We start from the raw sequence: 133310 nt of genomic DNA, 5'->3' as shown, positions 1-133310 counted from the left end.
CACTATGAATGCTAACGTTGGCCCCCTGTAAGAAATGAGTTTGCCATCCCAGCTCTAAGACCTTGCAACCCTGCTGTATCCCCTCAAGGTATGGTACCCAGGGCAATATACCCCCTGCCCTCCCTTAGCTATGCAACTGCTACAGTGTCCTTTTGAGATGGGATGACGAGAAATGTTCATAGTATTCCAAGGGTGGCTGCAACACAGATCTGTTCAAGGGCATTACCAATGGCAAGATTCTTTTTAATCACCTCCCTAATAACTCCTCGCATGGAATGTGCCTTTTTCACAGCTGCCACACAGCCCGACAGGCAAGCAAATTAGATAGATAGATAGATAGATAGATAGATAGATAGATAGATAGATAGATAGATAGATAGATAGATAGATAGATAGATAGATAGGGTATCTGTTTTATACTCGTGTAAATATGCTGCTTCATTTCTACACCTGGGAATGAGAGACTGTTTAATGTATGTAGCCAAAATGAGGAAAGGAATACCGTAGATGGCTGCATTTTCAAATGTGTTAGACCCTTAGTTCTATTTGATTAAAACAAATGGCAAAGCACAAATTACCCAGAGCTCAGCATTCCCGTTGCCTTTCCAAGGCCTCTGAAGTCAACAGTTATGGTGCTTAACTTTAATCAATCCCATAAAATGTTACTCAGAAAGTGACCCTGGTGTTATGGCTGAAGTACATCTCCTACATTAAAAAGCACTTTTGTTGCAGCCTGGCCAATATTATTGAAAGAGAGTGAGAGAGTTGCTAATAGGTGGCTAAAATGAGAGCGAGAGAGAAAAGGTGGCTGGGGGGAAAGGATAAGTGAGACAGTGCAGTGGGTGGGAGAAATCCCTTTTTCAAGAGATATAAGGAAGGACATTTGCAGAAAGGGAAAGACATCTGTGTAAACCACCTTGAGTTCCATGGTTGAAATACAGGGATAAATTAGGAATATGGAATATTCCTAATTGGAATATTTATTCCAATGAAAATTGGAATAAATTAGGAGCACAGAATTTCAGCTGCCTGGCACAGGTAAAGAAAGGGGGAGAGGAACACTTCCAACCTGATTTTTCTCTGTAAGGCGCTTTGTGAACTTTTTGTTGAAAAGTGGTATATAAATACAATTAATAATAAATACTGTTAATAATAATAATAATAATAACAACCTTCCCTAGGGATAAATGTCTTCCCACACACAAATAATGTGATCCACCAGACCTCTGGGTCGGGACCCAGATGATGAGCAGTCTCAAGATGAAGACTCCATGAGCATCCTATAAAGCCCAAACACTGTTTCCGCCAACTCCGGAGCCCTAAAACAAATTAGAAAGAAGTGATAGCGCATTGCCATCACAGCCCCAATGGTTGGCAACCTTCAGTCTCAAAAGACTATGGTATAAGCCTACAGCACCCAGTATTCCCAGGCGGTCTCCCATCCGAGTACTAACCAGGCCTGACCCTACTTAGTTTCCAAGATCAGACAAGATTGGGCATATGGCTTCAATGACAAGTGGGAGGGGCCACTTACATGGTACATTGTGGTGCCTGCAATATTTACCATGCTGCCCCCCCCTCTGGCTACACCACTGGTCTGGAGCATACTAGTCTGAGGTCCTTGGTTCTCTTTAAATCCCAATTCAGAACATGTAGCAGTTTCCACAAGTGACGGTTCACTTTCACAGCTATAGGCTATCGTAGACATCACAGCTTCCCTTTTTACATGCACATATTTCCTCAAGGAGAATAAAGAGACTCCAGGGAGACAGTGTTTGGGATTATTAAGGAGAAACGTAAGTGACTCATGTTCATTAAAGCGAAGCTTGCGGACTGTTTTATATTAGCGGCTGTGTAATGATTAGAGCTTCCTGTAATAATGATGATGAGGATTCAACTATATGAATTGAACATTCTCAGTTAATTCACATCCCTTTCACTAATAAGCCCTTAAGGAATTGGTGGGAGGAAGTGATGGTTTTAGCTCATTATTTGAATGGGCCAGATCAGAACTGGGATGATAATGGGATGAGGTAGCCTCCAAGTTGTGGAATGCTTTTCCCCTTGAGGTCAAGTTGGGACACTTCCTCCCTCCCACAAGAGAGCAGACCATACTGCTTCCTTTTGGTTTTACCTAAGAAATCTTGGCGTTTGGACGCCATGCCATTGTCTGACATCTACCATTATGCTTTGCTTTTGTCATTGTTGATGGTGGTTTTAAATTAATTGTTACTTTGATCAATATTATTATGGTTCTTGGGAAGGGGACTTTCATTCCCTTCCCCCGGGAAAGCCCCAAGCCTAATGGAGCTTCTCAAGTCTGCGCCGGCTACGCCAGATTTTGTCAGCACAGACTTGAAAGACTATGATAGGCCTTCTGGCCCAACACAGAATCCAGTGGAGCTGAGCTCCACTAGTCCCACCCCCCTCCCGTCCTAGTTCCTCCCCTGCCCTGGAATGCTTCCCTCTACCACTGAGGCCCTCACCGCCACCTGGAGCTCTTACCTAGCTCTGGGTGGTATCCAGCCAGTGCTGGACTCAGCGCCAACTGGCGCCGGGCCAGCACTGGACTCAGCACAAACTGGTGCTGGGTTGGCACTCGCAGGGTATTGCAGACATACCTTCCAGCACATTTGTGGCACCCGGCACTGGTGCTGGAGATCAGCGCTGGTGCCGTCCCTGTTCAGGATTGGGTCCTTAGAAAGATAGTTATCAAATTGTCTGCCCCCATAGAACACTTTCAGTATTGACTTGGCTGCCAAGGAATGCCTGAGTCTAGGATTCTGGGCCAGTTTTGTTGAGGTTTCTTGCTCTGCTGTCATACAAATGTGAAGGGTGGCAAAGGTCTATGGGAAAGGTCATGGAGAAACAGAGATGATTTTCCCAACGGTTGTACCATTTTGCTGGTATTTTGTCAGCTCAAGCCTATGCATGTCTACTCAGAAGTAAGTGTGCATACAATTGCCGCCTGCATCTCTTTGTCCCTAACTACTTTCTACCCAGCAGAACTAGATTAATCCCAGACACTTTCAGTTGGTATCCATTTTAGGATAATCAGTTGAAACTTTAATATTGAACTTGCTCTGAATATTTTTCCCTGCACATCTGTCCCTATTAACACTTCCTTGTTTATTTGTGGGAAGAGGTGAGAGCTCTTTGCGCTGTTAGTTGCAGGGGAGGAATGGTAATGAACTCTGATAAGCTTTCGGTAAACAAAAATATCGCATCTCTTGAATTCAGTTACCTGGCAGAAGACATTAGAGTGGAGGAGACTGAGATTGTGTTTAGACCCGGACGCGTATTGTTAAATGTGACATGCTCAATTTATCATTAGTTATGAAGTGAAAACGGATGAATACACATTCAATTTAGTTCAGCTGCTATCTTCATTTATCACACTCTTTCATCATCCATCATTCCCCCTTCCCACCCCTTTTGATTTAAACAAATAACACACTTTCATAAGTTTAATCTAATTAATCATAATTGTAAGGTAATGTTCCCTTAATGAACCATACATTGGGCTTTATAAAGTTTAGTGCAATTTTTAATAAAATCAGCTCCAGATAGAATCTACAAATGATCTTGTTTCTCGCCCAAACTACTTTCTATTTCCCGCTCTCCTTTCCTGTTATTGTTTCAGCTCATAATGATGGTGATGGATCTGTACCGAGAGTCACTCGAGCGTATGGTCCTCGTATATAGAACAGCAATTTCAATATATTGGAAAGTGTTCATCATTTTAGGAGACAAGATAGATATATTTAAGGACAGGTTAAGTGAAGTAGAAGCAAATAAGAAAATCAACCCAACAGATATTTCACATTATCACTGTGAAAGAGGTAATGCTTCCTATCTAGCTTAGCCATCACCAAAGCGGATAGCGATGGAAAAGGAAGTCCTCTCTGAGTTAAGAAACAAAGACTGTTCAAAGTCTTCCTCATACTTGCCTCTTAAAAAAACATACGTACAAAATTATGCAGGGGACGGATAGGGGGGATATTCTTTTCTCTCTCACGCAACACCAGAACCAGGGGACAACCAAACAACTAAAATTGAGTATTGGAACAGTTAGAGCAGAGAATAGAAAAAATTTATTTAACCACCGTGTAATTAGTCTGAGGAACTCCTTGCCACAGGATGTGGTGATAGTGACTGGCCTAGATGCCTTTCAAAGGGGATTGAACAGATTTCTGGAGGAAAAGTCCATCACAGGCTACAAGCCATGATGGCTTGTAGCCATCACAGACTACAAACCATCACAGGCTGCGAGCCATTTGAGAATCTAAAACCTCCTGGTTTAGAAATAGACCATCTCTGAATGCCAGGTGCGAGGGAGTGGAACCAGGATGCAGGTTTCTTGTTGTCTTGTGTGATCCCTGAGGCATCTGATGGGCCAATGTGAGATACAGGAAGTTGGACTAGATGGGCCTTTGGCCTAATTCAACAGGACTCTTCTTATATTCTTATGTGTTTATGTTGCCTCTTAATTTCTCGATTTCAATTAAATAGAAGGATTTTATCTCCCATCTTTCAGATCAGTGATCCAAGGTACAATGCTGTATCTATTTAAAATACAAAAGCAAGAGTTCATAGATGTTCCTTCGTTTCCTAACTTGGAAAGAATTCAGGCAACGACAGGTCTGCTCTAACGGTAGTGTAGCCATCACAGTTTGCCATTTTGAGGTCAAAAACGGCTGCCATGGTATCCTGTGTGCACCGGACAGTTGCCACCGGCTCCTCAGGAGAAGGGGACATTTGTCTCCTTCCCATATGTAAGGAAAGTATCCCCACAATGGGGCCACTTGACTCTGAGGCGGCTATGTAGCCAGCACAGAATCAAGAAACCTCATATGGGGCAGCGAGGCCCTACACGGGGCTCTGGATTTGGCGGAGTTGAATGCCACTGGTTCCAGTTCCAGCGCTGGACTGGCTATAGAAGTCACAGATGTGCTTTATAGCACATTTGAAACCATGTGTGCCAGCAGTGAATCAGTGCACACTTTGTAGGATTGGGCCCTCAGTCTTGTTGAACGTTTTGACCCGGGCTCAGCATTCCATAAAGTTTTTGAAAGGTGGCTTTAGTTGAAACAAAGCAAGCCGATTGGCGGTGATGACCACTAGCTTGGATGGCTTTCAAAGGTGACGAGAGAAGTCTGTGGGTGTCATGATGTCACGATGGCTACATGCTACCTCCGGATTCTGAAACAGGATACCACTGCATACCAACTGCAGGGATGCAATGGCAGGAGAGAGTCCTTTGTGGATTTTCCTGAAACATTTGGTGGGCCACAGTTAGAAATAGCATGCTGGAGTAGGTCGATTTTTGGTCTGATCCATCTGGGCTTTTATTTCATTCCTTAACCGCATTCTCAACCTGTGTTGATGAACCATTCATAGAATAAGCCCCTGACGACAGCAACCAACAAGCAACTCATGCCCACGTGTCACGCTGATCGTCAGAATGTCACCCTTTGCCACATCCTTCCTGAGACCCTTTTCCCACTTTCACTATGATCAGAAGGGCATACCCTATATTTGTGAATGCACAAGTCATTATATCTTCTTACCAGGTATGACAGATACATTAGCACAGAATTAGTACTGGGTGCAGAGTTCAGCAAATAACCTTGGATATAAGTCCCACCACACTCAAGGTTACAGTCTTCAAATCCAACAGGATTTCTGCTCACTTTTTAAATTACGTTCCTTCATCCCTCTGTTCGTGTTTAACAAATCAGAACTTTTAAGAGTGGAAAACCTGTTCTTTCTTTGTGTTAAGAAAGTGGAAAACAGGAAGTAGAGTTGCAAAAGGCCCATGCTTGCCAAGGCCTTACCGATATATGAGGCCTTATCTCACATATACGCACAGAGCCTGCTCTGGAGATATAGCCAATGAAGGCACACTGGCATGGTCTTTCTTCTATACACACAAGAAGAAGTGTGTATAGATGATGAAGTGGTTGCAATCCGTTGCATAGGTAGAGGGGGTGCAAAGCACTAAGTTTTGCATGGTGTTCAAGCGGTCCCTCCCCCTCCCCTTCAGAGCCAGGCATATGCCTCTGTTTTGCTGTCCCCACCCAGAATGGCTCCAAAGAGGAGGGGCCACTTGCACACCACGGTAGGCTCCCTGCAAAACTTAGCGCTTTGCACCCCCTCTGGCTATGCCACTGGTTGCAATAGCCAGTTCAAGGACATATAGCAGATGGGGGGGGGGATATTCAGTGAGAGGATGGCAGGGCAGCAAAGGGATAACTTTCCTCTTCCTGTGCACCACAATCCTAAGCAGAATTGGGGTCCCCTGGAGCGGCTTTTAGTTCATTATAGCCACTTTTGGTTTTAAGCAAGTTTGCCCAATTTCAAAAGGTCTTATGCCTCTTTGGCTCCCGAATGCCCTCATTTCTGGTTGTGCAGCTCTGCTTAGTAGCAAGCAATAAAAGGTATGCCTGGCTAGTCTATCCCTTAATTCTCTCCAAAGTCAGAGGCTGAAGGAATGCTGTTTGGAAGGAGTGAAGAGGAAAAATGGCCCCTTCTAGGTTTTGCGCATCAAGTAGATTATCAGTCAAAGTCTCCCAGACACTTCAGCTGAGATTGTTCTCATGCTACCCATTATACCAGCTCGGTTGGTTCCTGTCCCTCTGTCTCCCCTGCTTTGACTTTTCGACTCGCTTCCCTAATGCCCCTGACAAGCTTCTGCTCGGTAATCTTTCTGGTGACACTTTGATCCACCACTTGTCCTATGTTTCTCCTTGTGCTTCTCCATCCGAGCGGAGGGGCTCCTCTAATGCCCTGAAGCCGTTACTTGCCATTAGAGAATGGCCAAACACACGGCTCTCAATTAACACTAAGTGTAAAGTATGAGCTCTATTAATCATTCATTATCTTCACAGTGCAATAGCACCAGTTCCAGGAGTAGCCAGTCCAATAATCCTTACAGCCCCCTTGGTGCCCATCAGCGGCAATACCGATTACTAAGTTCCTGCATTATCAGCAGGAGATACAGACATGCAAAATCCCTCGCAATAGATAGGACGTCACAAGTAGTCTGAGACACCAGCCCTAGCATCTTCTGTGACTTTGTAGGAGATCCTGGAGTGCACTCAAACCAAGCACTTCAGTCTAAGCAGAAAAATGCTGATGGCTAACACTTGGCTTGCTAGAAGGGTGCAAAGCACTAAGTTTTGGAGGGAGCCTCACCACAGCGTGCAAGCGGCCCTCTCCCCTTCAGAGCCTCTCGAGGCAAGCCAAGCCAAGCCAGACCAAGCAGAAAATAATTTCTTCTTTTGCTTCTGTCCCTTCACCTTGGTATTGTAACTTTTTCCTTAGAGAGTCTAAGAAGGATAAACCCTGAAACTTCAAGTCACATGCTTGGGACCTGAGAACTCTGAAATCCCAGTCTATGATCAGGCTGCACTCTTAGAGCCAGTGGCATAACTAGGGAGGGTGCAAAGCACTAGGTTTTGCAGGGAGCCTCATCGCAGCATAAGAACATAGCATGCAAGCGACCCCTCCCCCTTCCATTCTGAGCCATTCTGACACAACTGGGTACTCACACATGACACAGGAGGTCATCCATGTGGTGGAAGAGAGGGGGCTCATGCCACTCTTCCACCAGACGATTGCAGTCCTGTCCAAGCAGAATGAACCAAACACCTGTCCAGACCTTTACCCACATTTGGGGGGGGGGGGGGTTTGAGATTACCTCTGCTCTTATTCACCCAAAGCCCTGCCTCCCACATACACACATATAGTGCCTCTCCTACCAGGAGGTGAATAAATATATTTTTACTTTACTTACTTTTCACTGGCTGTCCTCCCTACCATTGCATCCACCTCCGTTTTGCTCCCACCCCCTGGAATGGCTCCAAAGGGGAGAGGGAGGGGCCCCTTACACACTGCAGTGAGGCTCCCTGCAAAACTTAGTGCTTTGCACCCCCTCTAGCTACACCACTGATTGTATGCCCTGAGAGCCAGGGTGGTGTAGTGGTTTGGGAGGTGGACTGAGACCTGGAAGATCCAGGTTCAAATCCCTGCTCAGCCACAAAGCTTCCTGGGTGACCTTGGGCCAGTCACTTTCTCTCAGCCTCACCTACCTCAAGGGGTTGTTGTGAGGACAAAAGGAGGGGAGCAGCTGTGTGTACACCACCCTGAGCTCTTTGAAGAAAGGGCAATATAAAAATGTGAAAAATAAAATAAATAAAACATGCAGTGTGCTCTCTGTTGGAACTGCATGGCATAGGATGAAGGAGGATAAGGTCAGGCTGTTAGTGCAAAATGATTGCTGATTTCTTAACTACTGCTTTTTGTGCACTTCTTTGAAGCCTAAGCAAAAAATGTCCTAGAATTTTTTTTAATTACACCTGTCCCCCTAAGGTGCCACAAGACTTGTTGTTGGTTTGCTCACCACATGGTTAGCTGTCAGTACGCTGTGCAGCACTATGAAAAGTGGATTATGTTCTGTGTGCCGCTTTTCATAGATGGAGGCTTATGTTTGAAGTGGCGTGAACAGAAAACCTGCAGGAAGGAAAGTGTGCAGCATTCAAAAGCAGATTGAGTTTGGAACGTTGGCTTTACAAAGGGGTGCTCGAGGTTGCTGCTATGGCTTCAGGGCAGTGCTTCTCAAACTGTGGGTTGCGACCCACTAGATGGGTCATGAACCAATTTCAGGTGGGTCGCGTAGTACCCAGTTGCCGTTGAAAATACAGGGCTGATCATACAGTGTACAGAGCTGCTGGGCAGGGCAGGCTGCCAGTGGAAGAGAGGCATGATGCTTTGCCCTGAAAAGGTGAAAAGATGGGAAGCTGGAAAAGGGGAAGAGTTGTGCGGTTGGAAAAGGATCCAAGTTTGCATTCTGCTTTGACTCCCAAGCTGCAATGTTTGAATTGCGAACTATGCGAAATAACAGCAGGAGTGCGTTGTGTAATGGGACCTCTGCCTGATCGTAGCTTAGGTGTGAAGTCTAAATTGATGGTGTCACTTCCATCCATGACATCACTTCCAGCTTAATGACATGGTTTCCAGTGGGTCCCAACAGACTGTCATTCTAAAAAGTGGGTGCTACAAAGTTTGAGGACCACTGCTTCAGAGGATTGATTCTGCTCCAGAATTGTATAGTCAGTTTCTTAGCGTATCTGCTTCCCACCTGCTCTGTCTACATATTTGAGGATTACCCTCTTTTGATCTTAAAAATACAGGCTCAAAAATGCCAGCCTTCCCTGGGTACGGTCATAGACAGAAGCTCAGGTGGAACCTGGTAGGGGGAATGTCCTTCTGAGTCTGGGGTGGGGGGGGGAGGGAGAATGGAAGAGAGGGGAGCAGGGAGGGGAGAATGGAAGGGAGGGGAGCAGGAAGAATGGAATCTCAGGTTGAGGTGGGCCAGAACTGAACCTGGCCAATCAAGGATGGGTGAAGCATGGCAGAATCAGGTGGTTCTTAGGTAGAACCATACAAAACTTGGTTTTTCAGATTCCAAGAGTGGTTTACTGACTGCCAGGCTTCAGTGGGGTCAGTCTGTAGGCTGTCACGTGCAGGACTCAGGAAGTTGGCTACCCATTCAAGTGGACATGGTTCAGGGCAGGCAGAGGTTCAGTCCCAACACAACAAACAAAGTTCAGAAGGGACACTTATGGCAAAAGTTAGCAAGGATAAAGGAGGACACATGGTCAGGCCTATGAATACCAGGCAGGGGGTCAAGCTTCAAAGTAAGGAGCAGGTATGTACACAGTGTCCTTACACAAGCTGCTCTGACAGAGGGGCATGGTTTGATGGCCCAGCTTCATAGGCCTGGTTGTCAGAGTCTGGTCTCACTTTGTTGGCAAACCTTCAGTCTTGAAAGACTCTGGTTTCGCGCTCTGAATGGAGGTTCTGGCACAGCGTCTAGTGTGGCTGAAAAGGCCGATTCGGGAGTGACAATCCCTTCCACACTGGGAGCAAGTGTAACGTGTCCCTGGTCTGTCTCCCTGGCTATGGGCCTTCCTTCTTTGCCTCTTAGCCTCAGACTGTTGGCCAAGTGACTCTTCAAACTGGGAAAGGCCATGCTGCACAGACTGCCTCCAAGCAGGCCGCTCAGAGGTCAAGGTTTCCCGTCTGTTGAGGTTCATTCCTAAGGCTTTCAGATCCCCCTTGCAGATGTCCTTGTATCGCAGCTGTGGTCTACCCGTAGGGCGCTTTCCCTGCACAAGTTCTCCATAAAGGAGATCCTTTGGGATCCAACCATCGCCCATTCTCACAACATGACCAAGCCAACGCAGGCGTCTCGGTTTCAGCACTGTATACACGCTGGGGATTCCAGCTCATTCCAGGACTGTGTTGTCTCTGGAGTCAGCTGACCAAATTATCAGGCAGGCTGGAACTAGTCTAGGTGGCACAGTTTGCCAGGCTTGCACTGGAACCAGGGTGCTGATGGTATGGCAGGACATATGGCATCCAGAGCATGGCTGCCAGGAGCCCTGGCATGAGTACCCTCCCCACATCGTGCCTGACAGTAGCAAAGACCGGTGAGGAATGGGTAGAGCCCTATGGAGCTTGTAATTAACAGGCTTTTCAGATTATTTCCCAGGCCACAGTTTTACTCATCAGATCAGCAAAATATCTGCTGGTTGACAACTCTAGTATATATTTAAATTTGTCTATTTGTAAATAAACACTGTTTGAAACAAAGGGGGGCCAAATATTCCCCAATAGTTTTGACTCACAAGGAAACCAGCCCTGACAAGCTGCCCCTGGAACTCACTCCCACCCCACAGGTCAAAGCCCAGTGGCTACATTGCTCCATCCTCCTGCCATGATCCCATTCCAAAACCTACCATGCAACAAAGCATCTTGGGAAGGTGAAGAAATCAGCTTGGCCTTCGCTGATTGCTAAATAAGAGCGTAATTAATTATTTCTTCAACCAAATAGTCCTGAATCCTACCACAAATCAATCGGCTCTCCGAGCCTAAGAAGCACTGACTCTATTGTAGCTCAATGAAAACAAAATCAATGAAGGCCAATTATAACCCATCTCATTAGAGTATGCAAATAAAATGACATACAAACCAGGAGTCGCCCCTTCCCATCCTTGCAACGATAGAAGGGAGAACCACATTGAAGCAGCTTTCAGGCAGCGAGGAGGAGAAATGTGTTTCAATACTGGCCTCTAGCTGTGGCAGACAGCCTAACACCAGTGTGCATGGGGAATTTTGTTACAGTAGAGTCAGAGGAAGCCAGCAATAGGTTTTCCATTGGAAACACATTCATTCTCTGGTGTAGGCTGCTCTACATTCTGCCATCAGGTAACCAGGTCTCTTGGTCTCCTGGACATATTTCATCATTCAGATTTAGCAGATGGCCTCGATTGCTGTGAAATACTAATGAATGCATCTGAGAAAACAGGAGAGACCTGCCCTTTTAAAGCTCTCCTCTTTCTTCATCTTCCTACTAGTACCTGGAGAGAAGTCACTTTATGGAACATGAGATTGTACAGCAGGACTTCAGTCAATTACCTAAATACTTGGGTTAATGGCATATTTTGCAACTGCTAATTCGGCAGTTGCCAAATTCTTTCTTTCAGTCAGATGTAGGCATCATGTAACATACATAAATCTTGTACCCACCCATACATTTCTTGACTTCCTTTCCCCGATAAGCTGAGAGCTATAGAATATTTTAATTCATTTCCCCATTTGTCCCTTTGAATTTTATATCTTGATAAAAGTCACATGAAGAATTTTATCAAGGTATAAAAACAAATATTCAGATCCAAAGCTGTCCAGATTTAATGTTTGGAGTAAAACAGAAATTTTCCATAAAACTGAACACACACACACACACACACACACAACTCAAAGGTTAGTCCTGTAGCTTGTCCTGTTGGACAGAGCTGCTGTTTTTTTGTGGGCAAAAAAGGGAGCAGGTGCATGTCAGGAGTCAGTGCCCCTGAATAGCTGCAGAGGGTTGAGGGCCATTAGAGGCCCTGCTGCGGTGGTGTAGCTGGAGGGGGGGCAAAGCACTCAGCCTGGCAGGGAGGTGGGCAAGCAGACCCAGCAGGGGGGCAAAATGGAACCATATGGCTCCATTTTGCCCCCCCAACCAGGAATGGCTCCCTGCCAGGCTGAGTGATCCGCACCCCCCTTCAGCTACACCACCACCCCACTGATGATCCCTGAAGAGCACAGCCAGCTGGGCACAGTGGCAGCAGCATGACTCCCTCGACTGAGAGAGTCACTTTGGTGTTGTCTCCTTTGTCCCTCACCATCCGCAAATGGAAGCTCTCAGTCAGAAGCTCCTTTGTCATTGAAGGGATCTCTGGGGGGGGGGGGAACACCCATCTGTGAATGCTGAGGGTGCCGGGATGAGAGCAGAGGGTGATGGACTCACTCCTTCCACCCTCCGGCAGCCGAGGAGAGGAGAGAGGAGCTCAACTGCTGCCACTACCTTCCTATAACAGCAGCAACCACCAAATATCAAGGTAGTCGTTATTAACTCACTGAATCAACACAGTTATAATAGATGCAATAAAAGCACAACAAGAAAAGCAGACCAGCAGCACAAAAGCACACAGAGCCAATCAAAAAGCTCAGCAAAAGGCCTGGAAAGTAAAAAGGTTTTCTAATCCAAAGTGAGAGTTATCCGGGCTGATAGGCCAAACATCTAAGTGTAGTTGTATCTACACTCAAAAGTTCTGATAAAGGACCAAGGAATGGTAGCTGCTCTCTGATTGGCTATGTAAATGTCAGTTGTCAGTGGTCAGTTGCTGGCCTCTAATAAGATCACTGTCAATCTCTGATGCTCCTGTGGTTCTATTCACAAGGACCAGCATCCAAGGGTTTCTACAGAGAAGGCAATGAGATTCACAAACCTGGCACCAAAATGAATCCAGACTCAGCGCCTGGCACACAAGCCAGTGCCCAAATATCTGCCCTCCTAAAAGGTTCTACAAGCTGGTTTGGCTACCGCTTCATGTCCCTTTTGCCTTGAGGTTGGAAAGTTGGCAGGTAGCGCCTCTCAGTGGGCGGATTTGGTATGGAGGCCGCCTGCTTTTAGCTGCCCTCCGTGACTACAGATTCTTCCTGAATTACCCCAAGAATTCAAAAGCCCGTTCCTCAGCATCCCTGAGCTACAGCACCCTGACTCCTCCATTCATAGATGTTTTTGGAAACCCCAGATGTCATCGCCACAAGGCAACCATCATCATCCTTCTCTTTGCTTCCTGCCTGATAAAAGCCCTGATCACCTCCTGCCACTCCCGTGTGTCACAGAGCAGTGGGTCAGACTGAAAAATCTTCCTAATCAAACACATTAAAAAGGGGGGTTGGAGAGAGAGAGAGAGACAGGGACAGCAAAAGCCAGCTGGAGTAATGCTGAAGGGGTATTTTGGATTCATAGTGTTGGCTTCGAAATGTCACATGTGCGCATAATGCATCTGTGGGGAGACTAAGCCACCCAGCACTCAGCATGATTGTCACATTTAAAAGAATATCATGGTGCTTTAATTACCACCAAAGGAACATAAAATTCCTTTTAGGTTTCCACTAGCTTCTCTGGACTCATTTTCATCGTTTCATTCCATTTCCTGGGTCATGGTGAACTCATCAAAGTGGAGCCATTAATATAATGGCAATAAAGAAAGGAGCGCCTCGGAAAGACTTGCAAGGTGTATGAAGCTGGAGGAAGAGGGCTCTTAATGGGAAGGTGCATAATGGATTTCTAAGACTTTTGTCCAAAAGTTTGAGCCTTCATCTGCTTGGCACATTAGCTTGCATTGCCTTCTTCTAAACATCCCAGTAACATCTGGCTGAGAACAGGACACCAGACAAAATGGCGCATTGATCTCATTCAGCAGGACAGTTTTGCTGCTGACCTTACACATTGCAGTTGGTGCCTGCCAAGCACTTCAGGGCTACGCATTGGCAACAATTTCTGCCAGTTTTGTTCTCCCATGATACTGTGTTTTCATTATCTCAGTGCCCTTGGTAGCTGCTGACTTACCTGCCCTGTCTCCCTTGATGCCATTGGTCAGTGCTCTGATGTCACCCAGGCAGCTGCATGATAATGGAAACTCAGGAGGAGGCTTCAACACAGGAATGATGAGATCCAGAAGCAGCAGTAACTGACCCAGGGTGCCTCAAATTCCATGCCAACCTAATGAAGCTCCAGCTACCATCTGAATGCACTTGAAGCACTTGGAAATACTTTCAGAGACATAACCTTCTTTTCATTCCACCATCTCCATCTCTACCGGAAATGGTGTAGCTCAGCGGTTCTCAGAATTACCTTTGCGACCCACTGTGTCATCCACAGTTGTTACCAAAAAGGCTGTTTTGTTTAGGGGAATTATTTATATTAGCCTTCTGGAAACTTTTGGGACCATAGGCTGGATACAAAACAGCGTAGAGCAAAGAAATCCCTTGTTTAGCTTAATGAGGAGATTGGGAGGAATATAACTTTCAATCAAAGGATTATATTTTTATTGCAAAAATACACAAAGGTAAAACATAATACACATGGAGAATCGATAAGTATAGATTTCTAGTACTGGTCTGGTGTACCTAACTAGTGGTGGATGCGTGTGCTGTGTATTTTGGGTGCATCCGAAAAAGAATCAGAAATGGACAGGAAGTAGGGAGGTATTATAGGGGTTCCTTAATCTGCTAAACCCAGTTGCTGACTAAAGATGGGGGAGCAGGGAGGAATAGGTAGGGAAGAAGGGGGGGAAGTTTAGACGCAACAATATATTTACCTGTCCGGGGGAGGGGGAGAGTTGGAGGAAGAGTCTGGCCATTCCGGCCGGTGGGCAGTCAGAGAGAGAGCCCATGTGCTCTGAGTTCTCTCTTATAAGATTTGTCTTGGACCTGGAAGTTGATCTAAACTGACCGGAAGTATCCCAGAGCTGTGGGCATGCTCAGTAACACACAATGGTACACGTGGAGTATGTAAAGAAAAGGTGGAAGGGTCCAGAACTCAGTTATCAGCAAAAGCTTGGCTCTGGGGGAGGGAGGCAATTTGCATAAGGTGCTTAAGAGTGTTAAAGCTACAACAAAAGAACAATAGACTTCCTCCTCCATAGGTGCATGCTTGTTTTGCGTAATCAGGAGACACAGTGATTAGGTTATACATTGACCTGCAAGGAATTGGGGGTTTGTGTAATTTATGTGTTTGTAGCTTGGCCATGGCCCTTAGAAACATGTGCTGGGGGAGGAGTGGCCTGCTTGCTTGGTCTGTATAGTCCAAAATACATAACTAGATATAAAAACACAACTTGGAAGGGAAAAAGGGGATTTTCACGTAACACAGTCAGTCTTGGACCTGTCATGACTAGGAAGCTGTCAGGTAATATAGGGCATGAACCAGAAACCGCTTCCACGCCGCACTAGCCCACAACTGTGTCATGCCCTGTCACACCCCAGAATGCCTTGCTGGCAGCTTCCACAAGGCAGTCTGGGGTATGGCATGGTGTGACACGGACAATGAAACAAGTCATGGACCAGCGCAACCTGGAAGCAGCTTCCAGGCATGGCGGGCCTGCCACCCAGCAAAAACTGGATTGCAAACTACAGGTGGGTCAGACCCACAGTTTGAGAAATGCTGGTGTAGCTTGTTGAACAGATGAAGAAAACCAACAAGTGAATTGGAAGAGAATGGACAGAGTAGCATGCAGTCTCTCTCAGTATAGACATGTGTGGTGAAATGGAAAGATTCTGTATAATTTTGACTATCAGTACCTGCTTCCCTTTAAAAGAAAAAAGTTCCTTAAGAGCCCATTTAAAAGGAGGTTGTATGTACCATAAAGGGGTGTGTGTGTGCGCGTGTGTGTAAGAGAGAGAGACTGTACTAGCCTGGAGCGCAGTGAAGTTAGTGTCATTCAAAACGAGTTCTTACATGGCCTGACTTCTTCATAAAGTAAATTTACCTTTTCGTCATTATTTACTGAGTAGGCCCAGATTTCATTTGTATGGATTTTATCCACCAAATAATAAAAAAAACTATTCAGTTAATCTAATAAGATGGGGATGGCAGACATCATTCGGAGTCTGTATTCTGACTCCTCAGGTCATATTTTCTTTTCTCTTCTTTTAAAATGAGCAACTTAAGTAGATTGTGGGCACCATCTTGCATGGAGTTCTCCCCTACAAGGCCCCCCCCCCCGAAATGAACGGGTTCTGCACAAGCTCCTGCAGTAATACACCTTTGCAGGTTCGTTTCAATTCAAATGGTTCTGCACAAAATAACATGCTAGATCATGCCCTGTGACAGCATCTTATAGCTGGACCAACTTGGATGTAGTAGTAACACTAGTTTGCAGTAGGATCATCAGAATTACATCCTAATGTTACATAATACCACCAGCTCCTTCAGTCTTGCCCAGGCCCCCATGCCAGAAGCAACAGAAGATCAAAGGCAACAGGAGACACACTTGAGTCAAAGCAGGAGCTAGGGAGAAATCACCATCTTGGGGCAATGTCACTGCAGGTTGCTGCTATCTAGTAATTCTTCTGTGGTTCATCTAAATGCACCCAGTTCACTTTGAGACTGCAGAATAATCACACACACAATGTTTGTTAAACTTAAAGCAACCAGCTATAAGGGAGGACAGGGCTGAAGTCCAGTATTTGAAGGCCTGCTTTGCATGCAGAAGACTCTAGGACTAGGTTCAACCCTTAGCATCTCCAGGGAGGGCAGACAAAGGTTCCTACCAAACCTTGAAGCACTGCTGCTCATCAGTACTAGATGAACCAAATATTTGCTTCAGTAGAAGGTGGCTTCCTATATACTTTTAACAGTTTTGTAGAAAATGTGAACAGAGGCCTTTCACCCCTAGAGGGGGTGCCTTTGTACCTTGTAAGATTTCTCAGTCTTAATATTTGAGAACGTGTGGTTTTGCAAAGCAAATTTTCTAGAAAATATATTTAGAAGTCATATTTGAAAACAGTTGGGAATAACATTTCTAAATATAACACGACACGATGGACATGAGCAAAGCATGATTCTACATATACCTATATATGGATTTCATACGCAAGGTGGAAATCAGAATTGAAAGTTGCAATCCAACTTGTTAAGCACTGGGAAATCCCATTTATTTCAATGGCAGTGTGAAGCTTCTGCCATTGAAATTCATGTATTTGTTTACTTAAAAGATCTATATCCTGCTTTTCCTAAAACAGATCAAATCCATGGGGATTGCAAAACTCCTAATGGTGTCTGAATCACGCCCCAGCTGCATATTGCTTAGTAACATTAGAAATGGAAATGAAGGTCTGAGAAGCAAATGAAGGAAATAAAATGGATTTTTCTATAATATCCTATCATTTTGTCATTTCTTCCTTGTGCTCGTATGCATTCAAATCAATGATCCCTTGCGTATTCAGAGCAATTGCCATGGCTGCCTGGCTCTTGAATGAAAAAATTTGCAATACTACCACCTGGTGGCAAAAAAACAGAAACTTTATACAGTGCACATTTTAACCAACTGGGGCGGTAATTTAGATTTTTGAAGGTGTGTGCTACATTTGGCCACCTGGCGAAAGGGGAAAAGGTGTAACTGGTTCCATGAGTATGGCTGCGACATTTAAGAGAAGGTTTGGTTAATCAATGCAAAAACTTTCACTCTGCTAAAAGAAAATGTTTCCCTGTTGCCTGATACATCAAGCAACAGATTTAGACTAGGTTCCCAAACTTTGCAGCAGTGTGACCCACCTTGTCCTCTGCGGTGGGTCTTGACACTCCTGGTGGAGCTGGAGGCCTCTTTTGCCCAGTACTTCTGAAACTCTTGCAGTCACTCTCCTGCAGGTTAAAGCAGTACAGTCCAAGAACATTTTAACTGCTTCACCTGCAAGCCAGGCTTTAACTATTCAAAGCTCAGTGTTAACCTCTGAAGCTGCGCATCATCTCCCAAAGGTGTATTGATTGCAAAACAAACCACCTCAATCCGCAAGTAGGGTTGTCAATCTTCCCCCCCCCCCACACACACACACCTTTCTAAAGGTATACAATGAAGCAACCGAAATTTTTCCCATTGTTTTATTTTTATGCCAAGAAAAGACTTGGCTGCTAAGAGCCGGATCCAAAGAAAAGGGGGATCCCAGAGTCTGGTCTGATAGCCATAACTGTCCTGAAACTAAACAGGTCTGAGTTTGGCCAGAGCCTGAGGAAAGAGGGCACTTGAGAACTCACCTTGCAAAGAACAAAGGTAGGCTATAAATGTAAAACTAAACCCTCCCCACAATCCAACCAAAAATTGACCCAGTATAGTTCTGATAACTAGGAAGTCCTTGTCACAGGATGTGGTGATGGCATCTGGCCTAGATGCCTTTAAAAGGGAATTGGACAAATTTCTGGAGGAAAAGGTCATCACAGATTACAAGCCATGATGACTATGGCTGCAATCCTAACCACACTTTCCTGAGTGTAAGCCCCACTGAACAAAATAGGACTCACTTCTGAGTAGAACTGATTAGGATTGTACCCTATATGACTTCCAGGTGTTAAGAGGTTAGCCTATCACTGAATGCCAGATGTGAGGGAATGGAACCAGGATGCAGACCTCTTGTTGTCTTGCATGCTCCCCAACGCATCTGGTGGGCCACTGAGAGATACAGGAAGATGGACTAGACGGGCCTTTGACCTGACCCAGGAGGGTTTTTCTTATATTCTTATGAAGCAAGTATGTTGAAAAATCCACATTTAAAACTTCATTGATTTTCACAGCATTCCTGGTTAGGCTAATTGTTCTTCAATCACTAAATATATACTAGAAAAAAGTTCCATATTTAGAAAGGGGTCAGCAAGCAGGCCAATGTTTTGCATTAAGGCAAAGGCTGAATTTGCACAGTCCACAAATGAGCAAATTAGCAGGCAGCTTCAGCTTAACACTTTGGGTCAATTTAATTGTACATTAAATTCTTATCCCCTGGGGGCTGGGGATAAGAATAGGCCCTCAGTTTGGCTATACTTGTCATAAGAGGCAACTAAACAGCCACCGGGTAGATGGGGCTCGTCAGCCTGGGAAGGCAGCTCATCTGAGAGAAGGAAAACTCTGATCCCAAACCTCCACTGCCTTGTGGCTACATCCAGTTATGGAAAAGGCTTCAGGAGTCAACCTTGAGGCAAAATCCGCAGCCGGAGTCCCTGAGGCAGTTCATGGCCGAACACAGTCACGTTCTGGCAACTCCTGCGACGCCGCTGGAACCAACCGTATTGGCCTCTGCCTTTCCATTGGACCATTTCAGCAACGTGGAGAGGGGTGATTTGCTGCATGGGTAACAGCTTATCCTCCATACCTACTTTACCCAGGCTTCCCGCACTGGAGAGGACACTCTGTTCCAGAGCCACCATTCAGAGCGTTACAGCATGGTCTTCCGAGACTGAAGGATGCCAACAATTGTACATTAATTACCATGTTATCTCCAGGGATCCTTGGTGCTCTCACTAGCAGCTCACTGTGTTAAGAAAACTCTCCTTAAGCCCAATTGTTCCTTTAATTTGGTAATATAAAGCAGGTCCAGTTTCATACCACAGTTAACATTCCAAAGTCACTCTGTGCTACAGGCAACTGGCCTTTTGCAGCTCAGAATGAATTAAACCAAGCTTTTGTGTGCCTTTTCAGTTGAACCCTGACTATGGAATTCAACCTCTACACAAATGTTGGTAATTTAATTGGTTTGTTCACAAGGGTTTCTAGAGCTGGCAGCTTAGTGAAACCCTGTATCAAGGTTTCTCCTAAGCCAAGGGAAGAGAAGGCAGCAGTATAGCTACAAGGGGGCAGGGGGTACATTGCCCTACATACCACGCCTTGAGGGGAGGCCAACAGTGGATCCAGAGACACAACTGGAGCTGGCCCACCCACCATGTCTCCCTCCCTATGGCGACAGATCTGCCATAAATACTAAAGGCACACTGTGGTCTCTCATGACTCCTTGTCATGAGAGTTAAATGCCATCTTCAGATTCATGAGGCCTCAGCCACAGTAGGAGAAAGGTATGCCTCCAACTTCTGCTTACGGACTTCCCAGACATCTCTCATTGGCCACTGTGTGGACCAGGTAACTGGATAGGCCTTTGGCCTGATCCAGCAAGCTTACATCTGAGTGGTCTGTGAATTTTCACAGAACAATGTAAAAACCCCGTTGAAAAAATGCTGGTTTAGACTAGCCTGTCCATGTAAACCACCTTGAATGCCATATAACTACCTATGTATGTATTGCTCTGGACAATTTCTTGCCTCTCCGTTGACTAGCAGAAAAAGCAAGGAACAGCATAATTTGTGTTATGCTGTTGGGTTATGGGTTAACCTTGGCCCCTATTGCTTTTTTTCTTTAGAGTGCAGGCCCAAGGAGGTAAAGAGAAAGCCACCACACATTAGAAATATAGAATTTATTTTTCATTTACAGTAAGGCAACATGACATTTCTCATACAGTAAATGACAGATATACATAAAAGTTGTTGCCAAAAAGTCCATGAGAGGAGTGCATGGTATTATTTTCTTCCAATATTTTTTCTATCTAACTTCTATAGTGTTATGGGGGGGGGGGGACATCAGCAAGGCTAGATTTTTAAAAGACTTCCCCTTGTGCAACTGGGCAAAAAAGAAAAATAAAAACCTACATTGCTACACACAAAACTCTAGCCCACTGCTTACCAGAAGGCCTCTCTTAAGAGATGGGCCTGGTTTCTATGAAATGCAAACACAGAAGTCTGCACCCCATTTCAGTGCCTTGTGGAAACTGCCAAAGATGCCATTCATCAGCTCTCCCTTTTCATACATTCAGTACATAATGCTCCAAGTATTTTATTCCCCCAAACAAATGTCTCCCCCAAAAAATCACTCACAAAATACACTCATCAACACGATCCCAGAAATGTCAGACCATCTACACACAGCAGCCTATCCAAGTGACCGCAGGAGGAGGATTTGCTCAAACATGTCATGACCACTTGGACAACCATTATTTGCACAAACAACAACTTGACTTGATTTTATTATTATGTACATTCTGCCTGGGCAAAGCTGCAGCCTAATTTTATAGGACAGGCATCCTCCACTCCTTCCGTGAGCTTCAATCCATTTCTCTTTTCCAGACCTCAAGAGCTGGAATTCACTGATGGACAAGCAGCACAACCTACAAGCCACAGCTTAGGAAAACGAAGCAGGGTTCTTCACCACCTGCACTTGGGTGTTTTATTGTTTTTTCTAATGGAGAAAAAAGAAAGAATTCCACACTTGCCTACAAGCAATGAGGCTTGAAGAATCACCAGCAAGCTCAGTCCAAATCTGTCGATGCACTGGAGGATGTTCCATTTCCTATTATCATCTTGCTGTAGTTTTTCTGCTCCTCCTCCTTGAAAGTGTCCTTCACTTTGGCTCTTTTCAAACCTCCATCCCTTAAAGGAACATGGGAAAGAAGTAAACAGAAATTACACTGTTTCATCAGTAGCAAGAACAGTCACTCATTGCAAATGCTTGGAACTTAAACCATCCCACCCCAAGAACAAGTGCTAATCTTTAAGCTGCCTGAAGCACATTTAACCAAGGCCATCCTCACCCTGTAGTATACCAGTTTCTCCAACTCTTGGACAGCAGAGATGGGCCCACCCAAGTGGTTAATTAGAGGGGGTGCAAAGCACTAAGTTTTGCAGGGAGCCTCACTGTAGCATGCAAGCGGCCCCTCCCTCTAGGAGCCATTCCGGGCTGGGGGAACAAAATGGAGGTGAACACCTGGCTCCAAAGGGAAGGCGCGGCTGCTTGCACACTTCGGTGATGCTTCCTGTTAAACTTAGTTCTTTGCGTCCCCTCTTGCTAGCCCACTGACTGCACCTGGCCATATGTTACTCCTCTGATGCTTTGGGATTTATGTGAATTGCATTAGCTATTTGGTAATACAGCACTCTAATCCACTATCCAAATCTGGGGGAAGGGGGAAGGTGGGATGCACTGCTTCATTATGAGCCAAGTCTTGGAGCACCAGTACAACTGCCAGGATGGCTATATAGCCTCAGTGTACATAGATGGTGTTCTGAACCCTCATTAGAAGTGATTTTGCAATACAAATATTGCTACATGGAGCTCAAATGAAGGTGTGATTGGAGTTCAAGAGGTACCAAATCTCTCCACCCCCCCCAACCCCACAAAAAATAAAAGAGGTTAATCACCAGCTCAGTTTCTCAGCTGGATACTGCTACAGTGCCTTGTTTTGGTCTTTTTCCTGGAAACGTACTCCTAGCCATATTGGGACCTTGTAATGAATCTGAGGATTTCATTACATTATGTAGTCTGGTTAGGTTAGGTCACAGTGCCAATTCCAAGGGAGACCACCACATGCAATCTTTGAATGGGCAACATACTTCTACTCCTGTTCTCAAGGCTCCATGAGAAGTTACCGGGGGAAGGGGGAATTAATGGCTGACAAATGAGTCAATCTTAGCATTATTATTATTATTATTATTATTATTATTATTATTATTATTAATAATAATAATAATAATATTAATAATAATAATAAAACTTTATTTCTATCCCGCCCTTCTCCCCAAAGGGACCCAGGGCAGCTAACATATAAAACATAATTTCACAAACAGATAAAAACACATTAGCAGAACCCATAAAAACAAATATCAGTGAACACATGCATGCACGTAAAGGTGTAGAGATTGTGCAGTCAGGTAAACTACCCAGTCACTATATGCTTGATCTGAGTAATACTGGAACAAATGTACACAAGTGAATGGCAGTGTGTACATTGGCCAGCTCTCCCCTTAGGGACGAGTGCCTCATTCACAGTCTCCAGTACAAGAAGTACTCCTCCATCCACACAATTAGCTCTGTATTTCAGAGACAAGGAAGGGCTTTGAAGCAAAGACAGGCCTGTTGAAGCCTGGCTTTCAAGTCAGTATTTACAAAACAATTCTAGCTAGTCAATCAGGGACAGTGGTTTGCAGGAAAGACATTCAGTTACAGGAGTCATTCGCTCTCTCACCAGGACAGTTCAGTAAGTCCTCCTTGGCGAGCAATGGCCGACTTCACCCTGTTAGCAAACTGCACAGCATCTTCTCCTTCCTGCAGAAGGGTCAACAATTAAAACCTGATTAACTGCAACCCATAAAAGCAATAAGGAAATCAACTGTAAACCTCTAAGACAAAGGATTGAGGATCAGTAGTGCCGGCCCAGACATGAAGCAAGCTACCTTGTGCAGCGAATGGGCACTGATTACATCCAATACCTAACAGTTACCTTCACAGCAACCTCATCTTGCTCCACTTACCTTCTTCATTCTGCTCTTTTGAAATAGAGCAGCAAGCAATTTGAACAAGATGTTTGGAAAAAACACTATCCTGCTTCCAAAAAGTGGGACACTTCCCTTCTTGCAATGTCATTGTTTCAGCTCGCTCTGCTTCAAAACAGCAGCAAACTGAAGCCAAGGAGAAAAGGGCTAGAGGGGCAGGCGAGTGCGCTGGGGGTCTCCCTCAAGTGATCTTATGGAAGCACAGGTGGAGGAGGTTCACTGCCGCTGCCCTACTGGGGGATCTTGTCCCCAGTTCCTCCCCATCCCCCCTGTCGACAACTGGCAACAGTAGCCGGTACATGCCAAAACACACAGGGGGGTGAATTTTATGAGCGCGCTGTCTGGTGCCAGGTAGTAGCATAGCCAACACGTACCTCTGTGTTGCTGTTGCTGCCCTGAATGGCAATCACCTTGAGTGGGAGGGGCCCCTTAGATAGAATGTTGCAGTGCCTGCAGTATTTACTGCACCACACCACCCCCAAGCTATGCTACTGGCGCCATGGAGCCTGGTACGCCCATGCTAGGATGGTAGCTGATCAGCTACCATTTCAAGTGGCAGATCCGCTTGGGCGCCAAGGAGGATTTTTGGTTGTTGGCTTTCAAAATGGTGTATGCCCTCAGAAAAGGTGGAGGGGAAGATCCGGCACCCAAAGACAAAAGCCCAAGTTTGTCCTTACACTGCGATGTCCGATCCAGCCCCCTCAACAGTGCAAAAGGACAATACCTCTTTTGTCACCGGCGGCATATACCACACGTGGCACACAATCGCCCAGCTGGTCATTATTCGCAGGAGGTAGCTCACGATGCCATGCTTACTGCTGTTCCAAAAGGCATCTCCAAATTGTGGATCGTACTACAAGACAAGACGACAGTGCTCAGCGTCACTGTAACTCATGCCCAAAGGCAACATGCAAAGAAGCCACATATACCAAGATGTGACAAAGCAATTCATCCCCTAAGTGTGTGCCATGACAATTAATAACCAAAGGTTCCTGTAGCACCGAACCAACAAAGGAGGCTGTAGCCGCACCTCTCCATGCTTGCCTGCTCTGGCTTGCCACACTTTTACTGGGGCAAGCATTCCGCTTGCATCTTTGCACTTGGTGCAACCGGATCAAACATCCTTGATGCCAGGTAGAAGGGGCTGCCCATTACATCTCTCTACCAGCCCCTGCTTTGGGTTAGCCTCTTTCCAATCAGGTGGGCTCCCTGGGAACCGATACATTTTTCACATGCCCGTAGCACGTCTCCAACTTCAATCCAGGTTAAAAACGGGACTGGGTAGGAAGTTCTCCCATGAGAGCATTTGGGGAAGACAAAATCAGTACCTGAATTTTGCTCCTTTTCTTCTTACCTCTCCAATCCTTTTGGATACCACAGCCATCAGCTTAAATTTGAGTGCTTCAACATATTGGCAGCATGCCACTGTACCAAAGAAAAACTTTCTGATCTTTTACCTTGATAGCCACTGGATAGATGGTCCCACCGATTTCAAAGCTTCCCTTTTTAAACATCATCACCGAGGTGTTGTTTATACAAGTGCCTAATCAGAAAGATAAGTGATCAGTAAAAAGACACCCAATAGTAAACATGCCATTTAATCAACTGGCTACCAAGGTTGCAGTAGGAGAATACCAAAGGCCAAGCTTGTATGAACTGCCTACATATCCCTGGATGATCTGAGCCTCACACCTAACTGGCCGACATTGAACAAAGGGCTGGCAGGTACTGTCCTTTTCCACACATTCAGTCAGCACATGGAAAGAACCCCTGAAAAGGGGTTAGAATGGGGTGGAAAGATGATGGTTGAATGGACTGTACCACTGTATGTGGGGTAATAACTTTCTGAATACTACCTTACGTAAGACTCCTGCACAAAACACTGACACATCAAGTTTCTATCTCAGTACTGTCTGCTGTAGAAGTTTCCTATTTCTGGAAAGTGTTCTTTCCCCCCTCCCCCCCATGGGACACAACTCCCACTTGCATTGCTACAGCTCACCACCACCTCAGGATTCTAGCTGCTTGCTTGCAGACTACCCCTCATGGAGGAAGTAGAGAGGTTCCCCAAGTTTTGCTCAGCCACAGTGAAATTATTTTGCAGGCATGCGGGAGTCTCTCTCAACTCAAGCCATGATCTAAACTTGTAGGGGTGTGTGTGCTCAATAAGGGGTTGCAAGGAATGCCATGCGGTCCAATTTCTATGGGAATAACGTGTTAAGCAAGCAACAGGCAGCCCCATCCTATGCATGTCTACTCAGAAGTAAGTCCCCTTAGAGTCAGTGGGGCTTACTTCCAGGAAAGTGTGGCTAGGATTGGGCTGTAAGCCACCACAGGGGCTGGCAAATGCCACTTCAGTTAGGGGCATATGGGTATGTTGCATTCTCCTCCTGCCTCTCTAGTCCTCACCAAGGTGATCAGCCTGGGACAAGGCAGGTATGACTTCAGACTGTGTGTGGGGTGACTGTGGGTGGGGCAGCTCCTCCACACACAGACAACATTTCTTACATGACCCTCTTCCTGGCCATTTCAGCCAAAAACTGGAAGTGTCCATTTTCGGCCTACAAAGGTCTTACAAGGCCTTCGGAGGGCCAGGAAGACCGTGCATGTCTTCCCCAGCTCAGAATGCCTGGAAGGGGGGAGATAAGCACCTCCAGGTGGGGAGCAGCACCCCTGGAGGTGAGCCCTGGGCAGGGCAGTGACCAGTAACACCACTGAAATGAAGCTCCCTCTCTCAATCTCCTAAGAACATAAGAACATAAAAACAGCCCCAATGGATCAGGCCATAGGCCCATCTAGTCCAGCTTCCTGTATCTCACAGTGGCCCACCAAATGCCCCAGGGAGCACACCAGATAACAAGAGACCTGCAAGGCTTCCTGGGAATTGTAGTTAAGAACATAAGAACAGCCCCACTGGATCAGGCCACAGGCCCATCTAGTCCAGCTTCCTGTATCTCACAGTGGCCCACCAAATGCCCCAGGGAGCACACCAGATAACAAGAGACCTGGCTCACTTGGCTGCTTAAGGGATAGTGGGCAGACAGGCACCCCATGTCAGTTACTACCTCCTCCAACTCACAGTCCAATGAGACACGCTCAGTCTGAATCAGCAGTGGCCCTGCCCTGTCTCCAACCATGAAGGTTTCACCTAGCTAGTGGCATGAATATGTCTAATCCCCATTTGAAGCCAGCTAAGCTACTGGTCATCACCGCATCCAGTGGCAGTGACCTCTGCAAATTAAATTGTGCATTATAGGTATGCTTGCCCTAGACACAATGACAAAGCATGAATTCCTAATGAACTCCATGGGACTTCCATTATGCCCGACTGAAGGATTGTGTGGCACACTTTTAATACACCTCAGTAGGATTTTGACAACATGAATATAAGAACTCTGTTTGCAAAGGGATTTTTGAAGACAATAATAATAAATAATGCAAAGTAAGGAAGGGAATAAGAATCTTATTTGTTACCTTCTGGAAATATCAAAATGGGCAATTTGTTTTTATCTGCAACATGCTCCCTCAGCCTAAAAGGAAAAAGGAAGAGTATTTCAACTATTGCTTCTGTACAAAAGCATCTCTCAGAATCAGGTCATCTCCAATAGGATTATACTAATCTATATACAGTCAGCATATATTAAGCCAGTCAGCAGGAGGGTTCTTAAACCACAAGGTATGCCTTTCTAGGACAGCAAGGAGAATTCTGGATCTTTTCAGGCAAGGAGCTCCACCGTCCCAAGAGTCAAAGCGCCGTTTCCGAGCTTGGCAAGGAGAGACCAGAGCAAAGGAGAGTTCAAGGTCTGCTTCAAAACCTATTCCAAGGTTACATAGCAAAACCACCATGCATTTTTTTTTAAATGAGCACAGTATTTAGCAAGGTTGTCAAAGCAAGTTAAAATAGTTCCTTCTCTTTCAAAGGGAGAAACTTTGCAGTTGGCTAGTGTAAAGAGCGATGGTTGTGTTGTGCAGTGGTTTCCAAACTTTTGAGCAACACAACCCATTTTATGCTTTGTGGCAAGTTGAAATGCCATGCTCAAATCTGCCCCCCCCCCAGACCTTACTTGGTGTCCCCAGAGGCTACTTCCAGGCCACACGGACCTGAAACCCACTCCATTGGCCTCTGTGGGCCTCAGAATGCCTATTGGACTCAACATAAATCATAAGTCAAGTCTCCCTGAAAGAGCATGTCTGCAGCTTGGGGGCCCACCTGGACTCGCAGCTGCTCCTGGATTCCCAGGTGGCAGCTGTGGCTAGGGGGGGCCTTCGCTCAGCTTCAGCTGGTGTGCCAGCTGCGGCTGTACTTGGATCGTGCAGACCTGGCCACGGTGATCCATGCCACGGTGACATCGAGGTTAGATTATTGTAACACGCTCTATGTGGGGCTGCCCTTGAAGACGGTTCGGAAACTGCAACTAGTGCAGAATGCGGCAGCCCGTGTGGTTACTGGAGGTAGGCGGTTTGACTCTGTCAGTCTGCTTTTCCAGCGGCTACATTGGCTGCCCATTCGTTTCTGGGACCAATTCAAGGTGCTGGTTTTGAAATTTAAAGCCCTATACTGCTCTGGGCCAGGGTATCTTAGAGATCGCCTACTCCCGTACAATCCAGCTCGTCCTCTTAGGTCATCAGAGAAGGCCTTTTTACAAGTGCCGCCGCCTAGGGAGATGTGGGACGGCAGCTAGAAATAGGACCTTCTCAGTAGTGGCACCAACGCCATGGAATTCCCTTCCCCTTGACTTAAGAATGGCTCTCTCTCTTGAGACTTTTCGGCGAGGCCTGAAGACCCTTCTGTTTAAACAAGCCTTCTGTGTTCTCAGCCTTTTTAACATCTTTTCAACATTTTATTTTTTACAGGCCTGATTCTTTTATGACTTGCTGCTCTATGCTCTTTTACCTTTTTACTACTTTTTATCTGATTGCTGTTTTCATATGTGTTAATATGCTTTTTATCTGTTTTTAAATTATGTTTTTAATCTGTTTTAACCTGTTGTAAGCCGCCTTGAGTCCCTTCGGGGAGAAAGGCGGGTAAAAATAAAGTTATTATTAGAAGCAAACTGACAGTAGCTTCTGCAAACCAGAAGTAGCTTCTCGTGAGAGGCATTCTGAGGCCTGAAGGGTCAATGGAGTGGGTTGCAGCCCTATGCAAGCTGGAAGCAGCCTCCAAGGACTCCAATAAGCTTTGAGGGCAGATTTGAGCATTGTGTCACAGCCCATCATACACTGGGTCGCAACCCACAGTTTGAGAGTTAGACCTGAAAGATCCAGGTTCAAATCGTTGCTCAGCCAGGAAGCTTCCTGAGTGACCCTGGGCAAGTCACTATCTCTCAGCCTAACATACCACACAGCACTGCTGCTAGGACAAAAGGAGAGAAGGAACCATGTGTATAACCCTGAGCTCCTTAGAGGAAGGACAGTATACAAATGTGAAAAATAAATAGCATGGGTCTGTGTCCTGGTTTATATGGAAGAATAGCACAGAAACAGAAATACAGGTGATTCTGAGGAATATCCCCATGAAACACAGCAGAAATTAAGTTCACTGCCCGCCCGCCCCAGGCTTCTCTAACTAAAAGGCACAATGCCTAATTTTTAACTACATGCACAATCTTGGAGACCCCACTCCCATCATGCATCAGATAGGAACAGATAAAGAATGCAGATTAAAAGCCTCTATTTACATTTTGTGACTAATGGATGTTCATTATCATGCATTACAATGACAAGAATGTTCAGACTAGAGGGGAAGCACTTGGTATCAAATCCCTGTTCCTCAGAAACTGGGTCGGTTAGCCTCCACCATCTTGGCAGATGTCAGGGAGTGGTTGTCAAAAGTGTGTAAACACCGATGGCACTCCACTACAATAAATACATTTCAGTATTGGAGCACGCAGACTAATTGACCTCTAAGAATGGGGTGTTAAAAAAGATAATATACCTTTTTGTCACTATTTGCCGATCTTTCATTTCAGAGCGTTCAAACCAGACATGTGGACAAGCCTTGACGGTGGCCCTCTGAATAACACCCATTAGCCCCCCATGAGACTGGCCAACCTGCAAGTCCCCCCCCCCAAAAAAAGACAAAACAAAATCAGTAAGAGTTCCTGTGACATACTTCCCTTTCATACCATTAGTCCTAATTTAAGTCTGATTCTGTATGGAGTTTGGGGGGTTGTAGAGTTAGAAAAAAAACAGCATGCATATGTAAAACTTGATATTTTAAAAATTTAGAAGGGTAGAGAATTACTGCAGCCTAGCTGGAACAGAAACCCAGGTATCTCAATACATTTAAAGTTACAGTATTTAATTATATTGCTGCCTAACAAGCAATTGCTTATGCACAGTTCCTTATAACTTCACAAACAAACGGCTTAATGACTGGAGGGTTTTACATGAAATTGGGGAAGAAGCCTGAAATATCCCTAAGGAGGCCGACTGCACAGACCTGACTGGAGACCATTCAAGCCTCGCCAAGCATAACTTTGCCATGTGCTCAAGAACATGAGATACAGTAGGAGAATAAGACCGACTAGAATGTCAAAACAGTGAGCAGGCTGTTAAGTTCATCAGCGCCCCCTTTCAGCTGGGATGTCAGTCAGTGTGCACCTCCCCATATTGCCCTGAACAGACTGTCTGGTTTATTTAGGGAGTGAGAATTCAAAGAAGTTTTCCTGGCCACCGCCACCTTCGGCACAAGTAAGAAAGAGCCTCTGAATCGATCCACTAGGTTCTCAGAGACCCGGTTTCTTCATCCGCAATACACGCACAACTTCAGGGTCCAATCCTAAACTGCTCTGTCACTGGAAGCGCAGTGGCACCAAAATGGTTGTGGTTGCAATCTATGGAACTGGGGCAGGCACCAGAATCCCCTCGGGGTAAGGAACACTTACCCAGTGTCATCTTCTTGGTGCTGAGGCCCAGTGCAGACTGGCACTCACTGCCCCTAGGGAAGCCTAGCTCAGCACCAGAGATTGCACCAGGTATTAGAAAATGATAAGCAACTAAGGCGCAGGATGCATTTTTTAAAGATGGGGGGGGGTTGGAAAAAATCCAACAAAAAGTGGCCCTGCTGCGTTCCTTGTTGTGAAACCTCTGCTTTCTCTTCAACATACCATTGCGTAGCAGCCATCATTCGTCAAGATTATGACATCTATCGGAGATGTGTGGTTGGCAACACAAATGCCTCCTTTTCGAGGTCTGTTCTCCCTGCAGTGAGAAAACACAAGTTATTCACAACATATAGCATCACCACCACCAGTGCTACAATTTCTTCCATGTCCAACAAGCTACACAAACATTCCCCTGCAACAATGCTTTGTTGAGCTTTTGCCATCTCCAAAACAATTCGTTCATTGTTTATGTTTCATGTCTCTAAGCGGCAATCCTCGACCGCAGTCAGCCCTTAAAAGCAGCACCCACCAAACAGTTATCGCAATCTAGCAAAATAATCAGTGTTAAAACTGCTTCACAAGATAAGAATGCAATCCAATAGCAAAACATGAGCAGCAAAATAGAGATGGTCAAAACACTAAGCTCGCATCCGATATAATTTGAGGAGCCCACAAACCTGCCACATTTTCACATGAGATAATCAGAACGAAGAGCTATAAGTACATGTGACAGTGCTTCATCACAGAGGAAATGAAACTGAAGCTCAGCGACAGTGCAGAAGATCCCGAGTTCAGTTCTTGGCATCCACAAATAGGTTGGGAAAGAACCATAGCTGAAACCCTGTAGAGCACTGCCAGCCAGAGACCATACCAGCGGTCAGCTCAGAGAAGACCATCCCAATGCTCTGTCAGCATAAGACATCTTCACATGCATTTGAAGTCTCAGAATTTGACAAAGTAATTGCAGGAAGTTTTTCCACCCAAGATATGCCCAGATTTGCAAAGCTGGAAGCTTTTCATTAATTACTTGTATACCACCAAACATTACAGGATCCTTTTTCATACATTCCTTTCTAGGACACAGTGTGGAGTGGGCCAGGCCTCCTCCTCCATGGTATGGAGTGGGCTAGCAAGGAGATGCACCACACTCAATTGTGGGAGTACCCACATTCCACTAGGTGTCCCACATTTGGATCATAACAACCACATAGATTGGGCATCACTGGGAAGCTCCCAATCTATGGTTGCCCTGGGTCCCTTTAGGGAGAAGGGCGGGATAGAAATAAAGTTTATTTATTTATTATTTTTATTATTATTATTATTATCACTTGTGGGGAAAAAGTGTAGCTGAACAAATGCACCACCTCCAAGAAGGAATGTGGCAGAGGTCATGTACAAACCAGGACAGGTGCCAGAACTGGGGCTGGAAAATTGAAGGGATAGGATTGCTGGGGCACTTAGAAATTTAGTGTTGCTGCCAGCACATCCAATCTCCCTTTTCAGTCCTATTTTTCCATGAACACTGAGCACATCAGTAAGGTTTGTATGCGCTGGACTTTCAGTCACAAAACATGACCCACACCTTGCACAAGAAAAGCTGAGTTTAATTCTATGAGGTGATGCCAATTTGCTTTTAATGTGCACATTCCGCATGGTTTATTCTGGTTCTGCTAGTCTTGGAGAGGAACACAGAGCTAAGTACATTTCCAGCCCTGTCTTTATAACCACTGGACATCCTAAAGGAAAATAACTGATGTGAAAGATGCCATTTTGAAAAGCTCCTTTGCATTAAAAAAAATTATCCTTTCAAGTAAAAAGAGCAAGCACATCAAGGAAAAGCACGCTTAGCCTGCGCCGTGCTGGTTTTCTACTTGCAAGGAGATTTTTTTTTTAATGGAATGTTTTTTAAAGGGAATGTTAAAAAGTCTGCTGCTGCTGCAATCTACAGCCCATTCCACCATCTCATTCTGCTTGATGGACAACTCTGGCCTAAATCTTTACTGCTGTGCCCACATTACACTGCTCCAAAACAAGAAAGCCTAACCAACCACTATACTGGAAGAATTCCATGTGCTCACTCACTTGTTGTGGTAATAAATGGTGCCTGAAAGAGCTCTGACCAGGATCCGGGAGCAGGTGAGATGGACAAGGTCACTCAGCCTGTCTTTCATTCTGTGAAAGAAGAAGAGCATCCAGGTGCAGAATTAGCCTTGACGTTTGTGAGAAAAGCACAAAAATATTGAAAGTGCAGCACTATTTCCCATGACCATATGTCACAGCACTCATGATTACGCAACACAACACAACCTTCGAAAGCCAGGGAGGAGCTGGCAAGCACACATTTTTTAAAAATAGGCCGAGGTATGGTTTTGAGCATTACAAGATTAGATTAAGGAGGACAAGGAGGTTTTACTGTACACTGGTATTGTGCTGTGATTTAGTAGGTATTGTGTAATGTTGCATTTGTGACAGGGAAGCCTCCAAAACCAACTGGCTGAGACGGGTGTGGTGGCACAGAACTGTCCAATTCATCAGGAGACAGATAATATTTACAGTGCAGCTTCTGCAAGGGAATGGAAAGAGGTCATGTTTGGTTAGAAATTAAAGTTCACAGTAGCTTTAGAGCAGCCATTTTCAACCACTGTGCTGTGGCACACTGGTGTGCTGCAAGTGGTCTACAGGTGTGCCACTGGAATTTGGGGGAAGGTCATATATTAGTGGGGATGTGAGCCCCCCACTGTCAGCATAGTGTGCCTTGTCAATGGTAAAAAGCCTGATGGTGTGCCTTGACAATTTTAGTGGCCTTGTCAGTGTGCCATGAGATGAAAAAGACTGAAAAATCGCTGCTTTAGAGACTGGCCAAAGACTGAAACAGATCTCAAGAGGCAGAGATGCTAAGGAGCCCTAAGACAAGGCAGCAAAATGTTTTAGATGTTTTAGCTAATAGCCATCACAATAAGATAATACAATAAACAATCTTTGACTCTTTGATCTTTGACTCCTAAGACAAGGCAGCAGAAAGAAGAAAGCAGAACAGACAACAAACAAGTCTAAAGGGAAGAGAAATTAAAGAACAGAAACTTGAGAGAGAGGCGATGGAGATCCAAGACAAGAGGTGGCAAAAAACGGAATTCACATATTGGTTCAGAGTAGCTAACCAATACTTTGAACGCAGGCGATGACAGTCCAATCCTAAGTAGCTCCCCACACAACGATGCAGTGGCAGCAGCACAGCTACCGCTGTATCCCAACAGGGAAGTTTCTGCCACTAGAAGCCTGCTTGGGGTAAGGAAATATTAGATCTTTTGCCTTGGGGTAAGCCCCAGCAGCTGCACGCGATGGCAGCCAGGCCCCACGCACTAACCTAGTCACATTTGTGATGGCTTAAAGCAGTTTATTCCGGCAAAACATGCGCTCTGCTGGCACAAACAGTGGATAGGATTGGTCTGTAGTCATGCGCTATCCCTATCCCTCAGGCCCTATCCCTGTCAAAGCATAGGGAAATTCACATACCAATAGTTTTAAGTATCCTGTGCTAGCCTCTGCCCCCAGGTGACACACTGGAGCCTTGGCACATGGATCCTCACACCACCCACATTTGGAGACTGGGTTTTACATCAGGCACATGGCAAATTTAATAGGTCATCCTGTTCTCAGCTCTGCTGCCAACTCATGACTTACCTGAATGCTACCGACAAAGTCTAAACCAGGCTGGGCAATGATCATCTTTGACTGCTCTAGATCTTGAATTAATAAAAGCCATGTTTTTGCAACATGACAAACCACTAGTTTTACATCAGTGGGGCATGGCCAGGAGAGGGAATTGAGACATGACACTTTGGGGAAGAGCAGGCAATATCCTCAACACTGCAACATAAATGGGGGAAAGTTCACCAAGCTGTCTTATCACTCTAGTAGGAAAAACATCAATGACCTTAGTCACAAAGTTACTGTCTAGTGGAAAGTGCTGGCAACAGTCAATCAGTGCTGTTAAACTACCACTAGTGGAGGAGAAATTCTCCCACTAGTTATTTACTACCACACTTTTCCATGAATTATAAACCCAAATACTCAAATCTTAGGGCAATAACCCTGAAAAGGATTTCTGATACTGAGTGTCCAGTCCTATCCAATTTTCCAGTGCCAGTGCAGTTGTGCCAATGGGGTATGCACTGCATCCTATGGTGGGGAGGCAATCACAGAGGCCTCTTTAAGGTATGGGAACATTTGTTCCCTTACCTTGGGGCTGCATTGCAGGGGCACCAGCGCTGGAAAGTTGGATAGGATTGGGCTCCAACTCAAAAAAGCCAATCTGATCTTGACAGTGTCAGAAAAGCAACTAAGAAATGTATCATAACACAAGTTTTCATAAGCAAGATTTTTTCATAGTGATGCAACACACCAGTTACTCTGATACACCAAGTTGGTGCAGGAGTTGGGAGTTAGACCTGGAAGATCCAGATTCAAACCTCTGCTCAGCCAGGAAGCTTCCTAGGTGGCCTTGGGCCAGTCACTATCTCTCAGCCTGTCCTACCTCACAAGGTTGTTTTGAGGACAAAAGGTGGGGAGGAACTATAATAATAATAACTCGGTATTTATATACCACCTTTCTGGTCATCGGATTACTCCTCTGACTTTATTCAAGGCGGTTTACATAGGCAGGCATTTCTAAATCCCTCAAGGGGATTTTTACAATCATAGAGGTTCTGTCTTTCAAGAACCAACAACATTTCAGAATGGATCTTCCTGGTTTGGTCTCACTTCTGGCCTCCAGGTCTCCCAAACAGGCTGACAAGCAGCTCTATCTCTCACATGGAGGGCAGCCAAGATGCTTCTTGCTCACACCAAGAGCAGGTGGAATCACTCAGCTCGGCTTGTCAGCTGCTTCAAGGTCTCGCCATTCTCAGCCGTTCAAGGAGCTGCCACTTCATGGTTTATTTCAATTTAACAATTTAAAAGCTCTCCAGTCACTCACAAATGCATTGGGGAAGAAAAATGAACTTCTCCAAATGAACTTCTGGCTCAGGCCAAGACCTTGATCAACTATGGCTGGGAAAGAGCTCAAATACTTAAATCCATGCAAGGCTATATACCAGGTCACATAACTCCAAGTCTCTCCCCAGCCTAGAATGGTCAAGAAATGCAACTACAAGCAAGGTGTGGCCTTTTCTGGGCTTGGCTCCATGAATATCTGAGGGTTGGCCATGTCCACAGCAATGTCAAGAGAGAAAGAAACCACCCATCAATCACCACCACCCACACCCAAGCTGGGCTGGTTTTGGTTGGTCCTTCATTGACTCGGATTTGCTCAGAGACTGTCTAGACACACATCTGAAGAGTAGAGCAGTTTCTCAATTATCAAACTGCTCACCTGTGAGAAAACAGGAAGAGCTACCCATATGAAGACTAAACTAGACGCCTTCTCCTTGACAGCTACTTTTCTAGGCCCATAGACTGTTTTCTGTGCACTTTTTTTAAACACAGTGGGGAATTTTCATTCCATTCTCCCCTCCCACAATCTGTAGTGCCACCATCCAGGAATAGTTTTGTTTGTAGTGAGTTAACGCTAGAGAATGAAGACTGTCTACACCAGGGGTGCCCAAACCCCAGCCCGGGGGCCATTTGTGGCCCTTGGGGAACCCCAATCTGGCCCATGGGGAGCCGCCAGTCTCCACTGAGCCTCTGACCCTCCAGAGAGTTGCTGGAGCCTGCGCTGGCCCGACGCAACTACTCTCAGCACAAAGGCCAACTGTGTGACCTCTTGCGCAAGCTGCAGGCCGAGGGTTCCTGCAGGCCGTATTGTTCCAATCAACAATACAGGTTGATTGTATCTACATTCCAATCATTCCAGGAAGACACGTTCTGCAGACTCATCAAACGTCTTCACTGACGTACTAGGAGTGCCCGAGGTAGAGTCAATCTTTGATTGCACATTTTGCAATCTTTTTCTGAAAAGCTTATGCAACAGAGACTCACTTACTCTCCATTTGGCAGCTGTCCCACCAACGTGGTACCTACAATCATGGAAACGATCCCGATGGTCGCCAAGGTAACACTGGGAGGAAAAAAAGAGGGAAAGTTCAAATTATCATCCATTACAAGATGCTCCACCTGGAAACTATCAAATCACGTTCAGCAAAAGAAGCACCTCTACTTTGTTCAGAAGAAAGGGTTTCCTGAATTTGATCTAGTGCTGATACAGTTTTTCCCTGCTCACACTAACATACATTTTATGCCCACCATACCTGCATTTTTGCAAGACCAAAGCGCTTCCACATATGCCCATGTGGACAGCTCAGTGGTGTACCTGGGGGAGCAATGGGGGCAAATGCTCCAGGCGCCAGGCTCAGGGAGTGCCATTGCAACCCACCCCCCTTGCCATCAGTTTCAGCACAATCCTGAACCGCGCTGACAATGGCTGCACTCTCACAGCCACTGTTGACATGGTTCCACACCAATCTGAGGGCTACCCTCTTCCCTTTCTTTAAAGGGGAGGAGAGCAGGGCAGCCCTTAGGTCAGTGGGGAACCGTGCCTGGAGTGGCTGTGCTCCTGCTGCCACTCTAGGCACTGCCCCAGACCATGTCCCCTTAAAGAAAGAAGAAGGCAGTCCTCAGAATGGCCAGAGAGTCAGCCCGGCTGGAAGCAACGCACATCTCCTCCAATTTTGGAGGAGGCATCAGCCACTTCAGGCTCTGAAGACTTCCATGCCACTCCCAACAGCACTGAAGGCTCCACTGGAGCTTTTTCATGCCACTGGAAGCAGTGCCCAGGAGGTAAGCACCACTTCCAGGAGGCAGGTGGTAGTCACCTCCTAGGTGCCTTCCAGCAGTGTGAAAAAGCTCTGATGGAGACGTCTGCACCACTAGCCTGGACTGCTTGAGAGCCTGGGCTGCCTCTTCCTCCCCCCCTTTTTCCAAAGGGGGAACGGAGGAGGCAGCAGCATGGAAGTAAATGTGGCAACGATGTCACCACAATTACTCCTGGATCAGGGAGGCAGCAAATTGGAGGGTAGCCACTGGGACAGGTCATATAACATAAGCATTTCATTTGTCCCTTCTGGGACAAGGAAAGATAAAAGAATCCAATGATCCAAAACATACATGCGCAAGCACATTCACTGGCATCATGTATGACCATTGACATGCAGAGATGAGCGCGTGAGTGCGTGCGTGCGTGCGTGCGTGCGTGCACACACACACACACACACACACACACACACACACACACACAGTGAAGGTTCCAATGCCAACAGCTCTTTCTGGACAATCAGCATCAGAATCACCCCTGCAATCAGCTCAGAAACATGTGCAAACACCACGCATTAGACTCACCGAAGAGGCAGCAAGAAACAGTACCGCACTAAGACTCCAATGACCCACACCACGGTCAGTCGCAAGCTGATGTAATGGAAGTTTATGTTGGTCCTAGTGAGGAGGTTCCAGGACACCAGCTCCTCCGAAGTGAACCTTTGGGTGACCTCATCTTCCACAATAGCTTCCAATCCCTTCTTGCAGAAGTAGAAGACATCCGAGAGCTCAAAGTCACCGTGGCGCAGGCCGGCGATGGCCTTCTCCATTGTTGTTTGATCTCTCTGTATGATCACTTCAGAGCAGGGAAAAAAAAATTGAAAACTGAGTGAGGAAATCTAGCTGAAGGAAAGCAGAGCAAATTCTAAAAGATACTCAGCACCGTTTTCGAAAACCATTTAAAGCTGCTGTTAAAAGGGCTGATCTAGACAATATGTACCCATCTGATTCAGTCCCATGTATTAAAAGTGGTGCACACTCCAGGTATGCATATCCTACATTGCTCCATTAAGCATTCTATCATTCACACCTCCTCTTCTTTAAAAGGTCATTTACCCATTTTACCTTTGGAAATTAAGAATAGACAGTGGTGCCTCCCAAGACGAAAGCGTTTTTGCAATTTTTTCTGGTGACTCGCAAGAAAAATTTTTCTATGCCGTGCTTCGCAAGACGAATTTTTAAAATTAAAAAGTTGAAGTTTTGTGCTTGAAATTTTTGAAATCCTCTGTACAGTATGTATGCCTTTAAAGAGCACTTAATATACACTTTGTAAACCAAATTTGACTTTGTTCTGACTTTTTTTGCCCATAGGAACGCATTAATTAAATTTCAATGCATTCCTATGGGAAACCGCGCTTCGCAAGACAAAATTTTCGCAATACAAAATGACTTGCAGAACAAATTAATTTCGTCTTGCGAGGCACCACTGTATTGTAATTTGATCTCATGCCTGTACATAATCTAGGTCAAGAAGCACTAGTTCTGCCCATAGAGAGCCCATCCATGAGGATGCCCGATGCAGGCTACAATGTCAGCAAATTGCGAATGGGGGAGCCTTTACTCCAAGTCTGCCACTGCATACCTCCAACCTGCCACCAACGCAAGCCACAATTATCTGCTTCCCACTTGCTCAAGAGAGAAGCAGATCAATCCCTTCCTTACCGTGCTCTTGAAGTGCTGCCGTCAAACCCGGAAATGCAGGACTTCTGGATTCATTTACAGGGACAGCACACTGCCTTGCACTTCTAAGGTTTGACCACAGTGCACAAAGAGCATGTCAAGGGTTTGGGGCAGTCATTTTCAACCACTGTGCCGTGGCATGTTGGTGTGCCACGAATAGTCCCCAGGCGTGTGGCAGGAATTTGGGAGAGGGTCGTTGATTAGTAGGGCCACTGGGGGATGTGAGCCCCCCCCCACTGGCAGCACAGTGTGCCCTGCCAATTGTCAAAAAAATGATGGTGTGCCTTGACTGTTTTAGTGCCTTGCCAGTGTACCATGAGATGAAAAAGGTTGATCAATCACTGGTTTGGAGTCACTGAAAAAAATCACTGTTTTTTGTATTTTAGGGCAGGGGTGCCCAAACCCTGGCCCTGGGGCCACTTGCGGCCCTCAAGGCCTCTCAATGCGGCCCTCAGGGAGCTCCCAGTCTCCAATGAGCCTCTGGCCCTCCGGAGATTTGTTAGAGCCCACACTGGCCAGACGCAACTTCTCTCAGAGTGAGGGCGACTGTTTGACCTCTCACGTGAGCTGTGGGATGAGGGCTCCCTCCACTGCTTGCTATTTCATGTCTGTGATGCAGCAGTGGCAGCAAAGGAAAGGCCAGCCTTGCTTTGTGCAAGGTCTTTTATAGGCCTTGAGCTATTGGAAGACCTTCATTCATTCATATAAGTTCATCTTTAACATATTCATTTATGTGAATTTATTTAAATTTGAAATGTAAATTAATTTGGCCCCTGACACGGTGTCAGAGAGATGATATGGTCCTCCTGCCAAAAACTTTGGACACCCGTTTTAGGGGACAGAGCAGAAATAGCAGATTTTTAGACAGCATTCTGGGTCACGCAGACCCTGCTTCTGCCCTTCAGGCTTTACCTTCTCCCTTCATTGTTGCTGGGAAAAAATAAGAAAATCCACTACTTGGACTCAGCACTCATATGAAGGCCTGGTGCCCTTCTCTAACATACTACCTCTTGATTTCAAAAGAACATACTGTAAAAATGGCAACAGTTAATATCTGAACTTTGTACACCTATGGAAGCAAGAGGAAAATCTGAAATTGATTAAACTGAAATTAGGCACAGCCTTTCTAGTATACTGTAACAGCATCACGCCACCACTGGCTTAAGTTATGCAAAGCAGCTGGATAAGAATTGCATTTCTAGATTAAAGAGCCCTATTATTGCCCCAGGGCATGGAGCCAACTTGCCCAGAGCACCATTGCATGTCTATTCTTCCATCTGCCATGCTAGAAATCCAACAGGAAACACCTTCCTATTATATACCTTTCCCCACCATTCAATTTGTGCCTGCTGTGCAGCTGTTCAAAGCAGTAGGCTCTTGTTAGAAAGGAGAGCGGGCAACTCTATGGAGGCCTGACACTCCCTGATGAGCGATTTCCATGGCCTGTGAGAGCAACACAATCCCTCCAGTCAACAGCTGGCGGGGAGGAGACTCCCCACAGATCCTGATCATCAAGGCTGGCCTGACACCAATGAATTATGCAAGCACAGGCTGGCTTTTAGTGACAGTCGTGCCACTAAGGGAGATAACCGCTATTGTCCTGAGCAGCCAGGGGTCACATTCACTGGGGCAGGCTACAGAAGAGGGACAATGGGGAAGTGAAGAAATCAAGACAGCACCAGAGAATCTACTTCTCTTTAAGCCCTCCAAGGGGAAAAAGCAGGAAGAGAGAGAGACTGTTCCGACAAGAAACAAAATTCAAAGCAGCCCAGTTCTTTTCCCCCAGACAACCAGGTCTGTATCGCTGTGTCATGCGCAAAACCCCAAACATGCTCTATGCCACCCACAGGGAGGCAAAACTAATTTCAAAATCTGGGTAAAAAGGAAGCAATATTAAGCAATTTGTCTTCTCAGGAAAGGGGATGACAAAAAAAAAAACAGAACTCAGACTGCCAACCAGATAAAGAATTAGATATATAGCCTACCTTTCACCCAATTTAATTTGATTGCATTTTTATTCCAACCTTCCCCCAGGGACTCAAGGGTGGCATACATGTCTATCTTACCCCTGGCTTACCACTAACCCTTAACAACCTTGTAAGGTAGGCTAGGTGGTGATAGAGAAGCCAAGGCAGGATGATCTGGTGTGCTTCACGGAGGAGTAGGGGTTTAAACCCTTGACTCCCTGATCCTAGTCCTAATACTTTCCCTACTGCACCACAATGGAAGATTTACAGTCCTAGTTTACACACACTAACTCAAACCTTGGTTTGACTGTTCAGATGAAATGACTTTGCATCAAACCAGGATCAAGAGACAGGGAATGACCACATTCAAAGGGAAGAGTGCACATGAGCTCAGGGCTCATTCAAATAATGTCATATGTCAAATAATGTCAAATAATTATAATGTCAATTATAATTATATTATAATTATTATAAATCTAATTATAAATTATAATATAATTATGATAATTATAATGTATAATATAATAAATGTCAAATAATTGGCATATGTCTGAACAAACTCAATGTCCTTAACTCCCCCCCCCCCCAAGAATGGTAGTTTTAACGTCTCTAATTAGGAGAGTAAAGGTTTAGCCTATTAATTACAGCTTGTGGCTTTACTCAGAATCCAATTAGGGCATATACACAATTTGTTTAGTAATGGGGGGGGGGCAAAAGTGAATCTATATGATCCACCACTGGCTTGCCATTAGCCAAGGCTTGCTAGGCAGCCATGAAAGGGAATAGTTTCTATATAGCAATGCCAAACTTAAGGAACTGCCTGCCTTTGGAGCTACAAAAGGCACCCTCTCCATCAAGACCTTCATCACGAGCTAAAGACCTTTTTTGTTCCATTCTGCATTTTTGTTATAGCTCTTCTGTTTTGCAGTTCTGTTACTGTCTTTTTCTTGTATTTTATTATCATGATCATTGCTTGCCTTGGGTCCCTTTGTAGCAAAGGGGAAAGGCAGAGTACAAATGTTTCAAAATATACTGAATTTCTTCTCCCTTTTAAGACTCATCAGCCAAATGAACATGCACAGACTTGTACAGGCACTCATTGGTCACCTGGACCAGGGGTCTCTAAACTTTTCAGCCAAAGGGCCACATCAAATACCTGGCATGGTGTCAAGGGCCGGGAAAAATAGTAGTAGTAGTAGTAGTAGTAGTTGTAGTAGTAGTAGTAGTAGTAGTAACTTTATTGTCATTGTGCTACAGCACAACAAAATTTATGCACCTTTGAGATATAAGCATAAATATATACTACAATTCCAACAATCACACTCACCCACACATTCTATACAACATGCATCATAATATAAAAACAGTATAACAAACCATAATGCCCAGGAGCATGGTAACAACTATATCGCCTTATTCAACGTAATTATGGAGGTGGGATAAAAACTGTTCAGGAGTTGTGTGGTGCTGCTCTAATATTTCTGTATCGTCTACCCAAAGGCAACAGTTCAAAGAACTTATGAGCCAGGTGGAAGGGGTCTCTCAGAATACTATGTGACTTCTGCAGACAGCAAGATGTATAGATGTCCTCCAAAGCTGGTGGATGAAGGCTGATGATGTGCTGCACGATCTTAATTCTCTGCAGAGCTTTTTTACTTTAATTTAAAAAAATTAAATATAAAATTTAATACATTAGAGATGGAACAGAGGAATGACTGGAATGAATGAATGGGCTCAAATGTCCAGGATTTCTCCAAGCACCAACACAGCACAAGAAATAAAGCACACATTTAAATGGACCCCCATTCCCACACACCACAAGCACAACTCTGATTGTGTTTGGTCAGCTGGGCCAGAGGCTCTCAGGGGGTCAGAGGCTGGCTGCTGGCCGAATAGAGGCACTCTATAGAGGTTTGGAGACCCCTGACCTAGACCAGAAAATCACCTCCAAGTGACTAGACTGGGACAGATCACATTACAGGAGTACTCTCTGTTAAGCAAGGTATGTACCCCAAATGACTAAACATATGTATGCATGGTCATGAGAACTAGTACCTCTTGTAAGCAAGGGAGCAAACAGATTCAAGAACCTTGCTGGATTCCAAGGTAATCACAGCAAAGCTTCCCACAATTGAGGTGCTTTTTACCCCAAGTGGTCATTCACTACTGCTGTTCAGTAAGTATCTTCTACAGCAGATTTTTCAATATGTGGGTTCTTGATATAATCCTGCACAGCCTCTTTGTGCTGACTTGCCCCACAGCTTCAAAGGCTGGCCATGCTTAGGAAGCTACCTCACAGGGTTGGTGTGAAGACAAGTGGTGGGGGAAACACAATGGATGGGTAGATTGGGTTCCAGGAAGGGGGACAGGATCAGCTGCGGGTCCCCAGTCGCACACTTTATTTGTGGGGTTATAGCACAAAAAAGATGGAAGACTACTGTTCTACAGACAAATGTCATCAAATTGCCATTCTTGTTATAATACTGCAGACATTTAAATTTAAACCAACATTCTTACCATTTGAAACATGATTCTTTACTGCCTCTGCCTGCTGTCGTCGGATTCCCTTCTCAATTCGCAGTGTGGCCCACTGTTTGGAAAGGGGAAGGGGGAGGAAGGAAGAGGACAAAGCAAACTTTAAAGAAGAATATTTGTGCAATACAAGCCTGATGATTTTACTGCTGTCACTCTCTCATGTCTGGACTTTTGGTATTTTCATTTTTATGATGGTTTTTTTTGTCATCTAAAGAGTCCTATCAGGGAAGGTTAGGCAGGATAAGACACATTTTAATAAATAAGCAAACACTGTTATTTCCTTCCTAGATTACAATGAGCTGGGATGCGGGAGCTACTTCAGAGAGACTTCTAAAGGTGAATTTCTCAATTTAGGAATGCAAAGCCATGTTCACAAGGACAGTCATTTCAGTTCAGAACATTCTTACTGCACTTTGATCCCTGTCCTGGTCTCACCAATGCCCAATTCAAATACCCCAGCCACAAAAAAAAAAAAAAAACCTGCTTTCATACAATAAGGGCTCCCTAGCACAACACAGCAGCTGCAACTAGAGTCTCACATGGGCCACTAAGATCTCCTGGGAAGGACCTGTGACAGTAGTATGTCTCCAGCCAAACCATGCAGCCATCTAACTGCTAAGATAAAACTTATCCTTATATCTAAGAAAAAAATAAGTTTTACTCAGATCTTTTTTTGTAATCAGCATGATAGGATTCAGAACAAAAGACCAATGTGACAATTACAAAGAAACAATGGCCATTTTCAATCTGGAAATGATATATGCCAAGTAAAAATGCTAAACATTAGCAAATACTCTAAAAAAAAGTTGCTGCAGGCCAAATAAAATTTTGTGGCGGGCCAGATGTGGCTCCCCCAGGCCATAGTTTGGAGACCCCTGGCCTAGACTAAATAAACAGATGAGCAAGTAACAAAGATTGGCAATACAGAGAGGAAAAAGGATGGTTATAAAGGAGCAAAATAAGTTTTTCTTATGGATGGATCACCACTCAGCACATCAAAATAGGAGCATACCTTTGTATAACCAAAAACCCATTCAAATTATTCAGGTCAACAATGTATACAACAATGTAAACAATGCCTTTTAATACTTGTTGGCATCCTTCAGTCTCGGAAGACTATGGTGTCATGCTCTGAATGGTGGTTCTGGAACAGAGTGTCCTCTCCAGTGCACAAAGCCTGGGTAAAGTAGGTATGGAGGATAGGCTGTTACCCATGCAGCAAATCCCCCCTCTCCACGTCGCTGAAATGGTCCAATGGAAAGGCCCAATGGAAAGGCCAATACGGTTGGTTCCAGTGGCGTCGCAGGAGTTGCCAGAACGTGACTGTGTTCAGCCATGAACTGCCTCAGGGACTCCGGCTGCGGATTTTGCCTCGAGCTTGACTCCTGAAGCCTTTTCCATAACTGGATGTAGCTACAAGGCAGTGGAGGTTTGCGATCAGAGTTTTCCTTCTCTCAGATGAGCTGCCTTCCCAGGCTGACGAGTCCCATCTACCCGGTGGCTGTTTAGTCGCCTCTTATGACAAGTACAGCCAAACTGAGGGCCTATTTTATCCCCAGCCCCCAGGGGAAGTCCCCAGCCTTTTAATAAGGGCTTATACATTTAGATTGCAGAGGTACATTACCTTTTTCTGCTACAACAGAAGAAAGAACAGCATCAACAAAAGAATACTGACTCACCTGAGCCCTGGCTCTGCTAACAGGCACAAATCATCAACTTCCACATCTTAGTTAAGTAATCTTGGTCTTCATAAGCAGCAGGAAGGGAGTTTGTACTTACTTGCCCAAGCTATCTGAGTAGGACTGGATGTGCATTAACAAACTTAATCCAGACAAGAAAAGAAAATGGCATGGGGCTTTCAAGCGTTCCCAGTGCCAAGTGATGTATTGGTCTTATTGTAACCCCTCTAATGACCCTGTAAGATAAGTTCTGTATTGTCCCATCCATCCACTCTAAAATTTGGGCATAAGACCAAGATGGAATGGCTTGACCAAGGCCAGAAAGTGAATTCATGGCAGAGGAAAGATTTTATCCAAGGCTTGCCCAATTTGTAGTTCAGTCTCTTTAGCCACTACATTAACATGCTTGCTCACTAAATCCCCGAGACTTTGCCCCTACTTCTTACACAGGAAAGTAAAACGTAGTTATAGGTGATGATGAGTTTATTATTTGTTGGAATTAATTTTAATTCCCCCACCCCAGAAAAGTTTACAATTTTTTCAGTTTGCATCTGATAGAACATACCCTAGTGACATTTACAAATGCTTTTGCTGAAGCAAGTTTCTCTTTAAAAGTGCGGCATGACTCTGATTTCTTAAAAATCATGATTTCCCTCCAGTCCAAAAGGGTCAAATCAATTTAAAGAACTCTCCTAGAGGTACTGCAGCCCTCAGGGCTGACCCTGATTTGAGACAGATTCACAGTAGCCGACATCATTTTGTTGAAAAATCAAGATTGATTGAAACACAGGGAGGGGGTTAGGAGCTAGTACAACATTGCAACCTTGTGACAAAAGATTCCTTTTGCCCAAACTTCTACAGAAGAATTTCCTTGAATATGACACATTGTATAGCTTCTGATACTCTTCTATAGCATCATTCTTTTCCTTCCTCAATAAGCTGTATAAAGCAAGAATTATGATCAAGTCACAATTTTCTCCATTTTGCCATCCCTGCGTAGACCAGAGGTGGCCAGTTCCCTTCCTCCCCCCCCGAGCCCCAGGACCAAAAGTATATTTTGTCATACAAACTGACCCCCAGAGCACACACTGGTTTACACATCATATTCTCAATCCAATAAACTACCAGGAATGTGTTAGGTCTCCACACACACCTGTGGCTTGATGACAGATTGCAAGGTACATTCAAACCAAAAGTTTCCTCCTTCTGACACTACCCCAAACTACGATTTAACAAATCAGGATATCTTCCAATAAGGTCAGTTATATAAAGGGAGAAAGTGGTGTCCAGGCACGTGATACATTCCTGATCCAACAGACCATAATTTGCAGGACCAGGGACGCAACCCTGAAACTCGGGCTATACAGAATTGGTCACACCCTATAATAAATGCTGGTGCTCTCCTGCAATAAGAATTTCCAAGTTCCACACTTACAAAATGTATGCATTGTTTTGGCTGCATAATAGCAGCAGAGAAGGAAATTAGGTGTTGCCAGGACACAGAGCCAGCACAGCAGGAAAAGAGCAGCTCATGCCTAAAAAGCCAAACCACCCACTTTTAATAAAGGCAAACCAATGACTGATGACTCCTTTGGCAAAGACAAGGTATTCTGTAGACCTGCCTCTTGCACATAAAAACTGCAACACCGCACAGTTTCCGTTAGGACACAATCCTAACCAACTTTCCAGCACCAAAATAAGGGAACAAATATTCCCTTATCTTGACTGACACCCAACTGTAGGATGCAGCACTTGCCCCATTGGCACAGCTGCATCAGCATGGGAAAGCTGGTTAGGATTTGGGCATCAGACTTATAATTAGGGCTGGAAAAGACACCAGGTATCTGATCACTTGAAACTTTCAATGCAATGATAAATTCAGCAGATTTACATGTCAAGTCTTCCTTGTGCTATACCTCAGGAGATTGCAGGTGGAGACAGGAGGACAGATTGCATACTTGAATGCTCCCTGCACACAGAAAAATAGCACCTCAGGGAGAAAGAATGGAGGCTATACCCCTTCCCTGACAGATCAGCTTTTTATGTTCAGTGAACTTTTTCAAGACAGACATGCAAGCCCTCACCATAAATCCCTTCAGCCTGAAGTAGCACAGACTAGGAAAAGCTTTACCATGCAAATGTGCAAAATGTATGAATGCAGCGTTTGCTGTTGCCTAAATATTTGAACAGTGTGTCATCCTCTGTGTCAGGCTGGCAGCTCAATGATGTTTACTCCTTAAGGAAATGGGGTTTGGGAATTCTAAGATTTGGTCTAAACCTAAAGTCTAGACAATATACTTACCACCAGGGCTATTGAAAGGGTGTCTGAAGCAATTCTGGGGAGTCAGAAAAAAGCACAGATGCCAATCTCAATATAAACCCTCAAGAAAAGACTATTTGAACACTGGTGGCTCCATGCTTAGGGAGATTCAAAATTGGGTTGAGCCACATGGTAGGAATAATGCTTTGTAACTTTGGCCCCCATACACTTTAAGAATACAACCCATCTGCAAATCAACCTAATTCTGCGAGCATGCCAGCATGTCATGCAATATTCTCTAATTCCTCCCCACCCCCATGAGGAGTGGTTAAGGGCCTTAGTAATCGCCTTAATCTTAAAATGAGCAATGGCCAGTCTGACCACTAGGCAGTAAGTGATGCATTTCTGGAAAACCACTACTCAGGATGAGTAGGATGCATGTTTACATATTTGTCAGATATGATGATTAACTATGTAATCAGTATGCAATTAGCTAGTTAAATGTACTTCTACTTAAGTATAGATTATAAATCTAAAACGTAACCTGACAAGTCACATGGTGGTGATGAATTGTCTTGGGTTCCATTTACCATTTTAGTAGGTTTACCATTATTAATATAGAGAGCTTTTATAAAGATCTAAGAGGAGCCAGAGGTTTTGTGTACCATCCCTACAGTCCTGCTTACCACAGGTTTGGGAATCCATGGAGAAGATTCTAAAGGATTGTGCCCAATGTCTCCCCATGATGCATGGCATCATTTGATCTTTGACTGATAGTGGTGGTATTCACTAGGCTCCTGTCTCATACTTCACCATGATCCTAACAGAGTTTACCTGGCAGTTGTCTTTATTCCATTGCATTTTCCCCCTTTGAAAAATGGCACAAGTTCTCCTGCTGCCACTATTTCGACCAATAACCACAAAGATAGTGAAGCCTAGGTAGTCTCCAAAGCAGCAGCATCTCTAACAACAACAACGGCATCATTTTTTCCCCACAAGACAAAAATCTACAATCTGATCCTAATCTACAAACATCACACCACTACTAAAAGCATGCAAATCCATCACAGAATATCTGAAGGAGAGTCCCAGAATGAACAGGACATTAGCATGAGATGGTACTTGTCGCCAATCACCATGTGGCATCCTTTAGACTGGGTCCATATATTTTTCTACAGCAGGGATGACCAACTTACAGCTCATGGGCCACATTCTTCATCACTACTGCCATCCTGAAAGTAATTTTAAATCTGTGAGACAGGTTAGGCCAAAGACAGTGAGCCGCCTTATCTATATCTGGTCACTCACATTCCATTAAGCTTAACTGATGTTATGTAATGAACTTAAAATTCCATTAAACTTGGTAGGGCTCTTCTTTTCAGTAAAGAAATTTATGAATAGGCTGCATATATATTAGGTTAACAATCTTAGAGTCATAGTTTTCAAGTGCTCCTGGGCCCATCATTGCACAAGGGCAGACTGGACAAAACAAGTCCTCTCCAATCCCTCCAAAGACTGCTCTTTCAGGCTATTCAGGAGGCCTTCTGAGGCTCCAGCTCCACCTCAAGATCTACCGTTGGGGGTATGGGTTGGCACCCACTCAAGGCACAGTACCTGGGGCAATGTACCCCCTGCCCCCTTTAGTTACATCACTGTGGGGGCATCCAGTACATGTTTCAGAGTATAGAGTCCTGTAATAAGATTGGTGGATTTTGTTGTGTTGATGAAATGCTAAGCACAGATCTTGCACAGCAGAAGATATTGCACAGCACATCATTGCACAGCAGAACCTAGATAAGGTTCCAAGAGTCTTGACTACCAAAGACAATGGACAATCATTAGTGTGATCATTTGGGACTTTGCTGGAAAAACACATCCACCACTAGCTTCTCACAAACAGCAAGCAGTAAAACCATAATCTCTTCTTGCACTGTGAAATTAGAGTGTGCCTCCCAGGAAAAAACATGTTGCAGTATTTTTTGCTCTTCTACTTAGTCTCAGCAAAAAGGCAATACAGGCTGGGTGCAGACATAATAAGAAACCTTGGTTTGAGCTAACCACTGAACTGAAAAAGGTACAACAGCTAAACCATGCTTTATAACTGTTTGACTAGAGCAGTTTTCCCATCTCACTAGGACTTCACTTCATAAGTTCACTCCTGTCTCCATGGTAAAAGAGCCCCCGGATATGAAACAATGGCAATGTGGAGTAAAATACAACATGAAACCACAGTTAGCACACATTGTGGTTTGCAAGCCAGCTTCAAACCATGGTTTTAGGAGCTAGTTTGTTGACAGGTTCAGATGGAACATAAAACCATAATTTAGTGAAACAAACCATAGTCCCCATTAGGGTTGAACCCAGTTTCTTCAAAGAAAAAAAGTGTGTCTAGTCTTAGCATTATGTCCTAAAAAGAATGCACAGAGGCTAATCGCTCAGCTGCTTCCTTGGCTCAACAGCCTCTACACCGGGTGACCCAATAACAGACTGTATGGGGCACAGAGGGCTGCAGAGTTAAGGGGAGATCAGCAAAAATCTTCACACCCACACCAAAATGCCATCTGTTAAATTGAGAGGAACATAGGAAAGCCTCAGAGGAGCAAAAAAGGGGCCAACACCCAATGATAATGGAATAGAAAGGGGGGGGAGACAAACTGCAAAGTGTTTGTAAATTATAGGTGATTTATTGGGGGGGAACACTTATTGGCTTGCAATAAGTCAGACCGTTGGTCCATCTAGCTCAGTACTGCTGACACTGACTGGCTGTGGCTTTCCACAATTCCCAACAGAACCACTCTCGGCACTGCCTAGAGGTGCCACAGATTGAGCACAAGACCCCCTCCATGCAAGGCACATGCTCTGCTGTTCACATAAACTCTTGTCATACATTATCTAGCACTTGCCCCCTTTGGAGTTCATTTCCTCCTCTTTTTTACAGTCATAAGGAAGCATTCTTACTGAGGCTTTTTATTCAGCAGTCCTATCCCTATTTTTAACCATTCAAAACATGAGATTCATTAAAAGCCAGATGGAAGCCCCTAGACTCCATAACTAGCCAACAGTAAAATGAAAGCAGGACGATTTAAAGAGGACACTGATTTCACCTTGCAAGGCTGGATGAAGGATCAGCTTTCAAGGCCTCCGGAGACACTGGCATTCCACACATGGTGCATGTCACCCAGACAGGCATCAGCCTACATAGTAAGTGTTACAACAGCAGACAGCTGGATTGTACCAGTGGAGCCACAACCCAGGTGTGCATTGTCAAAAATAGACAAAGACCACTTTAAATAAAAAAATGTAGACTCATTTTAATCCTATCATTATTTCTTGGCTGAGTTGCTAATTATCTACTCTATGAACATTCACCACCATAAACTTGCTCTTCCTTACAGGTGTGGCTTTTCAGATCATCATAAGTACTACTTTGGAGTGTTCAAGGACTTTTATCTCCACAATACTTTCAACCACCAGAATTGTCTACTAACCCAGCACGGCATTATCTCCACATTGCACAGACTAGTGCCCGGTCAAATGCCACTTGCAGCACAGCCCTATGCGTGTGTACTCAGAAGCAAGACCCACTGTATTCAAAGGGGCTTACTCCCAGGGAAGTGTGTATAGGATTGCAGCTTTAATAAGCCAATACAAGCTGTGCACTGGGGTCTGCACAGAAGGCATTCACTAGAGAATTCAGAATCTCATCAATTGCACCTCCACCACCTCTGTTTTGCAGCAGTGTTAAAAACCATCACATTTTTTGACATCAAAGCCACCTTTGATTACTTCCAGTTAATGCATAGGGTTTGCAAATATCCTCACTTCAGGTGCTTCCTGAAGTCAGAAAACACTGTACAAGGAGCAGGAAATAGTTTTATTTCATAATATAAGCACTCCCGATCTTGAGCTATTACGCATACTTTGACACCCGTTTATAAGAAAATGGATATGTTTATTAAGGACATGACCTAATGTCCCGAATCACTCCCGAATCGGCCTTTTCAGCCACACTAGACGCTGTTCCAGAACCACCTTTCAGAGCGCGATACCATAGTCTTTCGAGACTGAAGGTTGCCAATGAGGACCTAATGTTACCTGAATGTTATCCATTTTTAATAGTAGGGCTTTTATTTTAGGCTATTTTTGTTAAAGCTGCAGTGCTTAATTTGTGGGATTAACTCATGGGCCTTGCTTCTGACTGGATATGCACTTTAAGTTTGGTACAGCATTGAATTCATGTTGCAAATCACCTTGGAGTTATCCTACCTGAAATAGATTATGTGTATTTTATCCTATAAAATAAAGCTATTTTTCAGCGCCTTTGGAGTCCACCTCCTATCTGAATCCATAACATCTTCCCTCTTGCTGCTTTCACATTTCCTGACACCCCAAGTTTTGGAGTTCATCTCATCAGCCACCTTCTTCCTGGCCTCCATGAGAAAGGAAATTGGGAGGCCGAAACTGTGCAAGACCTAGAATGACACAACCACTAGTAACACCACACCCACTCACTATTTGCCCTGAATTAAATTATAAATAGAGGCTAAAAGGAGACAGGTACCAGATGCTGGCTTTATAGAGGATCAATGGCCTTAAGGATTAATTTATTTAAAATGCCGTCTTTCCATCAAGAAACCCTCCACAAGGCAGCTTAATAACACAGTGAAACCACCATAAAAAGAACACAACAGGGAACAAAACACACACAGTTCTGTTTATTCCAACAACTGGGGTGGGATTAATAACCTTGCACAATGGTTCCCAAACTTTTTGCACCCGGACCCACTTTTTTAAATGACACTCTGTAGCAGTGGTTCCCACATTTTTTCAACTGATGGTTCCCTTGACCTCTGGGCCTTTGGCCATGGCTCCCCATTAAGGTTACAATCCTATGCATTGTATACAGTAGCAGGTTTTGGCTCTGCTGGCAGGTTACCACAGCTCCCCATGGAACCATGGCTCACAGTTTGGAAACCACTGCTCTATAGGGACCCACTGAAATTTAACAGACTTTTAAAAAAAGGAGATCTAGAAAAAAAAAATTTATTTATGTATAAGTAATAATAACCAGAAAAAACCCTCAAACATTTATCTCCCTATACAGTATTTTTACATGCTTGCAAACTGCAGGAGCTGAGCTCTTTGCAGAGTAATTTCCAGCTTCAGTGTCTGATTTTTGAATAGCCTCACAGCTTGTGGCAATTCATTATTTGATCTTTCCACCACTCTTTGGTGACCCACCAAAAATCAGGTCACAACCCACCAGTGCGTCCCGGCCCACAGCTCGGGAACCACTGATCTAGCATATCCAACAGGCAACACAGCTAAGGCCAGAGAAGTAACTAGAGTGGACCCAAGGGGCAGCTGCAACACGGAAGGCAGTCATGCCTCTTGGTCTTTTCCTGCAGTGGCTCCAAAAGTCACATCAAGACATGACTGTCCAGGGTGCAGGAGGCTTCTAGTTACACTTCTGGCCAAGTGACATCACACAACATCATGATGCAACTGCCCCCGGTGTCAGGGTTTCTAGTTACGCCACTGGCCAAGACATCTTCAGGTTTGGCAAACGCTTCTGTTTTGCTTGAATTTGCCACCGGTTCACGCCTGGAGTGCCACGTTCTGGGTCTTTGGAAGTGGGTGGCAATAATAAACACAGCCAATCCAAGATTGCAGAAAGTGAAGACTGAAAACCAGGATTCCAGGGAGGCTGGAGTCCTAGAGTACTCCTCCCATTGTTCACCCTTCCGAGCCCTGCGCATGGTTGCGCAGGGAAGAGGGTGCATCAGGTGCAATGCCAAGCATCCAGGGAGTAAAAGCGAGGGGGGGGGAGGAAAGAGGCTCACGCCCTCCTGTGGTTAACAAAGCGCTGACTCATGCAAGAGAGAGAAAGGTCAGCTTTCCCCTGGTGGCAAAAGGCCCCGTGGGGGGGGTCAGCTGGCAGGCACACCTTGAGCCACACAGAGGGTCGGGGGAGCGGGGGAGGGCCCCAGTGGCCTCACTGACAGGGGATCCCCTCCAGCTGCTGCCCCTCCATCACCGCCCCCCACTCACCTCCAGCGTCTTCACCAGCACCCTGATATACAGCTGCGAGATGCCCAAGGACACGCCGAAGACGGAGGGCAGCACGATGAGCAGGAAAGCCGCGGCGAACCAGCAGCCCAGCACGTTGAGCAGGACGGACAGCAGCACCTCCATGCTGGCGCTGGGGGGGGGGGGGCCCTTCCCAAGGCCCTGCAGTGCTCGCCGCGCACCCGCTCCGCTGGCCAGCCCTCCTCCTCGCCTGCCTCTTGGCTGCTCACCAGCTCCACCCACTTAACTCCTTCCTCCTCCTCCTCCTCCTCCTCCGGCAGCTCAGCCCCCTTTCCTCCCAGCTCCCTTGCGCCCTCCTGGCCACTGATGCAGCCCTGGAGGGGATGCTCCGGGCGCCCCTTCCTGGGCCCCAAAGAGATGCTCTGCCTGCCCCTGCCTTGCCTGGATCTCCCCCCACCAAGGCTCTTTCCAAGCGCCCCCCCCAGCTATGTGCATTGGGGGGGTGGCCGTTAAGCGGCCCCCTCCCCTTCTGTTCTGTGCTCACGCCCGGCATTGTGATCTCACGCGGGGGCTGCAGGGCCAAGGGAAGGAGGGGTTTGTGGGGGTCCAGCCTCCCCAGCTTGGAGACCCTCTCTGGGGATTCCTGCTTGAAGGGCAAGACGGGGGGGTACCAAGGGTACTTTGTACCAAGGGTACATTGTATTAGGGGGTACAAAGTTTCTTTGGGGCCCCTTCCCAAAGGGGGAGGGGTGAAACAGAGCAGTGGTGACAGGGGTGGGCAGGACAGGGGTGGTCAGGGGGCAAAACTGGGCTGAGGGAGGGTGGCAAAAGTCTTTGGAGCCCAGATCTACTGGGCTTCCCAACACAGAGCCCAGGTCTACCTGTCCATGCAGCATTGGCACCTAGACACAGTAATATGGAAAACCAAAAGCACTCCTACGTCTCTCTAAAATCTTTTAAATACAGAAAATCATTGCGGAAAATGAGCATCCTATTTAGGGCACGATCCTAACCAGGTCTACTCAGAAGTAAGTCCTATTTTGTTCAATGGGGCTTACTTTCAGGAAAGTGTGGTTAGGATTGCAGCCTTAGGCTCACATGAGAATGGAAAGTGTCCATTGTGCTCCAAAACTTACTTCTGCAGCAGCTGTAGCCCTGCAGCTGTGTCCCTGAGCTCCTATACACTCCATAGTGCCAAGCAGTTCCCCAAGCCAAAGGGCTACCCTAGCAGTTTCTTCCCAGATTTGACACTGTGTTAAGGAACGTCATGTATGCATCCCATGTGGGCAGCGAGTTCATATGAGATAGAAAAATATAAGATTCCAGGGAGTTTCTGGGCCCCCTTCTTTGGTTCCTGAGTCTCCTTTTTGACCCTGGGCCAAAAAAGTAATTTGAATACAAATTACCCCCTTTACCCTGCTCTCATGGGCCTTGGGGCGAGAGGAGAGTGAGTGGGTGGTGGGTCTGAGAGGGAGCTCAGCAATGAGTGCAGAATGCAAGGGGGGGTCATTGCAAACTACCTCACTATGGAGTGTTTAAGGCATCCTGATCTTGTGGGTGGTGACTTTACTGGGAGGTAAGGCCCACTGAATATGCCACACCAACCTAACCCCTGTCCATTCAGAACCAACAGTGCAATCTTGTCCATGTCTACTCAAAAGTAAGCCCCTTTGACACTTCCAGGTAGTGTGTATACTAGGATTGCAGCACAGCCTTCCAGCCCTATCCTAGGCATGTTTACTCAGGAGTAAGCCACTATGAAATCAATGGGGCTTACTCCCAGGAAAGTGTGCATAGAATTGCAGCCTCACAGCCCAATCCTATGCGTATCTACTCAGAACTAAGTCCCATTACAGTCAATGGGGCTTACTCCCAGGAAAGTGTGCATAGAATTGCAGCCTCAGTCTCAATTAATACAGAGCTGAATGTAGCCTGACATTGCAGCCTTACAGTTAAATCTTATGCATTTCACTAGGAAGTAAGGACCCAATCCTATCCAACTTTCTTGCTCCGAGACAGCCGTGCCAATGGGGCATGTGCTTTATCCCACATTGGGGTAGCAGTCATGGAGGTCTCTTCAAGTTAAGGGAGCATTTGTTCTCTTACCAAGAGGCTGCATTGTGGCTGCATCGGCACTGGAAAGTTAGATAGGATCGGGCCCTAATTTCCTCTGTTTTTGTAAGTTAAGTGTTTATAGGATTTCAGCCACTGATTGCAATGCCACTTGCCTAGGAATCATTAAATACTGTGGAACACACATCTTAATATACTTAAGAACATAAGAACAGCCCCACTGGATCAGGCCATAGGCCCATCTAGTCCAGCTTCCTGTATCTCACAGCAGCCCACCAAATGCCCCAGGGAGCACACCAGATAACAAGTGACCTCATCCTGGTGCCCTCCCTTGCATCTGGCATTCTGACATAATCCATTTCTAAAATCAGGAGGTTGCACATACACATCATGGCTTGTACCCCTTAATGGAGTTTTCCTCCAGAAACTTGTCCAATCCCCTTTTAAAGGCGTCAGTTATCATTACAATTGTCAATGTCAACATAGCCAAAGAAGGGAAGAATAGGTAGATATTTTGTTGTTATTCCTTCGGTGCATTTTAAATTCAGTGGGGGTTTTAATCCATGTTAATTGTTATGAGCATTGGATGAGCCAATATAGTCTAGCACAGGGGTGTCAAACTCATTTCATACAGAGGACCGAATAGCATTCATAATGTCTGCTGAGGTCCGAAAGTGATGTCATTTGGCAGGAAGTGATGTCATTAAACAGTTCATGACCAAAAATAAGTACTTTTTTCACTAGGGAACTCATTAGCTGCAAATGATAGAAGAGAAAATGTACATATTTTGATTATATTCAAGATATGGGAGAGCTCAATTTTCAAGTGGGCTTCCCTTTCAGCAGTAATACCTCAGCAGTGCTCAACAGATGAGAGCCTGAGGGCGGGATAAAAAGCTTCCGCGGGCCGCATCCAGCCCCCAGGCCTTATGTTTGACACCCCTGATCTAGCTGTTAGTATACTTATTTGAAGGTTGCTGCCATTTTTATCTGACAAAATTCCTTTAATACAATAAAATGTGCATGCAGCAGATAAAGCTTCGCATTGCGTTTGCAGGAAGGGCCATAGCTCAGAGATAGAGCATGTGTATTGCATGCAGAAGGTTCCAAGTTCAATCCTGAGCATCTCCAGGTAGGGAAAAGGACAAATTCTTTTCTAAGTCCTGAAGAACTCCTAGGAGTCAGTGTCAACATGGCACTAGATCTACCAATGGTCTGACTCACTATAAGGGAGTTCCCCCTGTTTCACCTATGTAAAAAGCACAGGAGCCCTGCCAGGAAAACAACAAAAACTGGCATGCCTAAAACTTTAGTGGTATAGTTAAGGCCTCTGGCACCATGGGGCACAAAAAATTTTAACAGCCCCTGCATGGCCTCCCCAGGAAAAATGAAAGTGCCTTTCTAAGGCCCCCAGGAGGTCTTTGGAGGTGCAGAGACGTCTCCTGAGACCTGTGCATGGCCTCCTCAAGCCTCAGAAGGCCACATTTTTGCCTTGGGTCTGTTAAGAGGACTGCCGGTTGGCACCCCCTCAAGGCATGGTACCCAGGGCAATGTACCCCCCAACCCCCTTAGCTATACCACTATAAGATTTAATCCTAAATTCATATACCCCTTCAGGCAGAGGTGCTTTCCCCACGACTCATTGGTTTCTGTACATTTTTCTGGTTTGTATACCATCTCCAACATTGGTGTAACTTTGCTCTGCTCCAGTGCTCCATTGTCTGGGGGAGATTTACAATAAGGTGACTGCCAGCCCCCCCCCCTCCCATTCAGCCAACATGTCACACACATCTCTGCTCTGTTTGGGGTTTACACCATCTGGAGTTGCACCTGTGGTAAGGGTATATTGCGTCAGCATCTGAGGCACGTCCACAGATGAGACAGGACTTGCACCAGCGGAACTGTCATTGCACCAATGTCTAAGGATATGTGCCATGTCTTATAGCACTCCAAATGGGGTTTTTGAAATATAGGATGGCTGTGAAAAAAGTAATCCCAACAAATGTTCATAAAATCCAACCCATCCTCTCAGCTCATCAGAGGGGGCCCTTCTGACTGTTCTGCAGAAGGTGTGGGGGATCACGGCAAGAAATAGGGCCTTCTCGGTGGTGTTGCCCCACCTGTGGAATTCCCTCCCCCTGGAATTGAGAACAGGTCCCTTTCTGGAGTCTTTTCAGTAGAATTTTAAGACCTTTTAATTCAGGGAAGCTTTTGTATGCTGACACCTGGGGGCTGCCACTTTTTTATGAAATGTATTTTAATTGTGATCCGAGTTTATTCCGCTTTATTGTTTTAATTGTTAATATTGTGTATATCAATGTTTTAGTATTGTTTATTTGTATTGTATTATATTATTTAGTACTGGTTATTGTTTGTAAGCTGCCTTGAGTGCACATAGCAGGGTAGAAAGGTGGGGTATGTATGTATGTACAAAATAATAAATACACTGCTTTTTTCATGGTTTTCTTTCTTTTTTGCAATGGACCTTTGAACATTACTGTGATCTCCTCCCTACCAGTCTCCCTTGCTCTCCCCCCCCCCTTACACACACACTGAATATCCAAAATGTCCTTCTGACTGTGTGCAACATTCGAGAGGCCAACCAACAGCTTGGACACAATGTACAATTGTCCTTCTCGGCATTTAACTGACTGTCCCTTCTTCCCTACCCTTGGGCAGGCAGCTGAGGCTGCAATCCTGTCCACACTTTCTTGGGAGTAAGCCCCATTGACTATAATGGGACTGACTTCTGAGTAGACATGCATAGGATTGGGCTCTGAGTCCACTAATTCAGGGACCAAAAATGGTGTCAGGTTTCCTAAAGGAATATATAGGAAGAGTACAGAAGAAAGGGATCTCTGGGAGAACTAGGCAGGCACCTACTCCTTGTGAGGTTTAAATAACTAGCGATCTACATAAATGCTACAGCCACCTACAGAGTTTCAGACCTCAGGAGAATATTTGAATACATTACATAACTGTACATGAGAAATGAATGCCAATCACAATTACAACAGCTGAGGTTGCATCACAGGATGCATGTATTTGTTATGAAAAGCTCAGGAAGTCTTTGGAAAGTGGATACTGCAGCCCTTAAAGTTATGGACCCAGCATTGCATTCGCCCTGAGCGGTGTTCTCCTAGTTTGTGTCTGACCAAAGTGGTACCAAATTCCACTGTCTAACACCAGCACATCCCCCTTGCATTCCTCTCCCATCACCACTGCCTCACATTCTCCTCTGCCTCTGCTTCTTCTAAACTGGCTGGGTGGAGAGAGTCCTGGGAGCAGAACTTCCCCCCTCCCAGCATCCTCTCCACCAGACCAGTTTAAAAGCTTAGCAAATTTTTTACACACACATACACACGCCCACCCACCCATGTGACATCTCAGAAGCCTCCAAAAGGCGCTTCAGGTTTTCACCAAAAACCAGAAGTGCCTTCTGGAGACCTCTAAAATCCTCCCTTCAAGGCGTGATACCTGGGACAATGTATCCCCCTGCCCCCCCTTAGCTACACTACGGGACTGCAGCAGAGGCCATCTCCTCCACCTCCTGCTGTGATCGTAGCAGCATCACTGCAGGAAGAGCTGAACCATTCCCCCCCATCCCATTTACATAGAAATTTAGCATGTCAAAAAGAAAACTAAGCTTCTCTCCCTAATATCTAGTTCTCTAGGTGGGTAGATTATTTTTTTTGTATGGTACAGAGGAGCATTTAATCATGTGAATCCCCACATGCGCTCTGGACTGGCCCATCACATTTGCCACATTAGTGAAAAATAGGCCTCCATTGCTGCGAGTCTAATGCTTTGCAGACACAAGGCACTTTCCAGCACTGACATAAGGGCAATGCAGCTCTGAGGTAAGGGAACAAGCATTCCCTTACTTTGAGGAGACCTCTGTGAGTGACACCCAACTGCAGGATGCAGCACATGTCCCATTGGCACCGCTATACCAGTGCTGGAAAGCACTGACATAAGAGGTTACGATTGCACCCACAGTCTTTTAAACAAAGTAGTTTAAACTTTAAACAAAGTTTAGACTTTTAAACAAAGTCTTTTAAACAAAGTAGTTTAAAAGGTTATTATATTTATGTACTATAGAGATGCATAAGCCTTTGCAGCCCAGAGTCATAGAACCGAACTCTGATCACAGAAGCAGACTCTGATCCTGAGAACTATACATTGCCTTTGAAGAGGATCCAATTCTATTTGTGTGTGTCCACAAGCCAAGTCCCAGCCTCTCATCAGGGGAAAAGTCATCGTGTCCTGCTTTTAGTCATGCTTGACAGATTGGATTTCACCTCTTTGAAAAGCTGCTGTTTGTCAAAGGCAGAGCTTGGCAGCGTTTTCTATCAGTGCATGCAAAGGGAACGCAAAAGAAGTGAGGTTTTTTTCAGGACTTGAAATTGTACTAGGAAACTAATACAAAATAAAATTGACCACAGAAAGGTCAGGCATCAGCTGTGAAGCTATTGTAAAGGCACATTGCCTAAAAGCCTATAAAGGGGGATTAGAGAGATTTATGGAGGAAAGTCTATCACAGGTTACAAGCCATGATGACTGTTTGCAATCCAAGGGTTTTAGAGGTAGCCTGTCTCTGAATGCCAGATGCAAGGGAGTGGAACCAGGATTCGGGTCTCTTGTTGTCTTGTCTGCTCCTGAAGGCATCTGGTGGGCCACTGTGAGATACAGAAAGCTGGACTTGCTGAGCCCTTGGCCAGATCCAGCAGGGCTCTTCTTAAGTTCTGAAGTTCCTGTTTTCCTACTGAGGTCTTTTGTATGTCATTGTTGATATATACTGTATTGATATTCTATTTCTGAGGCTGCACTTTGGGAGTAGGCCCCATTCAACACAGTTGGGCTTATTTCCAAGTAAACTTTTGTCTTTTTGGATTGCATGACACATCATATAGTCCTCTGGACACCCTGTATAAAGTGGAAAGGCAATGTAGGAGAGAACAATAATTCTGATCCGCTAAATGTTCCCTTCCTGCTCATTCAAGTGCATCGTCCTGATCTTTGTTTGATGACATGGCTGTTGGCAAAACCCGGTCATAAAGGATGCTAAAGTTCATAGTTGTGCATGGCCTGCCTTCTCATCACAGAGCAACTGGTTGTTAAACTAAAAAAAGAAAAATGCTGACTTGCAAAAAGCTGCTTTTTCTGCACTTTGGCCACTCATTCCCTGGGGGGGGGGGGAACTGTGATCAGATAGATTTCCTTACAGTGCCTCACTGACAGTGAGCCTGCAGCACAGTATCTCACATTCCTTTTACATGAGAGCCGGGCCCATGGAAAACAGCAGGCTTGAACGGAACTCCAAGTATTATTATTATTATTATTATTATTATTATTATTATTATTAACAGTATTTATATACCGCTTTTCAACTAAAAGTTCACAAAGTGGTTTACAGAGAAAAATCAAATAACTAAATGGCTACTAAGTACATTTGCATAGGATCAAGATGCACGGAGTATGAAAACATTCTGAGTCTTCTCTAAGATGGGACTTTGCTAAACTTCCCCACAGGCACTGGTTTAAATTATTCACTCTTATCTGCTCAGAGCATCCCAAAATAGATGACATTGGCACACCGCAGGCGAAATGTGATAGTCTATCACAGACTAAAGAATCTGGAATATACAGGGCTTATATACACAACTCCATTATAGTCAGCGGGGCTTACTCCCAGGTAAGTGTGGATAGGATTGTGGCCTTAGTGTCAAAGATAAACACTGTACCTAGGACAAGATCCTTCCATGTACTGGGGTGCTGCCCAGTGTTTTGGATCATAGGGACACTCTCCCACAGGTACAGCCTTTTTCCATATAGACAAATGCTGTCTAAGTGGGGGGAGGGGTCTTTAAAACCAAGTGGGAGCAGGAATGGGACTTTCTGGTGCACTCTCACTCCCCTCTCTGTATTAAGTGTTCAGGTGAAAGTAACAGGGCTAAACTAGAGCATCATTCTTCAACCTTGGGGGCAGGACCCTAATGGGGTTGCTAAGTCTCAGTTGTGGAGTTGTAGCAACTTACATGGATGAAAAAGATTGAAGACCACTGGACTAGAGTACCACCAGGTAAAGGGGAGGTACTGGTGTACCCCTTCAGGTACCAGGAGATGGTGTCCCAGTCCTGATCAGGTTCTTAGCAGTTGTGCTAAAATAACATTCACTAGTGCCAGTCTTCTTGGTAACTTGTTCAGCTCTCTGTAATAAGAATATTCGGTTGCAATGAACAGTGCTGGGAGGGTGTATTGGGGGCAGGGAGTGGGCAGCAATGGGGGCTGAAGGATACGGTCCTGGAAGGAGGGGTGGAATTGAAGTTGGGTTCCCAACCTCACTATGTATGTATGTTATGGCAGGTTGAAGGTTGAAGACCACTAAACTGGAGCATCAAAGTCTATGGCTGTTTGACTGTTGGTTCCATGGCCCCATAGCTCCCTCTTGTGGCTGGTGTACCAGGTGCATTATGATCACAATCATGCATGGTGCTTGATAGGATAACTTGTGTGGACTCATTCATCCTGTGAGCCTTAAGAACCATAGTCTTTAGGTAAATTCCATCAATTAAATAAACAGCAGGGGAGAGAACAGCAGGTGCAAGGTATGTGGTAAGCATCAAAAGGATAAGGTGGGGTAATAGCTGTGGATTTAAAAACACAAAGCCAAAGGCCAGCCTCAGACTAGTACCATCAGATTGAGCCTTGAAGCATTCTAGATACAACACCGCAAGATGTTTTTTATAAGAATCTTCTTTAGGAGCAGCCTCTACCTAGCTTCAAAATATTATGTAACAAAAGTTTTGCCACCTGAATTGGCATGTGTTCTTCAGTCCCTGCCCTTTGTTCCTTTTATATTGTGACTATTGGATTGTAAGCCTGTAGGTAGAACCTATCAGCACCTATCTGCAGCACCTAGAACATTTTCAGTGCAGCAGTGACCATCATTTTTAACTATCAAAAGTGGTTCCTCTTTTAAAAATGGATTTTAAAAAAATTGTGTGGGCTACTTTGTGATTGTACCTATCACTGAAGCTTCAGGACTCACAGGAGCCTAAGCTCAAAGCTTATGTCCTATCCACACTTGTCAGGGAGTAAGCCTCATTGATGATTAATGGGACTCACAGCCCAATCCTATCCACACTTTCCTGGGAGTAAGCCTATTGACTCTAATTGAACTTACTTCTGAGCAGACTTGCATAGGATTGGGCTGTAACTTCTGAGTAGACATGCCTAGGATTGGGTTCTGAGGCTGCAATTCTAAATACACTTTCCTGAGAGGAGGTCGCACTGAATTCAGAAGTACTTACATCTGAGGAGACATTAGGATTGTAATGTTAGTCATGAAGTTCACTGGATACCCTGGAGTCGGCCACTAGCCTTCTCCTAGCTAATTCTCCACCTCCTGTTGATGTGAATACGAGAAAGTTCAATGTGCGTTGCCCTGACAGCCTTGCAAATGTCATTAATCATGTAACATCAAATGTCCAATAGTAACCCAGCGTCTATAATTCAAAGACCATAGAGATAAATCAAAAAGCCATTAGATAAAAACAATTATTTTTTAAGACAAAAGTATGCAAAGATGAGCCATTCCTGGTTGTAACAATCCTGAATACATTTTGAGCCTGGTCAAGGTTATTTTTGGCCAATAACAGCCTGTCGTGTATCATTGCTGAAGAATATTATTGAAAGAGAGAAAATATTGATATTGTTGTTATTGATTGTTATTGTTATTGACCTCTATATTGTTATTGATATTGATCGTTATTGGTTGTCATTGCTATTATTATTGATCTCTACATATATTGATATTGTTATGTTGTTGTTGATTGTTATTGATATTATTATTGATCTCTATATTTATTGATATTTGTATGTTGTTTATTGTTATTGATATTTTTATTGATCTCTATATTACTAATGTTGTTATTGATTGTCATTGATATTATTGATCTCTCTATTGTTAGATATCAATGTTGTTATTTATTTTTATTCCTATTATTGATGTTTCTATTGTTATTGATATTGATGTTGTTATTGATCATCATTGCTATTATTATTGATCTCTACAGTTATTGATATTGATATGTTGTTGATTGTTATTGATATTGTTATCGATCTCTATATTGTTATTGATATTGATGTTGTTGATGATCGTCATTATTATTATTGATCTCTATATTCATTGATATTGATATGTTGTTGATTGTTATTGATATTGATCTCTTTGCTGTTATTGATATTGTTGTTGTTGTTGTTGTTGATACTGATAAAAAGACCCAGTAATGACAATGATGTGACTTTTTATGATTGCTAACAGCACCTGATGCCAGGGGCGGAGGCAGCAGCACTGGGTGGGAGGTTTGCATGAGAGCTGCTGCATTCCTTGCTGGGGGCTCCAGCCAATCTCAGAGGCCGCCAGGGGTCGCTGCCGCGCGGTCGCCCTCGCTGCGCTTCCACCTGGGACCGCCAGGGGTCGCCGCCGCCTCCTTCCCTCGCTGCGCTTCCACGCGCGGCCGCCAGGGGTCGCTGACGCGCTGCCGCCCTCGCTGCGCTTCCACCTGGGACCGCCAGGGGTCGCCGCCGCCTCCTTCCCTCGCTGCGCTTCCACGCGCGGCCGCCAGGGGTCGCGGCCGCGCTGCCTGCCCGCCCGCGGGACGGCCATTGTGGCGCGCTTCCCCGCCCAGCGAGCGCAGGGAGGGCATGGAGGGCGAGAGCACGTCGGCGCTGCTGCCCGGCTTCGTCTTCGGCGCCCTCGCCTTCCACCACCTCAGCACCGGCTCCGACACGGTACGTCCCCCGCCCCGGCGGGCCCGCAGCCCCCGCTCAACCCGAGAGAGAGGGCGAGGGTGCCCCTGAGCATGTGCAGAGCGCCTCCCCTCGCCTGTCTGCCTTAAGCATGTCTACTCAGGAGAAAGCCCATTGACTTCAACGGGCTTACTCCCAGGAAAGCATGTATCATTACAGCCCCGGGGCATAATCCTGTGTGTGTGTCTACTCAGAAGTAAGTCCTACTGTGTTGAATGGGGCTTACTCCCAGGAAAGTGGATAGAAGTTACAGCCCTAGGGCACAATCCTAGGCAGGTCTACTCACAAGTAAGTCCCATTGAGTTCAGTGGGGCTTACTCTCAGAAAAGTGGATAGAGTATTAGTCCTAGGCAGGTCTACTCACAAGTAAGTCCCATTGTGTTCAGTGGAGTTGACTCCCAGGAAAGTATTGCAGGATTGCAGCCCTAGGGCATGTTTCTACTCAGGAGTAAGTTTCATTGAATTCAGTAGGGGTTACTCCCAGGAAAGCATATTTATAGGACTGCAGCCCCAGAGCACAATCCTATATATTTCTACTCAGGAGTAAGTCCCATTGTGTTCCATGGGGTTTATTCCCAGGAAAGTGGCTAGGATTGCAGCCTTAGCAGCCCTTGATTCCCAGGAAAGGATTTGAACCCCCTGTCGCTGCTGCTTGTAGGAAAACACTTGGGGTCTGCATGTGTGAATGACTGGCATACACAGGGCAGTGTGTAGGAAATCTACAGGAAGAACTGCCCCAGGTGCCCCTTGATGTCAGTTTCTCCCCTTGTTTCAGTTTCATTTCTCTGTTAATGCACCCATGGCCCTCCCACTGTATACTGTACAGCAGGGGTGGCCAGACTTGCTTAAGAGCCCCATGCCATCAACTTCAGCTGTTGGAGAGCCACAATAGTTAGGGAAGCTTTTAAGTTCTTAAATATATTTACAAACCACAAACATTCAACTTACATTTTAATATATACCCAGTAAATAATTATAAAGTTTGAACATTTGCTTTTGTATTTCTGCAAGCTGCACATTGTGTGTCAAAGAGTCACATGTGGCTTTATAGCCACAATCTGACCACCCTGGTATAGTGACAGAAGTACACCCCTTCCCCATTGCCTTTACTTCAGAGTAGTCTCATTCAAGTCAGTCCAACTTCTACAGAATTCAGTGCTTTGAATGGACGCTCTTCTATATAATTGAACACGTGTGCCTATGTATTGCACTTGGTATGTGACTGCACTTGGGGAAATGTTACAGCTCTGTACTTTTAACAGGCTACTATGTATATGCTTTTAACAATGATAGTCAGTGGGGACTTACTCCTGGGTAAATGTGGGTAGGATTGTAGCCCAGGATGGTTAAAAATTTTCCTGCTTGATGATGTCACTTCCAGTGGATCCTGACAGATTCTCATTCTAAAAAGTGGGTCCCAGTGCTAAAAGTTTGAGAACCACTGCCCTGTTCTAAACAATGGTTAAAGGTATAGGCACTCTGTCCCCTTTTGTACTTGGTAACCCTCAATATATACCCATCTGTGGCTGAATTATAAGTGTGCTGTTTAAAGCTTTGTCTTTCTGGAAACTGTTGGTGCTTCTCCACAGCATATATTTTTCAAATTTCCCTGCATTCAGAGTGACTGAAAATAGCTCTTGCTAGTGAAGTTATGGGAATAAAGAGGATCTCATCTTTATTTACTTGATTTCTACTGAAAGGAGCAGTTGCAATATGTCTTGTTTGTTTTAATCTGTCTAACTTTTTTCCAGTGTAGATCTATTTCTGAATTGAATGAGCAGTCCTGAAATTTCCCAGCAACTGTCCTGTCTTTAATCTGTCTTTCTTCTCTGCCTGTAAAGGAAGGCTTCCTCATTGGAGATGTGAAAGGTGAAGCCAAAAACAGCATTACTGACTCTCAGATGGATGACGTTGAAGTTGTTTATACAATTGGTGAGTCTGTTGAATGGGATCTGCATAATGTTTATTAACCTGCTGTTTTTCAGTGGACTCTTCTTGGTATTTTAGCAGTGTCACCTGTGTGCAGCGTGCCATTGGGGTGTGTGCTGCATCCTGTGGTGGGGAGGCAGTCACAGAGGCATCCTCAAGGTATGGGAACATTTGTTCCTTGCCTTGGGGCTGCATGCAAAGTTGGAATAGTGCTGGAAAGTTGGGATAGGATTAGGCCCTAAGAAAGTTAGGTGATACTTTACATCGGTAAAATACAGAGAAAAAAGTGTACTGCCTGTAGGTCATGATTGCACCATTTGCACATAGCACTGCTGCTGCTGCTACAATGCTTTTATGTTTTATATAGGATCTATACCATGGTATCCAGAGGATATGTTTTACACCACTCTAATTCTAGCTGCCTGTTCTCCAGAAGACATAGTGATAGCACTAGCCTTGATTCTGTGGCTAAGATGCTCCTCTTTTTTTATATTTTCTTTCCTTCAACTTCCAAAGATCTTCACAGTGGTTCTTTTGTGTTTTTGTCTCTTCAGTGCATTCAAAGAGAAGATGCCAATAAAGGTTTATGGTATGGAAGAGAAGATGCAAATATGGCCTTGTTTAGGGATTGCCTTCTCTTTTGTGCATTAAAGTTGCATTTACAGAAGGAAAATAGTTCCCACTTCCAATGTGCTTTCATTTCCAGAGCAGTAGAGCTTTCTATATCTTAACTTCTCCCCACATTAATTTCAAAAACTTCTAAGTAAACATGACAGCCAGCTACATATGTTGACTTTTCAAAGCATTTGAGATAGACTTTTTGTTTATTAATGCATTAAAGCAAAGTGTGGTTATTATGCAAAGTGAACACCGAATCCATTTCTTAAACAGTCAAAGTTAACTTTGAGGCAAGCCTTATATTTTACTTCCTTCTGTTTTTATTTTTGTTTGAAAACGTATAGTATATATTTAACCATATACGGTTAACCATTCTATATTTAACCATATATAATAACCATGTGGTATGGTTATTATTTTTATATTTCTTGTTGTGTATTTTAAATCACTTTGCCACCTTGTGGTTAGAAGTGAGGTATAAATTATTAGACATAAAATAATATAAGAAACAAATTATAATAAAGGGTCATTAATATTTTTTAAGTTGCATTTGAATTATTTCATGCTTTGAGTAGGAGCATATACAGAAATATGTCAGCACCAAGCAGTCAGGTCAAAAATAAAATGTTGGCTTCATTTCAGATATACAAAAGCACATTCCTTGCTACCAGCCCTTCAGGTAAGTAATAAACCTTTTAAAAAAACAATTATTTTTGTTTGTTTCATAAAGTACAAATATAACCAATTATGGATGACATTAGTTCCTTAAAAATAGAAGATTCTTGCTCTGATCATGTGGTTCTGGAGGACACTTAGGGGCTCTGACGCATGTATGGCAAGCAGGAGCTACTGTGTGAAGTCTCTCTCATTGGAGTCTCTCAGAGCCCTTAGCATATATTTAGTCTGTGGAACTCCTAGCTATAGGATGTGCTGATGGCATCTGGCCTAGATGCTTTAAAAGGAGATTGGAGAAGTCCATCACAGGTTACAAGCCATGATGGGAATGTGTAACCTCCTGATTTTAGAAGTAGGCTACCTCAGAATGCCATATGTAAGGGAGGGCACCAGGATGCACGTCTCTTGTGTGCTCCCTGAGGCATCTGGTGGGCCACTGTGAGATACAGGAAGCTGGACTAGATCTGGGCAGGAGGTCTGATCTAGAGGGTAGAGCCTCCGTTTGCCTGAAGATAACATCCACAGGTTGCCAGATGGAGGCCACTGGCACCGTGTTGAGCCGAGTTATTCCATCTGCTCTGAGCATGGGAGGATGGAGGCCAGAATGTGAAACCAGATCAGAAAGAAACCTCTGAATGTTGTGGTTCTTGAAAGATAGAACCTTCTTTCAATTGTAAAAATCCCTACGGGGATTTAAATAGCCTGCCTATGTAAACCGCCTTGAATAAAGTCTGAGGAGAAATCTGATTACCAAGAAAGTTGGTATTTAAATACTAGTATTATTATTATTGTTATTAGATGGGCCTTTGGCCTGATACAGTGGGGCTCTTATGTTTTTATCAGCAGTTGTCAACATTTTTCTTCTCATGCCACACTGACCTATGGTCTTCAGCTCCTTGTGATGTCACTTCTGGCTTCCAGAAGACTCTTCCAGGTTCTGCACTCTATTTCTCAGGAAACTGTCTATAGTAACAAATTGTCCCTCTGCCAGCTTAGCAGTAGAAATGTTGTGTGGGGATTTTTCCCCAAGGCTCCCTTCTTCTTGTCCACTCCTGTCCACCTGTTTGTTTTCTGGGTTTATTATTGGAATAATTATTCTTTGTGTTAGTTTGCTGTAGGAGAAATTCCAGCAAATATCCTATAAAATGTCAAAGACTGTTATTTAGCTCTGGGAAGTAAGGAATGCTGTTCTAACACAGCAGCAAAATTCTTCAACCAACCTTCTCTTTTCCAGCTTTTACAACTCAACTGGTGAATTGAATGAGCCAGTGCTGAAGAAAATATTGTCAGGATGCAAAAAGGTATTTTACCACAGTGGAATCCTTCACTGCTTGCATGTTTTGCAGACATAAACATTTTTACATTTCCAGTCTTTCAACTGGAATAGAGAGTAGTACAGGTGGAGCCTATTTATATGCCTTAGTTCTGTTCCTGACTCTGCACAATTAACAAAAAACAAGTTGTGCTAAATTCCATAGAGTTAAGGTGGCTGTTATCAATCCCCTCCACTACTTCGCCTCCTCCCCCCCCTTCACAGGTGGGATGCTGAGCTTTTAAGAGTCCAGTCCTTTGTGTTTCTACTCAGAAGTAAGCCCACTGTAGTCAATGGGGCTTACTCCCAGGAAAGTGTGGATTGGATTGTAGCCTAAATCTCCTGTTTTGGCTTGCTGGGAAGTCTTCCTTGCTGGACTGTTTTGTTTCTGTAGGCTGTTTTGCACTGTGGGGGGGGGGGGGGGAATAGGACAAACACACCCTAGGATTTTTTAAACCAATGCCCTCTGTTGCTACTGCACCTGTGTGTCTGTGTGTGAGAGAGCTCCACCTTGCTGCATGTGCTCTGGCTACAGAGGTTTTCAGCCCCCCCCCCTTCCCCACCTCTTTGCAGGCTCAGGGGCTCCAAGAGTGTTACTGTTCCTTCAAAAGGGGAACTTCTTCCATGGCTCCAGGGCTATTTCCCTGCCTGGGCAAGGCAGGGCCTTTTTGCAGTGTGTTGGGCTGCCTGGAAACAGAGTGAGAAGCCAGCAAAGAAGCAGGGCATAGGTGTGTGTGACTTTCAGTTCCCCCACCCCATTCTCATCCAAGACAAATCCACAGATAAAAATTCTGTGGATAAATAGGTTGCACCTATACTGCAAGCCAAATTAGATGTGATTTTGAACCAGTGCTTGGCTCTGTGTGTTTGAGGTTTGTGTTTTTACTTTAGCAAATAGCAGCCATAGTGGGAGGGCTGTGATTGGGGCTGTGGTAGTGGGATGGGGAAAGGATTTAACCCTTTGCACCCACTATGGGTGGTTTACAGCTGCTCTTTACCAAAAAAAAAAAAAAAAAAAAAAAGAAACCTACACCTCAAAACACACAGAACTGCTTAAAGTTGTATCAAGTTTGTCTGCTAGTATTACCTTCTCATGAGTAGCCATGTTGCAGAGCTGCTCCAGGGCTGCTCCCAAGCTGGTGACCAGACAGTGACACTTCAAAGTTGCTGGAGGTTTTTCCTCTTTTTAGGCAAGTAGCAAACATAAAGCATTTCTGCCCAGCCCACAGGTGTACACATTTGATCCCTGTTGTGTATATGCAGTGTTGGGCAGAAATGCTAGATGTAAGGGCACCAGGATGCAGGTCTCTTGTTGTCTTGTGTGCTCCCTGAGGCATTTGTTGGGCCACTGTGACATACAGGAAGCAGGACTAAATGGGCCTATGGCCTGATTCAGCAGGGTTGTTCTTATGTTCTTAAATAGCTTAAATATGTATGGATAGAAAGTCTAGCAAACCTGAGCAGGTCTGAGTTAGAAATTTTTTGTACATACCTAACACACCAGATAACTCCCATTTGCCCTTCATCCTCGTGGTATGCTTTTCTGCTCCTTTGCACAGTTCATTGGATTGGTTTTGATTTTTTTTCACAATAAGCTATATCTAATTTTCAATCTTCTCTTCCAGACTGTGGTGGGCTGGTACAAACTCCGGCGCAATACCGATCAGATGATGACGTTCAGAGAGCGGCTTCTTCATAAGCATCTACAGTCACATTTGGCAAACCAGGGTCTAGTTTTTCTGTTACTGACTTCGAGCGTCACCTCTTCAAGTTCATCCACTTACAAACTTGAATATGCCTTGCACAAACCACAAGAGGGGTAAGTTTATTTCTGATTTGGAGGTAGAGAAATATCCTGTATTATAACATTTTCATAGTAACTCTGACCATAAAGAACATAAGTAAAACACAAAACTCTTCATTTATTATCCTTAAATGTGTTTTTGCCACAAACAAAAATAGCTAATCTATTCCTTATGTTTACTCTTTCCATATTTATATTTAGAGGAAAGTTTGTAATGGAAGCCATTTCTATCCATTAAATTTTTGCTTTTAGCCCTTATCAAAACTTTAAGGCAACTAACCTTTAAAATCTCCCATATTTATATTCTTGTATCTCTGCTTTTTAAAAAGTCTTTTCCAGAAAGTCCCTCTTGTTGTCGCCAATTTGGGAATGGCAGAACAGCAGGGTTACCGGACTGTGTCTGGTTCCTGCATTTCTTCTGGCTTTTGTAGAGCAATTGGAAAACACAGGTAGGAAAATAGTGTTTTGTGTAGCGTCTCCAGTGGTTCTCTGGATGGATTTTAGAATATTCCCAACTAGTAGAAAATGTGCTTCTCTTAATAATAAAAGGAAAAATACATCCATTCAGAATAATTAAACAATGGAGAAATTCTGCAATGTGGGAAAAGATTGTCATGTTTACCAAGAAATATGGATACATACACACTGATGTAAATACAGTTATGCGTCACTTAATGACAGGGATAGGGACCGCCCCCCTTGTCCATCGAGACTTCATGCAATATGAAGCTTCTGCAGTTGAGCAGCTAATCTGCTCCCCTTGCCTATGGCGGCAGACACCTGTAACTTAACCCATTTCTGCCCAGCTCACAGGTGTACACATTTGATCCCTGCTGCATATATGCAACATTGGGCAGAAATGGTTTTAAACTCCAACGACATTGGAGTTTATGCTGCTAACTCGATGTAAAATAGTCTTATTGAATGTGTTAACTAACATCACCTTTAGTAAACATTATTACCTGGTAAATGCTAATGGTGTTTCAGTGTGCATTCCTAAGGATTTGGTGTGAGTTAAGATTATATTTTTGCATTACGTAAAAAATATTTAAATCCTGTTAATGAAAAATGGAAGATGCAGTTTGTTATTTTTTTTCATCAAAAGGTCAGAATTTTTTAATGAAGATGGGTCACTAAAAGAAGTTCATAAGATTAATGAAATGTATGCCTCTTTGCAGGAAGAACTGAAGGTAAACTATACATTTTTAGAGAATATATCTTGTTTACCTTTTCACCAGCACTGCAGCATCTGAGATAAATTTTCAGGTGACATGTTCTTATGCTTGATGTTTTAAACTAACTTGGGGCCTATTTAGATGTAAGAATGTGCATCCTGAGAATATAACTGAGTAGATGTATATAAATACACATTTTTGCATAATATGCATTATTATGTTAGCATAGATCAGTGTTTCTCAAATTGTGGGACCCACTAGGTGGGTCGCGAGCCAATTTCAGGTGGGTCCCCATTCATTTCAGTGTTTTATTTTTAATATATTAGACTTGGTGCTACCATGGGATGTAACTGCATTTGGGGAAATGTTACAGATCTGTACTTTTAACAAACTACTATGTATATTATTTTAACAATGATAGTCAAAAGAACTTACTCCTGGGTAAGTGTGGGTAGGATTGCAGCCTAGGATTGTTAAAAGTTTTCCTGCTTGATGTCACTTCTGGTCATCACTTCTGGTGGGTCCTGACAGATTCTCATTCTAAAAAGTGGGTCCCAGTGCTAAATGTGTGAGAACCACTGGCATAGATGGTATTTCCAGATAGCTGCTGTTCATGAATCATCTACAGTGGGCCTGCTGTATCCATATCCATGGATTTAACCAACCAGCAGGAGACTGCTTAACCAGGTGGGTGATGAGGTGCCGACCCTGCGCTGACTGGCAACCATTCCTGAGGCCCATGTGAAAACTAAGTGGCAGCTCTGTGAATTCATTTTCTTTCTATTTTTTATCTTTTGGCTTCCACAAGGAACCTACCAGCATCTAATGGGGTTACTTGTTAGCAACTAATTAGCAGCTAGTTGATTGCATTATTTCAAAAACTGCTAGTGTAAATTAGACTTCTAGTATTAATTTGCAAATTGCACTATTTTGAAGACATGTAAATCAAGGCTGCATTTATCAAGAGGTACTTCAGTGGATTCTAACAATTGTCTTCAAGTTTTTTTAAAAAAGTGTTCCTTCTAATAAGAATACAACATTTCAGAGAGATGTCTGCTTTTTTTCCTTACTCTAGAATTTATGCAGCGAAGTAGTGGATAGTGAAAAATCGGTAGAGAATATGCTAGCAGAAGTAGCTCAAATGAGGCAAGAAGTAAAAAGGAAAAAAGAACAGATACAAGCTGCAGGTAATGTAAACAGCTAACTGGCTTACTGAGGTAAACAAAAGTCCTTTGGCACCTTAGTAGTACAGATGTTCTCTGATATAAGCTTATGTAAGCAAGAGCTTATTTCATCATTTTATACTTGGAGCAAAAACAGAAAATAACCCCTCATTTTGGAATTTGTTAATAGTACATGTAGAAGTAATATATGTTAACTCCTTCTTTGAGATTGTGAAATGCGCCTGGTATTAAGATACTTGTTGCTCTATGCTGAATTTGTACTTTGTGCCTTTAGCCCTGTGCTTCCCAAACTGTGTGCCACAGTGCCTGAGGGTGTTGCAGCAAGCTCACAGGGGTACTGTAGGATATCCCCAGTGGCCTCTTCTTCCTGGCTCTCCCAGCTGCCATCATCTGGGATCATGCAATCCAAGATCATCATGCGTTCCAAGATGATGGTGTCTGGGAGAGCTGGGAAGAAGAGGGTGCAGTAACCATGGTAGGTTTGGGAACCACTGCCTTAGCCGGAAAAATAATGCCTCGCACATGTACGAAGCCCAACCTTGAAACTGTATTCAAGTCAAAGAGTTCTAATGTGTACTTTGTGATCTTAAATGCAGTGTCTTGGGGAATCTTTTTGGCATCACAAGTCTATTCATACCTGATTTTTTCCACATGACACTGATTAAGTCTTTTTCCTGTAAAAAGGGTGAGTTACAACTAGGAGTTTTCCCATTTAAATTGTCATCAGTGAGTCATATACTAGTCAAGAATTCTACAAAGGGAGACTAAGGTACAGCTGCTTATTTTCACTAGAAGCAAATGGGCTTTCAGAAGATGTAAAAGCCAGGTTTTACAGCACATGGTTTTTTGAGTAGTTATCTTTCAGTAGCTATGAAGTGTTCTGCTAGACAACAAGGTAGTTCTTCAGGGAGTATTAGTTTAAGTAGTTACTGGTCAAGTAGCAGTTCTATACCAGCAATTTTCAACCACTGTGCCATGACACATTGTTGTGCTGCAAATGGTCTACAGGTATGCCAAAGGAGTTTAGGGGAGGGTCAAATATTGGTAGGGCCATTGGGGGAGTCCCCAACCACCAGTACGGTGTGCCTTGTCAAAAAACTGATGGGGTGCTTGACAATTTTAGTGTGCCATGAGAAGAAAAGGGTTGAACATCACTGTTCTGTACAGTCGGTCTTGAGCCTACTTTAGATTTTTATTGTCATATTAGTGAAAATATTCACTAGATAAAGAGCCCCACCACACACACTATTTTTCTCTTTTTCAGAAAAGAACAAAAGTCACCAAGATGAACCAAAAGAGAATTTCTTCCTTTGTCAAGCTTTGCAACACTTTTTCCCAAATTCTGGACTGCAAACAAGCATTGTTACATTAAAAGGAAGGCAGATCTCCAAGCACTGCTGCAACATTGACCACAACATTAATGTCGTGGACCAGCTAACCTTAATGCTCAAGGAAAGTAACTTTTCCGAAGCTGAACCAAGGCAAGTAATTAAACGAAAAGCTACTGGGAGTACAATGGAACCAAAGCCACTGAAAAGGCTGCGATCATTCCAACTTCATCGAAAACGACTTCAGGTCAACCAAGAAAACAATGAACAGGAAAGAAATGTTACAATTAGTAAAAGTGAATCAGATGAGGATGGTAAAGATCCTGATTAACACACATCTCCCACTGTCTAATCTCTTCAAGGGGAAAAAATGATTCTTCTCCCTTGGAATTGTGTATCCCGATACACAGTAATTATGATGTGTGAGCAAAAATATATATGAAACCTTATCTCTCCAGTATTTGGGAAACAAGACCAAGTTCAGATTGCTATTTGCTGTAGATCCTATATTGATGTTCTCCGGAATTATCATTGATGGAGGGTAACAGCACAGGACATGCCGAGTTTGTGTGCTTTCATTGATTTCAACAGAGAATGCAACAATATACGCTGTCTTAAATATGCTTACTGAGGCCAAAAACAATGTTTTTGACTAGTATTTTAGAAGCCAAATGCTAGGAGAAAGAACAAAACTTGCAGGGGTGGCACCACCCCTGGGACCATGTAAAGCACATGCTGACCATTAATCTTTGCAGTGAGCTGTGGTGCAAGTCGCAATAGCACAGCTCTGTAGAGTGGTGATGAGAGTGGTGATACAGGCACTCCCCTTCATGAGACTGTTGAGCACACTCCGTACAGGAGATCACTGCTTAGGGGCAAGCCACAGTGGGCAAAAGCAGATGGGAGGGACACAACTGCCCATTTCCACCTGCTGCTGCAGGATGGTATGTAGAGACTGGAGACTAGCCCGGGGCTTGAGGGGGCCACATGCCCCAACCCTAAAGCCCTGATGTAAAGATTCCATTCCCAGGACGGCTTCTGACTCTGTTCTAACCATCAGGTTTTTCTAGATCATTGCTCGTGGGTAATAGGACATAGAGGAGGCAACATTTGTAATGAACCTGCGCACTTACTTGTAAGCTTCCTTGAACATTGAGACTTATTTCCAAGCACAGATGTGCTATTATGTCAGACAATATACAGCTTCCCTTTCAATGTATAAACAACTTCATACCTGGTAATTTCAGAATACACCATTACAACTTGAAGAATCTGGTAAGGATTCCTAATGTTTACAACTGTGAGAGACAAGTAGTTTCTCCTTTGTGTGAGGTTTTATATTAAGCACCACTATCCCTTTACTACATGCTCTAAATACAGAAACAGAGCTACAACTGAGGTGTTACTGGCTTATTAAGTTTTTATTAGTAAAGAACACACCCTATTTACAAAAAAATAAGTTCATTGGGCACAATTAACATTTCATTCTGGATATCTGATATTACATATTTTAGGGTCACTGAGGAATGTTGGGTCCTTATATGTCACAGACATAAACCCTGCAACAGAATAATTCAGAAGTTTTAGAAACCAAGATTCCTTTGGGTTTGCAAAACACCTAAATATTTCCATGTTTTAAAATATGCTTACCCATCTTCTGGGCTCTTTTAATAGCTTTTGAGATCTCCCACTGTTTCTTCCCACATAAGCCTGTAAACCAGTCATTCTAAAATTAATTTTATTCAGCAGTATCAAACACTTGACTCCTACATTAACTCAAATGAAACATTTAAGGTGTTAAAATCTAAACATTTTATTTCAATTACAAAAGCTGGTTGAAGTTTAGAAAGCATGTAGCCAATTCAAAGTTACACAAAATGCTTATATTTTTATAGGCAGACCATATTGAATCATATTTAAAAACATTATAACAATTATAGGCAGCTCTTAAGCCAATTCCTACACCCACTCCCAAGCTCAAAAGCCTGACATGGGGCTTGTCATGTTTGTGCCTTCTAAACAGCAGGCACAGACCCCATGAGCAGACTGGGGATTTACTCAGAGTAAGGGGATGAATATCCCCTTCCCCCAAGGAGACCTTCAGCCTGCTTGAATCCCACACAGGATATAGTTGTGGGTTTTTAGTGCCTGCTGCTTCTGTGCAGATAAGTTTGGGCTCCAAGTCTAACATTTAAGGCTAAAGTTAGCTGCTTTTTACATACCTGTTATATGCCGACCAAATATGTGACCAGTGTATGGAGAAACAAACTGTGATAAAAGCTGTGAGAGGAAGAAGTTTAAATCAGTCTGTAACAAAGCAAGTCATTGATATTTTCTATATGTTGTATATCTGTGGTATATTCCCACAGGTCTCTTAATTTCATTCATCGTATTCTTTAAAGCAGGATACAACATAAAGCTAAGTTTCAACACTTAGCATGAATAAAATACTTCTAAATTCATTTCATCCAAATGTTTCTGGTCTGTTCACTTTGACAAGTTATCAGGTGAAGGAAGACTACAAAATATTTCCTGCTACAGATGGGAGTTGGACTTCATTAGATGATTTTGTGGTCCCTCCCAACTCTAGTGTGATTTTTTCCCCTACTTATAGGAGTTACTGGAGGCCAAATACAGCTGTTAAGCTGCCTGATTTAACCATTGTTAGGAACAGCACATGATCATGTATGCCATTCATGCCTTCTACTCCCCCTTGCATGCAGATTCCTCCTCCTCCCCTTCCTGTGTTTGAATCAGCCATCGCCTGCCAATAATCTGTGACTGCCATTATCTTTGCCCAAGAAATGAGGTCTCATTCTTGACATCATGCTATACTTTCAAAGAGCTGCACAATGCTAGGAATAATGAATACAGTGCATTCAAAGTGAGCAATGCTTCACCTGTACTGTACTATCCTAATGGTTACAGGGTTGTTGTAAAGTGAAGCAGCATCATTATCCCAATGTGCAGCTGGGGAGTTAAGGCTGAAAGGGAGTGACTTGTCAATGATTCCCTAGTGAGTTCATGGCACAGGTGAGACTTGAACTGGGCAAGTCGATTCCCAATAATAATGGCTTAACCCAGTGGTTTTCAAACTCTCCTGGAGAGTTTGAGCCACTGTAAGTGCTTGTGGGGGCATGGGGGAGGCAGCAGGGTGATCCCCAGGATCACACCGCTCAGAGGGCTGCAGGGGCTTGGGTGCACTTACCCAAGCCTCCTGCAGCCTCCCCAGGGTGCAGGGAGCCCAGCATGGCCTTCTGCAGGGCTCCCCACAGCTGTGAAATTGAAAGCTGAGTGATCGCACGCTGCCTCTGCTGAAGTAGAAGTGGAGCATGATCACTCCACTTTCACAGCTGCAGGGAGCCCTGCCAAAGGACACACCAGGCTCCCCGCACCTTGGGGAGGCTGCAGGAGGCTTGGGTAAGTGCACCCAAGCCCCTGCAGCCCCCTGAGTGGCATAATCCTGGGAATTGCGCCCCTGTTTCGGGGCAGCCCCCGCCAGGGCCCACAGGCTGGGGCATCGTAACGCCCCAGTTTGAAAAGCCCTGACTTAACTGCTAAATTAAAATCAGCTCTTTGCTTTCCTTTCCATCATACAGCTTGGAGCAGGGGAAGGGAGAAGTCATTGCTGGAAGCATAAAGACAAAGCATGAACATGCCTTTCAAAATCCAAGCTGGACACAAGACTCAGGCTGGTTCTAGTTTTCTATTCTGGAAGCACTCCAAGTGCTTAAAATGTATAGTATCAGAACACAAACCCCAAGCTTCCTTCAAACCTTGGAGCTGGCAAGGGGCAGGGATCACTCCTTTAGTTGAGCTGGTGCTTTGGAGGTTCTCCCGAGTCCCTGTTACCTCTCCAGCTCTATGCCAGGAAGTTTGAGGCTTATCATGTTTGCTGGAAGATGGCATAACACTTGTTATGGTAAGTGAAATTGGCAAAATACCAATGCAGATGTAATGTGTAACTATGGTTAGCTCCAAACTATAGTTCACAACAATTGTTTAGTGCTACATTTGCGAAGTGTAGTATGAACTAATCACGGTTAGCAAAAATATTTGTGCAAACAATGGTGCACCATGGTTCATTAAGAACCATGTGTGCACAAGAGGGAGATGGCCCATATGAGCTTACAGGGTGGTCTCAATATCTTAGGGAAGGGAAGGAGATAGGCAATGCTACATCCATTTTAAGCCTTGGCAAAGCATATCACACTACTTCATTTAGAATGGGATAATGCTGCTCATGCTGTTTCGGCATTCATTACACCAACCCTTAGGTATCTATGTTGTCAGAAATATTTCCCTATTTTGTCACCACATCTACAACATAGTTTAGATGCAGGGAATGCACATATACACATGTACACAAACTATCCATTTCTGAGATCTTTCTAACCCTTTAGCAGGTGCAAGATCAGAGATATTCAGCACATGCCTTATAAACACCCTTTCCAGTTGTATGAGGTAGTCTGTTTCTTAATAACATTGGTCTGTAGATATTTTCTAAGAATATCCTAGGAAACATAATTTCTATTTGATACTGTTCCTATTAATAATGTTCTTGCCAGCACTCAGAAGTGAGAGAGGGTGTATGAAAGGATACTATTCTGAAACAGTACTACTTGTAACAAGTAGGTAAGCAGACAAGTGAATTACTATAGTAAGGTATTAATGAAGTTCACCCCCTCTTATGAGGGGCCTAATTTTGTTTTGACATCTGCAAAATACTCCAATAGCACATGCAAACAACGGAATTCACCTGAACATTCTTGTAGTCCACAGTTATTCCACACAAGACACACTTTTTAGGAGGCTCTTTATAGGGATTTTCCATTGGAACAGGCTGAAACAAAAGCGGTTTTAATTATAGTTCCTTATTATAGCGGTTTAATTATAGTTCCTTTCAATCAACCTTATTTCAGTAGGCAACTTAAGCAAATAAGATACTATCACTATAGAAAACAAGCAATTTATAATAGACAGGACTCATACCAGTGCTAGTACAACGTTTGCAACACAGACATATATTTTGCAACATGTACATGCCGTGGGAACCAATCACCAAATAGGGTTTCCATTTAGAAGTTAGTGGACTCCATTAATCAGCTCATTTTCTAACCATATGGCAGGCTGATACTAGTGGGGTTTTTTTTTATTTAAAACATATCTACAACCATTTCTTTCCAGTGTTCTTATGTCACTTCCCAACCTGATTCTTGGTTTCTTACTTTGTTCACTAACTCTTGCAATTGTTGCCATTCTTGTAATAATTTTCTGAGTACTTAAATCAAGACTGAAGACAGTAAAAATGATAATTTTGTAATGCGCTCATTTCTATTCTGGCCAACTCTTCTGCGAAATGTCGGAAGTGTCCTTAATGTTTACAATTAACCTTGATTCTTAAATAAAGCAGAAATTCCAGTTATACTATTAGACATTTTATATCTGTTCAAATGCTGTTTGTTTCAGGTCTATACAATCTGTAATTCAAATACAGACATCCATCACTTAACAATAGACAATGGTGATCAAAGCACAACAAAGAGGGTCTTAATGAGGCAGTCAGGTCTCCCACAGTCTGCAACAGTGTCTGTTTACACAACAAAGCAAAGAAGAGGCAATCAGCCTCCAGTAGCCTGCTCAGTCAGAGAGTGTCTGGTAGGGAGTGTCTTTTTATACAACAAAGGCACTAGATTGGGCTGAATGTTCACTTAATGACCTAGTCGCATAAAAACAGGGAATCGGACAATGTATCCCCATCGTTAAGTGGTGCATACCTGTACAAGCATTTTCTTTCAGCCACTATAATTCAACATCTTGAGTTAAGAAACATTTACTAAACATTTGCAATTACTAAATTGCAAATAAACTTGTATGTCAGTTACCGAACACAAAACCCCTTACCATATCTGGGTTAGTGGACACCTGATCAAAGTTTGAACTACATTCTCGTTTCCATGATGTAACTGGAAAAAAAAATGCAATTTTATGTAGAACCTATTTTTACATGAATTAACTCAGCAAATGAACTAGTCCTAGTAGCAAAAAGGATCAGCAAGGAACTATGACTGCACCAGTGGGGAATGCTGTCTTCTTACAAACAAGGTTTGGCTGATGTCTCAAAATAAAAACCCATATAGTACAGGGGGAACCCGTGATACTTGGGCAAATCGCTTGAACTATTGCTTTGAATATACTGCTTATTTTTTCCTCCTTGTGTGAGTTTTGCTCACACTAAATTCATAAGGTGCATACAGGAAAATCAGTAGCAAACTTTCCCATTCCCATGCTGGGGAGGGGAGGGGAGGGAACTGCCACTATAATGTAATTGCACTGTAATGTTAGGAGGTACAGTATACAGAAAGCAAAAACTCACTGGGCAAAGCTCTGCACATTAGCCCTGCTGGATCAGGCACAGGGCCCACCTAGTCCAGCCTCCTGTATCTCAGTGGCCAACCAGATGCCTCCGGGAGCACTCAAGACCTGCATCCTGGTACCCTCCCTTGCATGTGTCGCTCAGTGACAGGCTCTCTCTACCATCTGGAGGTAGTACAGTCATCATGGCTTGTCACCTGTGATGGTCTTTGCCTCCATCTGTCCAATCCCCTTTTAAAGGCATCTAGGCTGGATGCCATTCCCACATCCTGTGGTAGGGAGTTCCACAGACACTCCATTTTAGTGGCTGTCCCTTGGTTCTGGTGTTGTGTGAGAGAGGAAAGAGCATCTCCCTGTCCACTGTATCCACCCCCTGCATAACCTGTGATGGACTTTTCCTCCATAAATCTGCCCACCCCCCTTTCAAAGGCCTCCAGGCCAGATGCCCTGCCCACATCCAGTGGCAAGGAGTTCCACGGGTTAACTGGAGCATCCTCTGTCCACCCCTGCATGTTTTTGTACGTCCCCTCAGGCGCCTTCCCTCTAGACCGAGGACCCCCGAGGTCGCAGCCCATCCCCACTGCAGAGCCGGCCCAGAGACAGCTGCCCTGCTGGGCTCCCACTTGCCAGGCACGGGGGGAGAAGGCAGCAGGCGGGAGAGGCTCCCTCCCAGGCCTGGACGGGCCCTGCCCTCTTACCTGCGCACGGCGCGAGGGAGCCTCTCCCTGAGCCAGCGACGAGGGCCTGGCAAAGCCTCCCACAGGCCTTCTGAGGGAAGACCAGGCTTACTAGGGCAGCCATGTTGGGCGCCTGTCTCAGGGCAGGCCTCACATAGCACTATCCAATCAGATGCCCCCTCACAGTACTCCCTTTCGCGACTAGCCTATGGCCTTTCAGGTGACAAGGTTCCATCTGGCGCATGCGCCTCACATCACTACAGAACAGGGAGCACCATCCAATCAGATGCCCCCTTCCAGTACTTCCTTTTCCTGACTAGCCTATAGCGTCTCGAGTGACAAGGTTCCATCTGGCGCCATCAACTTCCACATTAGGGAGAAAGCCTGATTATACTCTCAGGTAGCAAGATTCAATCTGGCGCATGCGCCGTCATCTCAGATGGTCCCTTACAGTACTTCGCTTTCGAGACTGGCGTATAGCCTCGCAGGTGACAAGGTTCCATCTGGCGCAGGCGCGTCACGTCACTTCACGTCATTGGTTCAAACTGTCAAACTGCGATGTCCAATCACGGCACACAGAGGCGGAAGTAGTGTCACCCGCTCTAAAAAATCCGTTAAGACGGTTGAGCCGCACACCCCTTTTTCTCCCCCCCTTCGTTCGCTATAGTTGGCACGGTCCTCGCGCTGTTGTGAGGGGGCACTGGACGGTTCCATTCTGCTTCACGGGGGGGGGAATGGAATCGCCGTTTTCGCGGCTTGGAAGCGGCTCGCGTCCCTCGCAGCTGCCGGCCAGTGACGGGATGGGCTGAGGAGAAGGGCCGGCCCGGTGATGCCGCTGCCTCATGGAGGACGGCGGGGTCGCCGTGAGGAGGACGAGGCCGGGGCGGCGACGCAGCCGGGCTGCTTCGGTGGGCAAACGGAGCCGGGACCGGAGCCGCTCCCGTTCGCCGCCGCCCCGCAAGAAGCTGAGCTCTGGGGGAGACGCGGAAGGGCTGCAGGAGCCGCAGGTACAGACGCCAGGCGCCCCCTTGCCTGGCTGGGGCAGTGACAGGCCCTGGCGTCTCCTGCCTTAGGCCGCACTTGCCTGGGAGTAAGCCCGTTGACTGCAATGGGACTTCTGAGTAGCCATGCACAGGATTGGGCTCTGAGCCTGCCATCCTGTCCATGCTTACCTGGGAGTAAGCCCATTGACTGCAATGGGACTAACTTCTGAATAGCTATGCATGGGATTGAGCTCTTGGGCTGCAAGCCTAGCCACACTTACCTGGGAGTAAGCCTATTGACTGTAATGGGACTTGCTTCTAAGTAGACATGCATGGGAGTGGGCTCTTAGAAAGGTGTTCAGCAGTTCGGGCCTTCCGCATCCAGCTGCACACAGCACCTGACAGGTGTGGCCTTTGTAGTCTGCCCTGGCAGGACTGGAGAAGTTTCTCTTTATTTATATGTACGTACAACTATAAATTAACAAACACAAGCCCCCAGAACTGTAAATGTACAATAATACAATTACACATTGTAAAACATACCACAAACAATAAAAACATACATTGGATGTTACATAGCAAGGACGGAGTCCTAAACCTACATTTCCTTGGTCTCCTACGTAGAATTAATCAATAAGCATTAGAGATTCAGGTGTCCTATTCTGTTCTCTCTCCCCCCACTCATTTGACACTTTGGGGACTGAAGCCCTGGTGGAAAGTAGAAATTGTTAAAAAGCAAAACCTGGTCTTTTTCAGCTTACAGATGTTGCTTCCAATGCTTCCTTAGCTAGCAAATTGCAAATGCCTTTTTTATCTTGCAAATTACTGCTGTCACACAGAGATTTCTGCAGGTGGACTCTCATTGCCAGAGCTGAATGGTTGATTGGCAACCTTCAGTCTCAAAAGACTATGGTATAAGCCTATAGCACCCGGTATTCCCAGGCGGTCTCCCATCCAGGTACTAGCCAGGCCTGACCCTGCTTAGCTCACACACACACACACACACACACACACTTATCGAAGATATGGGCACAGCAACCTGTCACTGCTATGTCCCAGCCTAACCTTTGGGGAATGCTGATTTGCTGCCACAAGAAATGGAATTAAGGACCTATTTTGTGCCTTTCTTCCAGTCATGCGCTTGCCTTTTAACCCAGGCATTAACTCAGCACAGAACGCCATTGGTGGAAGTGTGAGAGGGGTGTCCGTTGATCAGACTGACCTCAACATGCACATACATACATACATGTCAGACCTGTGTAGCTTTTAAGCAAGTATGTCAGAGAGTGAGAGACATAATTATGGATTCAGGTAGTTTGTTAAAAACAGAACATGTTTATTAAAAAATAGAAATGAATAGAGTACCACAAGGCAAATAAATAAAGAATCCCTGCACTAAGATCTGCTCAGACTGAAGAAACATGTTCATTGCCTGTACTGGAGAGACATGACAGCATATGCAGTGATCCTGCTCTTTCTATTGCGCCATCTTCCAACCAGCCTGCCTTCATCATGGGATGTATGTTGGGAGATTGAGTTTCTATTTTTCTTGTTGGTTAGCCCATTCCCTGAATCTTCCCATAGCCAGAGTCAAGGGGATAACACCACCAATGGGTAGGTGTCACCAATTCCAGGGGGTTATCCCTGCAGTCATCCTGGCCCTCTGTAAGGGTACAAGTGTCAGGCATTGCAAGTTCACTGTCCTTTTTTCCGGTTGGGCAATCTAAAGACATTATCCAGGGCTTCCTGATCTGAACCTGGCATCGAGGGTTACAAAGTTAATGATGGTGAAGCTACATGCTGCTAAAACCAGATCAGCTCCATCACACAAAAGGCTTTACTGACAGAGTGAAGGTTTCTCATTCACCTGAGGTGCTATTAAAGTGACAATGCTTGTTTAAAAAAAATATTGCCTCAGTCAAAAACTCATTTTCAGGCTCAGTTCTCCATTAGCACTGTGGGAATAATGTTATTGTGCTATCTTAATAATTTTGCTTTAAACGCAGTGCTCTATACAGCACTGTATATAAATGCTAAGTACTGTATTATTTTTAAATGCTTACGTAGATTCCTCTCTTGCAGTATATTGACAGTGAAGATGACCTGTTTGGGGACTATGACAGCTTTTCTGGCAATACTTCTTTATTAGCTGAAATAGATAATATAGAGCAAAACTGCATACAGTCTACTGATATTGTTCTGGATTTCAAAAAGAAAGACAATGAAACTGGTGTGGTGCCTATATATGAAGATGTTCAACTACAGAATACCAAGAATATGGCGCATGCACTTTCCAGTGCAAAAACTAACTATGGAAACAAAACAGAACATGATTTCTTGAGAACTATTAAAGATCAGCAGGATAGCAACCAAAAGCCTGAAGACAATATTCTAGAAAGCGTACCATCATCACAACTTTTATTTCTTAAAGAATCAGATGAATGTTTAGCTGCCTCACACAAAGCAGAAAACATGAAAGAGAGAGCCTGTCATGTGAACTACTGCACTGATGAGATATCAAATCTGCCTTATTGCCATATTACAGAAAATGATGATGGAAGTAATGAGCCATCTACCAGTGCTTTGTTGAAACCTAGTAAGAGAAGGAGTCTCAAAGACAATCTGAAAACTGCTATGACTGTGAATGCCAGAGCTCCAAATCCACTACCATCTAAAAGACAACAACTCAAACATACCATTGTACCTGATGAGATTGGTGTTGCTGAGAAAACTGCTGGTTCTTCATTTGTTGACATTGGCCCTTTTTATGGTTTACCCACCAAAGTCAAGGAGTTGTTAGTACAGTTCCGAGGAATTGAAAACCTTTATGGTAATATCACTATTATAATGTTGGATCCCTTACTAACATTCCAGTTCAGTACAGCGTTTGTAATGTATAAATCTGCATAACGGAATTATTTTTTCTTTATGTTTTTGTATGTAGTATTGAAGTACAACTACATTTATGAAAATATGTTAGCCAGACATTTTTCTTGTGGGATATGTGGAAAAAGTAGCATGACATGACACATCGTTGGGTGGTCTTTGTAATGCCATAACCATAAGGCTGTGTTTTTATTATTATAGCATATTATCATGTTAAGTTCTGATGTTTGTTTGCAATACTGTTGGTGTCATTTCTATTTACATCACATGTACAGTTCAACATAATAGCTTAGCCTAGGTACATTCGAACTTAAATTATTACACAGAGGTCTCATCTATATACTAATAGTGAACAGTTAGGTTCCATGTAAATGCAATCACATGATTCTTGATATCAGAACAAAAGAGAAGAAGGTTCTGCATGTGAAATCATTGTAGTTTATTCATTAAATTGAAGAATTTGTCATGTGCCAGACAAATTTAAATGATATATATTTGATTTGAGATTTCCAAACACATCACATTTCATGTTTTATGCAACTGATATAGAATTCCCAAAGAGATTTATTTTGACCTTGGTTCAACATGTGTGATTAAATAAGAAAAGAGAAGTATAACATCTCTGTTTTAATTTTACAGACTGGCAGCATGCTTGTTTAACGTTAGAATCGGTGCAAGAGAGAAAGAATTTAATATATTCTTTGCCAACCAGTGGTGGAAAAACACTTGTAGCTGAAATTTTAATTCTTCGGGAATTACTGTGCAGGCAAATGGATGTTTTAATGATTCTGCCTTATGTGGCCATAGTCCAGGAAAAGGTGTGAAAACTTTAAAGTTTGATCCTTGCTCTGTATTTTACTTTTCTTCCTAGAATTCCAGATTATGACAATGTACATTAATTGGGAGTGAATCTCAATGAACTCTGGCTGTTAGTTCTGAATAAACAAGAATGACACCAGGTGTTCAATAGTTATTATGAAACTTGTTTTGCAAGTTTACAAAGCCTCACTTGGAAATAAGCGCCATTGAACACAAGAGAGCCTACTTTTGTTTAAACGTGTCTAGGATAAATCTGTCAGTGTTCTGGTACGTTCTTAGTGAAGTGCCAAGAATTTCTTTGGCTTACTCCTGAAATTAACATAGCAGGATTAGACATTTATAATAAACTACTCGTTAATACAATCAAACTAAAGTTTAAAAACGTGTTCTTAACATCTATTTTAAAATTCATTTCCCCCCCCCTCACATTTCTGTCACTTATACTGCAGGTTGGAGGTTTATCAGGTTTTGGAATGGAGCTTGGTTTTCTGGTTGAAGAATATGCAGGAAGTAAAGGAAGGATTCCTCCAATAAAACGAAGGCTAAAGAAGTCCCTCTATATTGCAACTATTGAGAAAGGACACAACCTGGTGAATTCCTTGATAGAAACTGGACAAATCAGTAACCTGGGTCTAGTTGTGGTTGATGAGGTTAGTTGTAAAATTCTTTAAGCTTGTCTCAATATTTAAGTTTGAATTTTTTTTACGAATTATGTATTTCAAAGCTACACACAATCTTTACAACCTGGCAGTGTTGCAGGTCTGCAGATCTCAGTACCATGGAAGGTCATATCCATGGGTATTAGTACAGTTTGCAAAAGCTTCACAAGATTAACCAGTTGCCATTAGCACAGTCCTGTCTGAACTGAGTGCAGATTTGTTTGTAATAGTTCTGCCAACATCTGGGCTCAGTTTCAGCCAGTACGAAACGTAACAATGCTTGTAAAACAAAGATCAACCTTGTATAATATTTGTAAATATACTTGAATCCCTTTGTTCGCTTTATTTATTCATGAATTGTTTGTTCTTGCTTCCACTAGTATTGTTTGGTTTCCTGATTTTTATTGAATATTTTGAAATTTTGTAAACTGCTTTGCAAGTTTTTACAGAAATGTGGGATAAGAATTATGATTGTGTCTTTTGGATTCCACTCATGTCCTTTAAAAGGTGCCAGAATAGCTCTATTCTTGAAACAGAAGGTTTATGTCTTTGGGTCATAAGGGAGATGGGTCTCAAATATGGCTGACATTTCTCCATATTCTTGGGCTCAGATGATTCCTCAGGCGCATAATTTGCATCTTTCCCTCTTTCAAAGTTGCACATGCTTGGAGAAGGAAGTCGTGGAGCTATCCTAGAAATGACACTTGCAAAGATTCTTTATTCAAGCAGTAAGTAATTTCTGCATAATGTGTAAATAACATAGGAATGTTTCATATGTGTTTTCATTCTTTTATTATCAAGATGTCTAGGGCTGCAATCCTATACTTGCTTACTGGGAGTAAGCCCTGTTGAGCACAGTTATTCTGTTGAACTTACAATAGGTGCTTCTGGATAGATATGCATAGGATTATGCTGTTGATCTACTCGTAATTCCCATTGGCCTAATAATTTCAAGGTGTATTATTCAACTGAGAGATAGATATCTATATTTTACTTAAGATGTTACTCTTTTGATAACTTTCAATTATTTTTTCAAACTGGGTCAATATTGTTAAATTTCCTTTTTTCCTATGTCAGCATTCAACTACACAAATGCTTGATTTGTAGATATTGAAATCGAGGAATATGAGCATGCATATCTGCTCTTATGTTTTCATATTTTCTTGTAGAATTAAATGGCCATTTCATGTTTTTCCCTTAATGTTATGTTCTAAGTTTTAACACTAAGCATTTCAAACTTTTATTGTCTAGAAACTACTCAGATCATTGGAATGAGTGCAACTTTAAACAATGTTGGAGACCTACAACAGTTCCTGAAAGCCGAATACTACACAAGTAATTTCAGACCAGTATGTATTTAAGATGGGAGGTGACTTTTTTGAACATACAGAGAAGAAAATTTTACATATAAAACATAGGTGAATTTGTGAGAATTGAGAAGTCTCTTTTCTTGCTCTGCTCTTTAGGCAATTTTTTTTTGGTACTACTATGTTTTATCATTCTAAGTAAAAATTTGTCAGCATTTTAATCTGGAAACCCAGGTTGAAATAAAAAGTTGCAATGTTCACTATCATTTCAGAAACATGGCTTTGGAAAATTATCTTCTAGTTAGCACTGTAACAATCGGAAGATATGTATGTGCATCCTGTGGGAGAGGCAGTCATGGAGTCCTTTTTGTTCCTTTACCTTGGGGCATTGCAGCTGCTTTGGTGCTGAAAAGTTGGATAGGATTGGGCCCTTAATTTTGTCATAGAGGAGAAAGGGCAGCAAAGAATGATGGGAATAATTGAAATAAGCAACTTTCTTATTGTACTTGTATTGATAGAGTAATTTGGATATTGTACATAACTTCTGTTTTATCTAGGTAGAACTAAAAGAATACATTAAAATACAAGACAGCATCTATGAAGTTGATAGCAAAGCAGAAAATGGCTTTGCATTTTCTCGTCTCCTTGATTTCAAGGTAATGTGCATGTGTGAAGCTTTTCTTTTTTTGTGGATAATTTACGTAGTATTTAGTTAGAGGCAATTGTGTTACTATTTTCCAGGAATAGATTCTTCCTTATGCAGGTCACAAATGGGAAAATATTAAGATCACAAGTCAGAAGTAAATAAGCATATATTTAGCTTTTTTTCTGTTGTAATTTATAGGACTATCTGCAGAGAAATGCTTTGCTTTATGTTACTAGCATTGGCTAAATAACTTTGACTCTAGTATTCAGGTGCAAGATGGGGAAGAAGCAGGTGTAGTTCTTATTTCTTCTTTTATTTATGTGATTCAAAGCACTGAAGCATCTATATGAAGTCGAAGTTTAAAGAACAAATTTATAACTTTTCATTATAGCTTGTCAAATATATTGAAGCTTTGTCTGGATATCTGACGACTGAGGCATAAGATTTAATTCAGGCTTGTAATAAACCTGTGTAATTTTTCAGTATTCTAGCAGTCTACAGAATACAGACCCTGACCACCTTATTGCACTGGTGACAGAAGTTATTCCAAAGTACTCCTGCCTTGTCTTTTGCCCCACTAAGAAGAACTGTGAAAATGTAGCAGAAATGATATGCAAGTACTTGAACAGGTATGTTTTCTGATTGCAGTCCAGTTGCTAAATTAGCCTTTCCCTATTAGCCTTCCCCTATTAGCCTTTCCCCTACCAAACCATATTTGTTGCAGCAATTGCATCCTGTCTTAAGGATCTAGAACCACATGCTCTGTATGGTCGTATCTTTTCCATGGCTGACTTAGCTAAATAGAACACTAGCTGTTTATGGAGTATGTATGGTTATAATTCCTATTACTGGTTATATACCAAACTGGATGCTCACCATGTGCATCTTTGGTAAACTTCTTAAAAACAGTGTAAGCGTATAATCACACTTACAATTCTATTTCCCTCATGACTACCTCAAGTGAGAGTTCATCCCTTTGACTTTAGCATGATGGTGCCACCCTTCTTTTTGATTACTTATATTCGGGGAAAGTCTGTGGAGTGAGAAGTAGAGCATCTGTTAGCTTTTACTGGTTTTATGGTGGTGATACCTGTCGGGGCCCCTCCCAGATGCCCTGACCCCCAACTTACCCTGGAGCAGGCACCCCATGCTCAGGGTGGGGAGGCTTTCCTGCCCTTGAGGGGGGCAAAGAAGGTTGGCTCACCCCAACCAGACAGAGGGGGCTGGCAGGGCAAACAAGGAACACAGAAGGAAACAAGCCAGGAACAGGAAAGGCCTTTTCTGCCCCACCTGGAGGAAGGGGAGGGGCAAAAAGGGGCGGGCTTGCTCCATAAAACGGGAGCCAGGGATGAGAGGGAGGCAGTGTGAAGTAGGGAGCTGTGAGGTGAACAGCTCCTGCTCCCAAGCCAGGGGTGGTAGCTCTGCTAAGGAGGACAAGAGTACTGGAACCCCTCCCCCTCCAGCCAATCTGAGGCCTCGCTGGGGGTGGAACAAGCCTGCTCCAGGCTCCTGCAGGGATGGGCCCCTACAATACTTTATTAAGTTTGGAGTTTCTTAATTTTCTCATCTTGGCTACCTTGGAGGCCTGTTGTCAGGCAGAAATGTGACAAATATTTTACATAAAATAAAGTACAAGATAGTGGTTAGTAGTCTATTAAATCAATAGCTTGTTGTTGCATGCTTCCATAAATTTCATATCATGGACATGTAATTCTTGATGATGTGATGCACTGAATTTGAGAAGCTTTTTGTGTTTGTGTACAATGAACTATAGAATCTAATCAGCAAATTATATCACTTAAAAATAGTGATACGGTTCATACATACTAAACCCTAGTTTAAACATGGTTATTGCCTTGGGCTTCCATGTTTCTCTCAGTCTTCATTTTGAGCAAAGTGGAATTTGTCATGACATCCAAATACAATTGCAGTTTCCCGTCCCAGCTTGTTCATAAACTGTGGTTAAAAAAGATTAGGATTTGTTGGGTTCAGTTTATGATATCAGAATAATCTATTTTTCCCCCTAGAGATTATAAAAAGCTGAAAGAGAAAGAAAAGCAGGATCTTATTAAAGATTTAACAAACATCTGTAATGGAAAACTTTGTCCAATATTGAGGCGAACTATTCCATTTGGAATTGCCTATCACCATAGTGGCCTCACCAGCGATGAAAGAAAACAAATTGAGGAAGCTTATTCTTTAGGAACCCTCTGTCTCCTTACTTGCACTTCTACTCTGGCTGCTGGAGTTAACTTGCCAGCCCGAAGGTTAGTTGGGGAACTGGTTTTGGTTTTTGTTACATTAATTTTGCTAATCCTACATTAGCAAAAAGCTTAGAAACATTCTGAGAGGTTTTCTGGGATATAGTTAAACTACAGTATGGTGGTGTTATTCAGAGTCTTGAGAGCTGAGCAAAGTAAGATTTTTTAAATGAATAACCTACCCTTCACTAACGTAGTATGGTGAATAGGGCAGTGGAAAAGATGTGTGCAACATACCATGTGGAGAATTCTACCATTTTCCTCGCTTATGGCCCATTCCTGTGGGCAGGATGTAATGACAGAACTCATGATCTGTCATCGCATCCCTTGGGCCACTGGTATGGCAGCAGCTCTGGACAGCTGGCACCAGCATAAATGCTTAAAGGAGGCTCACAGGCGCCAAAGGACTCCAGATTGCCCACCATGCCTGTAGGTTAGCAGGGAGAATCAAGGCTGGGCTGTGGGTGAGCCAAGGTGGGTAGGGGAGGAACTCAGTGGCAGCAATGTCTGTGTAGATCCTATACCCCTAGCCTGGGCCCAACACAATCCCTTGGACCTACCAGATTTATCTTAGCAAAAGAGCAGCAGAATAGTTAAGAAAAATATTTATTTCCTCTCCACTGATAGCTGGTCCTCAGCCAGTCCACGGGATGCAGCAGAAGCTACATTGTGTCTAATAGGTCAACCAAGCATAACATTTGGCCCTTAGTCATTTGGCTCTTAGAGTTTGGAGATAGGGTTCAGCAGATTCAGTACAGCTTTTGACATACCAGACTTTGATCAAGCCTCTCTCTTTCAAACAGCAGTTCAGATCTGCAGAGGGCTTATATAATTGAAACTTCGCAATACAAAAACATTCCCTAAATGTAGAAAGATAAACATCTGAGATAAGAGTTGAAATTAGTTTTGCACGGAGGAGCACTCCACCTGAGTTTAAAGCAGGAAGGCTCAGCACATCTGTTGCTGGTTAGAAGTAGGCCTGAGTTTTAGGGCGCAACTCTATCCCGCGCTGGAGCTGGCAAGCCAGGATGCTTGCGCTGCATCCAAGCGAGCGAGCAGCGGCTCAGCCACAGGCAAGGGGAAGCTCTTCCCCTTACCCATGGATAAGGGCTGCGCACCCCATGGGTCTCCTCAGACCTGCGCCACCTCCGGAGGTGGTGCAAGTCCAAGGAGAGCGGAGCTGTTTCAAGCCGCTCCGCTCGCCCCGGGGACGGGGGTTGGAATCTGGCATAACTGCCTGGTCCCAGCCCCGCTCCCCGTGAGCCTGCCCCCAGGCCCGCCCTCCCCCCCAGTAACGCCCCCTCCCCAAGCCGACCTTTGCCACTTATGTCGGCATGCTTGCACCGACACAAGCGGTTGTTTATTTCAGCAAATGCTAGTTTCAGAAATATGGTAAAAGTTGCAATATCTGGCACTTCACAGTCTGAAAAGCTCTGTTAACTAGGTCAGCAAGCAAACTCACCCTGACTTCCAGTTTGCTGTTGACCTTGGGAACCACTGAGGAGCATTCTGAAAAGCTCCACAATGAAAGTGACAGCATCCCAAGTGAAACTGACAGCTGTAGCAATGGAGATGTTCTGGTATCCTGCAGTGCTTGGGTTCTGAAGGTCCCAGATATCAATTTTTACTGTAAGGTGCTTAGCAAATTACCCAAATGTGTTCAGTTAAGTACTCTTCCTGTTCCACAGACCATTGAAAGACTTAGTAGTGCCCCTTCTCTTGAGGGGGGAAAATCTAGATGTATCAGTACTGTAATTAAACTACACTTACATTGTTTCCTTAGGGTTATTTTAAGAGCGCCATATGTTGCCACAGACTTCTTGAAGAAGAACCAGTATAAGCAGATGGTTGGCAGAGCTGGTCGTGCTGGTATCGACAAGGCTGGTGAAAGCATCCTCATAGTGCAAGAGAAGGACAAAGAGCTGGTAACTTAAGCAAAAAGAATGGCAATTTGGAGGCTTCTGAGTCACCAGGATAAGTCGATTGTATAGTATAGGGAGGAGCTCAGATTTTTAAAATGCAAGCTTGCTCTGATCTAGTTTGATTCTTCCTTTAGTAAGTATATTTAAGGAAATTTTTTCTTTTGTAATAAGGGCAACAAAACCGAGTTTCTTCTTGAAAACTAACGGTTATTTTAGTTCCTCATTAAATGGCATCACTATCAAGAATGTAGCATCCTCAATTTGGAAAAATAATTGTTGAATATATTAATATATATATTAATAGATAACCAACCTCATCTGCATGGTTTAAGGTGGGTAGCAACCTTTAAGCGCAATCTGATTTAAGAAAATTAAAATATTGATTAGAAATCTGCATATTTAAAAAGATGGATTTTTTATTCATTTATTTAAAAAAAAAATACATGGCTAAAATAATCCCTTCTCTTTCTTTGTCTAAATGCTTATTGAAATATCTTGCATCATTGCTGACAGAGATTCAAGCTTTAGTAAACCTACAGAGTAATCAGCGTGCAAACCTGCGAAGTGTCCTCTGCGGAAAATTCTTTGTTTGTTTTTATTTAAACCATTTATTCTTTACCTTCCCAAAAAGGTTCATGATGGCTCACAACCTCACAAAATAGAACAAAACCACAGCTCTTAAACATACGAATAGAAATGAGGAGCAAGACCCAATCTAAATTATCCCACAACAGAAGCACTCAACTGCAGTACCAAAGTTCAAGCAGTTCTTAGCATCCAAAGGCTTCCTTGACTGGTCATTGCATATTCACTAAAGAGCCAGAAGGGGAGAAATACCATCAAACCACTTGAGAAAATCATTCCACAGCCCTGGGACCACTCTAGCTGCAGATAATTTCTCTTTATAGCTTATCATCCCTTTAGGTCTGTTTACTTCAAAGGAGGAGGCTGTAACTCAGTGATAATGCTCCTGCTTTCTATGCAAAAGGTCCCAGGTTCAATACCAGGCATCCACAGATAGAGACCCCCCATCTGAAACCAGGAGCCATTCAGTGTAGATGGTGCCGAGTTAGAGGGACTAGTGGTATGACTCATTATAAGCAGCTTTCTATGTTACTTGAAAGTTTCTTGAACTTGCTTCAAAGAATTACTTGGGAGTGCAGCCTTCATGAAGCAATAAGAGCAGGGAACTTCATACACTTATGGTATTACTATGAGAGTGGCAGATGTATTGAAAGAGGCAGAGTTTTATGAATGTTGGGTACAAATATGAGATAGTTATAACTTTTCTTCCACTTAGTTGTGATATTTTGCTGATATTTGTTGTAAACATTTTTTTCAGGTTCAAAACTTAGTACACAGTCCTTTAGAAAGCTGCTACAGCAGTCTCCATCTTGAATTCAACAAGGGTATCCGAAGCCTGCTGTTGTCTTTAGTTGGATTAAAGGTAATCTTTTGTGTGTGCTTTAAATGTTGTTGTCTTTATGAGCAGATTGTTTGAAAGAAAGGAGATTTCAGATGGAATAATAAATGATTAAATTTTGTTTCATTTCTCCAGATCTCATATTTTTCCCCCAGTCCTTGGTCTGACTTCATATAATATTTGTTTTTTGTTATAGATGGCAACAAAACCTGAGGAGGTTTATCAGTTTATGTGTGGGACTTTGTTTAGTATTCAGCAGCAGCTTCTACCTAAAGAAAAGAGTCTGTGGGATGTAACTGTAGAGGTGTTGCAATGGTTAAAACAAAGCGGGCTCCTAAAAGAGAGAGCAAACGGTCACAGTGATCAAAATGGTCAGCATAATCTAGAAATCACTCCATTGGGTCAAGCCACTTACAAAGGTGAGACATCTAGCTATACCAGACATGGGTAGGCTTCAGCACGAAGTAATGCAGAATCTACTTTGAATTTTTTGTTTTACTGAAACTCTGATAGCCTCTGAATCAAAGTAGGCTGTGCTATGTCTATTATGTGAGGATATTTGGGGCTTTAATTGGCAACTGTTCCCACTAAAAGAAGCAAACGGAGTCTTTAATTGTCTGGAAAGGCATCTTGGTATCAATGAGCCTTTGAGACTCTTCCAACATGCTTGCACACTGAACTGCTGCAACTAATATCCTCAGAGCATGAGAGGAAAGGACTATTGTCTTGTGTGTTATATTTTTTTGCTTTCAAATACATTTCAGGTTCTGTTGATTTGGCATATTGTAATACACTCTATAAGGACTTGAAGAAAGGGCTTGAGGGGCTAATTCTTGAAAGCTGCCTCCACTTACTCTACCTGACAATGCCTTATGATATGATTTCTCAGTGTATCCCAAATTGGATGATCTATCTTAAACAGGTAAGTGTGTGTTTTTAATTATATTCTCCAATAAGGAATTTTGAGACAAGAGAAGAGGATGTCTTCCTCATCAGCCATGCTGGACTGGCGGAAGCTCTTTCTGGCACCAATCAACTTGAAGGTGCAGCAGCCATCTTGAATGATCATTGCAAGCTGAAATCTCCTTTTCCTCCCTCTGTACCTGCAACAGAGTTTCCTATGTCATGGACTTTCAGAATGACTACTGTGCCTTCAGGTGGTTTGGCTTTGGTTTTTCAGCCATTCTATTGAAATTGATGATGATCTGTTTAATAAGTGTTCCTTTTTGACAGTGATTGATATTGCAGCCTTTTCATCCTCTAGCTTTATGGAAGGAAATGTAAAAGTAAGCCTACCGTAGGTATAGTACCTCATTACAGAAACTACAGCGATTTCTTTGATATCTCACATTGTCTAAATAAAATTAAAAGTATCTGCAGCAACAATAAACGTGGAGAATTTTCAGGTACAATCTATCCTAAAAGGATGTCAGTTTGCACAGAAGGGATCCTTGGAACTCAGTACAGCCCTGTTCAAACCCCTTCAGCATACATGACTAAATGTCCATCAACATCAGATCTACTGTTGGGAGAGGCTTTTGTAAATGTAAAATCCTACTGTTCTCAGTAATACTGTGAGATGATGAACATGAGTAGGCTGCTGTTGAGCCCTGTGTCAGTTTCCCTTTGTGTCTGTGGAGGGATGGATCATGCCTACGATTCTGTTTTTAAAAGAAGTCTTAAATGTAGATCTGAATCCATTCTGTTTTTTAGTACAGCTGCTTAAGTCCAGGAGAACAACAAGTAGCGGCCCTTGTTGGAGTTCCAGAAAGCTTTATTACCAAGAAAGCTTCTGGACAGGTCATCAAGAAGGTAAAAGGACATTATATCTAATATGAGGTGTCTTAAAGTAACATGGGGAGAAAATAAACATTAACAATTCTCCGTTATTACTGTGACCGCAGTCTTAGAACCTTTTCTCACAGCTGTAACAGTTAAATTCTTTTTAAAGGTTTAAAAAGAAACCCTTCACTCTTTTCCTCTTCACATTTTTTTTACTCCTGCCTTTTAATCTTTAAATTTTTGATTATTTAGATCTACTTACATTACATTTAATTACATAGAGGTTATTTTGTTTTAAGTGTTCAGAGTGCTTCACAACATATATTGTTGTAAGGATGGATCCCTCAGAGTGGTGGTTTCAGAGTAGTTTCTCAGGTCCCTTAGACCAGATCGGCCCAGCCCATAAATGATGACAAATAGAATTCAGTATATCAGACTGACGTTTGATATTAGTCAAAATATGAAGTATCAACTGACTGGAAAATAACTTTCCCACTATGTTTTGTTGTTACAATATAGAGGTAACTTGTATGTAAAATTCTTAATATCTGTGTTGATGGCTCTTAGACACATGTAGCCATCAAGCTACTGTCTTTTGTCCTTCCATATTTTTATTACCTTATTACCCGTTTTGTCCTTCCATATTTTATCTTTCCATAATGATTAATTTGGAATTAATTTTGGATTAATTAATACTGTAACTGTATTCTACTGGTTCAGAGAAATTGAAACACTCAAAACATTTTTCCATTAGATTGCAAGTTTAGCTGCTAATTAAATTTGATATTTTCTTAGGATGTGGACAGTAGTACTGTCTGTAGACTGTACTTGTCCCTTGTTCTTCACGCCTTGTTAAAAGAGAACAACATATGGGATGTAGCAGAAAAATTTAACTTATCACGAGGATTTATTCAAACTCTTCTTAATTCTACTGCTTCATTCTCCTCTTCAGTTCTACATTTCTGTGAGGTAATGTATGGTAACTGAATATTTGATTGGTGGAACACAGAAATTTCATCCATGAACTTTAAAAAAAAAAATCATATTTTTTCCTGCAATTTCCCTTCGTGATTCTTGAACGTAACAGAGTAGTATTTTTCAAAAAGTAGTTCACATTCATCACATTCTGTTTTACTTAACTCACAAATATAAAATCTTTGAAATGAGAATAAAAGCAGGTTCACCATGTCCTTCTGATTTTGTTTTCATATATGGTCCAGTATCAAACCTGTTCAGAAATTATTTGGTGTCAGTGCAGTTCTTAGAAGCAAAGAATGTGTTGATCTTGGCTGCTGCTGTTGTTACCACCTCACTGTAATTTTAAATGTCATTTGTGTCATATGTTTGTCATATGTGTCATTTGTGTCATTGTGTCCTTAGTTTTTCAGTACCTTCTTGTGCTAGCAAAAGGATGTTATGCAAGGTTGTTGCATAAAGAAAGTTACTTCTGTTCCAGTTCTTGCCTTATCAGTAGATGTCATTCAACAGATTGTACAAGCTGGTAGTACAAGCTGAAAAGTTCCTCTTCTGCTAGTGGTTACACAGTGTTGCAGATCACCACCACTAAAACTCCTTCCATGAGCATCACTGTGAATGTCAACCTTGAACTTTAAATTAGTAATTGGCAGTTAATTAAAACTGATGCATAATATTCCATCTTCTAGAAATGTAGCAAAATTTGGTAGAAAATTTCCCAACCAAATCAACCAGCACAATGTTAGTTTAGTTAACATTTTTTAAATTGTTTTGACTTAATTTTTGCAGGAGCTGAGTGAATTTTGGGTTTATAAAGCTCTCTTGACAGAACTTACCAAGAGGTTGACCTATTGTGTTAAGGCGGAGCTCATCCCACTTATGGAGGTGGCAGGAGTCTTAGAGGTTAGTAAACCCTGAGTTTGTTCAGGTTTTTGTAAACCCGTTTCTGAACTCTTAAGATAAACCGCACAATCCTATGCATGTTTTCTCAAAAGTAAGTCTCATTGGGGCTTACCAAGCATGCATAGGATTATAGTAGAAGCATGGGTAGAAAAAAGCCAGAATAACTGTAACAGTTTTCAAAAATCAAAACTGAATTAAAGATAATTTCTAAAATTTACTTTGAAGAAATTTAGTGTCTACTGTCTGAGATCAGGTGCAACATTATCTTCACTAGGAATTGGGACCTAATCCCAGGCGATGGAGCAGCACACGTGCAGGTTCCTCAGAATGTAACTCCCACAACACTCCTTGGAAGTCTGTGCTTGCACTTTTGTGTGTTGCTCCATTGGGCCTCATTCTGCCATGCTAGCAGCTCAAGAAGATGTCCCTTTTTAGGAAGGGTCAGTATGGTGACAGATGTTTACTCCTGTTTGGTATGTGATGATCAACTACTGTACTTTTGCTGTGGGCTAATAGTTGTGAACAGTATATTGCTATTATGAGATGCAGTTCTTGATCAAAGGTAATCCACATAGCAAAGACAACAAAGACCTTATAGCACCTCTAAAACTTAACCAGCTCATTTCAAGCATAAGCCTTTGTGGTCTAGAAAACCTGAACAACCAAGATCTAGGAAAAAGTGTTATTAGACCATTGAGGCACCAATCGCGAACACGCTCACGATAGAGTAAGCCCCATTGTGTTCAGGAAGGCTTTCTGAGTTAAAATGCTTCAACTTGAACCAGCATTGAAACTTCCCAGTGTTTTTTTGGCAGATATTCCCATGTTAGTGGCAACCAAGAAATTGACGGTAACTTGCTACGGTTGGAACTTTTCCTCAGTGCAACAGGATATGCCTGCTTTGCCCTCTCTTATCACAGCTTGTAATTGGGCTAGCCTCAAATTAGGTGCCAAGCAAAGACAAACAAAATTAGCAATGGTCTGATCACGTAAAATAGTACGTGTCTTCTTGGAATATGCATGTTCTTACTCTCACACACAAACCATAACTATTCATAGGCGAAATAAGAGAATAAATATTAAAATCATGTTGGTATTTTTTCCAAGTTTACCTTAGAAGTTCTGTGTTTATTTTTTATTGCAGTGTTCCAAATAAATCTTACTAATTCTCATGAGAGTTGGGAGATGATGATGATGATGATACAACATCTTTTTCTGTATCATTTCAGATCTTGATAGGAGAAAACATACAAGATTAAAAATAATATACAAGATTAAATAAAAAGGGCTCTTTGATTAGTTTTTTTTCTACCAATAAATCAGATTAGTGTGCAATCTGAATGAAAGAGAACCAGTATCTCTTCAAGAATAGCAGCAGTGATGCTAGAAATATGAGAGGTTGTTGAAGAGACTTGGTTGGTGATGTACAGGGTACAGGCTATCCCTCTCTTTAATTAGATTTTTGTTCCCTTTCACAGGCTCGAGCCAAGCAACTCTACAACTCAGGATATAAAACATTAGCACACTTGGCTAATGCAAATCCAGAAGTGCTGGTAAAATCTATTGAGCATTTGTCTAGAGGTCAGGCCAGACGAATTGTTTCCTCTGCAAAGGTGAGAAGCCTTGAATACTATTTAGCTGCTGGGACTCAGTCTTCAGTAGTCTAGCTAGAAGAAGGGGAAAGAAACTAAACAGAACTAATCAATCTAGCCATAACAGGCTGTGACTTATGTCAGAGTTCACTATAATCTGGACCAGTGGCCACAGGCAATGAGTGAGCCCCTCAACAGGCCCCTTCACTCACTTGCAGCAGGAGAGCTTCTCTCTTCCTCATACAATTATTCCTAACTAAAACACCAGTCCCTGAGAGATGGGGGATTGATGGAGTGTGACACACAGGCAGACAGAGGAGGGGATAGAGATGCTAAGGGCATTGTCAGTTTGGCTGCTCAGGAGACAGAAGATACAACAGCAGGACCAGTAGGAGCATTAACCAAGGTTGTCTTTCTGTTTCTGCTGAGATGGTTTTAAGACTCAGGTTGATGCATGTCATAGGGCTAGTTAGCCCAAACAACAGTCTTCCTAGTTAGAAAAATATTCCAAAAGGGAGAGGAAGATATAGGGTTCAGTAAACAAACTTGATGGGGGATGAAGATAAGCCTTCACTGTTCTTAGGGAAGAGAAGTTGGGCAAGGGAGCCAAGAGTGCTTCCCAGAGGAAGGTTTCTTGAGGGGCAGCTTGGCAGGGGCTGAGCAGTTCTTTGAATGCATTTTAAGGAGTCTGTCCAGACCTTTATAGGAATTTTTTCATAGACTATAACATAATCTATTGTGGGATGAGCTCATCCTTGACCAACCCTTTGTTCTGAGATTTTCCTTGGTGGGTTTCCTATTGCACATCCCTGGAAGAGATGACCATTTCCTGGGAATGTTGCAGCTGGGGTGCGCCATCATTCGGGACACCTGTGTGAGACCATAAGACTTTCTATGGACTTGTAAGTGAAGTTGGTGGGTCTAGCTAGAGACTAATGACACAATCTTTATGACTGCAAATGGGCCTGTTTATCTCAGGGCCAGAAGGATGTGGCATCCTATTCATCCTGAATCAGCAAGCTCATAAATCAGCCGGTCATGGAATTTTTCAGAGACTTCTTGCAAACGGGGTGGGGGATGTTGCAAACACAAATCCAAATTGGTCTTTGATGTATATTATACGTAGCTTCAGTGTATTTCAGATTAGTCGCTTTATTTGTGTGTCTGCTTGCGATGCAGTGGAAAGTGCCAGCACCCCCAACCCCTACATGCAGCAGTGTTTCTATTATCTGGGTAATTTTGACTTTGTTTTTGGGTGCAGATGTGTTTGGCTGAAAAGGCTGAGGCTTTACAAGAAGAGGTTGAAGAATTACTGAGAATACCTACAGATATACCTCCTAATCATGCTTCTTTATGAATTTGAGAGTCAACAGATCATGATTTTCTACCTTACTATCTATTTGTAATTTGCTGTATATGTGTAAGTAAGTTTATTTTAGTTATAAAAAGTCCAAAAGTTCTTCTCCCTGTGCTTTCTTCTTATATAGCATGAAACTAAGACTCTTCAGCTAACTATAAACTGACTTGTTTTCATTGTCCCTTTCAGGTGCCTTGTCTTTTTTATCATTAAATTATATCCTAGTTTGCTATGGATGTGAATCACTTCTTCATTGTAAAATATTGCTCTTTGTGAAAAATCCTCTTTGTGAAAAATCCTCTATATATATATGGGTATGACTTGGCTACACTGGAGGAACTAAGATAAAAGTGCCTCTAAGAGTGGCCGGTATTTGACTTACCGCCTCCCTATGCATGGTCATTTATCAGAATCCTGTTAATAAAAGATACTAGTAGAGAAGGGCCAACTGACATTACAGACATCCACCTCTTCTGTATCCCACCATGTCAGTATTCTGAATTCCAAAGTGCCAAGATATCAAAAAAAGGTTCACAGTGCTTTGAGCACTCTCCTTAATTTTTTTTAAATCTCTGTACCATCCAGAGAAGTCTACCAAACCAAAACAAACATAGTAATAACATCTATAATGTCATTATTTTTTTAAACACCCAGCAGATTGTAAGCAGTAATTAAAATAATCCAAAGTCCTGGGAGAATTAACTCCCCCCCCCCAAAAAAAAAAAAAAAAATTGGCTGGTACTGAAAAGATAACTTTGTAAGCCAACAAGTGAGCTTTCCTGGGAGGAGAATTATGTAAATAGAGTGCAACAGTGCAGAATTCCTCCCTTTTCCTTTTCAAAGTGTGTGTATAATATAGCACTGAATGGAATACTGATGTGTGCTATGGTCACCCTTATCACTGTTACTATCTCTGCCTCCTAATGGGGAGTAACCCCCCCCCCAGCCCAAGATGGGCTGCTTGAAGCTCATGCTTGCCTGCCCCCTTTGCTACTATCTCCAGCAGAGTCCCTGGGATGGAAGCAGCCTATCTGGGGCAATTGGCTGAAGGAAGGAAGAATTTCTTGAGCAGCAGTGGACAAGCTGTAGCATAATCCAGCATTCCATTCCTGCTACACCACACTTATGTACGTTAAAAGGGGAGTTCAAAACATGTTCACAACACTTAGTCTTTTCTTGTTGTCTTTCCAACTTGGTCCTAAAAGGGTTTTCTTGAGTTTAAAATTCAGTCATGAACCATATCTATCTAGCAGGAAGAGTCACAGAGGCATTCTCAATACATGCCAGTCTTTGGTACTTTTGGTGCAAAAGCATGCAGCCAAGTGAGTCTGTTTTCTACCAGCATGAAGTTTACTACAGGGGGTCTCAAAAAATGTACACACATTTCTGTCTTTTCATTTATTAAAAAGCACTTAAAGTGGCTAACAATAGGGTTTCAACCCTACTTTTAAAAATTAAGCAATAATTTTAAATAATACATACACACAGAGGTGGCAGATGAAAAATAAAGCAAAGCTAACAAAATGATCCACAAACCAAATTAAGTGCCTGCCTGAAATAAAGGCAGGAGGTCAGTGATGAAACTTGATGGATCTTGCAAGGAGTCCCATAACCTATATGCAGCTGGAAAAGCCTGTCTCCTACCAAATGCACCAATTCAAACTATAATAATTGTAGGCTGATGTCCTGCCTCTAACCTGTAAGAGATCTTCAGTTGGTCTGAGATGACTTGGAGGCAATCACGTTTGCAACTGACTGATTTTATTCTATGAGTGTTCTTCTGCTTTGTCATTTACTACTTCCTGTAAACCATATAGTTTTGTCAGCTGAGGTGATGACTGATTTAATGACATGCCTCTAAAAAGCCTGAAAGTGTGGATCAGGTCATGGAGGCCTGTTCCTAACAGATTACTTAGAGAAAGAACCACACTGCACATGTTACAATCAGAATACTTTCTAATTGCAGACCTCAGTGGAATTCTTTGGGTTACATACTTGCTTTTGCTCGCTAGCATTGTAAACTGTGTGTGTGTGTGAGAGAGAGAGAGAGGGAAATTAGGAAACCCACATCCTGTTTATTAAGGCACATCAGACATTCAGTTCAACCTGCATATTATTTTACTGGGTGCAACATGTTTTCATGTGTTTTTTATTTTGTCAGAAACAGGAAAGATGGAGGAAAATATTTGAGATTCATGGATTATCAGAACCCAAATCTATGGGGGAGAGGAAAAAAGAGGGAGGGGTAACAAGCAGGACTTCAGTAAGAAGGACCCCTTTATGCTGACCAGCTTCAACACTTTCAGTGTTTTTCCCCTATGGACTACAACCATTAAAATGTTGGGTTTGATTGCAGTTCACTTTCATCGATGTTTTTAATTGTGTGGGTCAGTCCCAGTCCACACATTAATAATGCAATCTTACACGGTTACCCAACAGTAAGTCCTACTGAATACAATTTCTGAGTAGACGTGTATAGGAATGCACTGTGAATCAAAAAAAGTAATCTATGCCCAGTCTATTCAGACACTTTGAACCAGTTTAGACACATATCACGCAGACTAAGCTCCATTGCAAAAATCATTTTTTAAAATGATTTAGCAAACAAAAATACATGCAAGAAAGAAAACAGGAAAATGCAAAATGAACCTTACAGTAGTATGCCAATACTAGATTACCACTTACCACTTTTTGTGGGAGGTTGGGGGTTGGGTTCCAGTTTGGGTTCAAGGCAGCCAAGAGATTTTAGATTTGCATTCATTTCTGGTTCACAGGCAATGTCTCTCAGTTTGTGCTTAGAGTTGGGTTCAGGTTCTGTTTGGTTCACTTTCCACTTGACAGTTCTGCCCCGTCACCCAAGTTTTCCCTTTTCCCTTTTATTGCCCCAAATCCCACAACACTGGCAGTTGGAACCAAAGTAATGCAAGAGGTGGAGGGGGTTTGATATAGGCTGCTTGGGTTTAAATCAGCCATGATTGCACCAGGTAGCTTTCGTCAACCGAGCACATCTCCCTGCACTCCCTCTCAAATGCTTAATAATTGACAAGTATAAGTGGAGAAAAATCCTGTTATTATTGGGCAAAACCATGCTTTAGGAATAGATATATGTGCTATGCATTCTTAGTTAAAAAGATTTGTAATCAGAGTGCTGGTGGGGAGGACTTCTACCTGATCCTATCCAAATATCCAGCATTGGTTCAGCCCCTCCCTTACCTTGAGGGGGCCTCTGTGACTGCATTCCCACCACTGGATGCAGCATATGTCCCATTGGCACAGCTGCACCAGCACTGGAAAATTGGATAGAATCGGCCCTAAGTGCCTGAAAAGTTGCTGCTGCTAGATAATTCAAGGGCAGACAGCCTAACAATCTGATAATATAGGCAACTCTTTATATCTGTGGTGCTGTAAGGTATTATTATGAAAGTGAAGAATATTTGCACAGTCAGGGCTCCTTAGTACACAACTGAGATTTTGGTACTGACAAGTGGTCTCTGGAATCTGAGAAGGCCGCTGCTGTTAAAGCTTGGCCTTACAGTCTGGGAAAAGCTATTCAAATTTCAAGAGACTTTGTGATGTCTGTTGTAATGACACGAGGTTCACCCTGACCTTAGGTAAAATATTTTCCAGCAGTTGTAATCATAATACAGGAAGTTGCTCTAGAAAGTAGTGCTGGTTTCTCCTCATGCGTCAGCATTGCTGGCAGAAGTTTAATATAATCTCTTTGCATAGATTCACCTGCAATGATTTCATTTACTGCTCACAACCAGTCTCCACCCCTGTAACAGGTTTTTCTACTGGTGACCAGTTACAGAGCCAGGTGGAACCAAAGTGACCAAGTAAATAGAGCTGACACAATCAGTTGGAACCTAACTTCCTTCATTTACAGAGTACTCCTTTTTCTTTTGAAGCAGCTTAAGCAAACCCTTTCATTCTAATTTTCTAAGAAATCCCATGATCTTCAGTTTTATGATGAATGGAATAAACTCAGGCACCTGAAGGTGTAAATTTCAGCTGTTGATAGGAATGTAGTCATGGCTTGCTTGACAACTCAAGTTGCACAACACACTTGAAAGTCGTCTGTACATGGTATTGAAGGGTAGCACAGTTTCTCAGGCTACTTAAGAGTCCTCAGAATTTCATCCTTATAAAAGAGCACATACACACAGGTAAGTATAGATTGCTATCTAAATTTTTGATGGAGGAATTGCCCACCACATCACCCACACTCTTAAGCGATAGAATACAGTGGTTTAGTATATTTCACCTTTGGCTATCCATATTGTTGGCTCCTGCAGCAGATATGCACCTTTTTTTCCTCTATAGCGTCTAAACATTTTAGGTTATTCTGAAGTATCCTCTCAGTAATGTAGAGATTGGGTTTGTTTGTCTAGCATACCTCTCCGATGTAGCATTTCAAAAGGAGACCTGCATCTGCATTTCTTGCAATCCTCTCCTGTACTGAACTGATAATTTGCGTTACAAATTTGCGCAGAGGTGCTAATACAAGAATGTCCCAAGAAAATGTATACACACTTTTAGTGTAAAATTCATTATGCTATAATTCACACATATATCATGTATAGTATACAAAGAAGTTGTTTGACCGAGGTTGCAATCCTATCCACACTTACCTGGGAGTAAGCCCCATTGGCTATAATGGGACTTACTTCTGAGTAGGCACGCATAGGATTGGACTGACATTTAATTAGACCAAGTGCTTGAAATGCTCCCCATTGGTATCTATACACCACTGACGCCATTGACTGAGGGATCTGCAGACATCCACCAATGTGTGTGCTGGGATGGTTCCACACATCCCTTCAAATACATGTTCAAGTGTTGCAGGTTTTCCACAATAAAGTGTGTATGAATTAGAGCTGCAATCATCAGGAGCAGACTTATACAACTTGTGAACCAACACCAAACACGATACATGGTCTCCCACCAGAGCCTCAATAAGCAAAAGGAGAGCAAAAGAGCACAAAATCACTAACAGATGTATTTTTGTAAACCACCAAAGCTTATTGTTTGAGTTTACAAAGCTTAATACCACACATATTAAGCTTAATTGAGCTGATTGAGTCTTGCAGAAGTCTTCCTCATTGACCAGACCCAAGAACCCTGTAGAGGTGCCTGAACTCTCTTTGCATCTTCAGTGTGTCAGATGGATGAGTACCAATTTGTACTACTCTCACATTTATGTGAAATAGTTTGATGCCACATTTGTACCAAAAATGTTATCCAAGGCAGTTAATTAGAATCCTTAAACTATCGTATCTCCTGATTATTTCAATTATGCCTTGTGTGGGGTTATTTTTGAAAATTGTCCAGAAACTTCACCCGGTTCAAAGTGTAGATGGCACTGGTTTGGGGGGTGACTCCAGCTTGTTGTACCAGCTTCATTGGCTTTCCTTCTGTTCTCAAGGCCAATTCAAAGTGTTGGTCGTGACCATTAAAGCTTTACATTGTTTGGAAATAGAGATATTTTTTTAAAAAGAAAATTATATTCTCCAATGTTTGGGCCTCTGATACTTCAAGGACTGTCTTCTCATACATAATCCTGCTCACCCACTCAGATTTTCAAGTACAAAATAAAACAAGTACAGAGAATTATTGTCGCCATTGAACAAAACAAAAAAATGATTTATGTCCTTCATGGTGGGGAGGGGTGGATCAGTACCCCTGAACTCATCCTGTCTCCGCAACAGCAGTTAACCAGTCCTATTTCAAGGAATGCTTTCAGGACATTTGTCCTTCAGGTATGTTTGTGATCAACATGTTGTGGAAGTCTTTTCTGATGTTATGAGAACACTGTCGGTACTCTTGTGATGTTCCAGATACTGTTATGGGAATTTTTGGTGTGTACCATCTGAGTGTCTTACTGTTCGCAAACAGGTGGCACATTTTGGGTTTGTTCCAATTGTGGAAAGATCGACCTTTGCTTTTGATGGCTCCAGCATGTCTCTGGAGGGCCAGAGGCTTATTGGAAACTGGGGACTCCCCGAGGGCCTGATTGGGAGCCCCCGAGAGCTGCAAGTGGCCCCAGGGCCGGGGTTTGGGCACCCCTGATCTAAAATATAAGGGTCTGAGTTCTCAAGAATGCTGTGACATCACTTTTTTTCCCCAATTTGAGGACCGGGGTGGCATCTATGGTTGGCCTGATCAGGTGCCAGTCAAAGGCCAACATCTGTCAAGGCCCACCAGTCTGGGCTGGGCCAGCCTGCCATTCTTCTGCATGCTTCCAGTTCTGCTCTGTCTCTGCTTCCCTTTTCAATCCAGGGAGGAGGAAGAGCAGCAAACAGTGGTAGGTGCCACTTGCCAATATGCTCCCTGAGGAGGCTGCCTCAATCAACCTCATGAATGGACTGTCCCTGGTTCACCCCCTGAACTGATAGCAATGGTGGAATCTGATGTACTGTGGAGGATGGGGGTGGCATTGGGGGCTCAGTGCCAGGCACCCCAGTATCTTGGCAGGAAGGCCAGAAGAAGAAGCCAGGTGGGCAATGATGTTCTTGAGTGCAGCAGTCACCAGGAACTGCCATTTGTTTGCTTTGATGAACAGACACTTAGTTTGCTGTGTCCCTTTTAATCCCACCTTTCCCCTGAAGAACTCAAGGCAGCCAGCATCAGGTCCGGCCCGTCCATGAGGCAACCCAAAGCAGCTGCCTCAGGCAGCAACTTGGTGGGGGCATCTTCTATGTCCGCTTACTTGCCCCCCCCCACTGCAAGTGGAAGGAGCAGAGGCTGGCACATCACTGGGCAAGCGGGAGGGGGGTGTTGCGTTTGGCATGCCGCCTCAGGCACTAGGAGGTCTGGAGGGGTCCGTGTCCCCCTCCTTTTCTCCCCACAACAGCTCCAATGGAGGCCACTAGCCCAAGAGGCACCCACACTGGCCCAAAGCCTCCCACTGGGCTTGACCATTCCTAGCCGGGCTCCACTCTGCCAGCCACTACGCCCTTCAGGCCAGGGTGTCATTATTCAGGGAGGGTGACGTGTGCACTCTGCATATGCCCAGAGGCTGCCTGTGCTTTTCCCATTGCCCCAGCTAGCGTCCAACCCAGACTAAGCCCTGGTGCCAAAGAGGGTGGTGTGCATGATGGGGTGGTGGGGGGTCCCGTTGCTGCCTGATTAAGTGGGGGCAGCAATATTACTGGACCAGCAGTGCGGGGGGGGGGGAGATAGCATTTGGCATGCCGCCTCAGGCACTGGGAGGTCTGGAGGTGTCCACGTCCCCCTCCTTTTCTCCCCACAATAGCCCCCCTGGAGGTAACTAGCCCAAAAGGCAACCACACTGGCCCAAAGCCTCCCACTGGGCTTGGCCGCTCCTAGTTGGGCTCCGGTTCGCCCTGCAGGGTGTGCTATTTGGGGAGGGTGGCACGTGCACTCTGCACATGCCTAGAGGCTGCCTTGCTTTTCCCATTGCTCCCGCCAGCATCCAACCCTCTGGTGCGTGCTGGGGGGGGGAGTGCTCTGCTGTTGCCTGAGTAAGTGGGGATCCTGCCCCGGATCCGGCCTCCCCCCCGGCTGGCTCTGTGCCCGCCGCGGGGCGGCTTGGCTGGGGATCAAGGCGGGAGGCGGCTGGGCAGGGCTGCCGGGCTCAGAAAAGGGCTCCTCCCGCGCTCCCAGAGGCAGAGCCGACCAGGAGGATGCCGCCACTCTCGGGACTCCTCCTCTCTTGGGCGCTGCTGCTGGGAGGCTGCCGGGCGGCGGGGGGCAGGCTGAGCTTCCAGCTGCGGGGCCCCCCGGAGCGGGAGGTGAGCCCGGCGTTCCTATCCATCACCCTGGATTCCCACCTGGTCACTGACCCCCGCTACATCACCTTCCTGGGGTAAGGAGACCCTTGGGTAAGGGTCTTACCCTTGGGGTAAGGGCACCTGGGCAAGGGGGTGGGTGTAGAGAAGGCACTATGCTAGCCGCCCTGGGTTCCTTTGGGGAGAAGGGCGGGATAAAAATAAAGTTTATTATTATTATTACTCAGAAGTAAGCTCCATGGTCTTCAGCGGGGCTTACTCTCAGGAAAGGACGCCTAGGATTGCAGCCCTAACCTCAGTAGGACGTGGGGAGGAGGAAACTGGAGGTGAGTCCTGAAAAGCACTTTGCATAAGGTCAGAGGCACTCTTCTTTCCACCATCTAGGGCAGTGTTTCTCAGGCAGCGGTGGTGGTACTTACTTGCAGTGGTACTCACAGGACCCCCAGACCCAGCAACACAATGCAGCAGGAGGAGGCTTGACTTGGTAGGCAGAGCTCCAGTGTGCACTTTGTGTGTTTGAAAAAGCCCTCCCATCCACCCTGAGCCTCTTACCAGTGTGTGTTGCATTGCATCTGGGCCCCCAATCCAGAATGGATGGTGGGTACTACCAACAGGTGGATCAAGTGGTACAGCAGGGGACAAATGTTGAGAAATGCTTATTTAGGTCAATAAGAACATAAGAGCCCTGCTGGATCAGGCCAAAGGCCCATCTAGTTCAGCTTCCTGTATCTCACAGCGGCCCACCAAGGTCGACGTTCTTCAACCTTGGGGTCGGGACCCCAGTGGGGTCACAAAGCCTCAGTTGTGGTCTTGCAGCAACTTATGGGAATGAAAAAAGTTGAAGACCACTGGACCAGAGCGTTGTTGTTGGCAACCTTCAGTCTCGAAAGACTTTGGTATAGCGCTCTGAATGGTGGTTCTGGAACAGCGTCTAGTGTGGCTGAAAAGGCCGATTCGAGAGTGACAATCCCTTCCACACTGGGAGCAAGTGCAATCTGTCCCTGGTCTGTCTCCCTGGTTATGGGCCTTCCTTCTTTGCCTCTTAGCCTCAGACTGTTGGCCACGTGTCTCTTCAAACTGGGAGAGGCCATGCTGCACAGCCTGCCTCCAAGCGGGCCACTCAGAGGCCAGGGTTTCCCACTTGTTGAGGTCCACTCCTAAGGCCTTCAGATCCCTCTTGCAGATGTCCTTGTATCGCAGCTGTGGTCTACCTGTAGGGTGCTTTCCTTTCACGAGTTCTCCATAGAGGAGATCCTTTGGGATCTGGCCATCATCCATTCTCACTACATGACCGAGCCAACCAGAGTACCACCAGGTAAAGAGGAGGAGGTATCTGGTGTACCCCTTGAGGTATCAAGAGGTTGTGTTCCAGGTTCTTAACTGTGCTAAAATAGCTTTCACTGGTGCCAGGCTTCATAGTAACCTTTTTTGCTATGTAAAAAAGCAAAATTTTTATTTTTTGTAAAAATATACAAATTATATATTTGTAATAATATTTGGTTACAGTGAACAGTGCTGAGAGGGTGTAACATGTGTGGAGAGTGGGTGGAACCAATGGTGGGCCCCCAGTCTCTGGTTGATTGGGATCATGGCATGAAAAAAGTTGATGTGGGGGCAGACTTCAGGTTACCAGAACCTAATTGATTTTTTTGCTCGAATACTGAAGGCCAGAGCCAGGTGCAAGAGTGGCTCAGGTGGGTGGACACAGAATAAAAGGAGCATTTCTGAGCACAGGAAAATCCACTTCTGTTTTCACTCAGCTTTTCTTCACTTCCACCCCCAATGTAAAGGGGGAAAATCCCTTTAGCTGTTGCTTTTTGTTAAACAATTGGGTCTCTCTCTCTCTCTCTCTCTCACACACACACACACACACACACACACACACACACACACACACAAGTGTGCAGCCTCTGGTTTTATTTTAAAAACTCTTGCAAATGCCATGTCCACCGACTGCACTGTGCAAGCAATGGTCTGCCTCTTGCCCAAAGCCTTAAAAACAAGCCTGAAAGTTTGTGGGTGCTTTCCAGTCTCTCCAGTGCTGATGAATTTTGTCGAGGGCGTGCCTGCCAATGGCAGTTTCTCTGCTTCAGGAATGGTCAGCTTCTTCTAAGGGAGCTGATTCTCACCAGTCAATTTGTCCCTGGGGGTGCAGTATATCCACCCCCCTTGCAAAGGTGTCATTGCATCTTCCCCCTGTCACCGGCTTCCCAGCTGGGGCAAATATTATCCATGGAGGGGCCTGATCCAGATTGGGACTATTGTGGGACAAATGATTGAAACCGCTCCCCCCCCAGACCTTAGTCCCAGTCCTGATTCCTTCACCCCTGCATCAAATTAGGGTTTTCTGACCCTCAGTTCAATATTTCATCCTTTAGAGAAGTTTGATTAAGATGGAAACCTACAACCCTGTTTTCACATCTGTTAAAATGAATGTCCATCTCTGAACATGTGCTGAAACAGTAGAGGGAATCGCACAACCTTGTACCTTAGTTGTGTTTGCAACATGTAGTCAAAGCAAGTTCAGTGGCAACGAATCCAGACTAAGCTGCAATGGGGAGTCCGCCTTGCCTTTCCTGGTGGCTACCCCATAAGGACTTCCTTTGTAATGTTTTTCCTTACCCATCATTTCATCTTTCGGTTGTAAAGTGGGGGAGGATGAATGAGCCGACATCCATGCCTTTAAGGAGTAATTGTGATCTTAATTATCTGCCTGGCAAAAATATTTTGCTTTGCCATTTCCTGTGGTTCCCTCCTGGCATTTTGGCTTGTGAGATACGTCACAGGAATCCTGTTTTCCTAGAAGTCAAGATAGTGAGCTTGTCTTTGCTGTGCATGTAGCCAGTCGCTACATTGCACCAGTTCAGTGGTGTCACGAGGGATTGCATCAACTGGTGCAGGAGGCCAGTGCGGTCACCCCTACCATGGACCTGCTCCCATGCAGTGGGTGGGGCAACACCCCAGGGAGTGGGCATGGTGATGCACCATTGTCCCACCCCCACTGGTTTTTTGGCTGTACCTTTGGATAGAATGGAAATATTTCAACAAGGTTTGTTTTCTTGCATTCTGCATGAAACTGCACATCAATTGATAGACAACATGGTTGTATTATTAAAAAAATACCAAGATTTAAAATTTTTTGGCCAGTAGTGGTGTCACCCCCCATGCGTGTCACCTGGTGCAGCCTGCACCCCCCGCACTGCCCTAGCGACGTCACTGCTCCAGTTTATATGTGACCACAGATGTATTTGGGTCTAAATTATTTGTTTGAAACCACAGATACAAAGCTGTACAGGTACATGTTATACACAATTTCTCCTGCTTCCCAGATTCCGGGTCATTTTCTTTTTTAAAGGACAGAACTGGCAAATAAATGTTGAGTGCACAGAGGGGTAGATGGAGGATGGTATTCCACAGAGCTTCCACTTTGGGCAATGGCTGTATTAAAATTCAGCATTTTCAAAAGCCTATTTCTGTGCAAGTGCACTTGGAAAGCCATGCCAATGGCGCTAGAGAGTCGAGTCACATAACTCCATGCCCCTTCCCATGATGAGGAGAAGCAGCGAAAAGAGCAATTCCCCTCCTTGCATGAAGATTTGGCCATCGCAGGTGGGCATCTGCACTGGTGGGGCTGTCGTTCCACCACCATACATGGAGATCCACTAGCATATCTCGAAGCTGGGATTGGGCCATTAAAACACTTTACAAAATATAACACTGCTGCTCTAACGATATTAAATAATATGCCATATGGAGGTATGGGTATCTGATAAATCTGTGTAGGCAATGAATCTACACATCCAGTGCCAGATTTAGACTTCATAAGGCCTTAAGCTAGTGTTTCTCAAACCGTGTGTAAGGACCCACTAGGTGGATCACGAGCCAATTTCAGGTGGGTCCCCATTCATTTCAATATTTTTTTTTATTTTTAATATACTAGACTGGATGTTACTATGATATGTGACTGCATTTGGGGAAGTGTTACACATCCAAACGTACTTTCAACAGGCTACTATGGTTTTAACAAGCATATACATGCTTGTTAAATGAATGGGACTTAATCCTAGATAAATGTGGGTAGGATTACACCCTAGGATTGTTAAAAAATTTTCCTGCTTGATGATGTCACTTCTGGTGGATCCTGACAGCTTCGCATTCTGAAAAGTGGGTCCTGGTTTGAGGTTTGAGAACCAGGTTTGAAAAGGTTTGGGAACCACTACCTTAAGCTATATAAAGCTTGGAGGCCCTTAAAAAAATTACACCAGAACTTGCTTCACAAGCCTTTTGAAAAGGTCTACGTTTTATATACACACACACACAGAGCGTATTCAGCACACATAACATTTTAAAAGCTCTCCCCAAAAATTCTGAATTTTTTTTTTGTTTAGGCCCTGAGAATTATGATGCTCTAAACCAGGGGTGCTCAATAGGTGGTTCGCGATCTACCGGTAGATCACGAGGCAAAATGAGTAGATCGCGGAGTGCCAACCCCCCCTTCAGGTGCCTCTGGGAGGAAACGCCGGGAGTAAGGCCCATTGTAGTCAATGGGGCTTACTCCCAGGTAAGTGTGGCTAGGATTGCAGCCTCACAGCCTAATCCTAGGCATGTCTACTCAGGAGTAAGTCCTGTTATACTCAGTGGGGCTCAAGGTACACCAACATACATTGTACACATAAATGTTATATGTTATGATGGCGCGAACATTGTAAAAAAAACTCTGGTAGATCTCCGGGCCTTGCTGGGTTTCAAAGTAGCTCTCGAGCCAAAAAAGTGTGAGCACCCCTGCCCTAAACTGTAGTTTGTTCAGCTTATTCCTAAATCTGACACTGCACACCTCCCTTCAGTCTCCACTCAGTTTTCCCCACCCTCAATTTTCCCCCACCCTTGCATGAAGTCTTGCAAAGACTTCATGCAAAGTCATGAATGACTACTTCCATCACAGCTCTTGTTTGCTCAATGCCCTTTGATCCTCAAGCCTCCAGGAGCAAAGGGAAAGTGGAGCAAAAAACAACAGCTGCTAACCAAGACTCCTTGATACTAACTCTGGTGCCTTATCACCTCAATGAGGAAGTTGTGGGTGGCTGATATTCTGCTATCTGTTGCCTTTAACTGATGCAGCCTTGGGTCATCTCAAAGAGCTGGGTCAGCTGTAGCCTCTCTCAGGCATCTGCCATTAGCTAAGGCAGACAAGGACATTCCAGGTAGGTTCACATGCTGTGGGAGTGTCTAATATCCTGCAATGTATTCTCCCAGGGAGAATTACTACTCATTGATACAGTGCCATCAATAGAGCAATGTAAATAAACAAAAATGGATAGCTCTCTGCCCCACTAAGTTTACAATCTAGATTTCAGCTGGGAAGAGGGAATAGCAGGATGGAGGGGGAGGGATTTAGCTTGTGATCTGAATTGGCATACTGTAGTTGCAACAGTTGCTCTGATGCTAGAGATTGTTATATCTATAAAGTGGAAGGTAGAGCAGCTGTATGAAAGCAGACAAGCAGCTCTGAATCATGGGTTGCTTGTACGTTGAGAAGCTCAAACTACAGTTTGGTGCAGTGTCTGAACTGAGCCACTTTGACTTTGTTTTGGCAACAGAGGGGGTCAAGCATTCATGGGAAATATGAGCTTTGAGGAGAGACTTGCAGGGAAGAAAATAACACAGGCCAACACACATTTTGCTTCCTTAAACGTTACACCAATTCCTGGGTAGATTTGGAGTGCTGATTCCAAAAATCTGTTTTGCCCTATCTGGAATCTGTTTTGTTCTATCACGTCCAATTTATATCAAACCACCATAAAGTTTGGGGAAAACTTCTCTGACCCTCAGTTTTGTAGGCCTGTGTAATTAGCTAGTAGTCATGGTGGCATGGTACGTGTACGGAGACTCAGAAAGTGAACATGATTTTTTTGGGTGGCAAACAAACAAAGTGCTTCCAAACAAAGTGCAGAACATTATATATTAGGGACAAAAGTTCTGGCTTAGCCATCAGAAGCCTTTGAAAAATATGTATAAGAATCTGAGCAGGGGATGATTCCCTACAGCAGTGGTTCTCAAACTTTTAGCACTAGGACCCACTTTTTAGAATGAGAATCCGTCAGGTCCCACCGGAAGTGATGTCATGACCAGAAGTGACATCATCAGGCAGGAATATTTTTAACAATCCTAGACTATAATCCTACCCACACTTACCCAGGAGTAGGTTCTATTTACTAACTTTGTTAAAAGTGTATACATAGTAGCCTGTTAAAAGTACAGATCTTTAACATTTCCCCAAATGCAGTCACATACCATGATAGCATTGAGTCTAATATATTCAAAATAAAATATTTAAATAAATGGGGACCCACTTGAAATTGTTTCGCAACCCACCTAGCGGATCCTGACACACAGTTTGAGAAACACTGGTCTAGAGAGTATCTAACATAAGTTGCATAAAGGACCAATGTCTGCCAGCAAGCATTTTCAGCTGCTGTGCAATCCCAAATGTGTGGAGATAGGCTACTGTCACTTCGCACATGCTCAGAGGCATTTTTCTTGTTGTTTCTTCATGTAGCCCAGGCATTGGCACTGAAAATAAATACTGGGACTGACCTCTGTTGAACCCTAACCCAAGTTCAGGCCCCAGAGAAGCAAACCTCAGTAATGGCAGTTGTTAAGCTAAATCAAAACTTGGCAAGACAATGCCAGAGCCTTGCCCAGATTCCCAATAAACGCTGCCTATGTATTGCAGACAAGTTCTCAAAGTATTTGATAGCAATATCCTCGCTAAGAACTGAGCCTAATTTCAAGAGCAGTCATCCAAGTTTTTTTTTATGTCAATTGTTGGTGAAAGCTTTGGGCACTTTGATTTGAAATGACATCTTTATTTAGACTTTGAAATGTTTGTATGTTGGTAAAAACTTGAACTCACGATTCATCATTCTGGTCAAAGGAAATCCTCAGTTCACTGGTCTCCTCGCAGACCATGTGCCTTCCAGCTGAACTCTTCCTGTTAGAGGAAAAGGCTCTGGGTCAAATTGTACATGATGCAGGTCTCCCACTGCCTCTCCTGCCCCCCCCCCAAGGCTGGGTACAGGGTGGGGCTCCCATTAGCCCTGAGGATTTGTGCTTAATCCTCTCCTCCATGCTATTTGCGTAGTCTAAATTGCACATCCTGATCCACTGTTCATTCTGCGTGGGAAAAATTATGTACAAATGGTGTTGTAGTGGGAGGGAAAGGGTTCAGCAACTTGCCCAGCACCACTGCTCTGGTTCAGGTGATGCACTGCGCGAAGAAGACCATTGCGTGAAGAAGACCATACAGATCTTCTCTGCAGGAGTCCATGAGTTTGACAGCATTGTCCTAGCAAGTCCATTGTTCCAATTCAGACCTCTTTCCTGCCCCCCAGCAGCTTTAAACAAGGAAACAAACTTCCAGAGACCTAATCATGGATGCCCCGCATCTTGTGCCAGTTGGCCCTCAGTCTCAGACTGTGATGATGAGGAAATGGAAAATGTCCATTTTAGATTATTTTCATTTAGCCAAGAGTGTCTATTAGGGGCAATATTTGCTGGATCTTAGGATACTCCTGCATGATCAGGGGCAAGCTTAGCTTGTGTTCATACCAGCATTGAGGTTTCTTGATTTTGGTGATGGGAAAACCCAGTTTTTCAACCTGGAATAAACTGTGCAAGGCTGCAAAGGAGCTAGGGCTAGTCCATTCTTTCTGGAATGGTACAGGGGGCTTCTTCTTATGCTCTTCCAGCAACACTCCTATAGAAACTATGCAACTGGAGGCTATAACTTCACCCACACTGTCCCCCTTTGGATCATCCAACATGTCAATAAGAAGGAACCACTTTATGGATTCCCAGTGGAGGCTGACTGGGGTGAGCCATGGCCAGAGCAGTGAACCTTCAAGCAGACAGTCTGCTTTGTGAGCAGGTCACAGGAGCAGAGTTTGGGAACTGCTGGGTTGAGATGAATTGAAGCCACTTTGATGGGACAGCATTTCATTGCTTTTTTTGAAATTCACTTCCCCAGCAATACAAAGTTGCGCACCTTAGCAAGAGGTTTGTCTCCGGGCTTTTTGAGATTTGGCGGCACCAAAAGTGACTTCTTGATCTTCAATCCTAACAAATGGCCGACAGTAGAAGAAGAGATCTTCCAAGATTCACTGGCGCAAGAAGGTAGGTTGGAGGCTGAAGCTATTTCAGATGATCATGACAGAAGATTTTAAGACATAAGAAGAGATGAATGGATATCTGAGGCCTTCATTCATAGTGTACAATTGAACACATTGACCAGAGTCAGGTGCAGTGGGATGCCATTGTTGGCTGAGCCTGGTCACTGAGATGAACTCGCACAACTAGACTAACAGCTCAGTCCTCTTCTTCCCACCACTACCAATGCAGTGGCACCAAAATGGCTACCATTGCATCTTATGGGGGGGGGGCAGATACAGAGGAACATTTGTTCCCTTACCCAAGGGTAAGCCTCTTCATCATGGAGGGGTCCACTTGGACCAATGCTTGCAAATTTGCTGTTGCAGGCCCACATGGACCCACACTACACAATTGAGTCTGGGAAGGGGGCTAGGATTCTACAGTGGCTCCTGTCACCTAATCCGAACCCCTTCTTGGACTCAATCCACCTCCCTCTGCCCCTGTTGACACCCCATTCCATCCTCCCTGCCCTGTTACCACTTCGTTCCGACCTCCCCCATCCCATTCTGCCACCCCCAATGTCCTTATTTACCTTGCGGCGTCCACGTCACTCCACCAGCAGGTGTGGGAAGGCTCCACCTTCCCACTGGTGCTCCTGTAGCTTGCTACTCTGTGCATTTCCGGAGCATTTTTTATGACTGCAGTAAGGAAGTTGCTGGCAGCAGAATGTCCTGCTGTCAGCTGGCCCACATAGGATTGGGCATTTATAACAGATGGGTGAAATAATACAAAAGCTACACATTTCTTCTTAGAAATGTGCATTTGGGCAGATGCTAAGTACTCTTTTGTGACTGAGTAGCCACAGTCAGTCTCATGCACGCCTATGGTTAAAGGAAAAGGACTTTCAAGCAGATCGCCTGACTTTCAGGTCACCTTTCTTTTGAGGAATTAAGATCTGGTTAGGAGACTGGTCTTTTTGCAAACAAATGTGAGAATTCCTCTCTTGGGAGCTAGCAAAAAATCCCCACACCCCTCCTTGCATGTTGTGTTTGCGGATAGTATTACATGATACATTTAAGTGGGAGGAAAAAATCCTCTTTCTAGAACATCTGCTCAGGCTTTTCAGAGAGGCTTTTCAGAAAGGGGTGTCAGCGGTTCTATTGTGCTAGCTGTACATGTCAATTTCATACTGTTTCAGGCCGTGGAGAGCTGCTGACAATTCTGTATGCCTGCACCAGGAGCTATAATTTATTCAAGTGTCTGCCTATTGAACACTTAGCATCATCATTTACGGTGCTCCTGGTTATTTCAGGACAATCAAGCATGGGGCATTTTTCATGGATATAGTAGCATTTTTTAAAATTGTTTTTAACTGAATCAGCAAAATCAACAGTGCTGTCAGACAATACTTTCTCAAGTTGTTGAAGTAAAGCTTTTTGCTTTTGACTCAGCAACACAGAGAAATTAATGTATTGATGGAGAAATAAGCACCTGAAACAAGAGGTGTACACGGGTAGTTTGCAAAACTGATTCTGCATCATTAATGTGCTGGACATGGCAGAGAACGTAACAATCTTGTATACTTTTTGGAAATCTCTCTTCACTCTAGCACAGTATGTGCTGGTATATTTGGTTTACTGGATCAATATGGAATGATGACAAGATTATGTGAAGCCAGTTGAATTGTCCAGAGTCTTCACTGCTTGCCAGACTGGCTGGGACCCCTCAGGATATGGTTCTTGACACTTGCAATTGTGGTGATGGATTCAAGGACCTTGCAATTGTGGTGTTGGATTCAAGGACCTAACACAGTTCGCTAATATTTACATTATGTCCTGTGATTGAAATCTCCTTAGATTTACTCCACCCTCCCCAGAAACAGCTCTAGCCAGGTGTGAATCAAAATAAAGAGCCACCATTGTCTTGAATGTGGGTAGCATGCACTGTACTGTACTGTAGACACCTTCCTTCTTTTAATCCCTTTTCCTTGGCACAAAATGCATTCCTTGTACCAAGCAAGTGGAGCATAGTCTGTACATAGAGTGCTTTTGCTTATATGAGAAGGTTGCAAAGCGGTGGAGTTCTATACCTGAGTTCTGTAGCTTGTCGAACAGCCATCTAGGATTGTGCAGCTGACCTAGGATGTGTCTGGTTATGACTGTTCAATTCAGCCCAATCCTATCCCCTGCCATGCTATAGCATCTAGCTGTGCCAATGGAGGCTGTGCTGCATGCTTTGGAGGGGAGGGGGAATCGGACAGTCTGCAGGAGGTAAGTAAAATGTTATTTACTCACTCCTCCAGGTGGCTCCCCAATTGCTTATAATCAATATATGTTTACTCACAAGAAAGTCCCATTTTGTGCAGTGGTGCTTACTCCCATGCAATTGTGTTTAGGATCACAGCCTTGCAGCACAATCTTATGCACATATTTCCTGGAAGTAAATCCCATTACATTCAACGTGGCTTACTCCCAGGAAAGTGTGTATACTAGGATGGCAGCCTTAGTTTTCAATATTAAAGGCATAGTTATTTATGTATTTGTTTACAGCATCCCACTTTTCTTGCCTCTAGGTATGCAGAAGATTCTAGCTAGAAGCAAATCTGGGACAACAAGCTTCCTGATGCTTAGATGAAATATTCAAATACCTTTAAAACACTGACCGCTTGGCATTCAGTAACCTGATTGTGGTCTATTCTTCACTCGCAGTGGAATGAAATAGTAGAGTCCTAAGATGGTGGGGTGATTTGTACCACATCAGATTGCAGGCTGAGGATGGAGGGTAATTTTGAATGCTCCCCTACACAAACACTTCCGTGTAAGTAGAAAGCTAGCATTCCAGGGAGAAAGACTCTAGTTCAGCCTGCTCCCTGTCATGCTAGTTTTCCACCTGCGGGGAGATGTTTAAGTAGGTGGACAATGAATAAATTTGATTCACTACCTGCAATCTGAAATGGCACAGATCAACTCACCACCTCTAAACTTTATCACTGAGTCTGTTGCAGGTATAGACCTAGACTTATTCTTGAGAAATGGCACAAGATTATGGGCACATTGGAGCAGCTGTATTTATCTGCTCAAAAGTTAATTTAATTTGTCACTCTGCAGTTTGTCAATATCTTCAATGTAATCCTGAAACCTCCCTCCCTCCCTCCCTCCCTCCCTCCCTCCCTCTCTCTCTCTCTCTCTCTCTCTCATGCTGTAGATGTTTGTGGATTTCAATCCACTCCTTCGGACATCATGGAGCACTTACGGACTTTGTGGCCCTTCCAGGAGATGGTCATCCTTAGGGAGCAGTACAGGAAAAAGTATAAAAACACCACCATTACACGTAAGCCATTTGTGCTCCTTACATGTTGGTCTCTCTGCTGCTGCTGCTGAAAATAATGACACCTAGAAGCTTAGTACCACAGCTCACAAACCGGTCAGGAGGGCCAGGGCATTGGTGGCCATGGGGCAGGCTTCCAGTGCAGCCCCAAACCTTGCGGCCTCCTTCCTGTGCACCTTGGCTGCCTTCTCCCAAGTGAGGTGAAATACAGAACAGAGCCGAACCCTTTTGCCTTCCCTTCTCAGTGAGAGCAACAAGAGAGGCTTTAGGAAAGTCTTGCTCTGTCAGCTCAGAGCAGCTGGCAGCAGTGGCGTCACTAGGGGGTGCAGGCCACAACAGATGATGTGCATGGGGGGGAGGAGTGACACCACTACCGACCAGAATTTTTAATATCTTGGTATTTTTGAATAATACCGTCATGTTATATATCATTTGATGCGTAATTTCATGCAGAATTTAACTAAACAAACCACATTTGAAAATCTGTATTCTATCAAATGTTATAGCCAAAAAAACCAGCAGGGAAGTAGCGATAGTGCATCACCACTCCCACTGCCCCGGAATTTGCCCCACCCACAGCATGGGAGGAAGTCCATCATGGGGGTGATGCTCTGGCCTCTCGTACTGGGTGACTCAAACCCTAATGATGCCACTGGCTGGCAGAGAGCTTTGCGGGCGCATGCAGCCAAAGGAGGTGGTAGAACAGGCCGTGTCACTTCATGCTGCAGGTGGGGGGGGGGGTTCTTCCATTTTTGCATGTTTCCTCTTGCATGCTTTTCTACTTGCAAGGTGTAAAATGAGCACTTCAGGGGAAAGATTCAAATACAACCCACTCACTGTTCAGACACAGGGGTAAGAGAGGGCTAGCGGAAGCATATTGACCCCACTGTGCTGACATGTTGCTGGGGCGCCTACCCCACATTCAGTACTGAATTAGCTCATCTAGGACTGGGTGGGGATAAATGTCAGCCGTAACTCATTGATTCATTATTGTTTTTATTTGCCCCCTATTCACAGAAAGCACAGTGGACATTCTGTACAATTTTGCACAGTGCTCAGATTTCCATCTGATCTTTGGACTCAATGCCTTGCTGCGGAAAGGGAACCAGTGGGACAGCTCCAATGCTCAGCTGCTGTTGGACTATACCAGTTCCCAGAATTACAGCATGTCTTGGGAACTTGGAAATGGTACGGTAATCATATACGTGCACCCACATGTTGGAGTATATATTATGCACAAAGCTACACTGGAGGTTTCACCTCTCTGTAGCTGCAGACCTGGGTTGCACAGACTATTGGGTGGTGGGTACACAGAGTTTTTCAAAGAAGAACACTTTGTGCACTTCTTGCTGCTTTGTGAACAGATGCCATCAAGGCAGGAAAGAAGAACTTGGTACAGAGGGATATCCAGTTTTGTGAGCTCTGATCTTGAATGGGCTCCGAGCCTGAAGTGATGGAGGCTGTGAGCAGCCCAAGCTAGAATGGCCAGGGATCAGTTGAAATGAAATGTTTACCTGGGCTGGGCTATCATCCAGGGACTATTTCTACATGCTGGCTCGAACAATACAAGGTTGGGCACTTCTGAGAGCTACACTGAGGCTTAGTCTGCATAGAGTAGAATGTGATAGTAGAATTGACGGTACCATTTCAGATTCCCTGGGCAGGTAGGGGTTCCTATTTATGAATCCTCCCCTATGTGAAAGGCTTATTGAAAGTATAAAATTTAGCACAGCAGAACTTTCTCCCTGATGAGCTGGATTTTTATTGCATGGAATGTGTGTTTGTGTGTGTTTAAACATGGAGAGCATTTCAAAATCACGTCCTTTAGTCTGAAACGCTACTACCTCTGCAGTCTGCTATATGTGTAGGGCAGGCAACAGCGAGAATGTGCCTTTTGGAGTTTCACATATCTTCAGTTCTGAGTGTTGCTTTAAGGCATATCTCAAAACCATTTTCATGTTTAATGTTCTGTGCTTGTGGTTGATGATTACCACTGTGCACATTTTGAATGAGTCATGGCTGCCCCCGACCTAAGGAAATGCTATGCCTGTGTATGTTTTCTTCAGAGCCTAACAGCTTCAGGATGAAGTCTGGCATTTATATCGACGGCTTCCAGCTAGGACAGGACTTCATACAGCTGCGCCATCTTCTGAACAGTTACAGCATCTACAGAAATGCCAAGCTCTATGGCCCTGATGTAGGTCGGCCTCGGAAGAACACTCAGAAGCTGCTGAGGAGGTGAAAAGAAAGCATTTGGTATTGCTGGCTCAGTGAGCTGATTGTTTTGGTTTGGTACAGACATCATGCTTAGGCATGGTTAGCCATAGTTTAGTTTGGCAAGCTGAGCCTTATCCTTGCAGGGCACAGATAGGGAGCTATCAGTGTGGGGTGAGGGGTATTCATTGTGGTATGCTCATTGCAGATTACTCTGCAACCATGCTTTGTAAACTCACTTCTATGGTTTCATATCCTGGTTTTGGTAAATCTTTAACCACGGTTAGGGTGCTCAGTCATAATACTTAACTATTGTTCTGGAAAACAAACCATGATTAAGCATTCTGTCTACTCAGGACTCACAAGAAGATGGTAAATGCACCAGCCTGGGAACTAACGACCCAAACGTGAGCTGCTCAGCTTGTGGGGCTGCAGCAGCATCAAAAATGGCTGCCACTGCATCCAACATGCAACATGGGCAGCGCTGGTCGTTCCTTGGGAGAAGGAGAAATTCATCCCCTTCCCCTGGGTAAGGCAAGTAGCCCTGCAATGGGGCCACTCGATTCTACGGTGACCCAAGGATCAGCGTAGAATCAAGGGCCTCTGTGTCAGGCCACTGGCTCGACACGGAGGCTCAGGATCCGGTGGAGTAAAGCATCTGTGAGCTGGCCTATCTCCTTGAACAGTGGTGCGAAAGTGCTTTACAGCACTTTTGCAACACTCTTCAGTTGGCGAAAGGGACTCGCACTAGCTGAAGGGGCACTTACAATTGCGCCCTTAATTGGATGACCCCAAGTTCTGATACACTTCGAAGTTTTTCTTCATAGCTGTGTATGGCAGGGAAAACATCACATGTGAACCTGCTCTCATAGATACAGGCTGAGTGGGTCAGTGTAGCATTAGGCATTTGGTGAAGGAGTCATGAGATTGCTAAGCAATGTGGGTTGATTTGTGAGCCAGGTCTGTGGTCAAGCAGTCACATCATTTCATTACATGCCACACTCTCCATGAATCCCCCTTAACCAGCAGGCTGCCCTTTGGGCCCTGTGACTTTCAGTTGCTGATCTGATCCTGGGAACAACGTTCACTGAAAACAATTGTTTTATGTGTTGCGCTTCTTACAACTTTGCAGTTCCTTTAGAACAGGGGCGCCCAAACATTTTGGCAGGAGGGTCACATCATCCCTCTGACACTGTTTCGGGGGCCGGGGGGGGGGGAGGGAAAGAATTAATTTACATTTAAAATTTGAAAAATTTACATCAATGAATTTATTAGAGATGAAACTTATGTGAATGAATGAAGGTCTTGCAGTAGCTCAAGGCCTATAAAAGGCCTTGCACAAAGCAAGACCAGCCTTTCGTTCGCTGCTGCTGCTGCATCACAGATGTGAAACAGCAAGTAGAGGAGGGAGCCCTCATCCCACAGCTCAGGTGAAAGGTTGAACACTCATCCTCACGCTGAAAGCAGTTGCATCGGGCCAGCATGGGCACCAGCAAGTCTCCGAAGGGCCAGAGGCTCACTGAAGACTGGGGACTCCCCGAGGGCCTGATTGGGAGCCCCCGAGGGCCACAAGTGGCCCCAGGGCCAGGTTTTGGGCACCCCTGCTTTAGAATATGAGGAAAAAGAAAGTGCAAGTGATGAAGCTGTCCCTGTTGTTTCTTTGCAGCTTCCTGAAATCAGGAGGAAAAGTAATTGACGCAGTTACATGGCATTTGTAAGTATGCATGTCTTGATTATAAATATTTATATCCCACCTTTCGATTTCCAGCAAATGCTCAAGGTGATCAACAACACATCTATGTATCCACCACATTAAAAAGTGGAATACAGTGGCAGTGGCTAGGTGAGCACCTCAGTAGATGGTGGGCTGGGGGAGGAGACAGGGCATCCCCTGCCAGCGATGGTGGGCTGGGGAGGTGACAGGGCATCTCCTGCCAGTTCATTTCCTCTTTCAGACCACACTACTCAAAGCACTTGCTTCATGTGTTGGCAGTTCTGCCGACAAACAATTTTTCCCCCCCACCAAGCTCAGAGAAAACCCTGTTTGCAGCCGCAGGGGCTTTACTTAGCCCTGTTTGGCTGGCCTCATAACAAGTCCCAAAGCTACCACCCTCCCTCCCCCCACTCCTCAGACTGGTTTTTCAAGTTAAAAAAAAAACCTGTTTTTAAAGGCACTGAACAAATGTTTAATCAATGGACATTCTTGGAAGAAAACAGGCCAGGTTCAAGCTTTGCTGGCACGCACCTGAGACCTTGAGGTTCAGATGCCCCCTCCCTAATAATAATAATAATAATAATAACAGGTATTTATATACCGCCTTTCTTGGTCTTTATTCAAGACTTTATTCAAGGTGGTTTACATAGGCAGGCTTTTATTTAAATCCCTTATTAAATAGGGATTTTTACAATTGAAAGAAGGTTCTTTCTTTCAAGAACCACTACGTTCAGGTGTTTCATTCCGATCTGGCCTCCATCCTGGCCTCCATCCTCCCACGCTCAGAGCAGATGGAATTGCTCGGCTTCAGCTTGTCAGCTGCTTCAAGGTCGCACGGTGCCGGTGGCCTTGAACTGGCGACCTGCGGATGTTATCTTCAGGCAGACAGAGGCTCTACCCTCTAGACCAGACCTCCTACCCTACAGCGCACGAAGCATGCCTTACAGTGCTGAAATGCCTTCCAAGAACACTGATGCTGTGAACTTTTAAGGCCTTTCAAACCTCTGCAAAAAGTCTACTTTCTCCCCAAATCACTCAGTTTCATCTCACCCACAGACCTCAGACTTTATAGAAGCAGCTCACCCCATTGCCCTTCTTTGCTTTCCTTCCAAGTGTGTTCTGTATTTGGACTCATTGACATAGGAGTAACGGTTGTGGTGGGTTCAGAGAAATGTTAACTGCAGGACAGCTGTTCCTTTTACTGCAGACAGGCTTGCAAAGAAAATAGAAAGGAAATCAGAAGAAAAACCAGTTGTGGCATGAATATAAAAGACAGGCAATGAGCTTCAGATCTATATGAATGTCTTGATATTGCAGTTATTATCTGAATGGACGAACCGCTACCAGAGAAGATTTCCTTAGTCCAGATGTGCTGGATACCTTCATCACAGCTGTAAAGGAGGTTCTTCAGGTACAGGTCATTTGTGTGGCTGGGTGGATTATGGGGTAATGCACTGAACATATTCCAACAAGAGAAGTATTGTACTGTCTTGGGAGGAGCAGGGGGAGAGTAACTGGCCCACCTCACCCCAGCACTGTCTGTTGTAGTGGCTGTCTGCTGGTATTCATTTGCATCTTTTTAGATTGTGAGCCCTTTTGGGACAGGGAGCCATTTAGTTATTTGATTTTTCTCTATAAACCGCTTTGTGAACTTTTAGTTGAAAAGCGGTATATAAATACTGTTAATAATAATAATAATAATATTCTGGTTCCTGCCTCAATTGGGACTCATTCACAAGAACGGGGTGTGAGATAACTACAGAGCATGACCTTGACACCAATGGTCTCTGAATTGACTGTGTCCACCTGCCACAACAAGTCTGCGGCCCAGCTTCTTGGCAAACAGCTTTAGAGCACTTGTCATGAATTGATGTACCAAAAGCTGTCTCCTGTGCATGCCAGTAGATGCAAACAACCAACTCACCAATATACACAGCCTTGTCACATGCTTTTTCTGCTGTTACCACACTACTCATGGTTGTGTGAACAGCTCTTCAGCTCCATTCAACCGCCATTTCCTTCTATCTGAGAGTGCTGAGAAGTTAACATATCTTCGAGGTCTAACCCGTGTACTGACTCTCCTTTATGGTCTTCTTAATTTGGTGATGTTTTTCAGATTGTTGATGCTACAGTTCCAGGCAAGAAAGTGTGGCTGGGAGAAACTGCTTCAGCATATGGAGGTGGTGCTCCACAATTGTCTGATACATATATTTCGGGTTTTATGTAAGTATAATGCTTAATTTCTGGCTGACAGAGCAGTACTTTTTCCTCTGACGGAATGTCAAGATCTCACCCATAAAATCTCTTGCTCCATGCACACCAGCAGCTCTTCCTTTGTCCAAACTGGAAAGAGGTATTGTGTTCACTGAAGCCCAATATTAACATACAACAGGTGCAAGCCAACACCATTAGCAACATGGTGTTGCAGAAACTCATCATGCCATGTGAGGGATCTCATCTGTGCGACAAATCCTAAGGGAAACAAAAGAAGATACCAATACCATTGTATTCACCCCAAACCTGCAAACTTTGGTTACATAATAGTATCCCTTCTAGTCACTGCTTGTTGAAGAGTTCTGTGTAACTCATGTGCTTCCATATTGTAAAATAACAGAAAGTTGTCCTTAAAGGGATTTCTTACCTATTTTGTTTCTCGAATGAATTAAAGGTATTTGCAGAATTATGTGTACATGGTATAGAATTGGAAATATTATATTTATGTTATAAAAGACCATTCCATAACACTGTCCTCTCTCCTCCCTACCAATAATGCTCTCCTGCAATGCTTTCTGTACTCTTCTCGGCTCAAGTTATTAAGCGGTCAGTGTTGCAATATGTTATATCACCCAGGAGCACAGGTGCTGAATATTGTGCTGAATATTTCAAGGGTAGCACTTTTGCTCTCATTGCTACCACATGCACAGAACACACATTGGATAGAAGCCCCCCACCCTGTCCAGTTGCTTTACAACTGTATGAATTAAAGTTTGCTCTTTTTTTTTTTAATCCTGTTTGATTTGGCAGGTGGCTGGACAAACTCGGACTGTCAGCCAGGCTGGGTATTGATGTGGTGTTGAGACAGGCTTTCTTTGGAGCAGGTTCCTACCATCTGGTGGATGCCGACTTTGAACCTTTGCCAGTATGTATGCAATAACTGTGTCATTCAGGGAATGGCTTTAGGTTGGGGTGGTCACATGCTTTTCATGAAGGCCCCAGGTTCAGTTCCATTATTTCCTTTTAAAAAGATTCAAGGCAGCAGAAAGACCTCTGCCCAAGACTTCAGAGAACAGCTGCCAGACAAAATAGAGACTACTGGGCTAGATTGATTAGTGGTCCAACATGATACAGAGAAACTTGCACATCCATACCAGTTGCTTATTATTCTGTGCCTAGCTGTACATTGTACTTCTACCCAGATGGGCCACACATTCTGGATAATATGCCCGGCTTAATTAACCATGTAACAGTGAGCTTCCTCAAGGTCCATAACACTGTGGTCATGAGTCAAAACAATGATTCTGCAAAAACAGGACTTATCTTTTTCTTGGTGCTTCTAAGGTCAAAACCACTGAATCTAAACAAGGAGAGATACCAGGAAGTTGCAAGGATGTAAATTCAAGATTGGGGGGGGGGGAGTCTTGCTACAGTGGTGTTCAATGTACTTCGTGATGATCAGAACATTTTTTAAAAAAATTATTTCAGAAGTGATCCCATGTGTCCCTGATTATGCAGGACCAAGCACTAAAGCAGGACAAAAATATATAATATGATGTGGGCATGCAGGTGTTGGATAAGAGTAGTGTCAATCACTATCACCAGTGATGTTATGGGCACTAGCCAATAGGCGTTGGTGACATTTTGCAGCCACTGTTCAAACTGCATAAATGATTGCCGTAAATAATGTTTTTTGCTTGTTTTGTTTGTTTGTTTTCCAATTTTGAGTGCAGGCAAAATGACATTTTTCCTACAACAAAAGCACTCCCTAGATATAAGTTGTCTGGAGACCAAACTATATTTTATAATGAATGCATGAGGGTTTCCCTCACATTTTTTTCTTTTGAAGACCATGGAGGAGCACGTGACATGCCACAAAACCATGTTGGGAGTCAAAACACTTAGCCCCCACCATGTTTTGTACATCCCTTGTATGCTATAATGTTCTTTTTTTACATATCAGTGGTTTTCAACTGATTTTAAAAGTGTGAATAGCATGTAGGGAGCATGATCAGAATCTAAACTGTTGTGAGAGAGAGTTCAGAGGTAAAGCCCCCCCCCCAACCCCACCATAGTTCTATGGCATTTCACACACATCCCACATACTACTACAGGTCCAATCTTGTTATACATGGATTTTTTATACACGGATTTGACTCAACACGAATGGCCACTGCAAATGAAAAGGAATGTGCTGATCCCTGGAGAAGGGGAAAATGCATCTCTTTAAAATCACTTTTAAAAAACTGCTTTTCTTACTGTGGTAGAGAGACAATCATGCAAGTGATCATTCCATTCTTCAGCTGAGCCAGGCAAAAGCAAGGGGTCCTTTGCATTTCTAATTGCTGACTGCCTCTCTACAATAGTAAGAAAAGCTGTTTTGAAACCACAATTGTAAAGGGACACACTTTTTAATTTTGTTAAAATTACTTTCATTAACACATTATGTGTTTTTATGGTATCAGCAGAGAGTCCCAGAATCAAACCCCTGTGAATGTCGAGACACGACCTTATTAGGAGCAATGGAAGTGGGTCTTTAAATCTATTTTTCCTCTGTTTTTTTGTCCACTGATTTTTTTATCCACTAGGGTTTCTGGAATGGAACCCTAGCAGATAACGAGACACAACCTGTATATTCAAAAGAAAGAACAAGGGTCAAACTCATACTTGCTATAACACATAGTTTGGCCCTGAGTTTCTGTCTCCAGCTTAGCAATTCCTGGGGGAAACTGCTTTTATATACTTAAGTACACCTTGTTCCTGGCTGTCTGACCACAAGTAACTTTTCTTGCTGATTAGACATCCCAGGCATTACTTTATTACAGTAATTCAGGGAGTAATGTCATATATTTCATGACAGGTGTTATTTGAGGGAGAGTCATGGATAAAAGCTGTCCTTTCTTTAATGCAATATAGGATTATTGGCTCTCTCTGCTATACAAGCAACTGGTGGGCACCAAAGTCCTAAATGTTAACCTGACAGGCGAAGACCCAAGGAAGCTTCGAGTGTATCTTCACTGCACAAATGATCTCCAGTAAGCATTCAGCATAACATCCAGAAGGCACTGAACACATTAAAAAATAGCCCAGCCTTGTTAACTGCGATCAAAGGCAAGAAGCAGCTAAGATGAGGTGCAAGAGTCCATTTGCTAGTGCACCATCACAAGCTGTAATGCTGCCCTGCTGCAGCAGGGTAGTATTGCTGTGCTGAAGTCTTGCACAGGTCGGATGTAGGAAAATAAGGGGGTGGGGGACGGGCAGGTGATGGAAGAACAGGTGACAGGTAAATCAATGCGTACAGTATTATAACACCAAAGGAAGACTTTTTCCTCCTGCTTCTGAAATTTGGCACTAGACGTAAAACTCCCAAATGAGCTGGGAAGCCTCACTCTGCAAATGCATTCCTGGGCCAGGAACCTGATGGGTTTTGTTTTTGGTGCTAGCTAAATGTCCACTATTATGATAGATAATTTGTGGGTGGAGTACAGGTCTTGTATTTGTGTCCCTATGGAATACATGTTGGAGGAGATGGGCAGCAGCCCAATCCTAACCTGTGCTGGTGCAGCAGGGCTCTGCCGTATCAAGCACAGCTTAGGAGCAGACTGGAGGTCTCCTCGGGGTAAGGGGATGTTTTCCAACTTACCCCAGGTAACACCCCAACCTGCCCAATGGGGCTAATGAGATTGGCACCAGCTATTTAGCTGATGCATGTCCATGAAGCCCCATGTAGGGCTTCCAGGTCCAGGCAAGAGAATAGCATATGGTGGAGGTCTGCTCTGCCAATCCTGCCCCCTCTTGGGCCTGATCCCCCCACCCTCTCCACCTACTGTCTCCCAGCCCCTATACCGCTCTGTGCTTCATTTACATCTGCCGGCAGCTGGGGGTCAGGATACAGCATTGGCAGGATGGCACAGACCTTCCTGCCAGCATTGCTTACAAGCAAGTTGTTGGAAAGCCCTTTACAGAAGTTTTACAATGGCTAGCATCAGCACAGCAGCTACTGCACTGACCCTAGGATTGCACTGTGTGAAGGAGAGAAGAGTTTGCCCTACTTTGCACCTTTGTCTCCTTCACAGGACTTAATTTTTCTCCCAAGAGTAAATGGCAGCCAATCACTTATACAGGAGAAAATCATGAGGTACCTACCCATTTGGATAACATTGGGTTGTGAGGACTTAACTTGCCCCTTCCCCTTGGCAGCTCTAGTGAATGAGGGTCAGGTTTTGCCCCCCCCAAACCCAAATTGCACCTTATTTACGTTGCTCCATCGAACCCAGACAGGATTCAGTCTTCCCAAGTACGAATGAAGCATTTGTATTTTGTTTGTTGGTTTGTCATATGTGATTATTAATTAGTGTTTCCATGTTTTTCTTTCTAGCCCAAAGTACAGGGATGGTGACATCACTCTGTTTGCCTTAAACCTCTATAATAGCACAAAACACTTGCAGCTACCCTCTTCCTTCTCCAACAAGCAGGTAGATGAATATCTTTTACTGCCGTACGGAAAAGAGAACATCCTTTCCAAGTAAGCAATCTACATGTTCCCATCATTTTCTAAATTCTGAACAACGAAAGATACAGAATTGAAAAATACAAAGGAAGAGATAATATAATTTTTTAAATTATTATTTTAAAACAATTATATACTGATTTTTGACAACAACCCTAACCAACTTTCTAGTGCTGATTGGGCATTCATTGAATTCTTGGGGCAGGGGGGGCAGCCATGGAGGCCTCCTTGAGGTAAGGGAATGTTTGTTCCCTTACCTTGGGGCTGCTTTGTGGTTGTATCGGCGCTGGAAAGTTGACTAGGTTTACGCTGTAAATGTCAGAAATGTATTCATTCTAGAAATGGTGATTGCAAGTATTATCTTTAAATACAATTTGTTCTGTGGTTACACGTTTTCCAACTGAGATTTGTGTCTAAAATGTGCCTCCTTTCATCTTCTGCTTGCAGGTCAATTCAGCTGAATGGTCATGTCTTAAAAATGCTGGATGATGAAACACTGCCAAATCTCACGGAGAAACCTCTCAGTCCAGGAAGCAGTCTTGGGCTTCCAGCTTTTTCATATGGATTTTATGTAATAAAAAATGCCAAAATGATGGCCTGCATTTAACAATTAAAAGCACATTCCCAGCATTTGTTTGGAGGACATTGTTCTTGTAAGACTTCTGTCTGAGCAATTCTGCCTCAAATATTTTGATGGCAAGAATAACACTATCCAAAGCGAAGGGAATATCATGAGCTTGACTTTGTACTATATGTGCGTGTTTGGTTCTGGTTTTGTTTTTTCGTCTCCAGCCTATAAAGCGTACTTAGCAACACTTGTTTCATTCATTGTTATCCCAAGAATGAAAGTTCTCCTGCAGCAGAGATTCTGATAAAAAATACAATAAGGGCATTGTCAGCAGACATGGCAGGACATGGCTGACACAGGTGAGTTATGGAAAAGCTGTGGATAAACAAACAGACCAGGCCATTTTCAGGGATATAACGGCAGAGCTTTGCAACAATTTAAGAGATAGATTTAAGGCATACCCAAGGAACCAGGAGCTGTTGATAGCCTGCCAGAAAGATTGTTCTACTTCCTTTTACAGAACCAGAGGTTGAAGCCAATTGACTTGAGGGGGCACCTGAATTCATTCAGCTTCTATTAAGGGCCCAATCATATCTGGAGCTAGCACTGGATGTTGGAAATGTGCCATAAATCATGTTTACGGCACCCTAAGAGTAGGGAGTGCTGACACCAGGCCAGCACCAGTTGATGCTAGGCCCAACACCAGATGGAAGATACTGCAGGAGCACCCAATGATAACTGCTGGGTGGCAGTGTGGGTTTGGGGGGCACAGGGAGACGTTCCAGGGAGGGAGGAGGAACTGATCGGGTGGGGGGTGGGACTGGCGGAGGATCCTATCATCACAGAGGTTCTCCAGTCTGTGCCGGCCAAAACAGTCAGCACAGACCCGAGTAGCCCGATTGAGGGCCTGCGCCCTTACTCAGGGGAAGAGAGACTTCTGGCAGCCTCCACAGGATACAGCGGTTGCCATTTTGGTGCCACTGCTTAGATGGCGGCCCTGCTAAGGTTAGGATTGATTTGCCCGTGTTGCGCGGTAACTTCAAGGTTCAAGAACAAACTCAGCAGACTCGAGTTGTGGTCATCTGCAAGCTTTATTCATTGCCAGCAATGGGCTTCTCTTGTTGTTCAAAATGGGGAGCACAGAGAGCGGTGTCAATTCTCAGTGCTTCCAGAGAATAGCAATGTTCCAATGTGTGTTTCAGCTTATATAGTCCTGGTCTCTTCATTTGAAAAGTACCCCCTGATAAAGTTCCTGAAGGGTCTGAAGTTTGTGCCTTAAGTGGTGGCCTCCGTTGGCCTCATGACAACACTGGCCCTGCATGCCCCCTCAGGTGCCAGGAGTCTTTGGGGTCCTGTGTTGTGTTATATACTTGTGTTTATGGAGAAGGGGCCCAAATGAAACTTTGTACCCCACAATATAGTTCCTCAGAGGTCTGCACCTTAGGCAGCTGCCTCAATTGGCCTCATGACCAGCACTGGCCCTGTGTGCCCCCTCAGGTGCCAGGAGCCTTGGTGCCCTGTGTAGTGTTAATATACTTGTTATATACTTGTGTTTACAAATGAAACTTTCACTCCCTGTCAGAGTTCCTGAGGGTTCTGAGGCTAACAATAGGGTTTCAACCTCCAGGCGCTGGGAGTCTTTGGGGTCCTGTGTTATGTTAATATATGTATATTTGTGTTGCATACTTGTGTTACACTTGTGTTGATACACTTTAAAAGCAGTTTAAACGACTGTTCCCCATTAGCATTGACAGAAACCCTGGAGGGGAGGATGGCCAGTCCTGCCTCAGAGGGCAGATACGTCACAGCCACCTCACGTGGGCTGAGAGCTTTAGACTCTTGGGGGGTGGGGCACGCTTGTCTGAGGAGACTGTGGGCATAACCGCTGAAAACGACCGTTGGCCAGCGCGAGGGATTGTGCCCCAAGCATCCACATTCTAAGCTACCCTTAGTCAGCGCGCGCAGGGCGCATGCGTGGATTGTGCCCCACCCCCCCCGCCGGCATCCACATTCTCAGCGACGGTTGGTCAGCGTGTGCAGGGCGCATGCGTCGATTGTGCCACGCCCCAGCAAGCATTCATTCGCCTTAGAGACGCGCGTGCGGCAAGTTCCGGTGGGAAGCGAAGGCCGCGGAGTCCTCTAAGAATCCGCGTGGTGCTGCTCTGTCCCGTCCGTCCCTCGGTCGCCACTGAGGCGGCAGGCAACACGAGGTGCCTCATGGCGGCCGCCTGCTTGATCTGCCGCGTGGGCGGGTCGGTCTGCCTCCGGCCTTTCCACCAT

General features: G+C 44.1%; 5 protein-coding genes across 8 annotated transcripts; 3 read left to right on the top strand and 2 right to left on the bottom strand.

The window, feature by feature from the left end:
• Positions 1-20337: 20337 nt before the first annotated feature.
• Positions 20338-53354, bottom strand: GPAT3 (glycerol-3-phosphate acyltransferase 3). Its single transcript, XM_066632006.1, has 12 exons — positions 53127-53354; positions 43119-43191; positions 37480-37750; positions 36128-36202; positions 32230-32319; positions 30370-30463; positions 29196-29311; positions 26735-26790; positions 24718-24803; positions 23985-24113; positions 22954-23033; positions 20338-21361 (listed from the first exon to the last, which is right to left on the bottom strand). Exons 1-12 carry the CDS (start codon positions 53268-53270, stop codon positions 21241-21243), a joined length of 1335 nt encoding a protein of 444 aa, XP_066488103.1. The 5' UTR covers positions 53271-53354; the 3' UTR covers positions 20338-21240.
• Positions 53355-63882: 10528 nt separating this feature from the next.
• On the top strand, positions 63883-76484 carry ABRAXAS1 (abraxas 1, BRCA1 A complex subunit). The gene is made up of 9 exons (XM_066632782.1): positions 63883-63974; positions 65834-65924; positions 67182-67218; positions 68449-68515; positions 70152-70345; positions 70660-70779; positions 71436-71520; positions 72581-72692; positions 73954-76484. The coding sequence occupies exons 1-9, from the start codon at positions 63888-63890 to the stop codon at positions 74346-74348; spliced, it is 1188 nt and encodes a 395-aa protein (XP_066488879.1). The 5' UTR covers positions 63883-63887; the 3' UTR covers positions 74349-76484.
• Positions 75423-81239, bottom strand: MRPS18C (mitochondrial ribosomal protein S18C). Its single transcript, XM_066632783.1, has 6 exons — positions 81091-81239; positions 79922-79983; positions 78777-78860; positions 76240-76297; positions 75668-75727; positions 75423-75576 (listed from the first exon to the last, which is right to left on the bottom strand). Exons 1-6 carry the CDS (start codon positions 81191-81193, stop codon positions 75500-75502), a joined length of 444 nt encoding a protein of 147 aa, XP_066488880.1. The 5' UTR covers positions 81194-81239; the 3' UTR covers positions 75423-75499.
• A 447-nt stretch (positions 81240-81686) lies between these two features.
• Positions 81687-100798, top strand: LOC136655989 (helicase POLQ-like). 4 transcript variants are annotated; one of them, XM_066632778.1, is made up of 18 exons: positions 81687-82076; positions 84135-84882; positions 85578-85756; positions 86207-86407; positions 87072-87144; positions 87668-87765; positions 88281-88379; positions 88853-88998; positions 90397-90636; positions 92414-92555; positions 93895-93999; positions 94172-94394; positions 94740-94897; positions 95689-95787; positions 96553-96726; positions 97522-97635; positions 99114-99248; positions 100489-100798. In XM_066632778.1, the coding sequence occupies exons 1-18, from the start codon at positions 81912-81914 to the stop codon at positions 100582-100584; spliced, it is 3195 nt and encodes a 1064-aa protein (XP_066488875.1). In that variant the 5' UTR covers positions 81687-81911; the 3' UTR covers positions 100585-100798. The 4 variants fall into 4 exon arrangements, with proteins under 4 accessions (XP_066488875.1, XP_066488876.1, XP_066488877.1 ...); XM_066632779.1 differs by lacking the exon at positions 90397-90636; XM_066632780.1 differs by lacking the exons at positions 95689-95787; positions 96553-96726.
• Positions 100799-108230: 7432 nt separating this feature from the next.
• On the top strand, positions 108231-131092 carry LOC136655695 (heparanase-like). Its single transcript, XM_066632296.1, has 12 exons — positions 108231-108412; positions 116362-116507; positions 119688-119813; positions 120828-120998; positions 121877-122048; positions 123691-123738; positions 125056-125149; positions 125855-125961; positions 126763-126877; positions 128869-128987; positions 130331-130477; positions 130910-131092. Exons 1-12 carry the CDS (start codon positions 108231-108233, stop codon positions 131067-131069), a joined length of 1587 nt encoding a protein of 528 aa, XP_066488393.1. The 3' UTR covers positions 131070-131092.
• Positions 131093-133310: the final 2218 nt, after the last annotated feature.

Source organism: Tiliqua scincoides, chromosome 6 (assembly GCF_035046505.1).
Source record: "Tiliqua scincoides isolate rTilSci1 chromosome 6, rTilSci1.hap2, whole genome shotgun sequence".
NCBI classification, from domain to species: domain Eukaryota; kingdom Metazoa; phylum Chordata; class Lepidosauria; order Squamata; family Scincidae; genus Tiliqua; species Tiliqua scincoides.
The sequence above is the reverse complement of the archived record's forward strand: the minus strand, read 5'-3'. Positions and strand labels throughout refer to the sequence as shown.

What these genes read in the sequence shown, in the direction of transcription:
- GPAT3 (XM_066632006.1), bottom strand. Translation starts at nt 53,270, where the DNA reads ATGGAGGTGCTGCTGTCCGTCCTGCTCAACGTGCTGGGCTGCTGGTTC. An exon ending in GGACAGCTGCCAAATGGAGA is followed by an intron (nt 32,320 to 36,127) that starts GTAAGTGAGTCT and finishes CTTCTTTCACAG; the next exon opens with AATGAAAGACAGGCTGAGTG. An exon ending in ATGATGGCTGCTACGCAATG is followed by an intron (nt 29,312 to 30,369) that starts GTATGTTGAAGA and finishes GGGGACTTGCAG; the next exon opens with GTTGGCCAGTCTCATGGGGG.
- ABRAXAS1 (XM_066632782.1), top strand. Translation starts at nt 63,888, where the DNA reads ATGGAGGGCGAGAGCACGTCGGCGCTGCTGCCCGGCTTCGTCTTCGGC. An exon ending in TGAAGTTGTTTATACAATTG is followed by an intron (nt 65,925 to 67,181) that starts GTGAGTCTGTTG and finishes GCTTCATTTCAG; the next exon opens with ATATACAAAAGCACATTCCT. An exon ending in CTTTGCAGGAAGAACTGAAG is followed by an intron (nt 71,521 to 72,580) that starts GTAAACTATACA and finishes TCCTTACTCTAG; the next exon opens with AATTTATGCAGCGAAGTAGT.
- MRPS18C (XM_066632783.1), bottom strand. Translation starts at nt 81,193, where the DNA reads ATGGCTGCCCTAGTAAGCCTGGTCTTCCCTCAGAAGGCCTGTGGGAGG. An exon ending in CTCCCTCGCGCCGTGCGCAG is followed by an intron (nt 79,984 to 81,090) that starts GTAAGAGGGCAG and finishes TTTTTTTTCCAG; the next exon opens with TTACATCATGGAAACGAGAA. An exon ending in TGTCCACTAACCCAGATATG is followed by an intron (nt 78,861 to 79,921) that starts GTAAGGGGTTTT and finishes CTTTTGTTTCAG; the next exon opens with CCTGTTCCAATGGAAAATCC.
- LOC136655989 (XM_066632778.1), top strand. Translation starts at nt 81,912, where the DNA reads ATGGAGGACGGCGGGGTCGCCGTGAGGAGGACGAGGCCGGGGCGGCGA. An exon ending in ACACAAGTAATTTCAGACCA is followed by an intron (nt 87,766 to 88,280) that starts GTATGTATTTAA and finishes TGTTTTATCTAG; the next exon opens with GTAGAACTAAAAGAATACAT. An exon ending in CTCGTCTCCTTGATTTCAAG is followed by an intron (nt 88,380 to 88,852) that starts GTAATGTGCATG and finishes GTAATTTTTCAG; the next exon opens with TATTCTAGCAGTCTACAGAA.
- LOC136655695 (XM_066632296.1), top strand. Translation starts at nt 108,231, where the DNA reads ATGCCGCCACTCTCGGGACTCCTCCTCTCTTGGGCGCTGCTGCTGGGA. An exon ending in CGCTACATCACCTTCCTGGG is followed by an intron (nt 108,413 to 116,361) that starts GTAAGGAGACCC and finishes TCACTTCCCCAG; the next exon opens with CAATACAAAGTTGCGCACCT. An exon ending in CTGTAAAGGAGGTTCTTCAG is followed by an intron (nt 125,150 to 125,854) that starts GTACAGGTCATT and finishes GATGTTTTTCAG; the next exon opens with ATTGTTGATGCTACAGTTCC.